Below are 125,000 nucleotides of genomic sequence, written 5' to 3'. Positions count from 1 at the left end.
GTTGTTCATAATATAGTTGTGTTTACTGTTTGCTTTTTTAAATTGTGAAAATTTTTTTTCTAAATGGTACAGAAATTTGTAAATATTTCAAAATAATTTTGTAAAATTTGAAATATTTTTTACATTTTTAAAAAAATAGTTTAGAATTCAAATTTAGCGAAATAATAATCTTAACTTTTAATATAATTTATATTTTGTTTTTGCCAAAAAAATTATATAATTAATAAAAAAAGATAAATTCAACTAATCTAACTTAGTTTTAAACTTTTTGTTACAACATTTACAACTGGTGATATCACAAATTAAGCATTACTATGTAACAAACCTAAACCAGTTAAAGCAATATGATTGGTTAAGCACGCATTGAAAACAATTAGATTGCATTGCAAACTAGTTAGAGTTTTACTCAATAAAATATAAAGACATACTTTGCACATTTTTAAAAAAACTCACTTAAAACCATAAAATCAAAAGAATATTGTTTGAAATTTATAGGTGGGCTAAAAAGCTTTGAACTTCGACTAGAATGAATTTTAAAATATTCAGTTTCTGGATTTTATCTTTAATGTATTTTGTTAGCGACCTAGAAGGTATTTAGTAATAAAATTTTAAATTAAATTGTAGTTTAAATAATATAATTTTATAAAATATCAATGCTATTTTTATATATATGAAAACTATTTAAATCTTTCGTAGAGTTTATTTCTAACCTCTCGTAGAGTTACCCAATCTTTCATAGAGTTGTTTATAATTATTTTCTAAAAGAAGTTTAAGCCGAAGTGATAATTTTATTTCTTTTTTCCTTCTTTACAAAACTAACTTTTAATGTTTTTCTATACTCAGATTTATATTTACATTTCTTAAATTATAGCTAAATGTACTGGTGGAAAGTATCCTTCAAATATGCCATCAAAATATGATGATGTAATACATCCTCCAAAATATCCATCAAAAAATGATGACGTGCGAGAAAAAAACAAACTATCTAAAAATGACAGTGGAAAACATGAGACAAAAGCGCCATTGAAGGAGGGTGATGAAAAACATGAACCCAATTCACCAACGAAAAATAGTGACGAGAAACACAACTCCAACATGTCATCAAAACTCCTATCTAAGGAAGGTGATGAGAAACATGAGCCTAATATGTCATCAAAAAATGGTGACGAGAAACACAATTCCAACATGTTATCAAAACCGCCATCTAAGGAAGGTGATGAGAAACAGGGTGCAAGCATAGCATTAAAAAATGGTGACGAAAATCATACCTTAAATGTTTCATCAAAACATGGTGAGGGAAAATATGTTGATGACAAAAAAGTTTCAACAAGCAAGCCTTTAAATGATAACAATATAATAAATGATTTAACAATACCATCAGCTATACAGTCAACTACAACTGTTCAACCAAATCATCCTTCTGCTAAACACCAGTCAAATGGTCATCCAGCCAGCCATCATTCATCAAGTCATCATTCACACCACGATAAATCACACCCTAATTTTGAGATCGAAGAAACAACTGATAAGCAAACTAAAGTAAGTTTTAGATGTTTGATTTTATAATTTTAGTTTCTGTTTTTTATACTTCAATTTAGGTTATTTATATAAATTATATTTAAATAGATAATCAAAATTTTTATGATAATATTAAAAAATTAAAAACTAATTATATTTATTTATGTTATTATATTTATGATTTTTTATATTATGCATGTATAATTTTTTATATTTTACTTGCTTTAGATTATTTATTTATGCGTAAATCGAATATTTATTTTATGCGTAAATTGAGTATTTTATAATTATATATTATAGTGTTATAACTCGTGTTCTTGGTGTCATGCAAAAACTACTTTGCGTAAAGTGAAGTCTCAAAAAGAATTCAAACGTTGTATATCACTTTGTGCAAAAGAAAATCAAGTAAGTGTTTTAAAAAAGTAAATCAAAAAGTGAATTTTTAAGGGAAGTTTTTATAAAAACATTTTTACATTTTTTAGTGTGAACCCGAATTCGAAACTTGTTTACGTTTTAGTGATGCAACAAATGGTATAACTAAATGCGCCAAACATTGGAAAAATTGCGCAAAAAAATTCTGCTTCAAGTAATTTCGTCAATGCCAAACACGCATGTGTGTGTTTTTTTAAAAATTTTACCTCATGAAAGTATATTCAAACTATTGTTCAAAAACTTTTTTTGATGTCATTTTTTAAATAAGTTTTATAATTATTTTTTCTGTTTGATATCAAGCTGAGCTTGAATTTTTTCTGATTATTATAACCTTATTCTGACATAATATAACCTTATTTCAACATTAAACATGCCGACAAGAGGAACAAAATTCTTGATCATTTTCCCTCTTGCTTAGTTTTTAATAACATAATACTTAGGGGATATCCGTCTAAAACGACTATCTATAGGCGACTGATCAATAAGAATTCCTTAAAAAATTTTAAAAATTTTTTAAAAATAACATCAATTGGGATTTTATTTTAGAGTTGCGAGAAGTTAATTATGCATATGATTCATTTCTTAAGCAGTGCAAATTATACGAAAGAGCCATTCCTGAAAAATAGTTTGTCATAAAAAACAAGTTTCTGTTAAAACTCCGTTGATGTCCGTAGGTCTACTTAAATCCTCAAAAACTAAACAAAAAATTTATAATAAATTTCTGAAAAAGAAAACGTTTAAAAATGAGAAAATATTCAAAAATTATAAAAAATTATTTGAAAAAACAAAAAAATACTCCAAAAATTTTTATTACGCAAAATTATTAAATTATAACGAAAACACTCAAAAATATGGCATGTCATTAATAAAATAATTATACCTGTCCTTCCGAAAAGGACACAAGTCCATTTATAAAAACTTTTTAAAATAAACAAAAACATGATTTTTATTAAAATGTCTAAGCTGCTAGAGAAATTAAACATAGGAATAGATAAATAAAGAACGCATATAACTTATGTAAGTTTTATTTTTTATAAAAAAAAAACATTAATCATACAGAAATTTTTTAATTTAAGTTTATAAACTAGCTTTTAAAAGTTTTGCCTTTTTCAAAATGACACGTTCAATTGGAAAAAATAAGAGTATAATAAATATTTTACCAAAAAACTTTTAATAAGGGGTCGTCCATAAATTATGTCACGCAGTTTTTGACCGTTTTTGCCCTCCCCCTCCCCCCTCCCTCGTCAAAAAATCGTAACACTTGAGAAGCAAGTTTTGTATGAGTTGTCACAAAATCACCAAACCTCTCTCCCCCAAATAGCGTGGCGTAATTTATGGACGACCTCTAAATAGAAAATTAGTTCATGAAAAATCTTCTATTGCTGAGAAACTTGTCTGCTTCTTTGTTAATATTGGGTCAAACTTAGCTGAAACAATTCCGCTAAGCTCATCAAGTTTCAATTCTTATTTAAAAAGGTTAGTATTCAAATGGAAGAAACTAATCTTATAATTTGCGTATTGCGAGATACTTTTAACAACCTTAAAAAAAAAAAGCGCAGGTTTTGATAAAATTAGCGTCAACATTGTAAAATCTGTATTTGATATCATTGAGCCATCGTTATTTCATATCTTTAAACTTTCTTTAAAATCAGGTATTGTTCCTGATAATTTAAAAATTGCCCGAATTACACCTATTTTTAAAGGAGGAGATAACTCAATTATTTCACACTATAGACCGACTTCTGTCCTTTTTCTAAAACACTTAAGCGTATAATTTACATTAGACTCTACGGCTATATAAATAAATAGATGCTACGACTAACATACACACTAAAAATTAAAGGTAGAAATTTTTAGTTAAGGTAGGATATGTGATATACCCTTAGTAAAGTATAATTTTCTACCTTAAAGGTAGAAAATTATACCTTTAAGTTAGAAAATTGTATGACAAACAATTGTTTTTAATATAATTTTCTACCTTAAAAGGTAGAAAGTTATACCTTACTAAGGGTATATCACATATCCTACCCTAAGGTAGAAATTTCTACCTTTTTTTTTAGTGTGTAGAGAGACATGCAGTATAAAAAACAGTTCAGTTTCAAAAAAATGCATTCAACTGAACACGCCATATTCGAGCTAGTCAACAAGATATCTTTCGCTCCAAACAACGATTATTTTACATTGGGAGTTTTCATCGTTCAGTCCAAAGCCTTTGATACAAGAAACCATGATATACTGCTAACTAAACTTGAAAACTATGACATTTGAAACAAAAATTTATTTGGTTCAAAGACTATCTAACAAATAGAAAGTAATTCATATGCTATGATTCAACAGTAACAGGTAAACGCTCAATAACATGTAGGGTTCCTCAGGGTTCTGTTTTAGGGCCATTATTATTTCTACTGTACATAAATATTCTATTTTTATCATTAAATCTTATAAATTTAGTTCTACTTGCAGATGATTCCAATCTGTTTTATTCATACAAAGATGTTAAAATACTTTTTAAACAAGTTAATAAATAATTATAAAAAAAAGTTAATGAGTGGTTTTTAAAATACAAACTTTTTCTGAATGCTGGCAAAACTAAGTTTACATTATTCCATAAATCTTATAAAAATGATAACATCCCATTAAAATCACCAAATCTTATTATAAATAAAACTATTATTAAAAGTAATCTTCTGTAAACTCTTTAGGCGAGGAGTTGGATGAAAATTTACGAATTTTCGTATAAGCAGTCAAGAAAAAAAATGTCAAAAAAATAATTGAAATAATATATAGAGCTAAACAATTTCTTAATTTCAAATTAATAAAAGGTTTATACTTTGCTTTTATTCATAACTACTAAACGTACAGTATCATTGCTTGGGCAAGTACCAATCATACAAAACTAAAAAACCTTTCCGGTAAACAAAAACATATATACCAAATTGTATTTTGTGCTAAATGAGAAGAACCTTGCAAACCTCTCCTGTATTTACTTGGAGTATTAAATATTTATGAAATCAATTTACATCAAATTTTAGTCTTTATATGTAGAACTTAGCTACGATTATTGCCAAAAATATTTTAATTCTATTTTAGTAAAATCTGTCATAAATGTAATAATAGCTGTACTAGGGGAGAGCAGGGTTGGTTGTCACACTTTTTACATTTTAGACTGCTCAGCTTTTATTTTTTATCAAATCAATGCCAAACTTTGCCCAAAGGAAGTTTAACTATTTCCGGTAATTATTGCAATATTTTTATGACATTACTATTCCATTATTTTTTGCCAAATCTCATCCTTCAATACTAAGATGGGTTTAATGACTGTCAAGCAACAATAAACAAGGTTTTTCTTTAGTGCATTTTGTATTGCCTAAAAAATGTTGCAGATATTTTACAAAGTTTTCTTCTTTCATCCAACTAATTGCATTGGCATCTCCTGAACTTCCTGTTGGTGCTCCTACTAGGAAATAATCTTTAAAGTTTTTACGAGGAAAAATAAAAAAAGGTAGAATGCTATTTCCAATAGCATTTATTGTGCATGTTAATGTTACAAGAGTTCCTCTTTCAACTGACATGATGGCTCCTACTTGTTTTAATTATTTTTTGGCAATAACCTTTTTAGGTCCTTGTACTGTAGTTACAGCTGTTTCATCCATGTTCCAAATATCATTTGGTGAGAACAAGTAGTTTTGCATACAGTGCTGCAAATTGCTAAAAAATGATGCAACATTCTGCTAATTGAAACTTGTCGCTTGACTAGTAGCTTTAGGTTGCCTAATGGAAATATTGGAATGGCGCTTTATAAATCCTGTTAACCAATCCTTACCAGCTTGTTCCTTTACAACCTAAGAATTAGGAACTTTTATATTATTTTTAATTGCAAGCTGGAGAGCAAGCTTTTTTACTTCAGTAGGAGTTAAACCAAAATAAATTTCTGCTGCTTGCAACAGGTACGTGACAAGTTCTTTTGCTACTTTATCTGGCAATATCTTTCGATTTTGATATCCTATAATATTATTGCAGGTGGAGTTTTGATTTTTGTCAATTAGATCTGTTGTAGAGCCTTGTGATGGGTTAGTAATAATAACTTTTTTACAATAACGTGATAATGTTCTGTAATTAATGTCATTGTTTTTTGCTGCTATTATAATAGAAATGTTATTGATCTTTACACCTTTAACATCACGAATAATGACATCTTCAGAAGTAAAACCTCTATTATTTTTTGTTTTTAAATTTCGTACCATTTTTTACTAAGCAAAGTTAGTTAAAAAGCGGAACACGTCTAACTTTAGATTTTGCAAATTTTAATTTTAAAGTATCAAAATCCACAGATTCAACAATTTTATTTTCAATGGAAATTATTGATAAACTGTTTAAACGTTCCTGGCCCATTGTTGATTGTAAATAGTTTTTATTAATTTTAATTTGGAAAAACTACATTCCCCTGTACTCACTGTTAACGGTAGTGTTAATAATATTCGTAGGGAAATACAAACATTAGGAAACAGTTATTCAAGCTGACTATCATAGATCCATTTAAGCACAGATTCCTGTGATTTTTTCCCATCCATAATTTCCGTGATAACAAATTTAGTTCCAGAAACAAATCTCTGAATGCACATCATTTGATTCACCATGAGTCAATACTTTTTCCAGTAATCTGCATTTGTTAATTATGTCTTCTTCACCTATTTTATCAATATCTTTGATACCATACAATGACTCAAACAGTTCTATTGTCCTTGAGAAGCTTTCAAATCGTTCATTTATCGATTCTTTAGCTATTTTAAAAAGAACATTAAAAAATTGTTTCTTGAATTTTTGGTTTGGTTGTATATTACCATCTTCTTCAATAGGTTCACCATCAAAAAATATTTTTCTTTTTCTTGCTCTTTTACGTGAAATAGAACTGAATTCGTCAGTCAAATTTGCATTAATAGCTAAAATTTTGGCTTTTGAAATATATATTTTGTAAGAATCTTCAGTGTGTTTAGTAACAAAAAAATCGATAGTCTTTTTAAATGCATTTGCAGCAGTCTTCACGTCTACAGTTTGAGATTGTAATAGTTTGCTAGTACAATTAATTTCAGTTAATACATTGTGTCAAACAACAACACCACATATGAATTCAAAACAATCTAATTTTGATGCAAGTGATTCAGCAGTTAATCTAGTAATAGAAACTTTTTCAATGTTAACAACTTCTTTCAATGCACAAAAAATTTCTTTTAATCCTAATTTTAGAGCACGAACAGCATTCACATGACTTTCCCATCTGGTAGTACTTAATAACTTTACTGTTAATTTGCAACATTTTGATTCAAAATTTTGCCAACGCTTTGTAGTCGCAGAGAAAAAATTAAAAATAGCTTGAATTTGTGAAAAAACTTTCCTAATTTCAAAACATCCTTGGACTGCATCCGCAACAACCAAATTCAATGAGTTACAGACACAAGGAATATAAAAGGCTTGTGAATTTATATCAGTTATACGCCTCTGTTTTACCAATTTTTTTTACCTTTCATATTGAATCCATTATCATATCCTTGTCTACGAATATCCATGATAGATTATTTGATTCCAATGAATTCAAAATTTCTTCAGTAAGTCCTAATCCAGTAGTATCTAATACATTTATGAATCCTATAAAACTTTCTTGAATTGTGACACTGATAACCTGGTTATCCAATTGTTTTGCAATGTTAACGTAATGTATAATAATAGACATTTGCTCTTTGTGACTATTACCTGGTGTGCAATCTACAATAATTGAAAAATACTTAGCCTTTTTTATCATACTTAAAATTTTCTCTTTTGTTGCTTTGCTAATTAACTGAATTAATTCTTCTTGAACATTCTTTCCCAAATAATGTGTTCGATTAGGATTCTCGACTGCTCTGTTTAAATGTTTTTCCATCACTGGATCAAACTTTGAAAGTAGTTCTACGATTTTTAAGAATTTCCCATTATTTTCTTAAAAAATTTGGTCTAATGATCCGCGGAATGCCATTTTTTCAGAATCAAATCATCAAAATTATATTGATAATTCTTTTAATAACAGAGTCCCAATGTTGTACATCAGTAAGGTACATTTTTTCAGTAAGACAATCTATAGTTTGAGATGTACTAAGGCTTTTCTTCAAATCTTTCCATTTCCCAAATGATCGTAGTGCTCTGCACTGCTTTCATTTCTTTTTAAAATTAGTGTAATGCGTCTCTAGTCATTTGTTCCAGTTTTCACTAAACAAGAAGTAATGTTACTAAACAACTTACAACAAAAACAAAATACTTTGTCTGATTTAAGTCAATAAACAAGCCAAGATCTGTTGATTAATTCTTCATTAGGAGCTTTGCAATAAAAATGTACATAGTTAAATGATTGGTTTTGATCATCTTTTGGGTAAGCAATAATATATATATATATATATATATATATATATATATATATATATATATATATATATATATATATATATATATACATACATACATATATATACACACACATATATGCACACACATATATATACATACTATATATATTACTTACTCATTCTCGGCGCTAATTTACATCTCTACCCCACTATTATTTACACTACAATTTAAAGTTATACACATTGAAATAAAAATTTAGATTACCGATCTTTAGTTTGACCAAATAATATCTTAATCATTAAAATATTTCTCAATGAACGCGGACGGCTTAAAGTTTGAAGTGCACGGAGTCGAGGCAATTTTCACAACCATCCCCATATATTTTGTGACAAGCAACCCCTTCTATGTAAGTTGCAAAACACATGTAAATTTACCTAAAAGCGTGTAAATTTCATGAGAATTTTTTGTGGATTATGTTACTAAATAGAATAAAAAACTCTAAAAATTTACATTCAAAACACATTAAATGATTTTCGTTCGGTGAAAGAAAAGTTCTAAGTGAGCGAAATTTAACTTTTTCATATCAAAAACCTATAAAAACAAATAACTTTTTTTCTACACGCTAGAAAAACTCAAAATTATTGTGAAAATTCTTTTAATATATAAGATTTCTATTGCATAATTTTAAAGTTCTACAACTTATCTATATTTCCTGTAATAAACTTTGTGGCAACCAACCTGCGTGACAACCAACCCGGCTCTCCCCTACAGACATGGCGAATCCCATTCTGGTGCATGTTAGTAACCACTCGACTAACTTGTTTTCAATGTGTTCACCTAGTACCGATTCATACTTTCAGTGTCGTATCTTCAATTAAGTTCTTCCAGTTATTTTATCACGAAGCGTCTGATAAGGAATTCCAAACGTTTTGCTCGCTTTGTACACAACCATACCTTTTTCAACAGCATTAATAGCATCACGTATTTTACTATCTGTATATTGAAGTCTTGTTTTGAGTTGCAAGCTTTTTTTTTGCCATTGTAAAAGAATCTAAGTAAAATAGTATTTTACTTAGGTTCTTCTAAGTAAAATATTTATTTTTAAAGTGAAAAAGAAACAAATTGATTATTCATTAGACATACTATCCCGGTGGGAAATGAGCTAGCAACTAGCTAGCTTTATAGCAATTTTCAAGCAAGTTTTTCTTATTTTATTTTTTTCTTCTGTCTTTAACATCTTTAAAAATTCGATTTTTAGCGTTGAGTCTATTATAATTATGAGAATAATTAAACTTTAAGCATTACGATTTTGTAGCAATTTGTCGCTAGCTACGTATCGTAGCTTTGTGGCTAGCTACAAAATATCTACAAATCTTTAGCTAGTTGATAGTTACATTCAAAATTTTTTAGACAACGGTTTTGTTAGGATATGATGCTATCTACAATAGCCAGTGGGTCTTTAGCTTATTAAGCTAGCTGTCCTATTAGCCAAATCGATGTCTTTATCTTTAAAAATATTGATAGCTTAAAAAAGGTAACTTAAAAAAGCTAGCGATCGTCGTGACCCAATTGCTGTCTTTATCGTTACAATTATAGCTAGCTATTCGCTAGCCGATTTCCCAGCGGGATAAGTATGGAATGACATTTTTTTTAGTTCATACTTATCGTAGATTCAAAAATACTACATTGATACTATAATGATAACTGGTTTTAATAATATTTATAATGGTTTATGTTTTATTTACCTGATTAAGTCAATTTATTTAAACATCATTTAATTTTATAATAAATTTATTTAAACAGCAACTTTTACATCAAGACTGGAGCTATATAAACTTTAATGAGGATATAAACATCATCTATAAATCTTTTTTTAATATATTTTATAAAATCTACGAAGCAAATTTTCCGTTACGAGAAATTATTCTTAACGCAAAAGACATTTCTTGTCCTTGGATAACTAAAGGAATAAAAAAATCCTCAAAAATAAAACAAAAACTCTATGTTAAATATCTTAAAAATAAATCAGACAAACATAAAAATAACTGCACAGCTTATAAAAATCTATTTGAAAAACTCTGCAAAAAAGCCAAACAAATTTACCACTCTGACTTGCTTATGAAACACAAACATAATTCAAGGCGAGATTAGCAAATAATGAAAGAAAGTAGAAAATAAATTAGTTACCGATTCAAGTGAAATTGCTGCCGAATTTAATAAGTTTTTTTCAACAATAGGAAATAACCTATCAAATAAGATTCCTTATGTAGGCAACAACTCTGTTGACGAATTTATATCGTCACCCAGTTTAACTACAAATTTTTCAAATCTAAGTTATGATGAATTTGAAATAGCATTTAAAATCATTAAAAAGGAATAAAGCAATTGGGCCTGATGATATAAATGGAAATATTATAATTGACTCTTTTAATGTGATCAAAGATATCCTCTTCAAAGTCTTTGAAGCATCTATTACTCAAGGATCTTTTCCAGATAGTTTGAAAATAGCAAAAATAATTCCAATCTTTAAAACAGGTGATCATACAAATATAACAAACTATCGTCCTATCTCAGTTCTACCAGTCTTTTCAAAAATATTAGAAAAAATAATGTATAACAGAATATACACTCATCTTATTGATAATAAACTCCTCTATAAAAATCAATTTGGTTTTCAAAAAAACAATTCTACTGAACACGCTATTTTCTAAGTAACGCGCAGTATTGCCGACCCATTTAAGAATTCTCAATTCACACTAGGCGTATTCATTGACTTGTCAAAGGCTTTTGATACTGTTAATCATCATATTTTAATAGATTAATCATATTTTAATAGAAAAGCTGGAGAGCTATGGTGTAATAGATAAAACCCTAAATTGGTTCAAAAGCTACCTAAGTAATCGCAAACAATTTGTTTATAATAAAGAATCCTCATCGCAAATAATAACGAATATAACATGTGGTGTCCCCCAAGGGTCCATACTTGGGCCACTGTTATTTTTATTATACATAAATGATCTTTACAAAGCTTCTAACTTAACGACCGTAAATTTTGCGGATGATACGAATTTCAGTCGCACGAAGACATAGATATACTTTTTAGTAAAATGAATAATGAACTAAAAAGAATATTATATTGGTTTAGAAAAAATAAATTATCTTTGAATACAGATAAAACAAAATTTTTACTTTTTTACCCAGCCTCTAAAAAAAAGAGAATCCAAAATATCTTGCCTCATTTATTAATTGACAATACAATCATAAAAAGAGAAAAAGTTATAAAGTTCTTAGGAGTCATGATAGACGAAAACTTATCTTGGCATCAACAAATTGATAATATTTCAATGAAAGTTGGTAAAAGCATTGGAATTCTATATAAAGTTAGATACTAAATAAACAACAACTAACTCAACTATACTATTCATTTATTAATTGCCATGTAAACTATGCTAATATTATATGGGGAAGCGCTCACAAAACCAAACTTAAATCTCTCTATCGGCATCAGAAACACGCAGCTCGCATAATTATTTTGCATATCGTTTTTCAAACTCAACACCACTTCTTATAGAAATGAAAGTTTTAAATATATACGAACTAAATATTTTTAATATTTAATGTTTTATTTTTAAATGTAAAGAAAATGTATCTCCTAGTGTATTTACGAATCTCTATAATTTGAAACCCAAAAACAAATATGAACTTCGTTGTAGTAAAACTATTCAAGAGCCATTTTGCAAAACAAAAATTAACCAGTTTTGTATTTCTTATTGTGGTCCATTTCTCTGGAATAAAATAGTATTACCTAACTTTGATTTTTCTTTCAAGTGGTCTTTTCCTTCCTTTAAAAAGAAATTTAAAAAAAATAATATTTTCAACACAAAATATATTCATCTATTTTTAGTATTTCAAGTTTATATGATTTATTACATTATTTTTGTTTACTGTATGAAGAATATAATTTATACAAAATATATTGAATACTTTATATTATAATATTCAATATTGAGAATGTTATATACCTATATTATAAAATATTATGTTAAACTTGCTTAACATCTGAAGAGTATTATAACGCATATGTAATTTTTTAATGTACGACTTTTTTTATATATAAATTGTAAAGGGCTTTATGATAAGATCATGTGATCTTCTGGAAGTCCTACCAGTAATATATTCATTGTAAATTTACCTTGTTCATATTATTCTGGAAAATAAAAAATTACACACAAAAATTTAGGAATAAAATTTTATGTTAACTTCTTAAATTTCCCTGTTTTATTTGAAACGCTTCTAACAGCTGCTACTTAAAAAAAAAGTATTTTCATATGTTGACGTAATTATATTTGTATTGCGGTTTCTATGTATTGTAATAGAAATGCATGATGATGTTGTTGATACACAAAATATAAAAATTAAAACAAGCAACTACTTTTTGCATAATTTATGTTAGTGTTTAAAACCTACGATAAGTGTTGAACTCACGGTAGGTGTGGAAATGACCCTAGTTAAAAATATTCTAAGAGGTTAATAGATTAAAAAAATTTGTTAGGCTTATTCTTTAATTTTTTATATATGTTATTGAATTTACTTTAAAAGAAATTATAAATAAAAGTTGTTTTACAGAAGTTTATCCTTTTGTTAACTATAGTTGTTAATAAAAGGAAAAACTGGCAGCAAAAGATCTGATAACTACCCAGCATTGTTTTAGTGGATTTGCAGTGGACCTACATAGGTATTTTGAGTGGTTTATTTGAGTTTTGCTTATCGTTTACAAATATATATTTATCGAAATAAATTTTAACATTTCAAGGAAATCTATAATAGTACAAGTACTAATATAAAGCAAATACCATAGTGACGGCCGTAGTCATATTACATAGTGGACCATAGTGGCAGCCGCTATAAATGGCCACCCGATAACTATCCAACATGTTAATAGTGGCTAGTCATCGGCTGCCACTAACGGTTCACTAAGTAAACGATGAACAAAACTACAGTGGACCGCTCAAAATGCCTATATAGGCTATAAATTCCTCTATTGAATGTCTGCTAGGAATCGTTACGATTGTAATTATAGTTATCAAGTTTTGCTCGATGTTAAAGAGCTTGTTTAGAAAATAATAAAATTAAAATTTAATCTCTAGTCCTGCTCATTACTTGTAACCCTAATCCAACCGTCAGTATAAGCGGAAATAATAATAAAAGTGAGTTTCGAAATATCAAGTCAAAGAATGACGCTTTATATCGTTTTATACTTATATTTTATTGCCGATTGCGTTTTTCTATTGTCCGATATTTGGAAATCCAAAATATTTTATCGGAAAACATTGTTCAATATTTCACTACACTAGGATTGAAATTTATTTGGAAACAATCAAAACTTTATTTTAAATTTAAACATTATTAAATCAAGTCTTGAACTACAAAAAGCAAGTTAAGTTTATATATGAACTTATTTTGATATTTATAATTTATATAATTATAATTTTATTCTTATAACTTAACATTAGATGAAACTAAAACGTAAATCAATGGATTTTTAAATGTGTAAACATCCATATTTAAAAATCTGTTCTATATATACACATTTAAAATCCATTAATTTATGCTTTAGCTTCATCAAATGTTAAGTTATAAGAATAAAATTATAAATACATTAATTATAAATATAAAGTTAAGTTTATATATAAACTTAACTTGCTTTTTGTAGTTCAAGACTTGGTTTATTAATGTTTAAATTTAAATAAAATTTTGATTGAATTAAATGTGTAAACAAGCGCATTTAAAAATCCATTGATTTATGTTTTTAGTTTCATCTAGTAATCTTTTAGTGTTCAAAAGTTATAGCAATTTAAAATTTACAACAACCTCGTTTTACAACAACCTCGTTCTGATAAGGGTGCAGTAAGAGTGGAAACTTTAGATCACATTTAAAAAGCTTTGTTATCATTAAAAGATTAATAGATAAAACTTAAAATCTGTCAAGGAATTAGTATAAGATAGTAAGAAAACTTTTTTTTTTAATTTTTAATATTTTTGAGAACATTTTGTTTTGTGTACACCTCTAAGCATTTTATACAGACAAAAGTATGAAAAACAAACTCAAAACTTTTTTCTTTATTTTTCCTTTAATAATGTGTTTTAGTTAAAATTAAAATTTATTTTACTACTTACCATATATCATTTATATATAAGATAGTATAATCCAAATAGGGGTCGTCCATAAAGTACGTACGCCAAAAATTTTGAAATTTGACCCCCCCCCCTCCCCCCTGTTGCCATGCGTACTTTAATGTCCCCACCCCCCCTTAAAAGTACGTACGTTTCTCAAATACCCCCCTCCCTCAAATATCCCCCCCCCCCCATCCCTCCTTTTTTTTTTTTTTCTTAATTAAAAAGTTTAATTAAAAAAAAAAAGACGGAGGGTACCTTAGATACTTTATACTACCCCAAAGCTTTTTGCTTACGCATTTTAAAAACGTCTTAAAGTATAAATGCAAATAATAATTTAAATAAATTTAAAATTCACTAGTGTAAGTGTGTATTTGGGCAAAAGGTTTATGCGGCGGCAATAGTCCACGGAGATCCAGGTTCGATTTTCGGTGAAATCTAGGAAAACTTTTTTTGTTTTTTTAACGAATCAAATGTAAATAAACTATACTTAAGGTGGACGTTTTTTTCAGGCACCCCTCTTTAGTAAGTAAAAAACGAGTCTAAGGTGAGATCAGTAATATTGAAAACAAAGGGTAAAACCCAGTGGGAGGGAGCAACAGCAAACTTTGTGCCCTTTTGCTATTTTAAGAAGCTTTTTATTTTAGCAAAACCTAGCGGTCTTTGAGACGACATTGACACGTTTTTTTTGGGGTGACTCCGTCCCATCAACCACGGCTCTCAGGTCTTACTCAGGGCCAGTATATAAGGGCGGGCATGTGTGCATGGGCCCCCTCAGGATTTTTTGATGTTTTGATTTTTGATGATAGAACACTTTCACACAACGTGCAAACTTAAGTTTGTTAATATGCCAAATGAGGTGGCCTTGCAAAAAATTTGGATGGCGGAGGCCATCCAAATTTTTTTCCAAATCTAAAAGTTATAACCATGCAAAATTTACACCCCTCTCATTTTGGGGGTCGGGAGGGTAAGCGTTTTAAGGCTTTTTGTTCACAGGCCCCCGCCATCCCGATATTTTGCAAGGCCTCCTCATTTGGCATAGGTATAAACAAACTTAAGTTATGAGTTTGCACGATGTGTGAAAGTGTCCTATCTGGAACATCAAAAAATTCTGAGGGCGCCCATACATGTGTGTGCATAGAGGAAAACTATACCCTCTACTTCATATACCATACATCTTTTTATGTTGGCAAACTAGAATCTTTAGTCAGAATGTAACTTTTCTATTGATTAGCTGGTTAATTGTGATAAATTAGAAAATCGAAGTACGTACTTTTAAATTGAACCCTCCCCCCCCCCCCTCCCATACGCTTTCGTACGCTTTTTGAAGACCCCCCCCCCTCCCCCCTATGAGCGTACGTACTTTATGGACGACCCCATACTGTTGAGAGAGTGCCAATACAATAACTGTCTAAATATTTAATTGTAATTTTTTTTTTAAATCATTGGTAAATCAATCACTTTAAGATTGGATTTGAAATTTTTAATTTATGTGGACTCCACTACCTATTCCGGTAAAATATTTCATCCAAAAAGAACCCTGTTTAAGAACAAAAATAACCCTGTTAAAGAAGTGTTATTTACTTAATCAGTTAAAAAAATCTGGTATAACGCGATGTTCGTATCCTCTAATACTAGAGGCTAGACCTAGTGTATTAATTCAATCTATTTTTATCCGAACTTTCTTCATATCAATAGATTCGAAACCTTTATATAACTTGTATTGTTGTATAAGTTCACCTCTTAGTTTGCGAAATTCTAAAATTGTTAAGTCTTGTATTTTTAATCTTTGATTAGATCCTAGATGTCTTAGTTCTGTTATCAGTTTAGTGGTTCTTCTTAAATCTTTTTCGAAATTTTTGATATCTTTTATATATTAAGGATCCAAGCTCAAACTGCAAACTCCAATTTTATTAGGTATTTATCTTTGTATCTAAAAGTATAAATTAATTTTGCAAGCATATTATTTGCTTTACTGGCAGCATTCCTTAAATTTATTTCCTAACTCAAATTATAAGATACTATATAAATAGCATTTTTTTCGAAAGTAGATTTTCCTACTTCTTTTAGTTTGCCATCATTTTTTATGAAATTAATATATATTAATTATTATGAATATATTTAATATGAATATATTTATTACTTGCACGAAAATGCATTATTTTACTTCTCTCAAAATTCCCTAGTTTTAACTCAACCAACCATTCATCAAGTTTTTTAAAAATAAATTATAAACTTGTACGAAATGTAGTATTCCGTCTAAAAAGAGTTGCTAAAAGAAAGAAAATACTTTAAAATAAACGAAATTCAATTAATTATGCTATTTAAATTAGTAGCAACTACATTTTAAAAGAAAATACTTCACGTTTTTCAAATTAACACTATCTGAAATCAATAATACGCAAAACGATATAACAATGCTTTCTTTGAACATGTCTTTAAAAAATCTCATTTCTAAAATTTAAAACTTCAGTTTAAAAAAAAAAACATTCTTTAATACTCAAGTTTGATAAAACCCAAACCCAAGTTTGATAAGAAATAATTGAGCTTATTTGATAACAAGGGTTTTAAAGTATAGAACTCCTAAATTAACCTTTTGAAAGTCCAGTAAAAATAACAACTTTCAAAAAACTTTTGAAGAAATAATTTCAAAAAAATTTTTTATTCTGTTTGCATTTGTTCCATATTATTATTATCATTATTGTTATTATTACTATTGTTATTATTATTACTATTATTATTATTATTATTATTATTACTATTTAATTTTTTGTACTTTTTTTTCTTTAACATAGTTATAACTATGGGCGATGGGTGTTTAATAAACTCAAAATTGCAAATTTTTAAAAAAAAAAAAAAGAAAAAAATTTTGTAAACAAATTAATTAGATGGCAAAATAATTAGAAAAATAAAAATAAATATCAATCTTTATTAACGATAGAATAAAAAGCAAAAAAATGATTAAAAAAAAAATTAATTGTAAATAAAAACATATAAACACCATAACAGATTTAAGTTTCGAATCGATTGATTTCGGGAGAGAAAAGAGTTGTTCTAGACTCCGTTCAACTTTTATAAAACGGTAGTGGCATAGTTTTTCAAATTATTGTATAAAATGCATTGAGACGTGTTGGATAATGTAAACATTACTAGCCTAATATGCCACTGCAACAAGTATAAAATATTATCTACAAGTATAAAACATTACCGCAAAAAATATATAATATTACCTAGACGCTCATTTGCGAATAATGAATTGATATTGCTTAAAATATTTAATAATTAATAAAAGTTCATCATGTTAAATGAGTTATGACGTGTCGGCAACAAATGTTACGCAATATTCAATACAACATAAGCGTTCTTATAATTCTATAATTCATTTTATTACACTATACAAGTTTTATACAGATTCTATAGTAGTAAGATGTCTGCTGTTTGACCAAATATTTAAAATGTTTTATCGTGTTACTGCAAATAAAGTGGGGCAATAAACTTTAAAAATGGTTTGAATGATAATTCTTAAGAGTTGAATCTTTTAACTCGGTAAGCTTAATGTTAAATGCACAAGTTTATTGTCTTCTTTTTTAGGTATTTCGAATGCTTTTCCCGAGAAAATAAAACAAGTTTTAAAGAATAATTCGAATTTTCTTGTAAGGAGTTTTCTAGATGAAAGTATTCCGGACATTTATCGAAAGTAACCATTTTAAAAAATGAGTGTTTTGCTTTTATTTCTTAAAAGACCTTTCTGCAAAAGAGATAAAATTATTCAAATATTTTGCAATACTTTAGATAGAGTAGTTGGTAGTAGTTAAAACCTTTTTAAGTTAAAAACAGAAAACGCACAGCTGCCCCAACCACTTGAGCAGATGACAAGTTTATGAATTTACATTTTAAATTTTTTTCAAACATACTGACAAGATAATAATACTTCTTGACTGACAGCTTTTGACAACTTTTAATTTTTTTTTATTTCACATTTTGTAGATAAGTTTAATACTTTTAAAAGATGAAAACTTTAAGTTTATTTACTAAAATGAAATTTTGAGATCATATTAACTATTTTAATTAATTAATTATTAAACAATTGAGCTTTTTTATGAAATTTTTTCTAACTTAAATTAATTTTATAACGCAATTGATTGGAATATTGTTTATGGCATACTAAAATTTTGTATTCATTAAATAATTCAGAGTAAGAATTCAAATGGATTTTTTTGTTGTTGTAAGAATTAGTCACATTTTTTTATTTATACTTTTGCCAATTGTCATCACTTTCATCAATTGTCATCACTTTCATCAATTGTCATCACTTTCATCAATTGTCATCACTTTCATCAATTGTCATCACTTTCATCAATTGTCATCACTTTCATCAATTGTCATCACTTTCATCAATCGTTATCACTTTCCTATGATTGATGTGCTACACTTCTTTGCTTCTGACATGATGTCACTAATGTCATGATGTCACTATTTTTCTTCTGTCATAACTGATACGACTAATAAACTACACTATTTTATTCAAAAAAACTCTTCGGATGATGTTAACATAGATAAAAAAAACTTTTTAAAATCTTAACGAAGTACTGCTATGTAAATAAAATTGTATATAAACGGTTGTAAACAGTATTATTTGATTGATTTTGAATCTTGAGAAAATTTGTATTATAAAACATGCAATTTCTAAAATTTTTATGATAACCAAAATATTTAAAAGCTCTAAGAAGGTCCTTGGACTCTTTTAAATGTCTTTGGCTTTAAAACTGCAAAAGGTAATTAAAAAGAAAATTACTATAATGTTTATATTTAAAGGATATTTTTGTGGGACAAATTTGTAACTCTATGGTAATATTCAAATATAAAATAGTTCCACATAGAGCTTAAAATCATGTTATGGTATAATAAAATGATTTTTTTAAATAAGTTTATTGCTTAAAAGTATTTTAAATTGTTAAAAAAAAAGAGATATGGAGTTTAGCGCGTATTTTCACAACTTTTTTCCTTTTTTTCCTTCCTCTTTCTCGCGGAATTGCCCATATATATATATATATATATATATATATATATATATATATATATATATATATATATATATATATATATATATATATATATATATATATATATATATATATATATATATATATATATATATATATATATATATTGCAAATATGGGTTATATATATATATATATATATATATATATATATATATATATATATATATATATATATATATATATATATATATATATATATATATATATATATATGTATGTATATATATATATATATAGAGTTTTCCGAATTAGGGACTTAATTAGTGTCTGTCAGATACAGTGTGAATAATAACAATTAGGTACAAAATTTCATTTAATCTTAAAAATGTCAACTTTTAGTGAGAAAATCAATTACATTGAAGCAAACATGCCAGCAGTTGCTGTGACATTGACGTAAAAAGTTCTTCTAATAGAGGAATGCCAAGAAAGTATGTAATAACATAACCTAATAATCAATAATCCAGTTGAGAATCAAAATTAAATCATACATTAGCATCATATTCATTAACACCTTCTGCATCTGTTGTACTGATATCACAAATAAATTTTATGTTTTATGATTACTATTTGTAGGCTATATATAAGACTGATAGTATGTACATCCAAAAGCAATGTCATAAAAATAGCATTTTGTTTAATATATATATATGGGCTATTCCGCGTGAGTGTCGGTCGTAACATTTGACATTCTTTAAGCTATTAAAAATCAACCGAAAATGAAACTTCCTTAAATTTTTTCTATAATTATGAAATACTATCATGAAATTTAGTATTCAAAAATTAACTCTACATAGCGTGTCGGTCGTAACATTTACTTTTTACTACTTCTGAACAAAACAACTTTGTCAGATTTAATGCAGCGGACGTCATGGTAAAAAAAATTATTCGACGTGTGTATTTTGCACATATTTATATTATTATAGGAGTTTCATAGTTTTTACTTGAAGTTTTACAAGCTTTTTTATTTTTTTTTTGTCGTGACGGTCGTAACGAAAATCCAATATTAAAAAACAACAAATAAAACAATTCAATCAATGGTGCGAGAAAAAAAGTATAAATGATTATTTAAAAAAATTCTCTATAACATTATCAAAGTTCTCAATTATGGTTTTACGATACGATTTTTAACGCAACAAAACAAGACTGTAAATAAACGTAAAAACACGTTTTTACAATCCTTGCACCTTTAAAAGGTATAGTATCTCGCGGAATTGCCCATATATATATATATATATATATATTGCAAATATGGGTTATATATATATAACAGGTTCGTTATTTATTTGAAAAAAGAAGTGGCTTTGGATGCTATAGCTACTGACGGTTCTTTTGACTGTGCTTTTTTTTCTAATTTCTTTTAAAAACATTGATTTTATGCTGAATTTTTTTAATGGGCATGTAAACCACAAGTAGGAAGAGTTGTCGAAACTGAAGCAGCGCTTTAATTGGAACACTTGAGGAACTCATAGCTTTATATTGCACTTTTCTTCGTTTTGAGAGATTTTAAAGGTTATCCCTCAAAAAATGCGCGCGTACCATTATTTAAAGCTTTTTTGCGTCATTTTTTTTAGGTGAGTTCACGCTATAATGATTGGACCGGCTAAACTATACTACTGTGAGTTACATGATTTTTTGTGTTTAATGCGATATGATTTAAAATAAAAGTAAAAACATAAACTTATCTTATAGGTTGCTGCAAAAATAATATTTTGGAGATTAATAATAATATTGAGGAGATATTAAAAAATATTGGAACTATAAAATTTTCCTTATTTAATCAGTGAAAAAAATTACTGGGTTGAAAAATAGTTCGCGCGCAATTTAAGAATAAGTAGTTACAATCATAAACTTTAAAAACTTTAATAATTTTTAGTTAATAAATTTAAAAAAAAATCATTATAGATGAAGTTATTAGTAAATAAATTTAAAAAAAATCATCATAGATGAAGTTTTTGTACAGTTTATAATCTGTAGAAATTCATTTTACCTGTGTAGTTTTGATTCTATTGAAAATGTAATCCTTTTAGTTTTTAAAGCATAGCATAATTTTTGAAATAAAAATTGTGAAGATCAAAACAATTTAATTAATTATTGGTTGGTTTTACTTCTGTTTTGATTAAGGAATCGAAGTGTACATATTCAGATTCCGGTTGCACAGTGGGCCAGAATTCACTTTTACAGGACAAAACTAATAACTCCTCATATAACAAAGATTTAAGGAATATTTTTGCACTGTTTGCTAATTTAAGGATGGCGGTTTCAATGGTGACATTAGTTTTAATTTTAAATTGCTATGGATACCTAAATTACTTAGCAACCACATATTGTATTTATCATAATAAAGTTAAACTGGACTAAAGTAATAATTTTAACGGATTACTCCCAATATTACCGCATACAGTATTATACTACAAATGTAGTGGTACTGTGGATTTTTTATTTTATTGATCGTGATACCTGAAATACCTGGCAACGGTTCATTTTGCATAGTTACTACATTAAATTTCTTAAGACATCAAAGTTATAAACAAGACTAATGTTAATGTGGCATTCTGATTGAAAATTATTTTACGGATTTAAAGAATTAAACACATATTCAATTACTAATTTCAGGTGTTCTTATGCAGTTCTAGGGCTCTTTTTGATATTTCATGAAACTACTACATAACCCATATGAAAAAGAACCTTTAAACCAAATATTTTTTAACCTTTAAAAAATAATTGGTTTACAATTATTTTTCATACCAAAACTCATCTATTCTGATAGTTGTAAAACAGCTTTAGCTTTTTTTTCTTTACCATCTTGGCGCTAACAACAATCCGATGTAAACAATAGTTCAGAAGATGAAAAAGATGCAACTAACGACGCCAATCTTCTTTTCTTTATTTTATTACTTAAAGTATCATAACTCACTTGGGATCTGTCAGACACTACAGTTGAATAAAAGCAGAGTTATCTTTTTCAATTGAGGCAGTTAGAAGAATATTCTTATTATCAATTACAAATTGAACCGATATCGGTTCATTTTGAAGCCATATTTCGTTATTTTATTCGAAACGAATTTTAGAGTATTTGCATATATATTCCTTTGTCAAAGATGCTTTCTTATTACTTTTTTTTTTTTTCTGTTTAACAATAAATAATCAACCTATATATACAAAAAAAAAAAAAAATCTTGCCGTAGATACAAAGAAGACAGTAAAATCTTGTCAACAAGCACCGTTTTTGTATATACTTGAAAAAATAAAAACTGTTCTTTTTTACAATGATCTTTATAAAATAAAGAGTTAAACAGACAGGGGCTCAAAGAAGATGAAAGTGACAATACGTCATCGCAATCTTTTCATAGAACCCCTTTATACATTTTTAATAGAATATAGATTTTAAATTAAAAAACCCAAATGGGCATAAAACTGCTGCGCTAATCAGTAAATCAAAAAAAGATCAAATAAAATAAATACTAAAATAATTAAAATTACTTGGTGATCCCTTTAAGCACAATTGATTCTCAAATTTTAAAAATTTCCTTTTTTATTATTTTTATTATTTTTTTATTTTTATTAGAAACTTAAAAAAACTTAATGATTTTGCCATACATTTGAATCCTTTTTGATAACTATTCCATATATTTGGTCCTCGATATGCAATACTATATTCACCATATTTATTAAAGTTTTATATGAGTTACTAATATTTGCTCTTAGATAATAGTTTTCATTTATGTTTATTTCAAACTTGTTATTAAAGTTTGCAGGAGAAAGATTGTTATTGAATCGATACATAAAAATTAAATGCTGATATTTATTTCATAAACATCCATCATTTTCATATCTTTTATTATAGGTTTGGCGTGTTCACGCTTTATTTTAGGGTAAATGATTCTGCGAGCATGTTTTTGTAGACTATAAATTTTTTTAAGTTTTGATGGTTGCGTACTCGCCCATGTTATGTTTGCATAGCTGATGAAGCAATGAATTAGTCCAAAATATATTAGTTTAAGACTTTGTTTATTGATATATGAGCGAACTCGATACATCATACCAATTATATTAGTGATTTTAGATTGAATATATCTTATTTGAGGAAGCAAGGATAAATTCTCTTCAACAAAAATTCCTAAGAATCTAATACTGGCTTGTTTTTTAATTAAGTTATCATTTAAGATAAGGTCAGGCAACTTAAGAGGAAGGTTTTCTTCTTATGTTTTTTTATGGAATAATATATAGTTTGTTTTCTCTGAGTTAAGTGAGAGTTTGTTAGCCCTAAACCAATTATTTACTTTATTTAGTTCAATATTCATATCTAAGTATAATTTCTTGATATCATTGTTAGTAAGAAAAATATTTGTATCATCAGCAAACATGACTGAATTAAGTTTTAAAGATGCATTGCAAAAATCATTTATATAAATTAAAAATAGGAATGGACCAAAGATAGATCCTTGGGGGACTCCACATAAAACATTTAAAACTCCAGATTGTATATTACACACGTATTGTTTTCTATTGGTAAGATAACTTTTAATCCAATTGTAAGTTTTATTAATCATACCATAGTGCTTTAGTTTATCTAATAGGATGCAATGGTCAACTGTGTCAAAACCTTTTGATAGGTCAATAAATACTCCTAGAGTAAATTTGTTTTGTTTAAAACCATCAGTTATTTGATTAAAAAATTCAATGATTGCATGCTCTGTTGAGAGGTTTTTTTTGAAATCCAAACTTGTTTGGGTAAAATAATTGTTATTAGTGAGGTGATTATATATCTATTATAAATTACACGTTCGAAAAGTTTTGAAAATACAGAAAGTATTGATATAGGTCTATAATTGGTTATGTCTGAATATTTATTGCATTTAAAAATAGGAATTACTTTTGCTAATTTAAGTACATCAGGGAAAATCCCTGATGTTATTGATAGCTTAAGTATATGGATCAGAGTTCTGCTTAGACTGATTTTATTGAAGATAACTAAATCGCTAGTTATTTCATCAAACCCTGGTGCTTTCTTTTTTTTAAAGAGGAAAAGGCTTCTTCGAATTCTTTATAGTTGAATTCATTATCATACATAATAGCGTTATTTTCGGGTTTTAGATTTTAAATGAATCAGATGTTGGACTTATTTTATTAGCGAGATTAGGACCAATATTTATAAAATATTTGTTAAATTCTTCCGAAATTTGTTTTTTACAGAATATGTCAGTGTTGTTAATATTAGTTCTTTTTGGTAAAGAAGTTGAATTTATTTTTTTCCTTCCCATTATCTCATCAATGATGGTCCACGTTTTCTTATTATCAGATTTGCATTTAATGATTTGATTACTGTTGTATTTATTTTTAGCCTTTTTGATAAGATTTTGGTAAAAATATTTATAATTTTTGTAGTTTCATTTTCAGTGTTTTTATTTTTTTTAAATTTATTATAGAGTTTTTGCTTCTTTTCTGAGCATTTTATCAGTGATTTATCCATCCACGGATTGGCAACTGCTTTTGTCTTAATTTGTATGTTCTCTTGAGGACAGGTTTCATTAAAGCAATCTAGGAATATATCTAAAAAATTATTCAAAGCTTCGTTAGTGTTATGACATCTATACACGTAGGACCACGTTTTTTGTTTTAGTCTAATCGATAATTCATTAGTATTACTCGTTTTAAGATTGCGTTTTTTCAAATTTATAACTTTTGGTTCACAATCAGACATGGCTTTTGAATTTCTTACTTTTGTAAATATCGGAAAGTGATCGCTAATATCAGTCATAAATAACCCAGTTTCAAATTCCATTTCCAGGTAATTATTAATTAAAATATTGTCTATTGCCGTTGCCAAGGTTTTTGACACTTGTGTTGGCTTATTAATTGCTGACAAGACATTAAATTTAAGAAGCATATCAAAAAAGGATTTTGTTTTCGGAGACTTTGAATAAGTTAGAGAATCAAGGTTCATGTCTCCAATAACGTATAAAGTTTTATTTTCTTTATTTATTTTTTCAATAGTATTTTTGATAAAAGTTTGAAATGATTTGATTTTGCCACGAATCCACGGTGGACGATAAACGCATCCAATTAAAATATTTCAAAATTTTTTATTTACAATTTCAGTGAAAAGGCTTTCATAATTATCGTTTGAGAAGCATAGTATGTTTTTTACCTTAAAATCATGCTTTTTTGAGACATAAAGCCCTAACCCTCCACCTTTTCTTCCAGTTCCTCTTGTTTGACTAATAAGTTTATAAGATGGCAAATTAAAAGTAGAATTTAATTCAAGAGAATTTTCAAAATCATGCCAAGTCTCTGAAAGAGCTATGACGTTGAACGTGTAATTTATATTATGTAAATTAAACGTGTAATTTATATATGTACGTGTAATTTATGTAAGTGTAATATGAACGTGTAATTTATATATGCAAATTATATTATGAAGTTAGACAAGTTATCATTTTAGCAGTTAAGTTCGTACCATTTACAACTGCATTCAAAATATTAGGATTAGCTAACTTCAAGTTTTCTTGTATTATATATGAATAAATATCAATATTTTTCATGTTTTGAATAAATAAAAATATGAATTACAATTTAAAAAATCATATAAATCGATATTTTAAGATGTATTAGTATTAAAACAAGTTTGTTATCTAGACTCACTGAAACCCAATTATTACATAACCATTTAGAATAAAATACATATAATGTTTTCGCCACATAAAATCGGATGCATCAGTTAACTTGTAAAAATCTGTAGGATCGACCAGGCGGACATCCGCGGATTATAAATCAAATTTATATTGATAATATACATATTGAATAATGTATTTCACGCCTCAAATTACTGAACTACCTTGAACTGAAAAAGCATTCGATTATATAAGTGAAATTTACTTCAATTACTTCGATTATATAAGTGAAAAAGTACTTCAAATACGCTGTCATCTGAAAACAATTTATTTGATATTACGTGCAAAATAGTGTTGCAATAGCTCATTTGAAAGACAATACTTGATTTTATTAAATTATGCAATAAAAAGAGAGGTTTTAAAATTAACAACTACTCTATGCTTATTAGTAACACAAAAAATATTTTTAAATAAAAAAAAAAACAGTTCTATAAAATAATTTTTTTTTAAAAAAAAAAGCTTATTATTCTTCAGATTAGAGGCGTACAGCATGATAATTATACATAAATATATATATATATATATATATATATATATATATATATATATATATATATATATATATATATATATATATATATATATATATATATATATATATATATATATATATATACATATATATATATTATAAAAGCTGAATGTTTAACCTATAAAATGATATACAATAATGTAATTTTTGAGAATGTATTTTTTTTACTTTTGTCCACCACCTGGCCCACTGTGGGTCGCCTTAATTAGAGTAAAATGGTGCTTTGACAAAAAAACATCAATGAAGTTTGAAAACGTCAGCGGCAAAATAAATTTTATTAATTGCCATGAATACAGATGTTGATTTATCTTGTTTCTTTTAAAATAGATCAATAAGATAAAATCATCTAAAACATTACATCAACTAGGGAGTTTAGGCAATATTTATAGCAAATGTAAATATTTTTTATATTAAATGCATTATATTCCTTAATATATTTCCTTTTCAAAATGGTTTCAACCACCTCTGTAGCTTATTTAGTTCCAAAGATATACGTGTTTTAATATTTTCAATTCATAGACTTTTTATGAAATATTTTCTTAAAGTATCTCGTTCAATTTTTGGCACCGAAAAAAAAAACTTTTTTATCTTTTTTTTTTTTTTGCGTAAAAAGTTGCGTAAACTAACTTATAATAAAATTTTATTAGAAAATAAATTGTAAATCTAAATTATTTGAACAATTCATAAGTAGAATTTTTTGGGGGGTTAACGCAGACGTACCATGAAGTAGTCAAATAACTGTATAATATGTTTGAATATGTTTTAAACCTTTTTGACACAAAATAAATTTTCAAATGTTTTAATTTATAATACGTTGAGCGTAACAAAACTTTGATGATAAATATTAACTTAAATTAATTTTATTTTTCTTTAATAAATTATCAATTGAGCAACGTGGACCCAAATAAAACACGCCGAAAACGTCAAAATACGTACAAAATAAAAATAAATCTAAAATTTATTTTTACACAAACAAAAAAAGAAATTAGTCAAAGACTTGTTAATAATTTCAGTATTGTTATAGATACAAAAAAAGATTTAACCAATTATAGTCAACTGATTCGACTAATTTATTGTTTTCAGCACCTATCATAATATAAAAAATGTTATATTTTTTAATGGGGTTAGGGTTTTTAACTTTTTAAAAATTTTGAAAACAATGAATGAAAAACTCGTTGAATTGTTCTATTTCATTGTGTTTGGCTTTATTTTATTGTGTACTCTCGAATCCTTAACTCAAGGGGGGGGGGGGGCGTTTATTATTTTTGGGAAACTTTGCCACCCACACTAAGCTTATTAAGACCCCCTCCCGTTTATTAATTTTTACTTGTTTTAACAAAAAAATTATATCTAAAAACTAAAAAAAAATCAGTGAAAATCAGCTTTAAAAATCAAAGAATACATACTAGTTACTGATAAGTAATAAAACTTTCAGTGTAAATTCTGACCCTCCCCTCCCCCGGTTCATTAAATTTTGACTAAACCCCCCATCCACTTTTATTACCCCCCTCTTGTATTAAGAAATTGAGATTACATAGATTAACAGACACATGGAAATACTTATACGGATTATCTTATCGATCTATTTGTCTTAAACTTTTTAATAGATGTTTTAAATCGTTTTGTCTTTGAAATAAATTATCGCACTATTAATGTACCCAAATTTGAATATATGTTGCAAATTATTTGAACTCAGAAAAAATATTTTATTTATCGAATTTCAATTCAAACTTCAGAGTAGGCTGTGCGTGTATTGTTAACAAACAATTTTATACATAATTTGCCTTGGCTATTCCGTTCATAAATTAGACAAAATTGTCTAACTTACTTAACGAAGTGCACCAACGAGAAGGTAAGCCATAGGACTTTGCACTCCATCCGTGAGCTGTCATGTTGCCTAAGGTTAGCCCTCCATTTCTGGATTCTTTCCTTTACTTGATAGGCAGTTCGTGTAAAAGTAATAGTAAATTAGCCTAAGGTTAGCCCTCCATTTCTGGATTCTTTCCTTTACTTGATAGGCAGTTCATGTAAAAGTAATAGTAAATTAGCCTAAGGTTAGCCCTCCATTTCTGGATTCTTTCCTTTACTTGATAGGCAGTTAATGTAAAAGTAATAGTATTTTTGCATAAGCTTTTTTTTTTTTTTAATAATAAAAAGGTGCAGTTAAGCTGCAAATAAACAACAACAAATGAACAAAATTGGTACAGATAAACATATCAGATATGAATCAGATGGATTGTTAATAAATTTTGATAAGGAGTGCTTTTTTTGTTGCTCTATTAGTTTGTTTAGTCTTGCATCCTGAATTTTTTCCATTAATTCTTTTTTTTTGTTTTCAACAGCTGCATCACGTATTGTACGAGGCTTTAAATTATTACTTATATTATTACTTAAAGATTGTTTGTTTGGTGTTAAATTTGCTTGAATAACAATAAGAAGATTTTGATATAATTCCTCTGAAGACAAGTTTATTCTTTTGCTTCCTTCTACTTTTGTTTTACAAAAATGTTTTTTGTCACATTCAACACATAAGATTATGCGATAAAAATTAAGTTGAGCAAGGAGTATTTTTGATTTCAATGGCTCTTCTATATTAGAAACTGTTTTCTCTGCTTCCTCTAATGATATCCATGCCCTTACATTTAAATTTATCAAATCATTACAAGCTGCAACCTTTTTATGTTGTAGTTTAATTTCTTCTCGATTTTTTTCTTCTTGCTTTGCTAGAAGGTGCATAGCTTTATCTTTTTTAAGAGCTTCTTTTCTTTCATCATATTTGCTTTTCATTAATGTTACTTTAGTTCTTGAATATTCAAGCAATTGTTTTCTTTCTTCATCTGATTTACTATTAAGCCATTCTGATGTTTGGTTCTGAGACCACATTGTCAAAGCCTGGATAGTTTGAACATTTGCATTGGGTTTTGTGCGAACCATTAAATCCAAAATGGCAAAGTCGCTTTCTGATGCTTTATTAGTGACAGGGACATTAGAAGCAGCTGCAGAAACAGAATTAGATGGATTCCAATATTTACCACCTGGTAATTGATAAGCACACTGACGTTCCAAAATAACAAGAATTGAGTGGAAAATAATTTCAAGTGATTGAACAGTTAAAGAATCAAACTCATCATTTTGAGTGCATTCAAACAGCTTGGTGTAAAACACATCTTGATGAAGAAGATTGGTATCCTCAAAAATTTTTCCATTAGCAAACATAAAGAAGATGCATCGATACAAAGAGATGAAAGTCTAACTTTCAAGCGAAGTAGGTAGGGGTTTAAAAATAATATACTATCAAGTGATTCGATAATTCTCCACATTGGACCAGTAAGTAGTTTGTCAATAATACCTAATGCACGGACTTCAGCAATGAATACAAGATTTGTGATATCTTCCTTAATTGCTTTTAATAAATTATTAGGGTTAGGCAAAGCATTAAGAAATTCTGTTATAGAATCCTTATGATAGTATAGGGCAGCTGCATTGTAATACAAAATATTAAATCGATTTCCAATAAATGGAACAAAATAAGATTTATCGTTACGAGAGGAAAGAAAAGAATTAAACCATGATGCAACACCAGCTTCCTCACTACCCCTTGAATGAAATTCCTTTACATGTAGTACGAACTAACCGTACAGCACCACATTCTTAACCACTAAAAGCAAAAACAGTTTCAAAATCATTTTGAAGCAGAATTTTTTCAAAAGAATTTAAAACTTTATCAGTTTCAGAAGCAAAATTAGCAAGCAAATGAAGTTTACAGAAAAAATTACTCATGTCCTTCATATTGTCTTTGACGTTTGAGGAAAGAAAATCCCAGTTACTAATTGCAATAGGCAAAAGTTTTTCCCTTAATGTTTTTAACTGTGAGTTAAAAAGAGGATTAACCGAAGAAAGATCAGACATTGTTGATTTTATTGATGTTATTAGTTTAGCAAAATTAATTTCTTTTTCAGTAGCTGAGTTGCTAACAACGTCACAAATGTCATCTACTATATTAGTAAAGTTTTGCAAAACAGTTGCTGCATCTTTGCCAACCACTTCTGACAGACCAAAAGATAAAGTTTTCCCACTAGTTGTAGTAATTTGAAAGTTTTGATAATGCTTATGGTATTTCTGAGTACCATCACCATGCAAACAATTGCCTATATTAGAGTTTTTATTTATCAAATTTTTTTCAAGCATTGCTTCCGCAACTTGAAGTTGACCTAAAATTGAAGCTTCCTGCATTAAACTACATTTTACAGCGGCTGATGGCAGTCTAGATATGTTCTTTTTGGCTAGTTTGTTTAAAACTACTTTTATGACTTCGTTGACACTATTCATACTCACGTTCATTGAAAGAAGTTTCATTATTGTTTCTCGAATTTCATCACTGTATCTGCCATCTTCAAATGTTATTACTTCGTCATCATCCAGCAAAGAAACCAATTTTTGAAGTTCTAGATTCTCCTCTTTTAAAATGTTTGTCTTACTATATAACGAAACAACTTCCTTCTCTAAACTTATAACATCTTTCATATTGTTGTCATTAATATAGTTGGTTTTATTTTGCAAAATAACTTTTAAATTACTCACTTTTTTTTGCAGCTTTATTTTTTCGTTTTTTAATTCAAAAATGTTTATGTCTGAATTTTCAAGAATTGAATTAATATCTGTTATTTTATTTTTTAATTGCAATATTATTATTTTTTCTTCATTTTTTAACGAATTTATTTTATTCTTTTTTATTTCCAGCTGAGTATCACGATATTTTATTTTTTTATTCAAATTTCTAACATTAAATGATTCTTTTTTTGACTTTAATAGCTCTAATTTGTTTTCGATATTATTAAGCTTTTCTTCTTTTTCACAATAACACTTTTTAATAAAGTTTAATTCAGCTTCTATTAGAGAGTTTTTTGAAATAAGTATTTTTAGATTGTTTGACATATCTTCAAAATCTTTTAGATGTGTAAAATAATCCATTTGTAAATCCATCATAGATTCCATTTTCCTTTTTAAAATTTTATTTTCTTTTTTAAGCATTTTGTTTTCGCTTATCAGTATTGTTTCTTAAGGAATTTCGAATGCATTCACTGTATTACCAGAAAAATTTGCCACAGGTGGAAAAAAGGCTTTACCTAATAACAATGCTAATTTTTTATTTTTTCGTTGTTTATTTAATTTTCTGATGGTGTCAACTAATCTATTTATCTTTTTGGCTAAAGCTTTCTTGCAGCAGAACAGTTCAACTTTAAAATCCACACAATATCTACAATATATTGCATCATAAGATGTATCTTTTAAAGCCAAATACCAATCATAAATACTTTCATTTATCATTTTATCTAAATAAATAAAGATTTTCCAGTCATCAATTCGAAAAAATATATAAGCATATTATTTTAAGTCTTATATATATATATATATATATATATATATATATATATATATATATATATATATATATATATATATATATATATATGTAAATTATGTTAGTGTATTTTACAAATAGAGTGCTCAATGTTCTTAAAGAACAGAGCAATAATTAATTAGTAAAAAATTTATTAATTAATTAGTAAAATATTTTTTTCTATAAATTGATTTTTTTTTTGAGATTTAGTAACTCTTCCTGATGATCCAGCAATGGTGAAACTTCAAGTCGAAGATAAAAGTTAGATAAGTGTTTTTTACTAATTATATATATATATATATATATATATATATATATATATATATATATATATATATATATATATATATATATATATATATATATATAAACTTAAAAACTAAGTAAATTGTATAAAAAGAAAATTGTAAGTTACAAATAAGACTTACTGATAAACTGCTGTGATTCAATTACCAAATGGTTAGCAAAAACCACATTAACAACACAAAACAAACTCACTTTAGAATACCTTTAGCAGAGCCGGATGCATATTTACATACTCCACAAGGCGATAGCACACATGCGCCCGCGCACGATTTTTCGTACTTTTTTATAAAGAAACATATTTTTAAATTACGTACTATATACTATACTTTATTTACCTTTGTGTTTACATTTGAAGTGTCGCTTTATAAATGTATAGTAATCAAAGAACACGTAAGTATATTAGAATAACATTTTTTTAATTAAAGTACACAACTATACAAAGATCGTGAGGGTTTATTTTAAAAGAAAAGTTGAATGTAATTAATGCCCTTCTCCATGACTTTTGGCGTTTGCTCTATCTTGGGATATATTTAAAGCCAAATTTCGTGGACTTTTTTGTGGTTTGTTCTTTTTTATACACTTAAGTGGACGACCACAGCGTTGAACAGATCTTCCTTTATTCAGTGAGTGTTGTCGTCTACTAATGGATGTTGGTTGAACATGAATCATTCTGCCTTTTTTATATCTTTCTCTAGTTAAAAAGGCAGAAAATTGTGTTCCTGATTTAATTTGTTTTTTTAAAGTTTCAGTATATTGCTTAACACGTTTAATTAAATATCCATCACTCATATTCTTTTGTATTAAGTCAGTAATTTGTTGTTGCACTTGATTATATTCAGCTAATACTTGTCTTGCTTCATCTGATGTATTTGGTTCACTTTGCAATGATTCTGAAATTAAGTCCTCTAATATATGTTTCTTTATAAAAAAGTACGAAAAATCGTGCGCGGGCGCATGTGTGCTATCGCCTTGTGGAGTATGTAAATATGCGAGCCGGATCCGGCTTTTTTTGGTCTTTGAGATAGCTAACTTCCAGACACGGAGCAAACTCCAAACATTTATATGTTTATACATATGTCAAATAAGGATGCTTTGCAAAAAATTGCGATGATTGGAGGCTGGGAACAAAAAAGCCCCAAATATTGAGGAGGCTGAATAAGTGCGAATTTCATAATTGCGAATCTGCATAAGTGCGAAGCAGTTGCAAAGACTGACATAAGTGCGAACTGGCACAAGCGCGAACTGGCATAAGTGCGCCGAAAGAATTTGCAAACATTGGCATAAGTGCGAACTGGCATAAGTGCGAACTGGCATATGTGCGAATCAATTGCAAAAACTGGCATAAGTGCGAACTGGCACAAGCGCGAACTGGCATAAGTGCGCCGAAAGAATTTGCAAATATTGGCATAAGTGCGAATTGGCATAAGTGCGAACTGGCATAAGTGCGAATTGGCATAAGTGCGAACTTGCCAATTCACCACTTATGCCAATTTGCACTTATGCCAATGTTTGCAAATTCTTTCGGTGCACTTATGCCAGTTCGCGCTTGTGCCAGTTCGCACTTATGCCAGTTTTTGCAATTGTTTCGCACTTATGCCAGTTCGCACTTATGCCAGTTCGCACTTATGCCAACGTTTGCAAATTCTTTTGGCGCACTTATGCCAGTTCGCGCTTGTGCTAGTTCGCACTTATGCCAGTTTTTGCAAGTGATTCGCACTTATGCCAGTTCGCGCTTGTGCCAGTTTGCACTTATGCCAGTTCGCACTTATGCCAGTCGCAATTATGCAGATTCGCAGTTATGAAATTCGCACTTATTCAGTCGCCCCCCAAATTTTGTGCCCCCCCCCCCTACCCCAAACGTGAGAGCAACAAGTTAATGAAATATTTTTTGTACTTTTTTTAACTAGACTAATATTCATCCATAAATTTTAAATTTCATAATAAAATATTTTAGTTTTCAAAAATTATGACCATATAAAGTTTAAACCCCCCTCAATTTGAGGGGGTTATAAATTTTATATGGTCATTATTTTTAAACGCTGAAAGATAATACTATGAAACTTAAAATTTATGGATGAATATAAGTCTAGTTGAGAACAGTACAAAAAATATTTCATTAACTTGTTGCTCTCACGTTTGGGGCAGGGGGGGCACAAAATTTGGGGCTTTTTTGTTCCCAGCCTCCAATCATCGCAATTTTTTGCAAAGCATCCTTATTTGACATATGTATAAACATATAAATGTTTGGAGTTTGCTCCATGTCTGGAAGTTAGCTATCTCAAAGATCAAAAAATGCTGGATCCGCCCCTGTTTAGTAAAAATTTATAATAAAATCTCAGCTATATAAAATATTGAGTTCAACGTGTGCAAAAATCTTAAGTCAAGTAAAAGAAGAAATGGCAAATTTACCAAAAATATCTAAAGACGGGGGAAATTATAATAATCTTTACTTAGAAAACAAAAAACCCACCCTGTAAGACTACAAAAAAAAAAAAACTTATTCACTTAATAAATAAATAGTTGCAGAATTTGTTTTTACGTGGGGACGAAAGAATTATTTTAACTTACTTGTGTTTTAACAAAACTGAAAGATTTAAAACTAAATAACTTTATCAATTCTAAACCAAAACGTCGTCCCCAAACAAATTATTGTAGTACAACCTTTTCTAAAAAAAATAACATCTACATGTACGTATATACTATTTATTTTCATAGGTGGGTTTTTATTCTTCAACACCTACATAAAATCATTTCTGGCGTTTTTTGGAAGTTTTTCAAAAATATATTAACGATTTTTTTCCGCGATAAAATGTCACGTGACAAAACTCCCTACATCAACTAAAAAAACAATGTAATTAATTTAAGTTAATCTTAAATTAAATGACCCTGTAAGTTCAAAAGCTAAATTAAATAAATACTGACACGAATAATTATCATTAATTGCAATGTTTGTTTTCTTAACTTTTTAGTTCTTTCTTTTTCTTTCTTTTTTACTACCCTCCTCTGCCAACCTTCTCGACTGTAGCAAGGCCTACTTAAATTACGATAATTTACAGTAATTTAAGCAGGCCATGACTGTTGTGTGAATAAAATGAAAAAAAACAATTTAAGTGAGACAGGTCTATATTGAGTAAAAATAGGGCTTTGTTGTGATTGACTCCATAACACTCTTAGACTTATACAGGGTCGGACTGGCTTGAAAAAACGGCCCGGGAAATTTGGTCATGGCGGCTCACTTTATTGTATGTTGCATACCTTTATATATATACAAATATATATATATATATATATATATATATATATATATATATATATATATATATATATATATATATGTATATATATATATATATAAATATATATATATATATATATATATTTATATATATATATATATATAAATATATATATATATATTTATATATATATATAAATATATATATATATATATATATATATATATATATATATATATATATATATATATATATATATATATATATATATATATATATATATATATATATATATATATATAGGCGCGCCGAGAGCCTTTACGCCGCCCGGAACAGCAACTATGATTAACGCTATAATTTTTGGCAAATTATGTTCATCTTCAAGAGTTATTTCCAATAAGAGTTAAGTTTAATAACTTCGTTTGAAGCTGATCATTTGTTACAATTGCACCAAATATTTTGAGCAACCCATTCAGGTGCTGCAATGCGTCACTAAGCATTTTTTCAAAATTTTTACAAAATTTCTTGGATCTAAACAAGATAAATCAGCATATAGACTACCATGCTACCATGACTACCATGCTAGGAAAATCTCTGTTACTAATTACTTGATCCATTGCCATGTTGTGAACATGGCAATGAAACTTATTTTTCGTAAGACTTATCTTTCGCATTTTCAAGTAGTTCGTTTGCTCGAATTCTCTTCTCTTTCAAATCAGTCTGTCTTCAATGTTGAGATTCCTTTTTCCCAGTTCACTGTTTGCAAGTTCAGAAAAAATTCTTTTTGTATCTGCTTGAAAAACGGAATCAAAATTTCTATCTACTTTGATTAATTCATAACTACTATCTTGAACCATCTTATAGGCTTTTAGTATATCCAATCCAGTTGTTTGCAAATATTCAGATAATGCCGTTGTTTGCTAAAATACTTTTAAAACAATTGTGCTGTCAAAATAAGTTCAAAACTTACCAATGAATCTAAAAGAGCTTTCGCTTTGTAACGGACATTATTATTGAATTTATGTAGAAATTGATTGATGTAGAATTATCATGAAATGTTTGTGACATGTCGTTCTACAAAAAATCAAAAACTTGTGTTCCTTGATCGGAGGTTTTGATGAAGAAATTTCTGAATAACTTAGTAAGAAAACTCTGTCTTTCGCCCACCAACGGGTTTCACCGATTACAGATATGTATTTTAATTTGCCAAATTCACGCCAAAAATTAAAGAGTAAATATGATTCTTGTAAAAATACTGCACATATGTTCAAAACGCCAAATAAGGTCAAAACTTCAACCGCTTTTTTAGTAACGTTACCCATTACCAAATTTAAGACATGGGCATTAAACCAAACATGAATCTGGTCCGGGTATACTGTATTTAAACAGGTATTGAATCCATTGTATTGATCTTGCATATTAGAGGCTCCATCGGTGGCATTTTTAATACATTTACCTACATCAACGTCTACCTTTACAAAAACGCCAAATAACACATTCCATTTCCAGTTGTTGATGTGCAATTTACTATCAATATTACTCGTTCATGTACAGCTTCGGTTACATATCGGATCACAATAGAACACCGATCCTGTAAATTAATATCTTGCGTGGTATCAATTTAAACACTAAACATATCGGCTTCTCTAATCTCTTCCACTATCATGCTTGTTAAAGATGTTATTATTGCATCAAAGACTTTATTAACAGTCGTTGTTGTTATTGCATCAATGCATAGTGATTGGAAATAATCAAAAAGTGGCATTAATTCCAGATTTGAAAAAATCTGATATAAAAAATTCTGATTATGCAAATTGTTGCAAATAAACCATATTTTCATATTCTGAAAAAAAATAAAAAATTAAACCACCTGATGCTTCCCCACGGCTGTTCAAGGTTGTCATTTTAGTAAAAAAATATTTTAGCTAAAAAGCGATAATTTTTCTTTTCTGTCTTGAATCACAAACCACTGATATAAACTGAAATATATTTTATATCAATCGAAAGAACATTAATCAGGCTTTCAGAGTATAATATAAAATATTTTTACGTTAACTAAAGTTCCTGCATTTTTAGACTGAGAAATTAGAGCTCTTAAATGTGATTATTAATAACTTATGTATGTTTCTGTAAAAATCTGAATACGTAGGGATAAAATTTAACTCTTCTCCATTTAACCAAATTAAGTAAGCTATAAGTCCTTGCTTACTTCTAAGGTCAGCCAGTTAAGAGGTTTATTGTTTCTGAAATAAACGCTCTGATAAGTAATTTTTTTTTTAAGTCAAAATTGTTTTGCTTCGGATGAAATTTTTAAAATGATTTCAAAAGTCTGAGGTTTCAAAACATAATTATAATTGTTTAACGTTTCTTCACTTGGCTCGCACACTGGTCAATTTTTTAAAAATAATTTTAGTTACATTTTAATTTAGTTACATTTTACCGTTGATGATAATAATCAAATGAAAATAAAATGTAGCCTAACTAAAAATGTGATTTTTTATGGCAACCGGCCCACCGGGAATCTCCCGGTTTTCCGGCGGCCCAGTCCAAGCCTGGACTTATATCAAAAAGTTTGGTTGAAGTTAAAACTAAAAGCAATCCTGTTAAAAATATTTTCACACCATTCAAAGTACCACTTAAACATATAGTTAAAGCATTTAAGGTAAATGTTTATTTAAAATTTCTTTTAAGATACCCGGTGCCGGGTAGTGCAAAAAAAATGGCCGATTCCGGGTACCTGGGAAAACAGACGAATTATATATATATATATATATATATATATATATATATATATATATATATATATATATATATATATATATATATATATATATATATATATATATATATATATATATATATATATATATATATATATATATGTATATATATATTTATATATATTTATATATACACACAATATAATATTTATAATATATATGAACAATATAAGATATATATAAAATTATTACATATCAGATTGATAAAAATACATTAATAAAATATTGATATAAAAGTTAAAATAAATTTTGCTTTATATATTTAATGAATATAATTTGATTAAGATTCCGAATCTGTAGATAAAATTTTCTTTTGATGCACAGTTCGATTTAAATAGCACCCAAAAGAGAAAAAAAAAAGAAATAATCGCTCATTCAATAAAAAAGATCTATATAATGTGCTTTTCCAAATATATACTTTTCAATGTAAGTAAATTTTTGGAAGAAATATGACGGAACATAAATTTTGGGAAAAGGCTAGGCTAATTCTGGAAAATTCCAAAATATGCTTAAAATGATGGCAACGGTGCCAGAAACAAAGTTTATACGGCGGTTTTTTTCATGAAACGTTTTATTTTTTATTTTTATAAAAAAACTGCAGATTTTTTTAAAATTGCTTTGAATATTTAGAATTAATGAGAGAATTCTTTATTTTATGACTTTAATTAGTTGAGCAAAAAGTTCAAAATGGTTGGTTTTTGGTCTGATGGCAAATGGTCTGCGGCTTTTATCTGATAAATAAGATATTGCCGCTCCTCGAAGACTTTGGACTTAAATTATATCTTTGATGGGCGGACATAAGAGTATAACTGCAAAAGTGTAACTTTTCAGGAGAGCAAAAAAACATTATTATGAACCCAATTATTTTTCTACAGAAGTCATATTTTCAAAGTTGTTTATTTATGTTTTGAGTACTGGTGTAACTATACTGTTAATACCATTGATGCCGGCATACACAAGACACATTTTCTCATATAAATCGTTAAATGGTCAAAAATGCAGTTATACTGTTATGTCCGCCCATTAAAGATATAATGAAAACCGCATTTTTTAAAATAAAATATATGATTTTCAGTATAAAATATTTTCCATACAATTCTGAGCTAATTTAAACTTATTAGACATATATTAAGGCTTGTAAAAATTTCACCTTTTAAATTAAAAAAACAAAAACAAAAACAAAACTTATAAAAAGCGAAACTTTTACAAATAAAACTTTAAACAATAAGAAATTTTAAACAATGAAAAATAAGCGAAAGAAAAAACATTTAAACAAAGCTATTATAACATCCGAAAAAACTTTAGCTATGCTTAACAACAAACTTATAGACAAGTTTAAATAAATAATTTTCATGTTTGTTGTTAAAGCCGAAACAAAAAGCTTTACATTTTAAATATATATGCTTTTTGTTGATTGCGATGTATACACAAGTTGAAAATTTTAAATTATGCGCTTGTTTTATTTTAAGCTTTGGATTTTAATTTACTTTGACTTCAAATTTAAAAGTAACTAATTCAAATCGAATTTAGTATTCTATTTAGTATAGCATTAGTATCTACAATTAGATTTTTTTTAGATTTTTTTGAAACCGATTATTAGTTGTTAAATTATAACTGAATAAATTATATTAAATTATTTCTTTTTTTCTTTTTTGAACACAAAAACTTTTTATAAGTTTTAAGAAAATTAGTTTTTTTCAAAAAAGTTTGTATTTAATTTTTTAAATTAAATACAAACTTTTTTGATGAAATGAAATGACGAGTCAAATCCATTGGCGTTTTACTTAGGCCCGCAGATTTTTTTTTTCTTCTCAATTTTTTTTATCCAATCAATTTTACAGTTTATTGGTCACAAAACTAAAATTAAAATTTTAATTAACAAATGTCTCATAACTTTGTCGCTGGCACCATATATATTAAGCCTACTTTGACAATTTTCAGAAATTCCTATAAGTTTTTTTGGGGAAAAATAGTGCTTACAAAAAAAAATATTTTAATATAGATTTTTGGCATTTTTTTGTTTTTGTTTTCGTTTAGATTTAGGGATTATAGATCTGAATCTACTACAACCTCATAGCTTCAAAGGTTGAGCAAAATTAGGTTGCTCAACATTTAAAATCATGTGGTTGTGGTCATAACTCCAAAAGGATTCAACTGTATTTAATTACTCGCAAGTATGAATGAATACGTTTCTTTTATTAAATATAAAAAAAGCCCCAACCTGACTTAATAGTTGTAAAAATTACAATAGTATGTAGGTGCAGGTAAAACTTGCGGCACCGGTTTAGTGATATCCGTATTGCTCAACTTGTTTCTTTTCACAGCGGTCTTGTCACAGCCTGTCTTCTGGAGTTTGAGATAAGGTTCGAGTTTAAACGTTTAAAAAACTTTTTAAAAGTGAATTTAATGACTGTATCACATAATTAATACAATGTCAGTGTGGTCACACGTTAACGCTTAAAAAAGTTTACGGTAAAAAGAAGAAAAATGTTAAAAAATTTTTTTTCGTTTTAGTGCCGGTATTTACTTATAATGCATGTTGCTGCATACACAGTTAGAGTAATATTTATCTAGTGATGACTTCAGGAATTTTTGAAATTGACGATGACTTTAAAGAAGTTAGATCAAGCGATGAAGATGAATATGACATTACGTCTGAGGTATTTACATTGTAGCTTCTATTAATTTTAATTTAGTTCTATGTTTTATTTAAAGTCTTTTGATAGCTTTAATTATATATTTTGATATAAGCTTTTTTATGATTTATCTTAAAGAAATTGTTGTAAAAATACTATTTGTAAATTTTTTAAAAATCTTCTTATTAATATTCTATGATTAATATTGCATAAGACTTCTAAATATTTGGGAGCTATGTTATTCATAATTAAAAAAATAACTAAACTTATTTTTATGATTGATTAATTTTTATTATTATTTATTATTTTTGTTAATATTCTTATTGTTACAAATATCATTATTATTTTTATTATTGATGGTATTATTATTGTTTATTATTATGTTTACTTTGTTATTATTATTGTAATGCTATTAAGGATATTGGATGTTGTTTTATTTTAATACTAATTTGTATTTATGATTATTATAATAAGAATTTTTATGCTGATTTAAGAGCATAAGTGTCTGTAATGAAAAACATAGGTCAGAAAATTTAAGGAAAGTCTTCTGATTTTTTGTTTAAATTTTTGAGAAATTACATTCTATCTTTTTAAAAGATGGCAAATGTTAACATTTAAAAAAAAAATGTTAACATTTATCTTAAACATTCATGTTAAACTTCATCAAATTATAAAATTTCTAAAAATATTTTTTTATAACTCTTGATCAGCATAAAGTTTCCTATAATTTTTTATTAATCATAAAAATAACCCGGTAAAAAAGGAAAAATAATTTCGAAATAACGTTGACTTATTTATATTTATTAAGTAAAATACAAGTTATTTCATTGTTAGATTACTATTAATACATAGTTTATCTCAAGTTTTAAATTTTTTAAAATAGTTTAATACATATATTTGAGACAGTTGCCCAATTTTTTAAAGTATGAAAAAGTCAATTTGGCTAAATCAAATCTATATATTTTTTCTTGCCAAATAAAAAACAACAACTTCGAATTATATATATGTATGCTTTTTTGCATTATTTTGCATTAAATGAAATTACAAAATATTTTTTTCATCACCTTCAGTTAACCATGTATGATGCACTAGAAATATAGTTTTATTTCAATATTCCCATTCACTTATTTTAAGTGAATGGGAAATATTAAAATTGCGAATATAATAAATATATATTATTATAATCGCAAAACACAAGAAACATAAAATGTTTTATGTGTTTTGCGAACACATTTAGGGGGTGAGAGCAGATTATTTTCAAAAACGTTGTTTTTTGGGACACCCTAGTATATATATATATATATATATATATATATATATATATATATATATATATATATATATATATATATATATATATATATATATATATATATATATATATAATATATATATATATATATATATATATATATATATATGTATATATATTTATATATATATATATATATGTATATATATATATGTATATATATATGTATATACATTTATATATATATATGTATATGTATATATATGTATATATATATATATATATATATATATATATATATATATATATATATATATATATATATATATATATATATATATATATATATATATATATATATATATATAATAAAATTTATTTATTTCCAAGATTGGAAAATTTCCTGTGTTATCAAACTCTTTTTTTATTTTTTTGGTGATAGCAATGTAAGCATATACAGTGTTTGTTAATAAGCCTCTATACAGTCTGTTTACTGGACCGTTTTCAACAGTATATAACGAGGAGCTTTTCCAGTTGTAGATAACCTGAATATAATTGTGAAACTGGCTACAATTTTAGTTTAAAAATAAAAAATTGGGTAGCATTTTACAAACATTAAACTGATTATGAAACAGAAATGGAATTTCCCATTCTTTTCCATATTATACAGTTCTATAGCAAGTTTGGTTTTGGGTTATGTAGAGATAAAAGCTCATTTGTGTTTAAAAACACAAGTGGTCCAAAATGGAAATATAAAGATACTCAAATCATTAAATAGCTTTGTTATTTCTATGCAATGTAATTTTTATTAAAAATACTACCTTAACTTTGCAAGTTGTAAAGGGAAGATCATGTCAAACTAAATACCTAACTCTGTATCATACTTATATTATTTGCTGTGATAAAGCTGTTCAATTTGATATTAGTCAGAAGTCTTGAGCAGAACTTGATCATTTGAAGTCATTCAGATCATAGTAATAAAAATAGTTATATAGCTTGACTATTGTATTGTCCGAAAAATGTTTTTTATCAAAGTTTATAATTGAATACTTATTACTATATTATTATTATATTAAAATATAATACTTGTTATTCATTATTAATAATTTAATTATTATTAAAAGTTGTCTGAAAAAATATATTATTGAATATATTATATATTTTTCAAAAAGTTTATGGAAGTTAGTTGATATCAATGTTTTTATACTATATATCAAAATTTATTTAATTTAATTTCTATAAACAATATATTTATATTTATTTACAGGTCAAGGACTTCGAAATTGATCATGATCACATGTAAGTTTTATAAAAATAATTTTAAAATCAACAATTTATAAAAAAAAACATTTAGTTTCAAAAACATTGTTGTCAATTTCACCATTTTCATCAAACCATAAATTTTTTAATTTTGACATGATTAGGATTGAAGATATGGGAGAAGATATAGAGAAAGTTGCTCTCTGCCAGGAAACAGTTAATCCGAAAGAAAAATTAGGACCAGTTGATTTTGAACTAATGAAGGTTTTAGGAAAAGGAGGCTATGGAAAGGTAATTTAATTAAAAGTATAATTAATAATAGTTATATATATATATATATATATATATATATATATATATATATATATATATATATATATATATATATATATATGTATTATATATATATATATATTATATATATATATATATATATATATATATATATATATATATATATATATATATATATATATATATATATATATAATATATATATATATATATTATATGTATATTAAGGCGGGGCATAAAACAGTCAATAAAAAAATACCATAACAGTTTTTCTGGTTCCTTTTGATATATGTATTAAAAGGACATAATTTTTTTGGACTGCTGGTACCCCTATGGTCGGTCCCAGCTGTCTGAAAATATGAAAATTTCTAATTTTTGTAAATAATGAGGGGGCAGGTTCACTTATAAATATTTCAAAGATATCTTAAGGATTATTTTTGTAGCCCGATATATCTAATTTTAGTACGTTTTGCACTGTCATTTACAACAAGAAAACCATTGACATAATTATTAAATCTAATATAACCCGAAAATGTTTCCCAGTTTGATGAATTGATTTTCAGCCATTCTGTCTCTTGTAATGTCATTTTTATTAAGTCAAAGAAAAACCAGCTTTCAGGACCAATGAAATCTTCAAATTTTTTTTTTTTTTCATTGTTAGTAAAAATTTCGGTACTCAGTTTTCCCATCTTATAACTTGTAGGCTTTTCTGTTTGATCTAATTTAAGAGCTGTTTTATGTAGCTGATCTACAGGTAAACATTTATCAGTAAGACACATAACCATTAATCATTAATTTAAATACCAATTGTGTTTTTTAAGTGACTTCAGTACAGCTTCTGCTGGTTTAAGACAGAATTCAGAATATTGTATCATTTCATTAACAGCTTTTAGATCTAAAGAAGGTGCTATGGGAGGGATAAGAGCTTCAATAAACCGTGGAACATAAAATAGTGCTGTAAATAAAGCAATTTCATGAATCAGCTTTCCCTCTTGCAATGATATTATATTAGGACATGATATGTGGCTGAAGAAGGTCGTATGTTAAATAATAAACTCCCTGTGCCATAAACCTGGCATGATGCGAAGCCATTGGAAATTTAAAGTAAAATTTTTTTAGTTTGCCACTTAACCAAAGAACTGCTAATTGTATAAAATACTTGTAGTCATTCCTTTTGAAAGAATGTTAATGATTCAAAAGCCTAAATTAATAAAAAAAAACTAAATTATTAAAACTTATAATCAAACACGTTAATCTAATTAGGACAATTAAACCAACCTGCTTTTCCAAAAAAGATACAATTTTTTTTTCTGAGTCAAATCTCTTTAGGTTATCATAATGTATCTTTTTTTCAAGAATCGATTTCCAATTACACTTCAGTCTTTCAAATAACGCAGTCTTTAGTCCGCTTGTTTTACCACCAGTAAGAACACTTGAAAAGTGCTGAATTATATATTTATTGCAAATCATTTAACTAAATTTTAATAATAAGGTGAATAATTTAATTCATCGAGAATTATTCAAAATTAAATATATAAATAAATATAAAAGTATTTTACGATTTTTCAATATTTACCTATATATGGAATTCATAGACATGATAGCGACAAGCCATTCAAAGCAAAGCTTTTCCTCTCCACTGCTCAATTAGAGTACAGACTCCTTTTAGCCAACCAGTATTTGTGACTGTGGTGTCAAAGGACAGACAATCAATGAAGTCAAATAGCTCCTAGTCTTTTAAAGTTTTTTTAATTGCTTTTTCAAGAGACTCAGCAGTGCCATCTTTCACAATTAAAATACCCTAAAGCTGGGATTCTAAAAGATCTGGTGAACTGATTAGTACAGCTACTCTTTCAACATTTTCTTTACCAAGTTCTTTCATTTCTACTATAATTTTTGAGTCAAAATGCATGGTAAGACTGTTACCCTTAGCCAATATAGTTAAGTCTTTAATTTTACAGGCAGTCTTATTTATACTTAGTTTTTTCTGTCTCAAAGTACTTCGTTTAGAAATAGAAAAATCATCTATTTTTCTATTTATAAATTTATATTAATATATATTTAAGCAGTAGAACTTATTCCATATCATGATGCTATTGAAATCTTTTCCTATATTTTTTGGAGCAATAAGAGGAACAGCGGATTTTTTAATTTTTCTAGAAAGCTGTAGATACTGTTTTTGTTTTTTTTAAATTAGTATTTAAAATTTCTATTTTCGAATTTCTCAAATGTTTTTTACATTTTTTGTGAAATTTTATCTTTGCCTAACATTTTCTTAACACGCACTTCTTTCTGGTCGTTAAGAAAATCTACATCTTCTTTTCTAGTTTTTAAATGTTTAGTTTTATCTTTCATAATAATATCTTCACAATTGTTTTGACTAATACCTCCTCTAGAATTCTTGAAAAATTTTTAATACCAAATTTGTACTTAAATGGTTCCAATGTTTGTTTAAATCTTTTTTCTTCCTTTCTAATTTAACAATCTTGTCTCTAAAACAAAAGTAGAAGAATGCATTAAAATTAATGTCATTTATTATAAACATATAAAACTTTATGACTTTATAATTGCTACTTTACTAAAATTGATTTGAAATTGGATAAAACTAAAAATTTAAATCATGATATAATAAAAACCTGATATGCTTTTTGCCAAATTTTCTTCACCTTGTAAAGGACGCATGGTAAATATTTTTTGAGACAACAGCCTATTTCAGCACATTGTGCAGTAAAGAAATCTCCAAGAGGACATGAAGCTATACTAATTGAAAAAATGTTTGGAAAATCGGCTCTTAGCATAAAATCTTTGTAATGGTATTATTCCAATATGGTTTTATTAGTTGGCAATATCAACTAAAAATTATTTATTTATTTATCAATCCAATTATTATTATTTAATTACTATTATTGTGTATGTATATATATATACATATATTATATATATATATATATATATATATATATATATATATATATATATATATATATATATATATATATATATATATATATATATATATATATATATATATATATATATATATATATAAATAAATTAGCATGGAAAATAAGAAATCAAAGGCAAGCTGTTCATTTGACTGGCTAACACATGGAATCGACAGCCGATTGTTTTTCTTGGGCGGTCAAAATTTTTATTTTTTCTTTGTTTAAATTTTCATCTTAGTAATAGTTCTTTATCACTGAAACAAAATGCAAAAAAATAACTTGCTTGAAAGTTATCGAACTCGCATTTTTTTTAAAATAGTAATAAAATCAATGCATTTTTAAAATTTAAACTCACAATTACTAAAATTCAAATTACCTGTAAATTTTAATTTTTTAAAAATAATGCTCGCGCGCATTTGATAATATCCAATTAATTTAATGTTTAATTTTTTTTTAAATATCAAAACAAATTTTATACAATATTAAGAAATTTAAACTGAATACTCAATACTAAAAGAAATTGTTTTATAAATTTCTATTGAAAAATTAAAGTGTTGTTTGTCTCTTTTTACTTGCTTACATTAAGATGGATTGATGTTTGATGATTGTATTACATTACAATTAAATAGTAGAAAGAAAGAAAAAAGTATAAATGCGCATTTAATAGTTTAAGAATACTATAAAGCTAAACATAATTCTAAAAAGACAATCATTTTATGAAACACTATTAAGGTGAGTTTCCACCTATACCTTTTTCTACGGGAATGGGAAAAGGATGGGAAAAGTAATCATGTGATCATGCATAGTTTTCCTTCGGACAAATTAAAACTTATACTACGCTTGCTCACATAATTATTTTTCCCATTCCCATAGAAAAATGGATGAGTGGAAACTCACCTTTATGAAAATTACTAGTGTTACATAAAACAAGATTTTACTAAATGTATATATATATATATATATATAAATATACATATATATGTATATATGTATATATATATATATATATATATATATATATACATATATATATATATATATATATATATATATATATATATATATATATATATATATATATATATATATATATATATATATATATATATATATATATATATATATATATATATATATATATATATATATATATATATATATATATATAGGGTAAAAATATATGAAATCATCCAAAAATAATAATTTTCGACACCCTTACGTTTCAGAATTTGTTTATTTTTACACCACTTGCAGTCCATATCAAAAAAATAATAACTGCAAAAATTTTAGTTAAAAATACCAATGGGTTCCAGAGATATCGTCACTTGAAATAATGCTGACTCAGCATTTTAATGATTTTCTGAAGCGACTACAAAGCAACTTTGACATACAGTATCTTCATAATGGCTTGGGGAAGTTTCCTAAAATTTGGTACTCTAATAGATTTTAACTTGAGAAATCCAAAAAAAGCACCCTCAAGACTCGATTATCTCAAGAAATGCCTCATTTGTCCAATTTTGTTCAAAATTATTGACTTGTAAATTAGTGATTTTTGGAGGTAAAATAAAGACTGTGGCCCAAAATCCCGAGTAAAAAGTTTAATTGTATATCATTATTTCATCTTAGGTCTACTGAAAAAAATTAGATTCATCAATTGTCTCTCTAATACATGATCAAAATTTGCATTTAAAAATGGTGTCTTTTTAGAAAAATTTAAATTTTGTAACAAAAGCAATTAAAATATTTTGTAAAACATTTATTTGAATAAAACATCAAATAGTGTTATTTATTGACTAGTTTAGAATATTTATAGTCATGGGCCAAGGAAGACGCCCTCCCCTCCCACGCCGCCCCCCATCTCCCTAGATTTATTTTTTTTTTTACCTAAAATGAATAAATAATGGTTGATTGTTAAAATACATTTTAAAAACATATTTTTTCAGTTTAAGTTTGAGAAACAGTTTATTTGCGTTACTTCAAATCGATAAATACTTACCTCTTATTTCAAAGATCTTTTTACGATTTTAAATCATAAATTTTAAAACCAAAGATATTAAAACGTTTTTAAAACATTTTGACAATCAATATCTTTATGTAGTTTTAGACTAATATAGTCATTGACACAATAAGATGGGAGTGATTTGTGATTTATTTAAACCCCCACCCCTCCTTCTCAGCCTACAGTTCAAGAATTTGAAAAAAATAAAAGACATTTTAAATGCAAAATAGGTAAATAAAATAAAAACAAAATTATTTTAAACATAATTAATTTTTTTTTGTAACCAACAGTTTGTATTCTTCAAATCTAAATCAGATATGTTGTATGTATGACCTGATATTGTTCGCGGTGTAGAAATTAGGCATATAACTTCAGAATTGAGCACCCAACACTCATCAGTTCTCATTGGCCAAAAGAAGTTTTTACCTGTTCCATGTGGATGCATGAATCTGACTTTTATATCAAGCTCACTTACATCTTCAGCAATCCCTACCCACCAAAATCCATCATAAAAACATGCAATATAATCCATTTTTTTAATATTTAATGAAATATCTACATAATGTTTGCTTTTTGGAATGATATCAAATATTTCAGTGCATGCATCAGTACTTATTTTTTTATAACTTATAGTGTTTGGAGCAATTGGAATAAAATGATGATACATCCTTGTGCCAGGAACTGTTCTTCCACCTAAATATCTTTTTGCTAATTGTGCTCGTGTTTGATTAATTTCTTCTTTTGAAAATAACTTAAAATAAATTCCATTTATCTTGGCTTTACAAAAGGAGTACATTAAATTAACATCTAAAATCTGCCCAGTAGTTATTTGTTTTAGACTTTCTTGACATGCTACTCTTTTAACAGTCCCACCAATACCATCACAGGGGGATTTACCATGACTGGTAGCAAAAAATACCCATTCAGCATTTAAATCAAAGTCTTTACTGTGATGAAAAAGATTGATAAAATTTTTAAAATTTTTAAATTGTGCTGCACAACCATCGGAAAAGTATTTCACACTTGATACATCAGGTAGATTTTCTTTGATATATCTAGTTATATCTTCCTGAGTCTTGTAAATAAATCCTGTGTCATGATCAACATCTTCTGAAAGGTAACAAAAAGATGTTTGAGAAGTTTGTTCTCTATAAAATAAAGTACAATTGTATAAAGTGAGCATTGACTTTTGTTTCAGTGATAACTTCGAACCTCATCCTGAACAACATATTGATAGTTTTCAGCAAAATCTCCTAAAATTAAGCATTCGTTATGGTTAAGATTTTCTTTACAGTTTTTTAAGTATCTACTTTGTGTTTTTGCAATATATGAATGAGTGGTAAGGTTGTCAATGCTGTCACATAATAAATCATTAAATTCATCTAGTGGCAATGACTGTGAAAGTAGTGTTGTACGATCGGTACTCTGCCATTGCTTAAATACTACATCTTCTTCATGCTCATGGTCCATAAACTCCTGCATTAAAAAACTTTTTAACACTTCAATACCAGGGCATTGGTTACATCGATGCAACATACATTCTGCATTTTCAAGAGAGCAAACAATCAATGCCATGAAATCTTTACAACTTTTATTCCACCTAATGGCATCAATGAGAAATTTTGTATTTTGGTGATGTATGCAAACACATACATTGTGTGTACCTGACGCATTAGTTGTTATACACCATTTAGGTTTAAGAGTACAAAATTTTGACAAACTGACTTTGACGTTAGGGTAGTCTTTTTTAAATGCAACATGTAATTCATTAAGATTGAGTAGCAATAATCTTTTTTGAACATGTTGGTTTTTCTTAATACTTACATAATCTTTTTTTCCTGGCATCATTCTTGAAAATTCATCACTTTGATAAAAGTTAATCACTAAATTAACTGTTTCTGGTGAAAGTGGGTTTCCAGTTTTCTTTCTGGGTAATGATAGAATTCCATTCTCATTTTTAACTTTTCTTGCTGTTCGAACAAGATACTCAGACACTTCAAAGTAGCTTGATATCTTTTTACGTGTCCATGATTTTGGTGCGAGTGTTAACATTTGCACCTTATGGCAATAAGAGTCAGTCTCTGAAATTTTATTTTTTATTTCATACATTAAAACGTCTAGATCATGGTCATTGTTAATGTTGTTGTTTAAAATGGGGCTTTTTATTTCTGTTGTTAAAAAAGTTTCTTTAATATTATATGCTAATGAGACCATTTTTGCAACTCTGTCAATAGTGTTCTCAAACTTTTGTTTTGCTACAGGCAATTTGCTGTGTTTTGAAAGACTTTTTAGTTTGACTGGTGAAATTCCAAGCAATTCTATAGTGGTATCTAACTTAATTTTTTTCTCACTTTTGGATTCCCATTCCTCCTGTGAATTTAAATCTTCATCAGTTTCTATTGCTTTTTTGTAACATTTACTGCAGAATTTCCAACCTGGGGTTACATAAACATTATTTTTTTGCAAATAGTTTGCCATGTCTATGGAAATCTTTATATTACCTAAAAAAAAATTTAGTTTTACGTGGTTAAAATAACTGAAATTATCAAACATTTTATAAATAATAAATTGTTTTCTTTTAATTTCCATATCAATTCTGTTGTAAAAAAGGTAAGATTACCTTTTAAAGCAATTTTTTTACTTTCCTTGTGTGTTCCAAAAGGATTGCAACACTTTGTAATTTTTCTCTCAAAATATTTTCCATAGAATTGCTCATGATAACAACATATAATTCTTATTGAACTATATTTTTCCTTTAAATTTGCTCGCCATATTATTTCTTCTTGTTTTTTACAAGGAAGATCTTTAAATTGAACAAAACCTTGTTTTCTTGAAAATCCAGTTTTGTGGCAATGAATGTTAAGAATTTTTCCAATGTCATATTTCTCCATATTAATTATTTTTATTATTTATTACCTAACAAAATAATATAAAAACTATAAAATTAAAAGTAATTCTTTAAGAAAATACAAACAAGTAAATACCTTTAAAAAGAACAAAACAAAACTTTTTTTGTTTTGTTCTTTTTAAAACCTCCTTTTATATAAAAAACAAGTTTGTTTTTTATATAAAAGGAGGTTTTAAGTCACCAATTTGAAATAATGAAAAAATTTTTTTTTTCAAAATTAAAATTAAATTGTATGTTTTTGCATTATTTATTCATTATATGCAAAAAAAAAAAAAAAAAAAAAAAAAGAAAAAAAAAAAAAAAAGGGAGATTGGGGGAGGGGCGTAGGGGCCTCCCGTGGGAGGGGAGGGTATTTCCCTTGGCCCATGACTATAAATGTCCTAAACTAGTCAATAAATGACACTATTTGATGTTTTATTCAAATAAATGTTTTAAAAAATATTTTAATTGCTTTTGTTACAAAATTTAAATTTTTCTAAAAAGACACCATTTTTAAATGCAAATTTTGATCACGTATTAGAGAGACAATTGATGAATCTAATTTTTTTCAGTAGACCTAAGATGAAATAATGATATACAATTAAACTTTTTACTCAGGATTTTGGGCCACAGTCTTCATTTTACCTCCAGAAATCACTAATTTACAAGTCAATAATTTTGAACAAAATTGGATGAGGCATTTCTTGAGATAATCGAGTCTTAAGAGTGCTATTTTTAGATTTCTTAAGTTAAAATCTATGAGAGTACCAAGTTTTAGGAAATTCCCCCAAGCCATTATGAAGATACTTTATGTCAAAGTTGCTTTGTAGTCACTTCAGAAAATCACTAAAATGCTGAGTCAGCATTAATTTAAGTGACGATATCTCTGGAACCCATTGGTATTTTTAACTAAAATTTTTGCAGTTATAATTTTTTTGATATGGACTGCAAGTGGTGTAAAAATAAACAAATTCTGAGACGTAAGGGTGTCATGGCCTGGATGATTTCATATATTTTTACCCTATATATATATATATATATATATATATATATATATATATATATATATATATATATATATATATATATATATATATATATATATATATATATATATATATGTTTAAGAATCCTATTATAGAAAATTTTAAATTTATCTATAATACATTCCTACATGGATTACATTTGCAGCCAAAGAGAAAATAAATAAAACGATTTAAAGAAAAGAAAGGTGATTAAGTTCAATTAAGAGAAAAAATATTCTCAGTTAAATATAGCAATTATATATTTTTATATTATTATAAAGATATTATATTAAATATTTTTATTTAAACAATAGTAAAATTAGAACTTTAATCATTTATAAAATAGAATTTTTTTAACCACTAATTAAATAAAAGTAATTTAAATAAGTGAAGCAAAAAAAATGTTTATGTCATATTTGTCAACGAAGCAAAAAAAAAAGTAACCTGTTGTAAAAAATAAAATTATTTTAAACGCTTATTTAAAAGCTAAATGGTTTATGAAGTTTTAGGATATTCATTTTCCGGCAAGAATTTATTTAGGTCAAAATAACAATTTTAGTCATTTCAGGCAATTGACCATTGACCAGCCATTATTTTCCAAGCTGTATATATACATCAGGCCTTGTGATAGAGCATTAGGCAAAGTGCATTTTATGTACATGAACAGTGGTTTAGCATAAGGCTTAGCTATTTACGTTAAAAAGAATTCTCTAATCTATTATTTTATTCCACTTTTTAGTTTTTTTTTACAAGAAATCGAGTTTCTTGTAAGCATCAAAAAAGGCATGTTTTGATAACAAGTAAAAATTTCATTAGGCTTATGGGTTAAGCATTTTTTATTATTCACAAGGAAATAATATATATATATATATATATATATATATATATATATATATATATATATATATATATATATATATATATATATATATATATATATATATATATATATATATATATATATATATATATATATATATATTGCCTTGTTTTAAATACTTAATGCATAAGCTTTATATGAATTTTAACATCATAAAATTCTCTTTATTCTGACCCCCTAAACGTCTTATATATATATATTAAATAACACTAGATTTAAAAATAAAAAAATATTTTCAGGGGTCTCTCTAGTCATGTTGGGTCTTAGTTCAAAAGTCATGTTGGGTCTCAAATGAAGGCAAATTATACAAAAGATTCAAATGCAATAATTGTTTTATAAAAAACATAATTTTAGGTTTTACTGCTTAAAAAATGACATTTTTAAAATTAAAATAAAAAAGTCCATTTTCCAAGTTTTTTTGATAATAATTTTTTTTTCATATGTTTTTTATGAAATTATTTATAATGCATGTATGTATGTAGGTAGGTATGTATGCATGCAGGGTGTTAGCCAGGAATATATTTTTTACCACGTTTTTGTGATATTAGGAATATTTATTGATTTTGTTCTACAAAATATTTGGAATTTTTATTAATATTGTCCTATTACTATGGGTCATTAAATTTTTGGAATTTTAAACCCATCGGGAATTTAACAGTATAGGGGGTACCATTGGGCTAACATCCTAAAAACTGTCTAAGTAAAGTAAAATATTATTGATGTTAGTATTACTGTAATTCTTAAGATTCTTAATAAGATTTTAGAGAGCAGTAAATGGTGTAAAAGTTGCAGTTTGATAGTAAATCATTCCAATTTTCATGTAAATATGCTCAGCTAAATTTTTGATTAAGATCGTTTGCATTTTCAGTTATGTTTATATTTTACTTTGCAATGTTTCTAATTTTGAGATATTAATGGTTGAGAAGTTTAATTATTATTATTTTATATTACAATATTTGATTTTTTAGTGATTATAATATATTGTTTTATTTTCATTTTTTTGATAATTTAAACATGAAATTGTGTTTAAATTTTGGTTTTATTAAAACCAAAAATTTCTTATTATTTTAATTTCTTTTTGTTTTAAATTTTGTTATTGTTGTAGTTGTTGTTAATGATGTTGTTGCTGTTGTTTTTGCTGTTGTTGTTGTTGTTTTTGTTGTTGTTGTAAAAATAAAAAAAATCTGATAACAAAACTTTTAATGGTTTTATGATTTTTTAGATTGAACTGAATTGTAAAGTGTTTTATAAATTAGGTTTTCCAAGTAAGAAAAAAAACTGGTCGAGATGCTGGTTCAATATTTGCTATGAAAGTTTTAAAAAAGGTCTTAGTTTTTTATGTTTTTTTTCATGTTTCAAATATACCAGGGTGTCCACTCGGCTGGAAAAAAGGCTGTTTTTAAAAAACACACTGGAAAACTAGAAAATTAATGCTTTAAGCAACATTGATGCTAGAAAAACTGGAATTTTTTTGTTTAATTTCTGTTTAATAGGTTAATTTCTGTAGAGTTATTGATTTTTGAAGGTTATTTTAAATCTTACTAACAATATTTATTCTTTTTAAAGTTTTATATTTTTAATTTAGATTAGTATTGTCATTTTAGTTAGTATAAATATGGAATTAGTTAAAAAAGTCAAGCATCAAAGACAATTTAAAGATGAATGGTTTAGTGATGATAACTTTAAAGATTGGCTAAAGAAAGATCCTAAAGATGATACTAAAGAAAGATATGTGGTTTGCCACAGGTCAATAGAACTCTCTTCAAGTGGGCACTCTGCATTGACAGATCAGGCAAAGGAGCAATGCACAATATAGAATTAAGAAAAGTGAAAGGATTCTTTGCAAAACCAATAGAGAAAATTTTTTTACTATCTGCCTTTTTTGAGTCTAATGAGTCAATTACAGAAAAACAAAACATTAGACTTGTGTTTTAAACTAGATGTTTCTAAGGCTGAAATTATTTTGTAGCTTAAAAATGTGGATAGTGGTTTTTCTCTACGTTCAAATGATGACTTGACCCATATTTTTACATCAATGTTTCTGGACATTGTCATAGCTTCACAATTTCAGAAGGGTCAAAGCAAAACTTCATACAAATTAAATCATGATTTAGCTCCTTATTTTAAATCAGTTTTGTTAGAAATTTTAAAACTGTCAGACATCCATATCTATTGTTTTGATAAGAGTTTAGATGAGGTCACTCAAACTTCTGAAATAGATATTTATATTAGATTCTGGGATGTTAATAGAAATTGTGTAAATGTCCGTTGTTTTTGATCAAGTTTCTTAGATCATACCACACACCAAGACTAATATCAATGGATGATCCAAATGTCTAAAATCTAAAAAATTTCAGTGAATTCAGTACAAGTTTGACTGAAATTATTTTATATTTTCTTATTAACACCGGAACTTGCAGTTTGCATATTGCCCATGACAGTTTGAAAACTGGAGAGACTGTCATAGAATGGAACCTGAAAAAAGTTTTGAATGCAGCCTATTATATTTTACATGATAGTCCTGCAAGGAGAGAAGACTATAATTCTGTTACTGGTTCTTTAGTCTATTCTCTTAAATTCTGCTCAACAAGGTAACTACTTCTACTGTACTAGCTCCATTCAAAGCATAAATTCACATACTTACAAGACAATCAAGTTTTTAAATAACATTTGTTTGCTGGCAATTATAGTAAGACAGACGACATTCGTTGTGAAACAGCTGATTCGTTGACTGATACAAAAGTATTGATAAGAGAACCTATATGACTAGATATGATTTAAAATGTTTCTAAATGGCATTTAGTTTATATTTTAGATAAATTGAAAACAAAAAGGTAATTAACAGGTTAATTGAAGTGCAGAAAAGTTTATTTTCTTTCTGGAATGCTCTATCTAAATCCAAACAACCTAAAAGCTATGAGACATTAAAAAAGGCACTTCTTGATCACTTAACGCTTCCCAAGTTACATTTCTTTGCTTACATTGCAAATATAGTTGAACCTTTTCTGAACAAATACCAGACTGTCGAATTGTTTCATTTTTATACATTGATTTAAAGGAAATAATAATAAAGTTGCTTGAAGTTATTGCAAAACCAGATATCCTTGAAAAATGCAGAAGCTGGAAAATGTTGAAAGATCTAGATCTTTCTTTGACTAATAATCTGTTATCTGAGGAAAAGCTTAACACAGAATAATTTATTCAAGGGCGTTTTATTTCTAAGAGTTTTAGTACATAGCGTCATTGATTTTTTTTGTTTGTTTGCGTAGGAGATTGATTATGTAACAAACAAAAAAGTCAGTGACATCATGTACTAAAACTCTTCGGAATAAAAGGCGTTTGAATAAATTATCAAGTCTAGATTGCAGCATTTATTATGCTGACTTTTAGGCCTACAATAAAACAGAGAAGGCGAGCTTTGACTAAAATTAAAAAAATTAGTTTTTCTTGGTATTTATTCTTTTGTTTTAATCAAAAAAGTTTAGCCTAAACACTTTTTGTATCACTTTGGAAATATCATTAGTGCTGGAATTTAAGTGCTTTTTTAATACTGATGCTGGAAAAAGATATGGATTTCAGGACCAAAATCTTGGAAAAACATATTTAAATTAAGTAATATATGTTGGAATTTTTTTTGTATTTTGAGTGGACATCCTGCAAGGGGCGAATTAAGTGATCGCGAATTGAAAATTCCGTAAAAGTTTCTGGTCTTCAAATTTTATTTTTCTTGAAAACCATTTTTTCGCGTTTTTTTTGGACCATTCATAAAAGTTTTACAAATTTTAAGACCAGAATTTTTTACGGAATTTTCAATTCGCGATCACTTAATTCGCCCCTTGCCCTGTATACATAAATATTTTTGTTTTTCTGAAAAATATTCGGGCTCTTTTGGAAAATCTCAAACATTCTTTATTTCAATTTCAGGCTACAATTGTGAGGAACCAAAAAGACACTGCACACACCAAAGCTGAGAGAAACATTTTAGAAGCAATTAAAGTAGAGCAAAAAATACATTAAACATTTTGTTAATAATTATTGTAATTTTAAACATAATTATTCTAGTTAGTATAATAATAATTATAAATTCTTTCAAATCTGTAATTAGAAATGTTAGAAAAAAATATTTATATAATTTTGTTTAGTTTCCATTTATTGTGGATTTGTTGTATGCTTTCCAAACTGGTGGAAAGTTGTATTTGATTTTAGAATATTTAATGGGTATGTATATGTATGTATGTATGTATGTATGTATGTATGTATGTATGTATGTATGTATGTATGTATGTATGTATGTATGTATGTATGTATGTATGTATGTATGTATAGACTAAATAATAATTTTTGTGTTTATATAAATGGCAACATAACACTTTAATTTAGCAACTGCTATTCTGTAAAATGTTATTTCATTTCAAATCAACACTGTAAAATAATTTATTACCTTAGGCGGAGAGTTATTTATGCATCTTGATCGAGAAGGTGTTTTTTTAGAAGATACTGCTAGGTAAAAAAATTTATGTAAATAAACACAAATAGTAAGATAATAAAAAAATAAGCACAGTCAAATAAATAAACCCAATAAAAGCTGAAATTTTTTATTTTTTATTTTTAGGTAAAATAAACCTAAATGAACCCAATTGTATTTTTTCAATGTATTTTTTTTAATTTAATGTTTGCATGGTCTTAAGCTTACTCTGATTAAAACTTAACTTAAAATTAAAAATTAACTTACGAATCAAATTTTAATCGTTTAATAGATTAACTGTGAAATTATAATTTTTGTTGAAGTTCAATTGATTAAAATATCTTAGTGGAGTAAACTTGTAACTTTTTGTTTTAAATAGATAAGAAATCTACTTAAAAGTTGTACTTAGTTGGTTTTAAGTTTGCAATAAAATGAAAAATAATTTAAACAAAGTTTCTTGAGATAATGAAGTGTTGTGCAATGCTTCCAAATATTTTTATTAAATAAGCTAATTAAATAAAAAAATACTTTTTAAAAACTAAATGCTGTTTATGACAAAATAGCTAATTAGTTTTTAAAATTTGTAACTTATTACAAATATAGTTAAAACAAGTAGTTTTTAGTTTCTCAGAAGAAGAAAATTGGTTTTTAGTTTTAGATTAATTTATATATATAGTATTATTACTTACTAGGCACTTACTATAGTGCTTTTGCTCTTCAATATAACTTTGTTTTTTCTAAAGGCGAGTTTCCACTCATCCATTTTTCAATGGGAAAGGGAAAGGAAAAAATAATCACGTGAGCATGCGTAATAAAAGTTTTTATTTGTCCGAAGGAAAACTGCGCATTCTTTTTCCGTTTCCTTTCCCGTTCCCGTAGAAAAACGGATGAGTGGAAACTCACCTTAATGTCTTATCACTCTTAACTTTTCTTTACTTCGCTTTAACTTTACAGTTCAGTTTAATCTTTTAATGCAATGTTTGCACTTTTTTAAATTTATATAAATTTAAAATGTAAACTACCTTATTTTAATTAAACAATTTCATCTTTTAAAAGAAATTAATTTTAGTCCAACTCAAAACATAAAATAATTGATTGATCAACTTTTTATTAAATAAAATGGTAATAAATGTAAATAAAATAATTCTTTTGGGTTATAAAAGTATTTGGTTTCTTTGGTTTCAAATGCAGGAAAGTTGTAGTGTAAAACAAAGTAATATCAAACCTATAAATGTCACCTATAGTTATCCATTAGTATAACTATATTAAAGTGCTTTATATATATCGTCCTCTCCGTATTATCTTGTTTTATGTTATCAAATATTTTATAATGTTTAATATCAAATTTTATTTATAGCCAGTTATAGCTGATTTAAAAGTATGTCTTTTTGTGTGATTAATGTCTTCTGGTTTTGATTCCAATTGTCCTGGTCATTAATTTGCGTTGTTAATCATCCCTCTGTGCAAAAATTATCCATTACAGTCAGCAGCAAATTAAACTTTTGCCTGGATCCAATACATTTTTAATTTACGGTCCTCTAACCTAAAGAGCAAAATTGCACTCAAGTCTAAAAGACATTAAAAAAAAGCAAAAGAAAAAATGTTTTACACAATATACAGAGTTTTTACAGCAAAAAAATTATTGAATATTGAAGATACACATAACATTTTTTATAATCATTATCTATTAAAAAAAGTTATGCAATGCATGTAACTAAATTAATAACTAAAGCTAACAGTCCTTTTAAAATGTTACTGTTAAATATTTTACAGGATGTTCATGTATTGCCACAAAGGGTAGCCATAAACTTTCTATCTATTTCTGGCATTTTTTGCATCATTTTGTGTAAGTCTTTTTTCTTTTCAGCTGAAATTAATAGTCCAACCATTTTTTACTTAAATGATAACAAAGGTCTAACTGTAACAGGATTTGTTGCGTGATTTTAAGCACAAGCAGATATAAGTGAACTGATCTGAATGTTTTCTTTTAAAAGAGATGGACATAGATTGATGTGCACATAATAAATTTGCTTAATTTTAGTTACTTTTGCTTAATTTTAGTACTTTATGAAAGTTGTAAAATTTTGGGGCAGGCTGGATATTTTAAAAATTCATTTATCTAAAGGATGGTATACAGTTTAACCGGCCTCATAGTTATTAACATACGCAATGGAACCAGTGGATTAAATAGCTTCTTTTTCTTTAAATTGTGGTCTATACTACTATGCAACTCCTTGAATACAGGCATGTCCACTTTCTATAAACTTTTGAGTGATGTACACAACTTCAGCATGGTTCTTTAAAAAGTGCATTAATATTGCTCTACTCATGATGTTTTTGTTCTGTGGAAACACTAATCTGGCTACAGAACCAGGTTTTTTATCTGAGGATGTAACTCCAAGATGGATTCTATAATTGTCATTACCAGGTCCACCAGACTGACCTTCTGACCAGACACAACAGTAAACTGATTGGTCTATGAAGAGATGTGCTGTCATGTCATAAGCAGAGAGCTTTCTCATAAAAAATTTTCAGAGTTTTTTGTCTTTAGGAGAGTTAAAACTTTTTGTAAATCAAAGGAAAGAACAGAACATCTTGACTCTATCTTTGTTTTGCTCTTTGCGAGCATCTTCTTTAAGGTCAATATGTTTGAAATGCTGCGATTGCTCTTTATTATTGAATGTATTTTCAGAGGTTGTAATATTGTATATTTCACATTTTTAATATCTATCTGTGATGGAAAAAAATGTTAAGTTCTGTTAAAAAAGTATGAGTGTTTAAGTATTTTTTTCTAATTTCAAATTCCTGGGTACACTTCTTATATGCTCTCTTATTCCTTCTCTGAAAATCAGGAATCTTTTTTTTAACATGTTTGCCTCGTTTCCTAGCAGCTAGTGTATTGGCTGATATTTGGAAATTATTGTAGAAGTAGCAGGTTCCATGCTGGTTTATGTCAAGTGTGCTTTAAAAAAAAAAATATACAAACCCAGATTGCAGTTCCATCATTAAAAAAGTAATAAGAAAAGTATTATAATTGCCTTAAGTCAACAACCTTTGTCCTTTTTTTTTTTTTTCAAATTACGTTTCATATTTTCACAACAAACATAAGATTTCTGCTCCTCAGACAGGCTCCAAAAATAGGTAAACAATAATGCCCTTTGACCTTCTGAGAAAAAAATGTGTTGCATTTGAGTGCAGTCTTTAATGAGAAAAATGTGTTGCATTTGAATGCAATCCTTTATATTTTTCAATTGTTTTTTTTTTTTAATTGTTGTTTTTTTTTCTACTTTTGTACTCTTCGCCAGCTTGTTTTTTCTTTTTTTTTATGTTACATTTCCATGTCTCTGGGTTTTTAGTTCCCTTTTCCCCCTTTTCTCTGGATAAAAATGAAACATTACATTAAAAAATTGTACACAAAGAAGTATTATCACAAGTTATGTTACCTTGAATCACTAATTACTGTGTCATTATGAGAATAGGTCAACTTGACAATAGACAGTTCTCCTGTCATTAAAACTTAAGCATCGCATACTTCAGAATACTGGAATGAGCATTCAAAGAATCACAATATTCAGAATCATTGCTAGAAAAATAGTTAAACTGATTTCATATGAAGGTTGTTAGGCCAAGGATTATAGATTTTTATACCATAAAATAATTTAAAATAATCGATGATTTAAGTTAAAGATATATTAACTTAGTTATTCTAGATAGAATGGCATGATACCTAGAAATCTACAGCCTCATTAAAAATTTGTAGTTTATTTGTTAAAAATACCTTAATTATGTTTGATAAATAAACTGTATAAAGTAAAAGAAAAGACCGCGTCTTTTATTAAATTTATTTGATTAAGAAAGTTGTTCATCTAAAATTTATTTATTGACATCTTGTTTCTAAATTTCAAAATCTAAATTTCAGTGTTTTTCATGAGTTCATCATTGATTCATTTCATCATTGTTAACATATTTTTATCCAACTACTAAACTAGAAAATTGTCAAATTTTGCAGCTATAAAAAAAATCAAATCTTTATCCACTTACCACTCAAGATCTGGTAATTTAATCATTGTATTTCCATTATAATCATAATCCACAAAAAGACATTCGCGAGAGGCTATTTTTTATCAACAAGGAATAAGTCATGTGACTTAAAAGCTTAATGGTTACTTCGAGTTAGAACAGTATAACATTAAAAGGTTTTTTAAAATTAAACATGATTAAACTGATTAAATGTACTATCTTGTAGTTAAAACAATGACAAATCTAAACATTTTTGAGGAAGTCGATAATATAGAATTAAGTATATAAGTGGAAATAGAACAATTTGCTTATCTCTCTATCATAAAACAAGGCTTTTGCAAAAATGGATAATTTTCCAAAAGAAATAGGGGATGTCAAATAATTTTCCAAAAAAAAAGATGATGTTTAATAAATTTCAAAAAAAAAAAGGTGGGTGTTTAATTATTTTCAAAAAAAATTTTCCCACCAACATTTTTTTTCTTAAAATACTAATTTGTATTGATGTAAAATTATTATTATGTATAGATGTTAAATTATTAATATGTATAGACGTATATATTTAAGATGTTGTGTATAGTAGTTTATTATCTTACTTTTTGTTTTTAGTTTTTATTTGGCTGAAATCACTCTTGCGCTTGAACATCTTCATAGTGAAGGAATTATTTATAGGTTTCCAATACATACATATATATATATATATATATATATATATATATATATATATATATATATATATATATATATATATATATATATATATATATATAATTTATTTACTTCAATATTAACATTTTAAGTTTAAAAAAGTACTGGTAATATACTTTCGGTACATAAGTTAGGTTTTAAATATGGTATGTATAATTAGGGCTGGAAAAATCTAAATCAATACTTTAGTGATATTGTCTGTTTTTTTTGCGCATGTTTCTGTTTTTTAGTAGCATCTGAAGTTAGTGAACAAAACATCTCTTTTATGTTTTAGTTTAGTGTGATTTTTTCCAATATCAAATATTTAAAAATTTAAAAAAAAATCATTAATAGTGAATAAAATTAAAACATTATTTACACTGCACTAGATTTTAATTTCACTTTTTATCTGAAAAACTGGTACACATAAATATTCCTGGTACACATAAATATTCAAATACATAAATATTACCAAAAGTTAAAATTCATAAAATTTAAAGGCTGTTAAAATAAATTAAACCCCTTATATAAAAAATCATTTTAAAATTCTGGGAATAAATTATATTTACAAGTAAATGCAAAACAATTTTGTGGTGACAAACTTTATTTTGTTATCTTATTATTTATTATAAATTTTTCTTTAAGAGACTTAAAACCTGAAAATATACTACTTGATATGAAAGGTCATATCAAACTCACTGATTTTGGATTATGTAAAGAATCAATATATGATGCAGACATGACTCATACATTTTGTGGAACTATTGAATATATGTAAGTCAAATTTTTAAATGTTTCGTTTATTTATTTTTTTTTTTTAATTAGTTTGAAGTCACTTTGAAATGTGATGCTCCATGGTAAAATTATGCTTAGTTCATTGTTGATTAATTTATCAAATAGTTTCAAATTGTTTTTAAAGTTAATAACTATTTTATCAATTGTAATTTTTGATAAAACATTTGTAAACAAGCTTTAATGTTTACTGATTAGCATAATTTTTCTTAAATGTTATTGTTTTAGAGAGCTTTGAAGTAACTTGTTCTAAATATGAATATAAAGTTCTTGAATTAATTCAGAAATAAGTTTAAGTTTCTTAGATTGTTTCTGCAAAGTTAATTAACTTGGCAATTAATATTGACTTTTTTTAAATATTGACTTTTTTTTAATATTGAGTGTACAAACATTGATTTATTTAAGTGAGTGTACAAACATTATTTGAACATTATATTTAAACATTATTATTATATACACAAATTGAGTGTACAAACATTATTTAAGTGAGTGTACAAACATTGATTTATTTAAGTGCGCGTACAAATATTGATTTATTTAAGTGAGTGTACAAACATTGATTTATTTATAAGTGAGGCAGATTGTACCTGCATTGACTGTGAGTTTTGATTTCAGCATTCTATTATTTTTTTACTTAAAGAAGTAGTGATTTAATGGTATTGATGTGACAGTAGTTTAGTGATGTAGCAGTTGTAGTGTAGCAGTTGTAGTGTAGCAGTAGTGTTGTAGTAGTAGTGGTATAGCAATAGTGGTGTAGTATACTACACCACTACTAGTGGTGTAGCTGTAGTGACGTAGCTATAGTGGTGTAGTTGTAGTGATGTAGTGGTAGCGAAATAGCAATAATGGTAGCAGTGTAGTGGTAGAGCTTTTTTTTTGGTGAAAAAGACTAAAGTTTTATTTTTTTATTCTTCATTTTAAAAATTAAAGTTGGTAGAATAAATTTCTAGTGTGCCAACCTCAATACACAGTTGTAAATAAATCTTTTAAACCAAACAACAGCCTACTGTACACCAAGTATTGTTGTAACTTTATGACATACCCAAAATGAATTTAAAACATTGCAAAAATTACTTATAATACCATAGACAATTTAAAATTGAATTCATAATATTTGTTTTTAGGGCACCTGAAATTCTCACACGCCACGGTCATGGGAAAGCTGTTGACTGGTGGAGTTTAGGAACACTTTTATATGACATGTTAACTGGAGCAGTAAGTTTAATTTTTTTAACTAAAAAGGTTTGCTTTCTTTGAAAAAACCTTTCTTTGAAAATAAACCTCATCAGTTAAATAATTCTCTTTGGGTTATTTTTTTTTTAGTTTAATGATTGTTTTTTCAAGTAGTAACTTTTTATTCTTAACACCATTTAATTCAATCATCTATTTATTATAGCCTCCATTTAGTTCAGATAATAGGAAAAGAACAATAGACAAAGTAAGTTTGATCTGAATTATATAATTTGCAAATTAATTTACAACTATTAATAAGCACATTTAAATGAATTTGTATACAGTGTTACTAGGGACTTAGCAATCTTTGATCTTTATATCCAAATAAGGCTCTTTCTATTGCAGCACTGTACAATGTTCAAAAAGTATTACTGTAGTAAATCTAAAAAAAAAAGGTTTTGCATTAACGTTGAATTTATTATTTAGATATTAATGTTAATTTATTATTTAGATATTAAAAGGCAAACTAGTTCTACCTCCATATTTAACAACTGAATCTAGAGATTTACTTAGAAAGGTTATATTATATATTAAAGAAATATAATTATATATGTGTGTGTGTGTGTTTATATATATATATATATATATATATATATATATATATATATATATATATATATATATATATATATATATATATATATATATATATATAGTTCTTATGTATTTTTATTATTACTATTATTTTGATTACCAATTTTTTTTTATTTTATCCATTTTTTGTCAATGCATTAAAAAAAATTGTTTTATTCTCTATATTGTAATGCAATACTAAACCCTTTTTATTTGCAAATGTATGTTTTAAAATGTTCTTTATGATAAACACTCCAGAAAAATACATATATGTTCTTCTAAAACAAAGGTTTAGCTATAAAATCACTGATAATCTGATAATCATACAAAATTATAAAAAAGCCTTCAAATTTTAAAAAACTTTTATTAAAAAATTATATCTGATGATATAGGTGAAATCAACCAATTAAAATACATAATTTCTATAAAGAGCTTACACACTTTAGTGCATAATAAAATGAATTGCAATAAAAAGTTAGCTAAAAATTAGCATTTTAGTTGAAATCTTTATCAAACTTTTGATTGTGGGCATTTGTTCTCTAAAAAGATATAATAGGTTGAAACGTAATAATAAATTGCTGTCATGATTGTTTATACTAATGTAAACAATATTTAATTTAAAAAAATTCATTTATTATATAAAATGCAATAAATAGAAAATTTCTATTCAGCTGTTAAAACGTCATCCTCAAAGTCGACTGGGAGGAGGGGCTGATGATGCAATACCTTTAAAAGTATGCTTTATATTTTTTTAAATTTCTTATAAAAATAATTTGTGGTATTTAAATTTGTGCCATATTACTTTTTTATAAGCTTAGATTAATATAATATAAGTTTTTATTATTGTTTTTTTAGGAACATCCATTTTTTAGACATATTAATTGGGCAGACCTTTATGCAAGAAAAGTTGAACCACCTTTTAAACCATCCGTGGTAATTTTGAAAATTAAATAATTTTTTTTATTTCAGAAAGTGGTAATAAAGTTTTTTCAATATGATGGACTTCAAATATTTTTTAGACAAGTGAAGAAGATGTCAGTCAATTCGATCAACGTTTTACCAAAGAAACTCCAGTTGATTCACCGTGCGACAATTTGCTTAGTGAAAGTGTTGACAGAATATTTCAAGTAAAAAAATATGAAAAAATAATAATAATAAGTTGAATTTCTCAAAATAAAATATAAAAATGTTGAATTCATAATTAGGGATTTACATATGTTGCACCTTCTGTACTCGAGTCGTTACAACGAAAAGATTCTAATAGTTATTCAAGGTCATATAGGTTGGTTTAAAAAATTTTTATTTGTAAATTTTAATTTTGTTTTTGTTTATTGTTACTTCAAGGTTTATTTTTTACAGGGCAGCACGAAGAATTAGAGAACATTCAAATCCTCAAAGGTAAATAAAATGATAGTTAATACCTTCTAAAATTTTGTTTTACTACCTTTATGTAACTAATTAGAGAATAAAAAAAAGTAAAAAGTAATTTGGGCTATAGGGCTTATTACATAAGTGACCTTCAGCCCAGGCTAATATTCAGCCTGCTTACCTGGACTGAAATTTCGCTCTGCCTGGTTATTCTAATTCTTGCAAATTAAATTTTACAATTATATGATGGGCGGTTTGAATTTCCCCCCAAGATAAATATCCTAGCCAGTGTTATGAATCCGAACTAGGATTTTCAGCCTTGGCAGATTTCATTTATTGTAAAATTAAAAATGGCTGCAGTGAAATTTATTAGCAAAACAAATAAAAAAGAATGCACAGAAGTTTGATTCCATTGCGATAAAAATGACAAAATTTCAAACCTAATACAGAGTTTGTCAAATTTTAAATCTCAAATGGAATATAATAACAAGGATTTTAATGCTGACAAACCAAACCAGTATGAAAGTATTAGAAAAGCTTTAGCTAACATTTGCTTCCACCAGCTGAGTTGGTTTGGGCCTGTTAGTCAAAATGAAAATGTGTTATCCGAACAAAACAAAATTGATATATCTTTAAAAGAGGTTATACCAGAATATCTGTTAAAAATTATTTTTTTACTAAAAAAAAGGAGCACAAAAATGAAAGTGAAATTTGTTCCAAAATTTGACAATAAGCAACAACACATGCAGAGACTATTAAGTGCATCACAAATAGATCAAATTTTTGTAAATGAAGCTAAAGAAGATGCTCAATTTTAAAAGAGATATTGCAGAAGCCATAAGACATTCAAAAGAAGCATTCTCAGAATCAATGGAGCACTTGTCAGAATCTATTTTACAGGTTGCCCAAAATTTTTTCAAGATCAATGGAATTATTAATGCAAGAAATGAATAAAAATTTAGCTGTATCATAAGAGTAGTACTCAATACGCTAGCTTTGTTTCTTGTAATTGATACACTCTAGCTTGTTTTAGTTATTTTTTAAATATTTTTACTTTCTAGTAAACATTGTTTTTCTAGTAAACAATGTTTTACTTTCTAGTAAACATTGGTCTACAATTTTTTTTTAAAACTTGAGCAAAAAAAAAAACTTTTGTAAAATTTAGATTTAATTGTTATTAGTAACAGTTACCTAAAAATAGTCTTTCCATCGATAAGTTTTTGTGTTTTTAGTTCCTCAATAATTTTTCTTTTATATACTTTGTAATCGCTTTCCATATATATTTACCATCAGGGTTATTAGCTAAATATTATTATTCGGTAATATATTATTAGGTAAATTTGGTCTCTCCAATGCATCATTGCAATGTCTTTTAATTCGTTGCTCTAGCTCTTCTCCATTTAAGTCATAGGTTTTATTTTTATTTATTTGCAAAATTTATAAAGAACAATGTTTACATTCGACATCAATAAAGTATCCTTTAATATCACATACTGCTTGTACATTTAATGAAAAGTATTGCTTATAACGAAAATAGTCTTGAGTATTTTTAATAAGATATTTTAGTTGGACATGAGTCCCATAAATGCATCCAAAGGCTTGTATCATACCAAACTTTACTTCAAACTGAGAAACTAACTTTATCATATCCTCCTTATTTTTAGGTAGATGTAAATATTTAGACCCAACAATATTGTTAATGGCATTGCACACAACTTTTACAGTTTTTGAAACAGTACATTGATGAATGCCAAAAATATTTGCTGTCATCCAAAAAGGACCAGTGTCTTTAAAGTAATATATTGCTAGTTTTTTGTGTGTAGTTAAAAAATAATAATTTGGACTTAAGACTTACAACAGTATCTATAATAAAAGCAAGCTCAAAAAAACACTCTTGTCATTTCGAAGTTTCCTTTAGGGAATTAGTATTTTAGGGACTTATGGGCCTATCATAATTTACCACTATCAATCAGTCTTTGTTGCAAGTTGTTTTTTTGTGTGCATAGATATGCAGCAAGTGCTAAATTTTGTTTTTTTTCTAATAATTTTTATGCAATTACTAAACCATTGAATTGCAATATAAGTGCTGTGAGTAGACTGCACTGTCGAATTGATTGCACTAATTGTAAATTATTTATATTAATAGACATGTTGCAGTAACTTTTTCATCCCGGCCAGGTTGAAATTTAAAACAAGAAATTGAAGCCAGGATGAAAATAGCTATGTAGTAAGAAGATTTTTTCAACTAGGCATTGGGCTGAAATTTAAACCCAGGCTGTTTTCACTCATGTAATCAGCCCCTAAGTTTGGTTAATATGGCGTGTGAGGTAATATCTCCCAGTAATACTCCAATAATTTTTGCTGAGTTGGTTTTGCAACATGTGTATAAACATTGTTATAGAGACAGTAAATTTTTTGTTACTCTGGACAATTATTAGATAATTTTTTTAAAGACATTTCTATTTGACCACAACAGACTTCTGAAGTGACATCTGTTATGGTAAGAAGTGATTCCTGATATGAAATATTGGGAATTTCTTCCTACCAATACAACTATGTATGTTCCCCCACACTAAAATCATTATCTTTTTTGGATTAAGTTTAGATTTTAGAGTCGGTTTTAGCTTTTGATTAGTGCTGTGTCATTGATTATTTTTGGTGTGAAATAAATAACCAACTTCTCACTATCTGTAATTACATTGTCAAGCCAACTTATACTATGCTTTTCGGATAGATGATTTTAATGATTCAGAGTCAAATCATGAGAAACTTTAACACCTTGTTTTGAGTAATAACCAAACTTATTCAGATGAAATAAAATAATGCTAGCAGTTCTGTTTGCTGTCGGTTGCTCTAAATAGGCCCTTTTAGTCGGTGAAAATCCAACTCCATGAGGTCTCTAGATCCTCTGAGGCTATCTTCCAACTTGTAGCTGTTTTCATCGTAGTAATTGAACTAATTTGGTGTAATATAGAGCCCTAATCTATTACATCACTAATATTTCAAGCAGTTAGCTTTCCTCTAGCAGTATGGTCTGTTTGGCATTCATACAGCAGACAATGCTTAATATGCTTTTTGGATTTTTTCATTTTTTTAATCATTTAAAAGTGTTAAATATAAACTAGTGTGAAAATAATTTTTTATTTACACATAACCAATTAATTGCAAATTGTTTAAACTATAAATTACCACATCATTTATATAATTCACTTGTAACCTGTCAACTGGCCTTTGCAGCTGTTAACCATTTTTTGACTTTTGGTTGCCTATTGGGGGTCTATTGGCTGCTTTCTGCACAATACTGTCTTTTTAGAACTATCCTCTGCATGATGCAGAGGATAGTTCTTTTTTCAAGCATTTTTCAAAATTTTTTCTCCTTAAATCATGTTTTTCATTTAAACAAATCAAAAAAAATAATTATCAAGTTTTTAAATTGTTTTTAAATTATTTACATTTCATTTCAGTTAATTATTTGGTATCAATTTAAATTTTTACAATTTTTAATAACAAATGTTATAAGTTATTATCGTTATTGGTTATTTTGTTATAATATTTTAATTTGTTATTATTATTATTATTATTACTGTTATTATTATTGTTATTATTATTATTATTATTATTATTGATTTAACTCATATAATAACAGTTGTGTTAATTAATTTATTAATGTTATTGCTTTTATTTCTATAAATTTAATTTTTGACAGCAACTTTTAAAAGGAAGTATTTTTTATAACTTGTTCTCGTGGAGGACTTGGAAGAAATAACTTGTTTTCTTCCTTCTCCCACTTTTTTAATCAACTAGACATATTTGTCATACAAATGGTAATCTATGTATTTAATACATTGCACCAATTGTTGTGCATTTCTTACATTAGATAACAGTTACAAAAGCCTTGGTTGGACTGTTAAATATTAATCTTTTAAAGTTAGTTTTAGTTTAACATCTTTTATAATCATTTTAATTTATATAAAAAAAAAGAGCCTTATTTACTAAAATATTTTTCAAAATCTTTACTTTTTTTTAATCTTTTTTTAAATAATTTTTTAATAAAAATATTTTTTTAATAAAAAAGCAAGATTAAATATGTTTTCTATGAAAACAATTTGATGCATCATGATGTTTTTTAAATTAAAAATTTGAGTTTAAAATTAATTTGGTTTTTTTAAAGTTTTATCCTATTTAATTTTTTTTTTAGTTTTTCTTAAATTTTGCTTTAGGAAATTTTTAACTTTTTGACCAATAGTTGTTTTTTTTATTCAGAGTTCTTATCTCTACTATATTTTATGTATTTTTGTTTATTAACTTTTTATTTTGTTTAATAAATCATATAATGGTTCCTTATATATTTTCACCAAATAAAGTAACAACTGCTTGTTTTTTTATATATTAATTTTCTACCTGAGAATCAAGTTGTTTTAACTCGCAGTTTTACAATACTAATGTATATAATAATATTTATATAATTATGTATAATTTGTAAAACTCAAAAATGGAGTTAAGTTGGCTCTCAGGCGCATAATTGTTTCTGCAAATTAAATCATTTAAGTACAAATTTCTTTATGTAATACTCAGTTAATTAGTTAAACGACAGCTCTTTCATGTTTTGTTGTTGTCTGATTTGCATTTGTTCAGATTTAAAACTAACAGCTTGTAAGCTTGTTCAGATTTAAAACTAACAGCTTGTAAATTGTTCTATTTATTGATTTGATTTTTTAAAATATCTTTAGTGTTGTTTCTAGTAGTTTATTTCTAAAAATGTTATTTTGATTGTTTTAAAAATCATTAAATCGTTAATGAAAACCATCTTTTGAGTTTTGACATCAAATTTATGGATCAATTTTTTACTTGCTTGTTTGGATTTTCTTTGAAACCTTATATGAAAATGGTAGTTTGAAATAGAGAATAACGCCAATTAAATACATTATTTTTAAATAAATATTTCTTGAACATTAAAATAAAAGCTCGAAAATTCAAATAAAATTGGAGGAGGGGGGAGGTAAATTTTAGGCTCTTCTATTACAATAACTACTGGAGGAGTTCCCATATCTGCATATTTGTTGTAGTTGAAAATTGTTTAAAATTGTTGCTTTATTTTTGTGGTGTTGTTATTTTTCATAAAATACATAAAATTCAAAAAAAAGTTATAATAATATGCATAAAATACGCAATAATTATTCTTTCTTAATTGGAAAAGGTATTGTTTTCTTCATCCTTCTTTCTACAGTAAGGTATTTTCCTTATTGTAAGATGAAGCAAACATTTGGGCTTCTAACTAATTTGACCTATTATACGACTGTCTGATTCTTACTGAAGACGACTATTTTTTCTACTAAATTTTTCAACCAGGGATAAATCTATCAAATTAAATCTTTAATATAACTTTAGTTTAAGTAATTTATTTTTCCCTTATAGTCCAACCAAGGTTAAGCGTACTGGTGAAACACATATTGGCTTTAACATACCTACACGTAATTCAACAGTTGATATTGTTACTCAAGAGTGTTGTCAGAGGCCTTCTAACAGTTCAGCTTGGAAAAATGAATTTTTTTTAAACAAGAACTCGGGACATTCCATTCAAGAAAACAGTTCTGATTACTCATGCATGTCTTCATCATCAATACATCCGACATATTCAAATACTTTATGTCATATTTCACCTCCACAGCCCCATGGACAAGACTCAAGCAGTAATCTTCAAAATGGAGGGTATAAAAATGTACACTATGGCGGGACAAATAGTTACCAAATTCTTAACTATGCGAGTTTTATGCATTCAGATTCCGCAAATATTCCTAGTAATATAAGTTATCAAACTTATTCGACAAATAATGGAGCTGTTAACCAAGGTTTTAATTTAAATTGTAACTATTTTGGGCTGGCGAGCTCTGTTGCTCCTAATTTAGAAGAAGACTTGGAAAACGAATTAGAGCCTTTTGAAATCTTGTCCCACTATGACGCTAATATTTCTCAAGAGTTAACATCAAGATTCAGAATGCCTCTTGTTTAAAGTGATGTTTAAAGGTCATATTACAGAACTCTTCAATTATTTTTATTAAAATTGAAAGCATTAAAAGCTCGGTTTTACAATACCTGAGTTTTTTAATTTATTTTTTTCTTTAGAATCTTGGTATACTCTTTAGCTTATTTTATACATATATGTATATATGTATATATATATATATATATATATATATATATATATATATATATATATATATATATATATATATATATATATATATATATATATATATATATACATATATATATATATATATATATATATATATATATATACATATATATATATATATATATATACATATATATATATATATATATATATATATATATATATATATATATATATATATGCACACACAGTGCTCGAAAGCGGTAAAGACTTGTTAAAAATTATAGACTCGCTTTCCACCTTTGCTTATCTTTTTTAACATAACAATGGTTTAAAGGGATGGTATTTTGAAACATTTTGAAACGGAAAACCCTCTTGTTAATTTGTCTTACCCCACATCGAGCACTTTATAAAAACATCGTGCTTTTCTATGCAATTTTTAAAGATACTTTATTTCAGTTTTTATTCATTTTATTTAAGTTTTCTTGGATTTTTTTTTTAATAAAATTTTGAAATCTGGTTTAAATTTTAAACAAAATTTTTCTGTTTTTCTTCATTGTAACTATTTTGCTTTTTTTCACTTTTTTACTGTTTCGTAAACATCTAAGCGTTCACGTGCAAATAAGATTTTCGATTTTTAAACAGGTTCAAAATATATTTTTTTTTTCTATTTATAAAATAATTTTTAATAAAAAGAAGAGGTTTATTTATTTATTAAAAGTTAATTTAAAAATTTTGGAAAATCGAATAGTTTTTTAAAAATTGAGGTCACATTAGATTTTCGTGTGTGATGATATATATATATATATATATTTATATATATATATATATATATATATATATATATATATATATATATATATATATATATATATATAACGCTTCAATTTTATACAAATTAAAAGAATAATATATGCTGTTATTTATGCGAGTAGTTTAATTTTTCTGCTTGTTTTTGTAGATGAATTGTAAACATATTTTAAGATCATTGTTATAAACAGGATTTTCCTTTTTAAATTATAGGCCTAGTTTTTATATTTAAGTTATTAGATTTTTCACGCTTAGATGTATTTATTGTAGAAGTTTTAATGAAAATACAAAAATGAAGTTCAATTATTTCTTTTATTAAACAATGTATAATTTCTTTTATTAAACAATGTAGAAACTTAACTCTCTCTCTCTAGATATATATATATGTGTATGTGTGTATATACATATATATATACATATATATATATATATATATATATATATATATATATATATATATATATATATATATATATATATATATATATATATATATATACATATATATATATATATATATATATATATATATATATATATATATATATATATATGTATATATATATATATATATTTACATTATTGCATATATTAGAAAATAGTTTTCAACTTTAGTTTTCATTTCGCGCTTTTTTTTTTTCTGAAGCCTTGGCTATTATTTAGAGATCATTTGTTACATATACCGAAGGATTAGTTCTACAGTAATTTATCTTGTATTTTAGTGTGAATTGGAATCAAAGTTAGTAGGACGATCGATTTTTGATATATAAAATTCGTTGTCGAACTATTTGAAGAATTATAAACTCACCCAAAAACATTCTTATATCGGACAATGCTAAAATTCGGATGTAGTTTAACAATTTGTATTTTAATAACTAACAACAAAGTAGTCCATAGAGTAAGTATTTTTTAAATATTGTTGTTTTCATTGCTTTAAATTTTCATCTCAACCAATTCTTTTTTTGATAAAAAAATATTTTTATCGAGTTGGTTATTCACGCCGTTGTTTAATTGTTTGGTAATCCACTTTAGTATAACTAAATTAAAAGTGTGTTCTGGAATTGTTAACTTTTTTAACTCAGAGATATTTTATAAAAGGTCGGACTTTTTTGTAAAGCGTTGGACAGTTTTTCTAAATTCTGAACATTGTTATAGGTGTCAAAATATTTGTATACTAAGATTAATATTTTGCCAAGCAGAAGGAAAATGCTTTCTATCGTTGACAACGAGATGGAGATTTAAAAGCAATTACGATATTGGAAATATTTCTGGATTACAATCTTAAACAAAATAAAATTATCTTCAAACAAGAACGGGCTTTATAATTTGAAAATATTATTATCAAGTCTAGTTACATAGGTCAAGTTGTTAGTGCTAGATTAAAGTTTTATAATTAGATGACAAATTAACATGTTGGCGAAATAGAGATTTTGTACCCATTACTTATTGAGATTGACCATTTGTTGATCAACATCTGACACAAAACCAAAGATTAGGTCTTAGTAAGAAACACGACCTTGAAACTGGCATACAAGCTTTATACGACTTGTGAGCTTCAAGTGGCTACATTGATACATTTAATACAACGTGCGGCTCTATTACACATTTCTTTAACTAAACAACTGCTAATTCGTAGTGTAGCATTAAAAAACTGCATTACAGTATTTTGATTTAATAAAAGAAACATATTATGGTTCATAAATTAAAAAGTCTATATATATATGTAGGGTAGGCTCAAGTCGTACTCCTTAATAAAAGAGCAATATAAAGCTTAAAATTTTTCAAATAAAAACTTTATTATTTAAAACTTGTAATGTTCTTGCTGTTATTGTTATATTTTATATTTGGGATACCTAATTATATTTGTATTGTTTTCCTAAATGGTCTTTACTTCTTATTTTTTGAAATAATTGGTTTACCATTATTATTGTATTGTTAAACGGTTCTCCGTGGCAGGATCTTACAATCCCTTTTAAGTTGCCGTGTTTTTATATATTATGTACAGTGGCATTACCAAAAATATTGTTATCCAACAAATACAACAGGGTTATGACCTTTTTTTTAATCCCATGCTCTTGTGCTGTAGTTTGATGAACTTTTACCTAAAAAGCACGAAACGAACTATTATTTGCATATCTTTTGAAAAAAGTTCACCCTCATTAAAAAATCGATTTTGACATAAGTACTATTATGTATTCAAATGTATTTAGAACGTCATAGTCATGTAATGCAATAAATATTCAATCCAACAATGACTCAGACCGTTGACCTTGCTCTTGGTTGTTGCATAGAAGGAATAGAAGGTGCAATTTGTCTTTATTTTTGCACGACGAATACATTTCCTTCATTGCTTTGATTGCGCGCTCTGCGCATTGATTACTTCTGGAGATCTGTAGTATGGATGGCTCTCGCTTCCAGTGATTTTTCTAAGAGCTTAAAGCCTTTTTGCATGGATTCAGTACTTCAGCCAAGTTATTAAAGTCGTTTTCGTTGTACAGTTGGTCTGTAAACCAATGGTCTGCCCAGCCATACGATATAAATCGATATACTCTCTGCAGAACTGTCCTTGTTAAAGGAATTAAAATAATGGCCAGGATCACTAGTATAGCTCTGGAATCCACCTGGCATTGCTGATGTTGGGTAATTTCTGAAACCTGATCAATGGAAATGTCCCTTTTCATCAAAATATCGGAACACTCGAGTGAGATGAAATAAAAATTTCATATCATCTCTCCAGCCTGATGTTTCGAGAATTACTTCTATTCCGTTATCAAACTGTTTTCAGTTGTTCGAACTCCTTCAACAGTTGAGATACAAATGGATATTCGATGTTCGGCGATTGTGTTGTACTTCAAAGTTCTTCATCCATCACCAAACGGAGGATTCTATCTAATACATGGTGTTGACAACTGATAAACTGGAGTTTGTTGATGAGTTTCTCTGTGAACATTCGTTGCAATATTACAACATTCTTTATTCCAGTGCTAACGCTGGCGGCGGTATCTGCAACAATCATCTGTATTGAATTCCAAAGGTAAAATTCATCGAGGACTTTAGAAATTCTTTGAGCAATAGTTTTTCCCTTCCATCTACCAAGCCCAGGACATCCAATTCGATTTCTCTTCTTTCATTTTTAAGGACGTGCTTTCCGTTGACGTGCTTTCCATCAAAGTGTAAGGGCCAACTTTCCATTTGCAACTTTTTAATTATTTCTTTTTTCAGCTTGATTGCCTCTTTGATTGTTGACTTGTAAATAGCTGAGTGACATGGAGTTGGGATGTCAATGCCTTCACGAGCCAATTGCTTGTATATGTTAGCAGCATTGTTTGTTGATACTCTTGTGTAGGTCACCAAGTTGACTGCAATTTTGCTTTTATGATGTTTTCTACTTGGTTTAGGAATAGTCTCATCTTCTTCATCGTTATCGTTTTCATATTCACTCTCGTCAGCCTGTCAGAATCACTAAAACCAGGATAGTAAGGTGATGAGTTGGATGAGCTGTTAGAAAGTTTTTGTCTTTTAGAGGGATGAATCGTTTCTTTAATGGCCGCTTGGCCTGTAGAACATCCCACTGTTCCTTTGCTTTCCACTTGGAAATGGTACAATCATTTGTCCTTGGAAGATAACCCTGCTCCATCCACTTTCGTAATATCAAAAATTTAATCAAGGGGTTCGTAGCTTCCCCGCTTGACACATTCATCATAACATTTCAGTATTTTATCAAGCTTTGCTCGTATAACTTGATCAGATACATGAGGAAAATTCAGTTTATTCTTCCACAAATTGGTGACTTCTTTAGAAATTTCCAATATTCACTCCCAAGGAAATGGTAGCATCCGATAATTTGCTTTTGGAGAGGCATTCATTTTCTTCTAGTGAATATTCTTCCAAAGGGACCATTCATCTTTTTATGAGTCTTCAAATTTTAATTCATTATTGGTCCAGACATCCTTGTTCTTCTGAATGCTACTATCGCTAGGCTTGCACGTCGCCATGTGTTGCTTCTGTAGTAACTATAAAATTAGATAAGTAGCTATACATACACAGTCTAAATTGTTCTAGAATATTCTTAATTGTTCAGAATGTTCTAAATTGTTCTAGAATATTCTAAATTGTTCTAGAATATTCTAAATTGTTCTAGAATATTCTAAATTGTTCTAGAATATTCTAAATTGTTCTAGAATGTTCTAAATTGTTCCAGAATGTTCTAAAGTCGCCTAAAATATTCTGGAATTTTCCAAAGTGTTCTAAAGTTCTAAACACTTCTAAAATTGACAAGTTTTAAATGATTTTCAGGAAAGCCACATGTATTAGTAGTAGCAGTAACAAGATTAAATAAATGACGATTCGTAATTTTAATTGCGGGGCGTAATTCTTAATTTTAATTGCGGTAATTTTTTTACAACCAAGAGAAATTGAACATGTTTTCAATGTTTTCTAACAAAAGTTCATCGATTTTTGATAGGGTTTCTCATTTCCCGTAAATTTAGCATCCCGGGATTCCCGGTGTGTAACTTATTTATCCCAGGATTTCCCGGCATAATTTTTAATACAACAACAAGCGGTTTGATTTGTCACTTAATCGAAAACAAATTTTTCATATAAATAGACCCGCGGCAGAAAAAGCTCTTTCTGATTCAATTGATGTCGGCTTGATGGTCATTAATGTGGAGTATATTCTTTCTAAACTTTCGCTACGCTTTCCAGTTGCCTCAAAAAGTTTGATTTCTTTTGTCAGGTTTTTTAAATTGCTAACGTCTTCTATAGCTGCTTTTTCTACTTGTTTGACATTACAATTAGTCGCGTCCAATTTTTGTTCAAGTGTCAAAATATTTTGAATAATAAATTTGGAGCAACAGATTGAGGTATTGACGAGTCAGAAACCATGCTTTTTTTTTATCACGACCTACTTCAACTATTTCATTATTTAATGAACTAGTCCTAGCAATCTCTATGTACAACAAGATATAAGTTTTTTTTGCTGCTTTTAATGCATGTTTGATGGTAAGAGTAGTTTGGAGTTGATATTTGATTCCTGATTATAACTAATTGGGTTGTTTAAAAATTTTATTAGTCCAATTAAATTGGCATTTTTGCATTCTTCAATTCTCTGCTGCACAGATTGAAGCAGTTTATTAGCTATCAAATTTTATTTTCTCCGCCAAATCGTATAAGATGAATATCATTTCTCCTACTGCGTCAAGTAGAGTAGCATTACTTCTACCAAGTCTTTCTATTCTAACTTTTATCGGTTGCCGAGAAATTGTTATGTCGTTCATAATTGCATATTCATCTTCGGAGATATTCATAACTTCTTTTAAATCAATTATTGCTTTTAGTATACATGTTTTTAGTTTAAGGAATCTTTCTAGCATTGCAACAAGTCTTTTTTACTTTGTTTTGACATCTAATATCAGTTTCAGTACTTTATGAAACCTAGATTTTATGCAGATTTGTAAAACGTCATTTTTAAAGGGTGATTTGCGGAACATTTGTACCACTTTTTGAAACATCTGAATTGTTAAGGCTGTATTTACGCTATTTTGTAAATCATCAATAAACGTAACGCCTGTTGAGCTGTATGACTCATAATTACAGTCAAATACATGATCAAACTAATCGTAAAATGCAATTCAAATTCATTACGGATGCTCCGTCAGTGACACTAGCTATGATGTGCTTTTTAATTGATAGATTGAAATCTGAAAGTTTATTTTCAACCAGATCAACAATTTCTTCTGCAGGAAGTGATCCAGCTATTAGAGTCAATCCCAGGTTCCAAAACTTTGTTAATAAGTGTAAATTTACGTTTAAATAACGTCGATTTTTTAAAGACTTATTCATCTAACTATAGAGAAAATTGCAACTCGCTAGATATTTCTTTTGTTATCTCTAAACCCACAGTTTTTTAAATCATATTTCCTCGATAGTCTGCTGTTTAACAAACAATGTGATTTTCTTTTGCACAATTCTAATTTCCGAACCAGTATCTTCATGTAGACGCTTCATATTTAAATCCAAATCGTTTTTTAAATGAGGAAGGAGCCCACTTATCCGAAATCCTTTGCACATTATCTTTACATTGCACTTTTTGAAAATTGCAGACTCGCCAGATTTTTCTTTATAAAAGTACTGCCATGCTTTTGATCCACTTACAATTGACGTGGTATAACTAAATTGAATTGTGAAACAACTAAAGATAAAGTTACAAATATTTCTTACGTATATACAGTATCGGACAAAACGAGTGCAACCAAATAATGCTAATTTAGTTTCTTTATATAAAAGTGCTACATTTTTTCAATTTAGAGAAATAACTATGTAACTGTTTAGAGACAAAGTTCTTCAAGTTTTATTCATCACAAAGTTCATTATTTGTACACGAAAATTAATAAATTAATCAAAAGTATTAAAAAATTTGAGTTGATTTCCTTCTGGACAAAACAAGTGCAACTCGACAAAATGTTGACCAAGCTGTATTTTGCTATCAATATTTCGTGGCGAATCCTTTGTTGTCAATTACAGCCTTTCATCTTCTAGGCATAGATTCGATCAGGTGATCAATGAAACTTTGTGGAATCGCTGCCCAGGCCTTTTGGATTTGTTCAAACAGTTAATCCTTATTACAAACATCTTTACGATTAATTCTGCGGTTGACGATCCCACAGGTTCTCGATAGGGTTGAGATCCGGAGATTAAGGCGGCCAATCCATCACCGATAGGTGGTTGTCTTGAAACCACTGCTTGACTACTTTTGCAGTGTGTTTCGGATCGTTGTCTTGCTGAAAAACCCATTTTATTGGCATATTCCATTCAGCATGAGGTAACATAATATCTTTCAGGATATTTTTATACATGAAACGGTCCATTATTCCATCGTTTCGATGTATTGGACATAGACCGTTAGCAGAAAAACACCCCCAGACCATTACATTGCCTCCACCATGCTTCACGATCTTATGGCAGTAACGTAAATTGAGGCGTTTTCCGGCCGGTCGACGTACATGGCAAATGCCATCGCACCCAATGATGTTGAACTTCGATTCATCACTGAACAGGACAGTTCGCCATTTCTGCACGTTCCAGTCAATATGAGATGTAGCAAACAGGAGTCTTTTCTTCTGGTTTTTTAGTGAAATCAGCGGTTTCTTTGCAGGGCGTCGAGAAAACAATCCGGCTTCAACAGCACGTCGTCTGATTGTTTGGTCCGATACAGGCAGCTCTAATTGCTTTTGTATCTCGACTGATGATATCCAGGGGTCCTTCTTGACGGATCTGACAATCATAGAATCCTCTCTAGAAGTGGTGGAACGCGGTCTTCCACCTTTGTTATCTGCTGCCAACTTCCCCTTAGAACGATATTTGGAACATAGTCTTGATACGGTCCATTTTTTCACGCGATATTTATCACAAATACTTTTTTGTGACATTCCACTTACGTAATCGCCAATAATTTTCTTTCTTAGTTCCAATCCAAGACTGTCGGGAGCCATTTTTGCACTTGAAGTCATAAAAATAATAAAGATAAATAATCACGCTTTTCAAGGCTTACCGTGTTACATTTACCATGTGATGATACAATAATGCTCTGTGGAACACAACGTCTTGGTTGGATGTGGACTGTATTGATGTAATGAAACACTTGTTGTATTTCACTTCTTGTATTGATGTTCTTCGATAAAACACTTTGATAAAACTCACTTCGATAAACTGTCTTGATAATACTGACTGATTGACTTCCATATACTGATTGAATTATATGTCGATTTACATGTCTCATATATTGTAAAATGAACCTGTGTGAACCTGTTCTGGAAGATTCTAGATGCTTCTTTACGATGCTTCTGGAAGCTTCTGGATGCGTGTGGATCCTTCTGAATGCTTCTGGATATTACTGGATGCTTCCAGATACTTCTTCTGGAAACTTCTGGAAACTTCTGGATACTTCCTTTAATTATTAAAAAACTTCCGTGACGTTGACACGGACCAGACTTAAGAAAATGAAACAAACCAAAAAATTGCACTTGTTTTGTCCGCTGCAAAATGGCACTTGTCAACGAAATTCTGCCTGTGTGCTGTCACCTGTCAGCTGATTGCTCATGTCATGGCATGCTATGACTCCAGACTCCTGAACTGTTTGCTGTGGTAGTATAGTTCGTTTCGTTTTTAAGACATGTAAAATTAGGAACACTTTTTAGCATTGTTCGATGTTGGTTGCAAATGTTTTGTCCAATACTGTATATATTTTTTTTTTGTTGATAAAAGATCTTACAATTGAGGTCATTTACAAATAGTTAAAAACTAATCTTAAGTAAATACCATGAAGTAGCATTAATAATACAAATAATAATGATAATAATAATGATAATAATAAATTTTAAGAGTAATAAGAAAATTATATGATAATAAATCAATATCAATTTTAAAACAACAATTGAATATAATGCACAGACAGGAAAGTTACAAACAGTTATGTACTGACAAAACGTAACAACCTATCATGTAACTAAAACAATTACTGCAAAAAAAAGTAACAATGATTTAATAAATATAATAATCTTAATATAAATAATCATATAAATAAAAGTAATATAAATATTTAATTAAAAAATAACAATAAATAAACATACAAAATTTTTTTAATAATACTCACAAATAAAAACGTGTCACCCACACACACACAAACATTTAGTCACGAAAAGTATAGAGTTATTGTAATAAATGTCAATATTAAAATAAAAAAGTAAATCATATCAAGCAAACACATATAGTCTTTCAAAAATAATAAAATTTAAAAAATATTCTTTTTCCTTCCTTAAAAACGGAGTAATTTTTGTATATATTTAATTCTTTTAAATTACTTTCCATTTTCGAATGTTTTTTTCCTTTTAACTTTAGTTTTTCGTCATTCCTTTTTCTTATCTCATTTTTTTCTTTTGTTAATTTGTTTGATTTGGTTTTTAATTTTTTTTAGTGTTTGCTTTTTTATTTCTTTCTTTTTCTTTTCTTTATTCTCTTTATTTTTATTTTATCTATTTTTCTTTATCTTTCTTTTTTTTTTTAATTTATTAATAAAATTCGTTATAAAAAGCATCCGCCATTCCGGAAATATCTGTCGTAAGTTTGTAGTACCACATTTTCCCAATTATAATTTACGAATCTCGTCTGGGTAAAAATCAAGATACTTTACAAATTAAATTAAAAGTAAGGATAACCTAACAGTGAGCGAAATTAACACCATTTTGTTTCAACAAAACAATTTTAAAAATTCTATTGAATTTATGTTTACGGTTACAAAATTATTTTAAAGTAGCGTCTGTTTTTGACTGACGTTTTTGGATACTGAAGTACTACTCAAGCGCTGAGTTGGCAGTGGATTAGAACTTGTATCGCATAACAGTCCAAATTTTAAATAACCAACTGAGCTATAAACAAATATATATATATATATATATATATATATATATATATATATATATATATATATATATATATATATATATATATATATATATATATATATACAGTGCTCGAAGTGGGAAAAAAAGGTAGCGGGATGGTTTTTAATATTTTCTAATCACCATCCCACCTATCCTAAAATTATAGATTTCGTATTTTGTGTAGATTAAATAAAGGAATTATAAATCCCTAGGTATCCCTATAGTAAAAAACCTATATTAAAAAAACAACTTGAGGTCCGTTATATTCTTAAGAGACTGTCACCGTAAAATATTGAGTTGAGTTTCACATCAAACGTCATTAAGCAATCAAAAAACAATGGTATATTTAAACATTTTATTTTTAAACAAGTCTTATTTTTTTGTATTTACCAATTTTTAAATAATTGAAAAAAAAATTCGGTCAGAATATCTTCCAAAATGTTTCACTTTCATTTATAGACTTTAATGCCGGCGCTTCACAATTCCTAAAATTAGCATCGCGATGTCCTTTCCCAAACCACTTAATGACATAATCCTTTGGATCGAAATGCGTAATTGGTGGACCTACTAATGAAATGAACATTAAACTCGACGCAGTTTTTATTAATAAAGAGTTTCACAAGGAAGATAAGAATATATTCATAGTAGAAAAAGAACGCTCACATTCAGCTGTTGAAACAATCAAGGTATTTATAGCAGTTCTCAGAGGCTGAAGATCATTAGGGGTTTTATTACAGTCACCAGTGGAAATGTATTCACGAAACCCTTGGACTGCCGTAATTTCACAAATATTTAAAGTTTTTGCTAATTGTCTAATATCGTTATCTCCAAAGCATGGATCTTGGTCTGCAAACCATTGTGGCTTATCAAAAATTTGTAAATTTTTTATTAAATTATCGTATTTTTCTTTGTTTGGATCATTTTCTTTGTTTTGTAAAGATTTATGCGCAGCTCTAGTTGTAAACATTCTAGAATCAAGATTTTCACTTAGTTTACTAAAAAATTCATTTTGATTAATTTTAGAAACTTTTCCGATCTGATGTTTGACGCCTTTAAATTCAAACTTTTCTGCTGCAAGCTGCGTTTGCGAATAATATTCACCTGAATTATTTCTCATTGATTGAAATATATGGTATTTTAAGGGGATAAGCTGATGTGCATCAGGTAAAGAAGTTTGCCTATCTTGTAATTTTTTAGAAAGATGTTCTAGTTCTATTAAAGCATCTAGCATTAGTCCCATGTTGAGTATGAAATTGATATCACATAGTTTATTTTTGAGACCTGCATATTGGGCTCTATCTCCTCCATTACGCCTTAAATCCAATGAAAATTCATGAAAGTGTTGATACAATGCTGCATAACTATTCCAAACAGCCATCACAGATCGAGCGCTAGACGACACCCATCTTGTGCCTAGAATTCGTCCAATGGAATTTAGTTTTACACTTAAAGCCATAGCAACAGTTTCCAGTTCTTTTTTGTTTTTAGGAGATGCACTGTAAATGGAATATAATTTATCAAAAAAGCTTTTCATGTGACAAATTGGTAAGATATCGCGCACAACATCATTTACTGCTAACTCTAATCGGTGATTGCTAAAATGCCATAAAATCAAATTAGGAAACTGATTGAAAAGTAACTGGGCCACGCCTGCCTTTTTGCCAAGCATATTAGAAGCACCATTACATGCAAAAGACACCATATTACGTAATAAAAAATTGTTGTCAAAACCAAAATCGTGTAAAGCACATATCAAAGAGTTTGCAATAGACGAGGCTTCTGTATTTGTTAATTCGATAAGATCAAAATAAATACTATTGACAATATTTATTTCTGGAATGTTCACTCTCAAGCAGATTGACAGAGCAGACTTTTTGCTCATCGTGGTGGATTCGTCTATCATAAACTCTACTTTATTATCGTTATGAAGAATATATTTTACAAGCTTAGTGGGCATTTCATTTGAAATGTGATAAACAATATCAGCGCATGCGTGATCAGATTGTAAAATACGTCCCATGTCTAAACCATTTTCTACCTGTAATAATATTAGTTCTTTCAAATCAGAAAATGGACGATTCATTTTTGCAATGTGATAAACAGTGCCAAATATGCGGTAGGTAGTTTCGTGCTGATTGATCTGCATTTTTTAACTAAACATCTCTATGGTGTTTTTTTTGGACTGAGAAATAGTTTTACTAGCCTTTTCGTGTGCAACTGATAGTTTATGGCTTGAAAGCTTTTTCCTCATTGATTGTTGTTTTTTTTCTTTTGTTTCGCCATACTCCTTAACGTTGCCAAGCGTCCACTCGCTAGCCAATTTTATTCCTTGAGATTTTTCGGCACCTAAATTACTTGCTGACTTACAAACAGAACAACCAAGACCTGTTAATGAAACTTTCAACCAGTCAAATGTTTTTAATTTCTTCTTCCACTGTAAATCAGACCTGTAATCTGGAAAAATACCATCACATTGAGAAAAGGATTGGCAAGTTTCAATACTCGAAAAATCTGTCACTTCTTTATTTATTTCAGTGTCATTTTCCAAATTATCTTTAGAACTATCACTGCTTAACTTTCTTTTCCTTCCGCTTGCTAGCCATTTATCCATATTTATATTAAGTAAATTTTTTTTAAATCATAACATTTAATGTTGAGTAAATCTACTGTGTACTATTTTTTATTTCACCAAAAAAACTCTAATGATACTTTAACGAAAAAAAAAGCCAATGTCGCTTTTTGTTGCTTGGTAACGTTTTATTTAAAATGCAAAAGAAAAGACGCAATGTTTTATAATTATCGATTTACTTTCTACCGCAAATTTTTAAATAACAGCTCAGACTTTAGTTCATTTAAATTCGCATGTTGCCGAAAACTTTAAAATTGTTTTTACAAGTTTATTTATAGGAGGAAAATAAAATAAAATTTCCATTAATTTATTATGTACCGGGATGGCACCCAAAATATGCATTAAAAAAGGAGTGGGATGGTTTTCAAAATTTAAAAAGGTAACGGGATGGCATCCCGCCCCATCCCGCCTCACTTCGAGCACTGTATATATATACACATTTGTAATACCAAAAACTAAATGTATATCAGCTCATTATTTTAATTAGAAAGAGTTTAGATTTTAAAGTAAAAAGTAGAACATCAAGTTTTTTATACACTCATATGTTTATATTTACTTCATAAAAAAACAAGTCCAAGAAATAGTTATCTAACTAAAGATGATTAAATAATAGCTTGCAACTAATTTTTTTTAACGAGGTTTACGATGTCTTTTATATACTAGAATTATTGGACATTAATTCTCTGCTAGCAACTTGACCTTGAATGTAAGAATTTTTTCTGGCCTGACCAAAGACATGGCAAGCACTTTCGATGTCATTTTTACACATCTTTCAACAGATTGTGTATGGGAAGGCCACATTGTTACTTTCATTGGAATGTTAATAAATTCTTTAACTGCTTCAGTTGATAAATGACATGTTAGAGGTGGTTCAGTAATATCACTCCAGTCTATAAGTTCAGACAAACAGGTTGCTTCCATAATGATGGCAGGAGTCTTTCGAATCCTAAAAGATCTCCAAATTGAAGTGCCTCATTCCCTGCTTCTCTTATTTTAACTACTTTATCAACTGCTTCTTTTCGCTTATCTTCAATTTGACTACAGAGCATACTTTGCAAAACTGATTCAGGGTGAGCATACCATGCTGATCGTTTGAAAGTGGGTAAAACAATGTCAATTACCTCCTGAGTTTGATTTTTTAGTAATTGCATATGTTTAAGTAAGTTTGTTTGTCCTTCCACCCAGCACGAATTTACTTTAATGCTAAACCAGTTGGGAATATAGATACCTACTATGTATGCAACAATCATTTTTAATTTATTTAAAAGGTCACCTGTAAACCCATGTTTGGATACCCAGATTCTGCAAAACCTTAAAGCAGTACTTAGCCATCTACTATACAGGACCGATTTCTAGTAATGTAAGTCTCTTAGGCAGAACTCCAGTTTTAATAGATGTCACAATTTGGTACGCATAGCTCTGATCAGTGCTTAGATCTTTGATAATGTCAGGACAAACGTAGATAAGTGGAGAGTTTTCACATACTTTTAAAAATTCTTGGTTAATTTCAAGCAGTCCTGACCATTGATTGCTGGATTTAGTAGGACCATCAAGAAACTTAATAAGACTTCTTAACCCTAGTTCCCCAGTGTGCAGATTGCATACAATCCATACAAGTTTTTTATTAAGTTTTTTTTTCAACCCATTGTATTACTCCTTCTGCCCATCCAGTATTTAAATTAGCACTATCACAACCTATAGCTTCCAATGTCAAATGTAAACATCTTCCTTTAAGCCATTCGATTAAATGATCAGCAATTATCTCTGCAGGTTTTTTTAAATCTGACTCTTTAGGAACAAAATGGAATAGATAATTCCCACCAGGTTCACTGCACACAGTATAATGTTCTTCTTTTATTAAACCTGGGAATTTTCTACCTTCAACATCAAAGAAAATTTTAGTGTCATCTTTTCTACCATAAAAAAAAAATACAACTCAAAACATTATTGTTAAGTTCATTTTGGAGTTTTAAGGTCAACTCTTTTCCAATTTTTTCTTGAGCTCACTTAACTTTGTTGTGGTCAATAATTAAGCAAGTGTTTCCATTAGTGATAATTTTAGCATCAATAAGGGCAGCAGTTGCTGTTTCTACAGTTTCTCTTAAACCTGTATGATGCCTTAAGCTTGCTAATGCTATATTTTTTATATTCATTGTGTTATATAATACACTTTTTTCATTTTTGAAATATTAATTTTTATTTTTATCATTTGTATCTTCACAGACTTTGTCTGAGTCACTCTTGAGAAAAAAAAATCATTTTCTTGATTAAGAATCTCCTGGTCTGTTTTTTATTTTTTTATTTGTGAAACCTGATTTTCTATTGACAATCGTTTATTTTTTTTATTTTGTTTTCGAGTTTCAATATGATCAATGCCAGCTATTTGAAGGATAGCTTTGGTTCCAACTTTTTCTCTTTGATATCTAACAAAGTTCAACTCAAGAAGAGGAATTCTTTTTTCTTTTTTACAAGTACATACAATGTGAGCTTTTCTGTCACATTTTTCTTCACAATTATTCTCTAAGCAAAAAAGTATTTTACAATTGCATGTAAAAAAATCAAAAAGTTTATCAAGTTTTTCCATAAATCTATTTCTAATTGGTGAGGGGACATTGCCATTACTAACTTTAACAGCCAATAACCACAAATCTTTTACTTTACATTTGATTCTTCTTTCAGAATTAATAACTGGATTTATAAATTGAGAATTAGCTTTTTTCCACTGTAACAAAATTCCTGGAATAATATCTTTTACAAGCTAATCTACAATATAGTTTCTGTAATTTTTTTCACTAATCTCCCTTAAATATAGGCCATACTTAAGAATATCTCTGGAAGTTGGGAGTTCTGATGGAAGAAACTCTGAACTCTTTCCAATCAAATTACTAAGTTGACAAGCTGATTTAATTCTGGTTTTGGTGGTATATGACATTTATATATAATTTTTTTTTTTTAAAGATTCAAAAAATTGTTTATGCTCTAAAAATACTTTACTTTATCTACAAATAAAAAAATAAGACGGAGGCGTTTTACTAATACAGTAATACTTTTTAAAAACATTGAGCCATCTTTCTTCAAAATAAATTAATTTTATTTATATAAACTTTTATTATATAAATAAATATATACATAAACAATTTTTCTAAATAAAAGTTTATATATACACACACACACACACACACACACACACACACACACACACACACACACACACACACAAGTTTTTGAAAGGTATTAAAATTTAATAACAAACAAAAAATCTACAATTTATAATGCTTTATAAATAAAATGTAAGACACAAATGTAAGACAGCATTTCTACATAATCAAAAAATGATATAAACATTGCGAAAAGGAGAATGAGTTTAAAACATAACTGTTGTTTACACGTTGTTTGTTAAACTAAACTTTGAAATGCAGCATTTTGCGAACAAAGTTAAATCTTAGTTTACTTCATGGTTTGGGAAATAAATGTGATCTTCTTCGGAGAGTACGGCAAACTTAAGTTTCAAGAATAAAATTCCAATAAAATTATAGTTTAAGGGTGAAAAAAAGTAGCTTAAAAGATTTTTTTTTCCAAATAAAAAATATTTGCATGTTTTGCATACTCATTTAAAAAAAAAAATACTAGCCATCATCAAATTTCATAAAAAAGTGAAAATCGACACACCCTATTGTAGGGGTGAAAAAAAATACAGATGATCTTGAAAAAAAGTGTACAGATGATCTTGGACTACTCTACAAACACTGCTAGACAGATGTAGTAATCTTTTACCGGAAAGAAAAACAATATTTTTTAACATTTAGTTGCGCTTCAGCAACTATTTTTTGTCGTCTTTAACGCCCCTATTACAAGACCTCAGGGACACATATGCCCCTTTTTTCCCCCTCCTTACGGTGTCCCTGCATAGAAATCTAACTGGAAGAACAGAAAAGTTAAGTAAATTTAAAAAATATCAGAAAAAACTAGTTATAAAAGAAGAAAAAACTTAAACATAAGAAAAATTTATAACAATTTATTCCAAATGTAAACTATACCAATAATAGATAGACCGGCTAAAATGATAGATAGATCAGCTAAAATAATAGATAGACCGGCTAAAACAATAGATAAACCGGCTAAAATAACAAATCATTCATTATCTTTGATTGATAATATTTTAACTATATTTGAAAAAATCACTGAAAAATTACAAAACTGACGTTGTTGATCATTTCCCAATAATTATCACCATAAAATTAGATTATTAATTAAAAAAGGAGGGTTGGGTGACAATAAAAAATAAAATTTTTACAACAATAATAATTTGAAATTATTCGAGGATCAGTTTTGACACCAAGACTGGAATCACATTAATTTTACAAATAAAAAAAATCATTGTCTAAAACACTTTTTTTTAAACTTACTATAATTTCAACCCATGGCGCAAATTTCTCAGTGCGTAAAGTAGTTCTCAAGGAAAAATACATCTCTTTGGATAAATAAATGACTAAAATAATTTTAAAAACTAAAATGCAAGTGGTTTGTTAAATACCTAAAAACGAAAAAAATATACCTAAAAGCAAAATCCGAGAAACATAAAAAAGTTACAAAAGATCCACAAAAATGCAGAGTAAAACTTCGTATAAATTGTTCACTAAGCACAAACATAATTTAAAACAGTTAATGTAAGAAATAACAGGAAAGCTAAAAATTTCCATTTGCAATAAAAATTAAAAATTAAATAATTAATAATACCTAGAGAAAAGAAACATTTAAGTTTTTTCTAAAACCGGTTTTTCGAATAAACCGTGGTTTTCAATGTTTTTAAAACCGGTTTTCCGGTTTTCTAGTGTATTTTTTTATTATATATATTTTAGGGGAACAACAGCAGCAAAAATATAAAAATATATAGCAACGATGTCATATACGTACATTGAATATAATTGAGCAGCAAACAAATAAGTCTTTTTAATGGTTAACTTTACGTTTCTTAAGAAAATAAGCACGTAAAAACATAAAACATTAAGTGTTTCATCATTTAACCTTGACCTTAGTTTAGTGACAAATAGACCACTTGCAGAAAATGAACTTTCAGCCTCCACACTTGTTACTTGGATTGACTTCAAAGCCGTGTGCAACAAATCTAAGTTGCTTGTTCGTTTTTTTGTTAGCTCAAATATTGGCATTTCTATGAGCATTTGTTTGGATGTTGATTCTATATTTTATTTCTTTGGTGAAACCCCTTTGATTGTCTCTTTGATGGAGAACTCGAGATCTTCTGGCAAGGAAGTAAATTGTTGTACTTGTTTCTGACTAGTTTCATTATCTGACAAATTTTCCTCATCTATAGACTCACTTCTCTTTTGCTCAAAGAAACGATTAAACAAACTTGATGCAGTAGTAGCAATTGCATTTCTCTTTGGCATGGAATTTTCAAAAATGTCATAAGTTGCTCCATTAATGACACCAGGATGATTCAGATATTTAACTAAGTTTAATAATATAGCATTCCTCCTCTTAGTAACTCTTTTAGTAAATGAGTCAACTTGCTCTTGACTAAAGCTGTTTTCCTGGCTTTTTAGCTGCTTGAAAATGAACTTTAGAATGCCATCAGATGAGAGCAAGTTCGAATCTCTTCTGCAAAGTGCTTCAGCACCAACCTTGATTGGTTCTAAAGCATTTACTAGATTTTTGTAAGGTGGTAAATTCAGACTCAGAAATCATAATATCGCTTGATAACTCAATCAGTGACGTTTGAATTCATTTTTTCCAGGGTAACAAATCTTGAAATCATGTATAGTAAGCTGTTCCAACGTGTCTTAGAGTCTAAGATTAGCTACAGCTCCTTTTTAAACTCAGACTGGACATGCTTTTGCAGAATCATTTAATTTTTGCCTGGAGACTTTTGAAACAATCTGACACATTTTCTGATTTTGTTGATGAGTTCTGTGACATCCTCATCAGAAGAGCTGATACACCTGCTTCTGCTGAAACTTCCTTCCTCATCACTGTCATCATCTTCTTGGTCTCTTCTAGAATAGTGACTTGTTCAGGTGTGCCATTACCTTCTTTCCTAGATTGCCTATATAGAACATCACAGATAGAGACTGGAATTACCGAAAAACGGTTCCTACGGTAAATTTCGGTTCCTAATTTGATAAGGAACCGATAACTTCGGTTCTTTTCGATTCCTTATTTTAGGCAAGATTCGAAATTTCGGTAAATTTCGATTCCTTATTTTAAGAAAGAATCGAAATTACGGTAAATTTCGATTCCGATTCTGATAAAGAACCGATAACTTCGGTTCTTTTCGATTCCTAATTTTAAGCAATAATCGAAATTAATGTAAATTTTGGTTCCAATTTCGGTTCTTAGCGGGAAATATCGCAAAAAATCGAAAATGCTACAAAGAATCGAAATTGTTACTAAGAATTGAAAAACTTGAATTTTTTTAATTTTTATTTTCAAAAATACAGTTGAAATACAGTTGAAAAATACAGTTATTCTAAATCACTATCAGTGAGATCAGTGACACTGTCCTTGCTGCCCTTGCGACTACTACTAGCACTGCTATAATCTACGCTAGTAGAACTATCACTAGCTTCAGTATTAAATAAATCTTTAGATGCATCATATATAGGGTTTTTTTTCATTAGTGATTTTTTCATTGGTGATTCAAGTACAAGTTTCGTTTTTTTAGCTCTTTGTAGTAGACTTTGAGACTGTGATTCATTTGGTTTCAAAAAACTTTTCATTTTTGTCTGTTTGGTTGATTGGGTTTGTGTAGATGGAGATGGTTGAGGATTTAAGAGGTACTTGTCTATGCAAAAGCCCTTAGCTGGCTTTTGCATAGACAAGTACCTCTTAAATTCCATCTAAAAAAAAATTTGAATTTGAATTTACCGCAAAGAATCGAAAAAATATTTATAAGTATCGGAAATATTTATAAGAATCGAAATTATTATTAATAAAAATGAATATCTATCTTTAGAGGAGGCTCTGATGGTCCATCCAAAGTTGGTGCATCATTTCCATCATTTTCCATGGCCATTCTGTCAAAATCATCCATATCTTCATCTAAGTTTGGCTGTGCAGAAGGTAATGAAGCCTCATAAGCCTCATTGTATTCTCTGGTAGTTGGATGATTGTCTACCAATTGGTCTATTATTCCATCTAAATGATCTTTGTTGCCCTTGATTAATGTGATAGAATAACCTCTATAAAATGGATCAAACACACTTGCAAGATTAAAGTCATTAACTTCAGTGCCTTTATCTGGAATCCTAGTTTCCAAGTATTCTATAAACCTGGTCATTGCATCTTTAGCAATTCTTGAACCTGGAAAAGAAAAAAATATATAAATAATCAAAATTGCATAATTTGTTGATAATTATTCGAAAGAATTGAAAGAATCGAAAGAATCGAAATTTGTTGATAATTATCGAAATTATTAGTAAGAATCGAAAGAATCACAAAAAAATATTTTTTACCTGAAGTATTTTGTGTAACTGTCCTATGGCACATAGTAATCAATGAAAAGAGGTGTTGCTGGATCTTGTGAACTGTAGGTGTTTTATCTGAGGACCAAATCTCTGAGTATTCTTGACATTTTGCCAAGAAAGGATGAAGTTCTGCAATTACTTGAAAATCTTCATCACTTGGTATAAGTATTGTCAAGTTTGCATTTAGGCTGTTATCTCTGACAGACTTCAAACCTTGCTCATTTCTTAACACTGACTTGAACAGCATTGCATTTGAATTCCATCTTGTTTGCACTGGTTGGATTAGCTTGGTTGGATTACACCCTAGAGATTCACATTCTTGTTTGATTTCATACCAATCCTTAGTGCTTTGATGTGTCCTTTGAGCAAGTCTCACTTATCAACAATTACCTTAACCTCACCATTTTCTAATGTGTCTTTCAAACAATTGTTCAACATGTGATCAACACACACCAATTGCTTGTCCAATAAAGTTGATAAACTGACAGCTGCCTTCATGTTAGCTGCACCATCAGTCACACATGTTCTTTCTAGGTCAGGCCTTGCCAAGACTTCATATTTTGAAATCATAGTGTCTAATCCTTTGGCAAGTAAAGGACCTGTTTTCCTATTTAAATGAGCCTGGCAGTCCAAACTGTACTTTTTCAACTCAAAATCACTGTTGATGTAATGGAGTGTGAGAGATTCAAAAGGATCACCATTTTTTGCAGTCCAACCATCTGATGTAAAAGCTACACTTTCACATTCTGGTACTTCTTCCTCAAGTTGATTGGTTATTGCCTTTTCAACATTATGATGAATCATGTCAAGCTTTGTTGTAGCAAGTGTTTTTGGTGTTTTTATGATTGCTTTTGGTGCCAAATAGTTCAAGAGCAACTTCATTCCTGGAGTTTCCACAATATTGAAAGGAAGATTTGACATGATGCAGGCCAGAGTGAGAACTGTATCAAAATCAAGCTGACAGCTGCTTTGTGAATCCCATTTAGTTATCTGAAATAATAAAAAAAATGTAAAATATCGAAAGGAATCGAAATTATCGAAATTACCGCAAGGAATCGAAATTACGTTAAACAAGACCTGGCAACCTAATATATATGGGTAAGTTGTTGCAGTTTCTAGAGACAGTGCTAATCACTCTATCTATTAAAACAAAGAAGTTTAAAGTTAAAAGCCTTTAAAGTTTTGAAACGTTTGAAAAACACGTGTTTACTAAATCTACATGCACGTGTTTGGTGACATGTCAAATCAAAAACTTTAAACCTCAATAACTTAGTTAATATTGAGTTTAGAGCAAAAAGGACATTAATTTGGAATCATTAAATTGTTGTCTAGTGTGGAAATTTAACTTTTTATTAATTTACAGAGTTATTAAACTTTAAAGTATATTATAAATTTGGAAAAGGGCTTAAAAGTTTCTAATTGAATATAAAAATAGATTTCTAACATTAGTTTCATCAAAATCAAGCCCGAATTGATAAATTGAGAAGAAAAATATTTTCTGCATGGCCCAAACGGCGCCCAAAAGATCCGAGTTTTTTTTGAAGAAATTTTTTTTCTCAATTTACCAATTTGGGCTTGATTTTGATTCGAATATTTACAAATAAAAACGGTAAAATGTTATAAAAACGATTATTTAAGCTACTAAAAAATTACAATATTTTTCTCACTTTAACATACTCATCCAGAGTTACTTGAAGTTTTTCATGACCACCTTGCTGACTGGATGGTGGAGACTTTTTACTAAGGTTATCCACACTTTTTTTTACTAGTGGTTGTGGCTGGAAAGAAACCTCTCAAACTTGAAGATCTATCAAGCTCCTTTTCAACTTCCTCCCTGTCAGCAGTCAGTTGCACTACCTTGTCATTCTTTGCCTTAAGATAAGCTTTGGCTTGAATGGGATGCTGAGATCTGTATAAAAAAAGATTTAAATTAAATAATTATTGGGATAGGAATCGAAATTACCGAAATAATTGAAAATATTGAAAAGAATCGAAAAATTGAAATAACTCCTATAGATGGCGCTATATTAAATTAAATGTAACAAGCAGTATTACTGTTAGCTGTTACTGTATAATAAATAATAATCAGTGCTTATGTTTATTTAATTATTCAGAACTATTGTTATTTTTTTATAAAGTAAATCTTTACTTAATATTAACTTAAATTGCAAAAATTCTAAAAATATTAAAAAGAATCGAAATTACCGAAAAAATTGAAAAAACATTACTTACCCTAAATGTTTACTCATTCCTGATGTACTTCCATGGCAGCAACACTGCTTGACATTGATTACAACTTGATTTATAAGTTTTCTTTTTGGTGACAGAATTCACTCTCACTTCTGGTAGTTTGGTAAAGTAATTCCAAATTGCATTATTAACTTGAGACATTGTTGTAAATTGTAATGTTGTTGTTGTTTGTAAGAGTTGTTTGTGAAACAATAAGTTGTAACTGATTAGATTTTCACAAAACCCCACTATTTATACTGGTAAAGGGGAATCCCTTAGGGAAGGGAAATTAAATTTGAATGAATTTGAATTTAATTTCGCACGCCGTTATTAAAACGTATTTGTAATAAAAACGATACTTTACAATAAAAACGATTTTTTAATTAATAATTGAAATTTACCGTTTTTATTACAAAGAATCGAAATTACCGAAATAATTGAAAATATTGAAAAGAATCAAAAATATTGATTATAACGGAAGTATATTATTAAAAAAAAGGTGAGTAATCAATTTACGGTTCTTTTCGATTCCTATTCTGATAAAGAACCGAAACCTTCGATTCCTTTCGATTCCCCGAAAAATACCGAAGAACCGAAGAACCGTTTTTCGGGAACTTCAGTCCTTAATCACAGACAGCCAAGTGGATTCCATGTGCGAGGCAGAGCTGACGGTTTGGTAAAATTGAGCTACCAATTTTTTTCATTACAGCAGCTCCGTCTGTGATCAGTGCAATAAAATCACAGGCAAAACGTAGCCCAAATCTTTTCGGTTTCTCCTCAACAGTTACACAATATTTCTCTGCTGGCATAGACCCATGTACTCTGATCATTCCAAAGTTCCAATAATCACCTTCCATATGAACGTTTATGTTCATATATCTTCTATTTCTCGATGAAGTATACTCATCAAGGGTTAGGCTAAATTTGTGACCAACAAACTTCTTTTCTGCAAATTGCTGCTGATATTTTTTCTTGATATCTTTATAATGTTTCATCAGCAGAGCCTTAATCGATTTAGCTGATTTGGGCAACTTATATCCTTGTGTCTCTAGAGCTGTTCTCAAACGTTGACTAGTTAAGAAAACACGAAAGGGCAGCCTATCACATAAAAACGCTCAGCCAAAACAACATCAACAGAATCCTTTGTCTTAAAAAATGAATCAATGGGTTTGATGACTTCGAGTTTCCTCTTAGGAGTAACAACAGCAGAAACGTGATGTTGTGCTTTGTTCTCAGGTTGTTCCTCATGGAGCTTGTGGTTTCTTCTTTGCACTTAATTTCTTGGTCGCAGAGCTTGCACTTGGCCAGTTCAAGTTCTTTTGAGTGCAAAAAGTGCTTCCAAACTTGTGTGTTATCTTTGTGGAGTTAAGAAAACGACATTTTGCCGTTAAATAAATATTACAAGCTACATAAATTTACAAATAGAATTAATGGCTGGGGCACGAGAAGACATTTATTATTTCCAAGAGTATAAAGTATAAACTAAGAAATAAAATAGAAACAAGATTGTCTCAATTAACAGATAATACCATGAATAAATTCAAGAACGAGAAAAAAGAAAAAAAAAGAAGCGTTCTATAATATATAAACTGTTCTATAAACTGTTGTTCCAGTTTTTTTTAAGTATTAAAAAGTAAAATGTAAACTGAGTGTATACATTTTTGATTGATAATAAACTACTTTATGAAAATCAATTCGATTTTATAAAAAGCAATTTGAATGAATATGCTGTTCTTCAATACATGTGTTACATTTATAAGTCTTTCAAAAATCTAGTGTTTACACTAGGTGGCTTTATTGATTTGTCAAAAGCTTTTTTTTCTGTTGATCATGACATCCTACTAAAAAACCTTTGAATGGTATGGTATAAAAGATAAAACTCAAAATTGTTTTAAAAGTTACCTCGTTAACAAATAGCAATTTGTTTATTACAAAGATTGCCTAACACAAACATTAATGACATATGGTGTCCTACAAGAATTCATACTTGGAAAACTTCTTTTCATAATATAGATAAATGATCTTTACAAAGTGTTCAATTTAAAAGCCATAATAATTTTTGTAGGTGATACAAACTTTTTTCACTTATGAAAATATAAAAATTCTTGTTAGCAATATGCGATGCCGGATTAACTTGAGTGCACGGACGCAGCTGCGCCGGCCCCTCAAATATAAGGTCCCATTAGGGGCCCCTAGTTTTTTAAATATATACGCCACTACAGCTTTGATTTTTTTAGGACCTTTATATCACTACTGCAAGGGCTTAAAAATGTATAAAATGTCCAGCTTTTTAATACGTAAAACAATATGAGTGGGAAAAAAAAGTTTACTGGTTAATCTGTTTTTGTAGTTGGCTTGGTGTTTCAATTAAGGGGTGATGCGGAAGTTATCGGACAAATCCTAATTTCATTATTTGAGCATAATAATTAGTTTTTGTGGTTTTATGCGTGGGCATAAACGTTTTATAAAATGTAAACTTTATTATTTGAAACACAATTATTTAAAATGAGGTTAATTGCAGCTGAACAAGAATCTTTTCGAAAGCGACTAAAAATATTTTTTGTAAATAAATCTAATATAAAAAAAAAATAATCGTAAATCATTTTGAAAAGAAAGGATTTGCTCGAAGTACAATATATGATAACCTAAAAAGACTTGAAACTGTTCAATCGTTTTCTGATAGAAAGCACCTTGGTCGTCCGACATCCTGGACTAGAGAAAAGAAAGCCGAATTAACAAGACTTCTCAACAATGGAAAGGGGGTCTGTCAGAGAAAAATAGGTATTAAATTCAATGTAAATCAATCGACAATTGATCGTCAGTTAAAAAAAATGAATATTAAATATAGAAAACGTGAAAAGACTCCAAAATACACTATAGCCTTTATATATACAAATAAAGGCAAAGAAAAGAAGCAGGATACTAGTTAACTAACTCTATAACACAAAACCGCTTCTAGTCATCGATGACGAAAAATACTTTTGTTTTGCAGGGGACAACATGCCTGGAAATTCTGGTTACTACACAAACAACAAAAAGATATGCCCAGAAAGTGTTCGTTTTATAGGAAAAGAGAAATTTCCAAATAAATTATTAATGTGGATAGCCATATCTGACCGTGGTATGTCCGAGCCATTGTTTCGCACTTCCAAGGCTGTAGCGATCAATTCATCAATCTATATTAATGAATGTTTAGAAAAACGACTTCTTCCATTTATTCACAAGTATCATGGAGACTTTAACTATTTATTTTGGCCAGATTTAACAAGTTCTCATTATTTTAAAGATTCTCTAAATTGGATGGACCAATTTAGAGAATCTTTAGAAAATTTTTGGGGACATTTGGCACAGAAGGTTTACGAGGGAGATTGGCAAGCTTCAACAGAGCAAATTTTGATTGATCGCATTAAACTAGAACTACAAGAAATTGATTTAAGCTTTTTACAGTCGCATATGAAAGGCGTCAGAGCAAAATTGAGATCAATTGCAGATGGTGGTGTTTTTTCATATAAAAAATAATATATTTTTATTAAAAGATAAATGCTTTATTTAAAAAAGATGTAATAGTAGTTTGTTTTTTTATTTAAAAATAAGTTATTGACGTTTTTATTTTGTCCGATAACTTTCGCATCACCCGTTATGTAACAGATTATGAATATAATCTGTTATATAATTTAAAAATATAATATGACTGAGTGGGATAAGAAGGTCCACATGTCAATTTCTATTTGCAGTTGGCTTTATAACATCCAGTTTGTTTTTGTCATATAAATATTTTTACTTTTAACTTTTTAATGTAATTTGCATTTATATATATATATATATATATATATATATATATATATATATATATATATATATATATATGTATATATATGTATATATATATATATATGTATATGTATATGTATATGTATATCTCTCTCTCTCTCTCTCTCTATATATATATATATATATATATATATATATATATATATATATATATATACATATATATATATATATATATATATATATATATATATATATATATATATATATATATGTATATATATATATATATATATGTATATATATATATATGTATATGTATATGTATATGTATATCTATATATATATATATATATATATATATATATGTATATATATATATATATATATATATATATATATATATATATATATATATATATATGTATATATATATATATATATATATATGTATATATATATATATGTATATGTATATGTATATGTATATCTATATATATATATATATATATATATATATATATGTATATATATATATATATATATATATATATATATATATATATATATATATATATATATGTATATATATATATATATGTATATGTATATGTATATGTATATCTATATATATATATATATATATATATATATATATATATATATATATATATATATATATATATATATATACATATACATATATATAATATTAAATTGTTTTCTACAAAATAGAGTGCTCAATGTTCTTAAAAGTACAGAGCAATTATAAATCAAAAAAGTAATTGTTTTTTTTTGTTTTGTTTTATTTTTTCATTAAAAAAGTTACTTATGCAGCAAAAGTATATATCGCACACTCAGATCAAGGGTGCCACAAGTCAAAAATTATGGATATTATGTTATGAATGTCATTTGATAGTATGTTATGTGTTGTACATGGTGACAAAATACCACAAGTCTAAAACGAATGTTTACAAAATGGCAGATACAAATGGCACTCTTAGTTCGAAAAAATATTAAAAACTTAAAACTTTAACCCTGATTTTCTCAGTTTGACACTTTTTGACTTATAGCACCCGTGATCTGGGTGTACGCTATATATATATATATATATATATATATATATATATATATATATATATATATATATATATATATATATATATATATATATATATATATATATATATATATATATATATATATATATATATATATATATATATATATATATATATATATATATATATATATATATATATATATATATATATATATATAAATTCACTTACTGATTTTTTCAAATTTGTTCACTGCTAGCTTCTTATATAAACTCTTATTTTTTAATATACTTTAATATATATTTCAAACATTGCGTTCTCAACGCCGTTAATGTAAGTTCTCAAACTTTTTTGTCTTGTTTATTCTCGGTGATAACGAACATACTTTTTTTCCGGTCTGCAACATTTGTTTAGATATTGTTTAAAACTAAACATGTAGTAAAAAAATGTTGTAAAGAAACGCAATATTTTGTTGAATATATATATATTTTTTTGTTAAACTTTACTTAATTATTAGAAGTAATATATTTTTTTATATCATGAATAAAAATTCATTTTTGATACAATAATAAATCTTAATATAATATAATAATCCTAATATAATGTAATATTAATAATGTTATTAAATAATGCTATATATCATAATATGATATATAGCATTATTTGATATTATTATGATATATTAGCATTATTATATATAATATATACATATATATATATGATAATCATATATATATATATATATATATATATATATATATATATATATATATATATATATATATATATATATATATATATATATATACAAATATATACAAATATTATATGTGTAGTTATAACTACAAATATTATATATGTAGTTATAACTATTTAATATGTAGTGTTACAACTATTTAATATGTAGTATATATATATATATATATATATATATATATATATATATATATATATATATATATATATATTATATATGTAGTTAAAATTATATATGCGCATAATCGTTATGTAGTGCATAACCATTGAATGTACAGTTAAGTACACAATCATTTAGCCATTATTTTTGCAGTATCCATACCATATTTTGCATAATAATGTTGTTATATATATAAATGTTAATGACAATGTTGTAAACACATAAACATATTTTTTATAATATTCAAGTTCTTTTATAATAAAATACATTAGATGTTGTCATTAAGAATAATTGTATTATTTATATAACTGTTTTTAATACTAATTTGAAAAACTTTGATATTATTAAATCAAAATAGTATCTAGTGGTATAATAGTATTTCTAGATATATTTTCAGTGTTAAAAATTTGAAAATATTGAAGTGTGTCTAAATAAAACACATTTGCATTAACTGTGATTTTATATGCAGGAATTTTGTGTTTGTTTTCCAAACAATGTTTCCAGGATTTTTCTAAGTACTCTGACTGTTGTTGCATTGAGGAGGAACAAAAATGGGAAAATGTTTTTTTCGAATTATTGGGGTAGTTTATATCAAAGAATACTACTCCATCTTCAACTTCTTTCCACCATACATTAATGCCTTCTACTAAATAGTCAGCTGATTTTTCTAAAAGTTTTTGATATTCATTGCTATTCTTATCAATCCAAGTAAATGATATTTTTGTCTTATTAAATAGACTATGTAATGGTTGGTAGAATTTGTGAAGTATTGAAACGCCATCACATAACTTTTTTCCTTCATTTATATATTTTTTTGCTTGGTTGTGGATTATTGCATTAAAAATAACATTATCTGAATGATGATTAGAAGATGTTTTTGTAGACAGTTTCAAATTTTGAAACATTGCTTCTTCTTTTTCCACATTAGACGTACGACCTGCAAACAATCTATACTGTAGTGGAGCATGGAATGTGATAGTGAGTGATAATTTCACCAAAGAATTTTCGCTTGCTTTTTTTTAAATTAGCTTCTAAATGTTCTTTTATAAAATGTTTTTTTTTTCTAAATGTTTTTTTATTGCATGTACAAATGTGGTATTTATTAAACGAAGAATACTGTGTGTTGATCTTGATTCTTCTGGCATATAAAGGATGTTTTGTATTTAGCACAGAGTTAGTAAAAATTTAAAAACAAAGTGACCAACCTTGTAATGTTCTAGGAACCAGTTAGTAACTATTAATAAACTTTTTCAATAGTTGGCAGCATTTTTTGCTTCAATACCATTGAAAGAGCTTTTAACTATATTTTCTGCAATTTTTTTTATCTTTTTTTTCTACTAAATATGGCAATTCATCAAATATATTTTTAATATGGTTTGAAATATCATGCATTGGTTCATTATTTAAAATTTCATAGTGTAGAAGATTTAGTTGCGTTAAAGAAAAACCTGGTTTTTTAAAAAGAAGGTCAGGCAATCCTTGCACTCCATGCATTTTATTTGCCAATAGCTCCTTTAATTTTTTGACAGATGTATTTAATGGAAATTGAATATTTCTTTCATAAAGCTCTTGTTCAATCTGATCTTTTTTTAGAAATGAATATAATTTGGTTTTTCCTATAATTTTGATTTTGTAAGGAAGTGTATGGGAAGCTTAGCGATATAGATATATTATTAGAAAGATCTGCATGCATGTTGCATGCCCAACAAAAATAATTACCACCATTCTGATGACCAGCTTCCAGTTGTGCTGTTGGATTGTCACCTTTGAATATTCGTGCAACATCTAAAATAAGTGTTCCCTTGAATTCTAAGGGATTGCTCAATTGCAAAATGTCATTAATCCTGTCATCGCTATACAAAAGTTGCTGGTCATTGGAAGGACATTTACCAAGTATGTATCAGGGATGCGGAGTCCCAAAAAGGACTCCGGATTCGAAAGTCACAAAAAGATTACTTTATCCTAGTTTTTGGTATCCAGGAGCTCTAAAAATATAAATAAGTTTATGGACTACTCATAGGAAAAAAATTAAGACTTTTAGGTTAGAGGAAGAATTATTTTTTGAGTCCGGAGTCCTTAGGTATAATGGTGGCAAGGACTCCAGGACTCAGGGCTTAAAAATAATAAGTTTAAAGTCATTAAATCTCATGAACTTTTTTCTTATAGCAGATCATAAGTCAACAATCATGTTTAGAGCTTCTGGACACTACAGACTTGGAAAAAGTAGAGATATAAAGCCGGAGTCCTTTTGGGACTCTGCATCCCTGGTATGTATAAATAAGGCTTTTCGACCTCTGATTGAACATTTATATCCTCTCCATACTTTTGTTTCAAATTCAAAGCTACCTAAAAATATGGCTGTATCATACATTATGCTAACAGTAACAAGAAAGTGAGTGTGATTAGATATACTGGAGCAACCATGCCAAAACATTAAATTCCTTGTTCTTTCATAAGTTTTAAGTATATTTATCAGCTCTTTTTTAGTTAAGGTGTCATATTCATCTTTATATTCCTTAATATTATCAAGAGCACCAACAATTTGCCTTTGAGAAAGTGCTTCTAGTTCATTATCGTTTCGAACTTTCATAAAAATCTCATGGTCTTTGAACATATTTAGTCTTAAATCTTTCAAGGAAATTTTTCTGCCTTCAATATGAACCTCTTTTTTTGTAATTGTTTGATTTTCAGATGATATAACTACTTTTTCATATCTTTGGGGTACAATCTTTTCCCCTGAATTATATGTTCCATCAGCTTTTTTTTTTTTGAGTTGCTGCTTTATTTTTTTATTAGTTGGCTCGCATGGCAAAGATATATCTCTCATGTATGGCATGTTTAACCTATAATTGAGTCTAAACATGAATGATTAATAAAAGTTGAAAAGTTTAACTTATTAATGATAAGTGAAGGAAAGGTAATAAATACCTCCGTTTTTTTCTTCTATACTGTATATTATTAATATTAGTGCCATCAAAGTATGTATTATCTGACATTTTTTTTTTTTAGATTTGGTCTTTTTAGATCACAGTTCATAGATTCTAAAAGACTTTTCAGTACTTGGCCTCCGTTTGGGGGTGTAATACCTTAAAATTATTTTGTTTAAAATTCTTGTTTTTTATTGGTACTTATTACTGTTAAAATGGTAAAACTAATTTATTAGCATAATACATTTATTATTAGTTTATCATTTTTGTAACTATATCGCAGACATTTAAAACTTTTACCTTTTTGTCACAGAAAATTTACGTGCTAGTTCAGAAAAGTTTATTTTAAAACCATTAGGGTAGGACGAAATTTCATCCAAACACTCAACTTGTTTTTAAGAATATTTCTCAATAGAACCGACAGGGTTTTTTGCTTTTTTCTCTCCCTAAATTAGTGGTAGAAAAAAAAAACTTTGTATAAGCCTCACTATATGCACCTTTCAATCATTAATCCTTCTCTGTAGTATGCTAGAAGGTATATAACATAACTACATAAGGAATGGCTAGTACTTCTCTGTACTTAGAACACATTTGTCATATGGGTTGTTAAACGAGCCCTGTGAGTGTTTCCACATCTCGTAGGTTCCTTCTAGATGTGAATAGAGTTTTAAAGTATGTGTGTATGAATATATATATATATATATATATATATATATATATATATATATATATATATATATATATATATATATATGTATGTATGTATATATATATATATATTAGTTTATATACAACTTAGTTTCTCCGCGCAGCGGCCTTGCTCGGCAAGGTTCGTGTTTCGGAGTTAAAGAGTTGAGAGAGGGTTGCACCACAAAAAACAACTAAAAAATAAAAAAAGTTAAAAAAACACGCACACACACAAAAAAAAAAGAGTATCCTCTTCGACTGTAGTGGCCCCCCTCGGGCCTTGGGGAGGTGAATAATCTAAATATATATATATATATATATATATATATATATATATATATATATATATATATATATATATATATATATATATATATATATATATTGAAATATACAACTTGAAATTATAATACCAAGGCTATCTGTTGCATTTAATTAGTGTATATTGTCCAAATTATAAAAAAAGCATACATCATATATAATTAATGATCATTTGAGCTGGTAAGAACTATAATGGTGTAAGTTAAATTTTTCTCTATTTGATATTTATTAGGTTTTATTAGATTCTTTATTTGGTTTATGTAGAAAAATCCCTACATACTACTTCACCCAGGGGTCACTGGATGAACTAACGACTTATGCCAGTCCTAAATTTAACATAATGACGCATTGTAATTATAAATATTGACTTAACTCAAATCTGTTTTGAAGAAACTATTCTTATTTTAACCAACTCATTTGTTTGTACTTGACTTAAATTTTTTATAGCTGATAGTTCTAATATTCTTCTTTTTTTCGCATTTTTTTGTGTTTCAAAACTATGGGTTAGGCGGAGCTTATCTCTATTGCTTAATGATACAGGAACACCAAATGCCCTAAAAAAGTTAATTTTTTACTATACTTTGTGTTATATACATATATTATATATGTAAAACAAAGTGAGAGAGAGAGAGTGCATTCTCATTCTGGCGCAGCAAGCACATACACACTTGTGTAATATATACAGTATGTACAAACAATATTTAGTATGTATAGATCTAAATACTCAGGTGTTTATGAATACTTATCTGCTGAGCTTTCGTATATAAATACCTTTCTGTTATGGTTTCTTTCCATTGATTTTCAATATCATTTTTTATTTTATTTGCATCATATCTGAGTTTCTTTTTTTTATTTTGTGGATTAGGTATATTGATTTTCATAGCCTTTGTGAATGTGGTGGAAAATGTTTTATTAAAATCTAGTTTGTTCAGTGCTTTATGAGTTGCGATTGAAAGTTTTTTCTGCCTATACATTCCTCTTTTTTCTGCTTTATATTTGAACCTTTTACATTTGACAGGAAATTTTTCTAACACTAATTTTAGTCTTTTGTTAGCTATGCATCCTTGACAGTTAAAAAGGCTATGAAGCATTTTTTAGCTTCCTAATTTATTAAATCTTTTTTTGGAAAAGGTAAGCAAAATATCTTTCAAAGACAATTTTGACCTGGTCTTCCCTAAGTTTTTTAAATGTTTAACAATAACCTTTTTTTTTTATTTGTTCATAACTAAAGTGAAATGTAGGATTTTTTTCAATATAAATTTTGTATTGATGATTTAGCACTCTTGATCTAAAAACTTTTTAACTTTACTACATTTAACTAAATGTTTGATTCTATGTTTTTCAATAGACAGCTTTAACATAACAAAAAATTGAGTTGATTTTATTATGAATCTGTTGTTTACTTGTATTCTAAATTTGGTTAAGTAAATTTATATTCTGCCCGCTATTTTAAATGTTTACATTAATCTATGGTAATTTAAAGACCGAAATTTTAGTAAAAAAGTTTTAGGACATTATAAAATATCGGTGGTTCATATCACAGTAATATTTAAATTTTGAGCTTAGACTTTTAAATAAACATTAAGAGGTTTAACTTTAAAAGTCTAACTGGTCGTATGTCAATTTATGTGTTCTTCACACTCAAATTAATAAAAACTTTCATATAAAATGGAAAAAACAGATTTTAAGATTTTTAGATTTTTTTCGACCTTTAATATGTTTGCAGACATATGACTGGTTAGAAATTAAACATATAACTTAAAACTTGTTTGAAAAAGTTGTTTTCTAAATTTAATGTTTTATCTTCATTGAGAGCAGCACCATTTTTATACCAAAATATGGTTCATCAACTATAAAGCAAAATTTTATATCTAAACTTTAGTAATTTAAAAAAAAGTTAACTTTGTTTGATTTTAGACAAATTAAAGCGCTCGGGAAAAAAAAAAAAGTAAATAAAAATTATTTGGGTTAAAAAAATATCTTCTTACAGTTCGTATTACAGAAGTTTGTTTATTATTTATGTTTGTGATTTTTTTCTATTTATATGTATATTCAATCTTAACGAATCTTTATTATGTAATCACGAAAATGTATACTATGGAACAGAAATAAATAAAAAAATTAAAATAATATATATATATATATATATATATATATATATATATATATATATATATATATATATATATATATATATATATATATATATATATATATATATATATATATATATATATATATATATTATATATATATATATATATATATATATAGTTTTGCTGCATTAGTAATTTTGTAAATGAAAAACTAAAACAAAACAAAAAAAGAGTTTTTTTTTTTATTTAGATCAGTTTTTCAATAAGCCAATCTGACACAGGATTCTGAAGGTACTTAAAAGAAGCGCAAAGCTGCTGAATTTCTAGAAAAGAAATTCTGGATCAAATTATATTATCTATCAATACAGTTTTCAATTTTATTAATCTACGGCTAACTTGCAAACTACTGTGATTGAAAGATTTTATCGTGCATTAGATGAAGGCGGCAAGGCTAGGACTATTGCTCTCGGCCTCAAGGCTCTATCCTTGGTCTTACTTTGTTTATTATCTACATTAATGACCTTCCTATCAACATTACATTTAAAATGGCTCAATTTGCTGATGGTTCAACTTTATGCTCCTGTCTTGACAAAAAAATCTTCTCTTTTCAAACGCTTAAAAGCGACAGATCTTTAATCTGATTTCATTTCTGTAACAGATTTGGTCTTGCAGTGGCTTTTGAATTTTAACTTAAACAAAACTTAGTTATTTACTACAAACAACTACTGCTATACTATCGAAATTCCTACATTGATGAATGACAACCCTCGCATTGAGTCCTCTTCTTTACGTTTTCTTGGATTATCGTTCACTATTGATCTTTCATTAAAACCATATATACAGTCAGTTGCTAAATTAGCATCAGATAATGTTGCTTTTCTTTATCGTGCTAGCCATTTTTTACTCCTGATTCCATTTTCTTCCTCTACAAATCTCTGCTGTCACATTAGAGCTGGTTCTTCTAATGATGCTTTTTCTCCCTTTTGCAAGGTCCCAAAACGTATTGTAAACGTAGTTGGACCCGCTTTATGCTATAGCTTATTTCCAAGCTTAAGCCTCTCTCCCATCGTCGTAAAGTTACATCTCTCTCTCTTTTCTACAAATATTATCATGGTCGTTGCTTAAAAAAGCTATCATCTCTAATTCCATCAAAAAAAAACTCGTCACTCAGCAAAGTCGCATTCTATTACTGGATCTGTCCTTAATTGCTCTAAAAACTTGTTAACCGTTTGTTTCTCGTTAACTCTTTTTTTTTAGTAATTTCCAACTTAATAGTGGTTGCTATTGTGAATCAGAATTTAAAAAAAAAAAAACGTTGCCGACCAAAATTTTAAAAAATACAAAAAAATTACAAAAGGATATTTAAGGTACTGCTTTTCTCTGAAGTATTTTTCTTTGGAGTTGAGAAATGGTGAAATTGGAAAAAATTTTGACTTATTTATTTAAAAACACTTTGTTTATTCTGCTGCTTTTTCAAGATTCAGATGACAGTTTAAGAACTGGACTACATAACTTGTCACATTTACAGCATTCTATACATTGGCATGAACAAAGCGAACGGCTCACTGAAAAGTTAAGTGCTATTTTGGAAATGTCACAATAAAAACAAATATTAACGCTTATTAGAAACAGCAGTTGCATGATGAAATGCTTTTCTGAAGGGATGTTCTGAGTATAGTTGTTGAATACTAGCAGTTTTTATACAATCGATGTCTAACTCTTAGAGATGATTCTTAGACTCTTAGAGATGATTCAGAATGACTCTTAGAGATGATTCAAAAGATACAAACGCCTTTAGTAATGAAACTTTCTCGGTGCCTCGGAAATTCTTTCAAAATTTAAACCATACCTTGCTAAACACTTAGAAAACTGAGAAATGAGTGCAGAGGAAATGTTTCATACATTTCATTGACAGTTTATGAGAAATTTGTCTTCTTAAAGACAAAAAATATGCTGCAATGCATTGGTAGCAAAGCGTCCGAACCTAAATACTTTTCACTGATTGTTGGTTCATTACCAGACACAGAATACTTTGGCTCATTTGCAATAGTCATTTGATATGTGAGCAAGGAAGCTGTTGCGGAAAATTTTTATTGGGTTTGAGTCTTCTTGTAAATATAATGGAAAAGCTATTACAGATGCAGTCAAGAAAAGACTAAAAGAGTTTGGCTTAAACATTAATGATACTTGTGGTAAGTTAAATAACAATGAATCTATCATGTCTAGAAAATACAAAGACAAGCAAGCACAAATAAAAAATTAGAGCCCAACATTGATTTTATTCCTTGTGCAGCACATTCTTTAAATTTAGTTGATGTAAATGCTGTTGAAGCTATATTTCTTTAATGTCTGTATAATTTCTGTGCTTTTTTAACTCACTGGTGGCATATTATTTGCTCTGATCTTGTTAGTGGTGCAGGAAAGGGCAGGAAAATTACTATTAAAAGTTGAATTAGACAAGGTGGTCAGCAGGAGTCATTTATATTCAAATTCTACACGCAATTTACACTCCTTTTCTTGAGACCCTTATATCAATTGGTTTTTATCTTGATAAAAATGAAAAAAGTCAAACACAAAATGAAGTCACTGCACTTTTAATGAAAATGAAAACTTTGGATGTTGCATTTATAAAGTAGCTTAGGCACAGAATCGTGTTACGATTTGATGACAAGTTGAAAGTGTGCGTGAAACAAAGCCATTCTGCTTTCGGGTCTGCAGAGAGCAAGCTTGGTTTTCTGACTAGTTTGACCATGAATGTTTCTGTCATTGTTGCTGCTGCTGCCAATCGCTTGTGTACTACTTATCCTTCAAAATTAAATTGACAATTTCATGATAAAATTGTCCAGTTTTTCAAGTTCATGGCAATTGAGAAGAATATACTGTAAAAAATATAACGCTAACATAACGGTTACATAACGGTAAGTAAAAAAGTTAACGTTTTGTTTACCGTTATGTTAGTAAAAAAATATGTCGTAAGCGTTATGTTCCCATAAACTATTTACATATTCTTTTTTTCTATGAAAAGCGTTATGTTTTTCAACAACGACTGAATAACTGCGAATTTCATTAGTGCGAAGTGGCATAAGTGCAAATGGTGTAAGGGCGAACTGGCATAAGTGCGAAGCTGTTGCAAAAACTGACTTAAGTGCAAATCGGCACAAATGCGAACTGGTATAAGTGCGCCAAAAGAATTCGTTAACATTGGCATAAGTGCGAACTGGCATAAGCGTGAATTGGCATAAGTGCGAAATGGCAAATCACACTTATGCAAGAATCTTATGTTATTAATTGCAATTTTATTCGGCGCACTTATGCTAGTTTTTGTAACTGCTTCGCATTTATGTCAGTTCGCACTTATGATAGTTTGCACTTATGTCAATGTTTGCAAATTCTTTTTGCACACTTATGCCAAATCACAAATATGCCAGTTCGCACTTATGCCATTTTTTGAAACGCTTCGCACTTTTGACAGTTCGCACTTATGAAGTTTTTGCTTATTCAGCCTCCTGAATGACCATCCTTATACTAACAGACCCAGTTAACGGTCAAATTTCCGATAAACCGGGGGCCAGGAAGAATTTAGCTGTTTTATGTCTTATGTTAATTTAACATTCTTGATAAAATTTTTTGAATTGGAAAACACTGATTCATCATTATTTTAGTAAAAATCAAGTTTATAAATCCTTACTTAGCAATAAAAAATTTAATCATGGAGTAAATGTTTTATTAACACAAAATTCGATTAGATAATTTTGGTACAAAATAGGTAAAATGCATAATTAAAAAAACCTACTATTTTTAATAAAAATTAGTAGGTTTTTTAAAATAAAATTTTTTATAAAACAACTGTTTTTAATTAAATGAATCTTAAATATTCATAAATTGAAAATTCGAGAAAAAAATTGAGATTTTGGTTAAAATAAAAGTGAGCTTAATAAACAATATGTTCACAAAAAACATTAAGTACAAAGACAAATATGAAAAAAATATATAAAAATTCTATTTACTTTGACCACTTTAAAAGTTTTCGTTTTCGGTTCTTCTGATGATCTGGGATTTTATAAAATACTATATTTATTAAACAAAATTTTTTCTTTTTCATCCTGAAACTATAAAATTTAGATATAACATAAACATATTAGATAACAACTTTTGACAACACGACATAACAAAACATGATCCATTCACAGACATTGTCGAACGGTATATTGAGACATCCAAATCTCTCAAACATTGTTCCCATATTTTTCATAATAAAATTTAGTTACTTCACCTGTTTCAGTTTTTGTAACTCGGAAATGTAAATTAAGGTTTTTTTTAATATTTGTACCCAGCTTTTCTTCTAGTTCAGGTAATTTATGAAAAATAATTAATATATTGCCATCTAATAAAAACGTGCTTTTCACAATCATGACCTGCTTCGTTTTCTTTAACTTCATATATATTTATACAAACTTGCAAAATTATTTTGGTTTTAAATATTTTGACTTTTTTTAAAATTTGCTGAGTGTTTATGAAATAAGTCCCACCAGACCCTTTTCAAACCTTAACAAACGTTTTCAAAAGGATCTGTTGTAAATTAATAAAGTACTTGACATTAGCAATCATACCTGAACATGTATACCAAAGTGTTGTCCCTGTATCATGTGTGCTCAAAAAAAGTTAATCTTTCATCATATTTTTGCATTAACAACTCTATCATCATCATGATAACGTAAGTATGCATATGGTTCTTAAACATTACCCATCATCCAAAACTTTAATGTTTTAAAACTTTTGTGTTTTCTCAGTTAGCCAGTTGTTTCGAGTGACTTTATTAAATGATAAAGTGAAAATATATTACTTTCCGTTCTTCATGGTTCTCTACAAGTAAACTTAAAGTAATAGACTGGTTGATTGTTATCACAAATGATAGCAATTCACTCTTGATCAGATTTATAAATATAATCAAATAATTTGCCTGCTCAAATAAAAAATCAGCATTGAGTTCAAATACTTGCAACATGCGAGATAAATATTTTGGTTCAGAGCAAATTGAAACCAACATAAAACGGTTGATGCTAATGAATAAGGTTTGTTTACAGACTTTCCTAATAAAGACCCAAAGCAATATGTAAGAGAAAGCTTTATGTAGACTTCATCTATTAATAAAATACATTTTTTTTTTTTAAATCCCAATGATGAATTCATTTGCGACATCAGTTAGAAAGGAGGAGTGAACTTAAAATTAAATGCTCATCTGCGGTGCTCTAAAAAATAAAAAATTTATCAAGAGAAAAACTAATTTTTGATCTAACTTTTTAAAGAAGTGAAATACTTGGAAGCTGTCATATAGCAATCTAGATAAAGAATAATACTCTAAACCACGAATAATTATTTAAAATGTTCTCAAAGTACATAAGTTTTGTTGCTTTTCATTAAGGTATTATCTTCTACATTCTTTGAGTTGCGAATTTTATTTAAACTTTGTTACTTTGTTTTTTGATAAACTTTGGATTGTATACTTTAAGCCACAACAAAAGCCTTCAGTAGTCAAATAATTTTTCTCAAAGTTTTAGGTATTGATGTACTTTTTTTATTAAATCAGTAGACTCTATGCATGTCTCTTTTTACCATGTTTAATTATTGTTATATAATTGTGCAAAAAATGACGCTCACACACAACAGTATTGTTACTATCAGTATTATAGAAATCCATCGAGCACGTTCTTCTTTATCAGTTGGTAACCGAATCATCTTTTCTTGTTGTTTTTTTTATAGTTGCAATTGACTCATTACACAATGTTTCTTTGGTATTTTTTATATTTAGTATTAATTATAAATGAAACATTCAGAACAATTGATAAGTTTTTATCTTATACAATATACTGTTATTATTATATAATAAAACAATATACTGTTAGTATTGTATAATAAAACAATATACTGTTAGTATTGTATAATAAAACAATATACTGTTAGTATGAAGATTTTTCTGCCTTGAAAAAAAAAGTTTCTATAACTCTACCTCTTCAAGTAAAATACTCAACTTCTCGCTTTAACTTCTGTTCAAAACTGGCCTCCAGTTTATCGCACATTTTGTGACCTCTTTATACTGACAGTATAAAGAGACCATGGCCATCTTTTTATTGCTCTGTAGAATTTTTAAAAGCTGTTAAAAATCTCAAGACATTAAATAGTTTTCAAAAACTATTCATTTATCTGGATCAAAATGAGGTTGAAAAGAAACAAAAAAAAACTAGCTATGGACAAAAACAAATGCTACAGAAGGTTTGCTATAGAAGGAACTATCAACAAGCCCTTTTGATATGGTTTCCGAGGTATTAGAGTCTGCAACATCTGCATCAAGTAAATGACAAGAAAATACCGTTATCTGTCTTGTTGGTATACTAATGTAACATTGCTAAACAATAAGTTTGAGGTAATATTAATTAATATTAAAGTTAAGCAACCACATATTGTAATGATATGTGCAACATGGTGAAGTGAATCAACAAATATTCTTAGTTATTCTTTTTCCACACAAAACTGATTAATAGAGAACAGACTGATTAATAGAGAACAAACTGATTAATAGAGAACAGACTGATTAATAGAGAACATAGAGTATATATTTATAGTCATAAAAGCATCAGCTCTTTAAATTTGACTAATAGTTATTTAAATAATGAAAATATTGAGTAAATATGGTGCTCGATTTGCACAGTTTCAGAAATAAGATGATATCAGGTTTTTAAACAAAACGCTTACATAACGCCATATTTCATGTTTTACAACGGGTAATTACCGTTATGTTCAATGTATAATTTGTACGAAAAAAACATAACGGCAAATACCGTTGTGTTTTTTTCATACGAATTATATGTTGAACAAAACGGTTAATTCTCTTTATAATTTGTATGAAAAAAAACATAATGGTATTTACCGTTATGTTTTTTTCATAAGAATTAAACATTCAACATAATGGTAGTTACCCGTTATAAAACACGAAATCTAGCGTTATATTTTTTAAAAATGTAACAGGTATTTTTTTTTATTGTGTAGTACAAGGATGCTTAAATATAATTTGTAGGAATAAGTTCAAATCAATTTTTCTAAATGCTGACGTTGCATATCGGATTTTTCTAACCCTTTTCCATTTTTCCAACCCTTTCTATTACCTTGGTAATATGAATAAAGTAAATATTTTACTTTTATTTATAAAAATAGATCTTTAAATATTGATAAAACAATACGGACACTTTTCCATCAAAACTATTAAAAACATATTCTGCGAGTAAATATACCTGACCTCTTTATCAACAATATAATATTAATAAGAAAAAAGTAACAAAACTATTAGGAGTTTTTATAGACGAAAATCTTGGAGACCGGACGTCAATAATATTTCTGATAAAGTTGTCAACATGTTTATCATATAAATGTTTTATGTTTTTATTGAAATCTAAAGACATATGTCTCTCAATATTTATATAAACATTTACAAAAAAAAAAAAAAAAAAAATCTTCGTGATTCTACTCTATCTATCTATTATTATTATTACTATCAATTTTTCAACTTGGTTGGTCCACTTGGTTTAGTGGTAATATTTTGTGGTACTTTTATTCAATTATTGTAAATGTAAATATTAAAATGCAAAAAGCATTTGTAGTGTAATTAACTTTTATAAATATATCGGTTATTCAAACGTAATATTTATATAGTAACTTGTTATAATAGAACAAAAAAATGTGTAGTTTAAAAAACTTTATTTGACGACAATCAGTCGTTTTCTTTTTTATTGAAAGTTACCTCTAAATTGTTACAAATTTTGGTTTTCGCATTCATCGAATATAAACATTGTTATGTAAAAATAAGAAACACAGTTGGTAGCTCTAAAATCTATTTGTAACACTATCTTAATGTTATTATTATTGATCCAATTTATTTTAAAACATTCCGATCAATAATTAACCAGTAATTTGAGAAATAACTTGTCCGTTATTAAGACTTTAGATATCAAGTGTCTTTATTCAAAAAACGATTTAATTAAAGCTAACGCTGGCCAGACAAAACTTTATTTTACCTTTGTTAATTGTAAAACAAACATTTATTTTTATCAATGTCAAAGTTTAATAGCATTACAAGAGATTAAAGCTTTAAATTTTATGATTTATACAGAAAGAGATATTTTTAAATTTCTTTAAAAAAAATCGAAAGAAACTGCTGTGGCCAAATTACTAAAATTTTATTTTGAGTTTATGCAAGAAAATATTTTTGTAGTTGAAGTTAATAGTTAAAAACATTTTATTTTTTTGAAACAAGTTGTGAAAAAGTTTGCATAATAATAACAAGCTATTCAAGTTTTAATCGTTTTTGAAGCTATGAAAAAAAAGGTGTTTGTAAGATGCGATTTTTATTCGGAATAATCCTCTTTATACCGAATTGCCCCAAATTTTCTAGTTTTGTTAAAATTTTCAAAATAAGGCTAATTTTTTCATTTATAAGTGGTGGTATGTAATGAAATGTTTCCTGGTAAATCATCAGCATTATTAAAACTTCTACATAATGACGTTATGCTGTTTCCAGCATAACGTCATAATTCTTTGTCGAAGGGTTACACTCCTTCAAAAAAGTTGATTTTCAAATTATAGTGGGTTTTTTAACGAATAGTCGGCTAGTCAGATATTTAACACAATTCAGTTGGGTAAATTTTAGTTTTGAGGACATTTTTTTTCTAGCCAGGTGGTTCTTTTTAAGGATTCACCCTCCCCCCTTCATTTTACTTGTAGAATTGCCTCAGGCTGTCTCCCTGTTAAAGTAGGTTAAATATGCGCTAATCTTTATTAATTTGTTTGTCTGAAAAACAATCACGATATAAACCAGAAACAAAAGTTATGGCTCTATTTAGTGCTAATTAACTCTTTTGCTGGTTTTTATGCTTATAATTAATATGTTTTTATGCATATAATTAATATGTTTTCAAACTGCTGACTAGCTATAAAAAGATAGAGTATTTAAAATTAGTTCAGTGCAGTCTAAAATTTTTGCATCATTTATGCAAGAAAATATTTGTTATTTAGTACAGTTTTTAATTTTCATTTATAGGCAATAATATGCATTCGGGAACGTGAAAAATTGGTCTGTGTCTCAATGATTTTACTGACTTACCCAGCTAGCACACTTCCGTTGGGCCAACGTATGTAAATACATCGCGAACATCGGCTGATTTTTCCGATGCAAATATAACGTTGATCCAATTTAGTTTTATCGTATTTATATTAATGAAAACCTTAATAACAACGTGATTAAAAATAAATAGCAAAATTACATTTGTCCATCGAATGGAAAAACCGCAACATTTGGTTGTTTTTCCGATCTAAACGCAACGTGGATCAAATGTATAGGGATCAACGTTGACCAAATGTTTATATACCCATAATGATTCAATGTATATGGGTTAACGTTGATCCAATGTTTTTAATCCAACGTTAATCCAATGTCTATGGATTAACGTTGGATTATATACATTGTATCAAGGTTGATCCAAATACATTGGAATAACGTTGGATTATGTCAACGTTTATTTATTATTTAGATTAGGTCAACGTTGCGTTTGCATCGAGAAAAGGCAGATATAAATAAATAAATAAATATATATATATATATATATATATATATATATATATATATATATATATATATATATATATATATATATATATATATATATATATATATATATATATATATATATATATATATATATATATATATATATATATATATATGTTTGTATAATTTATAAGAATTATTTTTCATCTAAATATTTCAATTGGTTATGGAAATATATTTTGCTAATATATTTTTCTCTTTCTTACATAACGAAATATCAAGCCATAACCAAAACAAATATGAGTAAAGGCTGTTTAATCAGATACATATAACTTTGTTATACTTGATACTAAAAAACGTCATCAGCAAAGTTGATTTATTAAAATGGGTGGAATATATATTTATAAGTTAATATATACAAATATATATACGTATAAATATACATGGTTTAATGTTTATATACTTTAATATACAACAAATAAATTTATTTCCGATAAAAATTAAATATAACGTTGTGCAAGCATAAAATATAACGTTGAATAAGCTTAAAATTCAACGTTTCGTCAACGTAAAATACAACCTTGAATCAACGTAAAATATTTCGCAATGCCGACTTAAAATACAACGTTAGGCCAACCTTGTTTTTTGGTTGTTGGTGACATCATATTTGTAACCAAAATTATATAAAAACAACGTTAGCGGTCTATGTTAGGCATACGCAACGTTGTTTCAACGTTTTATCAACGTATGTGTGCTAGTTGGGTAAGGATGTGTTACATATGCGACAAAGTTTTTTCAATGTTTGTTTTGCTTTTTTCATTTAATACAACCATTTTACACTTTAACTTTTAAAAAACTAAAAGTTTTTTTTTCTTTTTAACATTGAATCATACTATTTAGTGTGTTTCTTAGTTTTTTCATATTCAACTGTTTTCAAAAGTAAAAAAGGAAAGGACTGCTAAGGTTGCTTTTTCTACCTCTACAAATTTTTTACCGTCCTTATATAAAATACTGTTGTCATTGTCAGGCTGTTTCTTCTAATGATGTTCTTCCACTTCTAGACAAGGTCCAAAAACCCATCTTAAATGTAGTTGACCTGCTCCCTTTTCCACTCTCTCATCGTCAAAATGCATCTCTTTTTCTTTTTTATAAATATCATAATCGCTATAAAAAAATACAATCTTAATCGCTGCTCAAACGAGCTATCAGCACTAGTTTCATAAAATAAATTTTATTCTTGCTTGACTCGTCATTCAGCAAGGTTGAATCTTTTTACTGCATCTTTTCCTTAATACTCTAAACACTTTTATTTATCTAGTCTTTTCCCCGCACTTAAATGCTTTAAGAACCTTAAAGACCACAAAAAAAGATGTTGTCTGGGCTAGCACTTATCCTTCATAACTAACACAAATCTATAAAAAAGTACACAAAAAAGCATATTGTCTAATATTAAATGCTAATAAATATACCAGTAACAGACCAATTAGAGATTTTGGAGTGCTAAACGTGTATGAATTAAATATTTATAGAATCTTTTTATTCATATTTAGATTTGAAAATCATATTTTGTCAAATAATTTCTTTTTGTTTGAGATCATAAATATCAAACCAAGCATTTTTTTGCACAACCAACAGGTACCAAAAAATTTTGTTAAAACAATAAAAATTCTTAATAATATACCGAGGGGCACACTTGTAGAGCTCTTTTCTTATAAATAACAGGAAAACAGAATCTTAAATAATTATGTTTTTTTTGTTAATAGTTAGGAAATTTGATAATAAAGTTAACCAGTGGTGTTATGCAGAAAATAAAAGTGCCGGTACGGTCGAATAATGTATATATATATATATATATATATATATATATATATATATATATATATATATATATATATATATATATATATATATATATATATATATATATATATATATATATATATATATATATATATATATATATATATATATATATATATATATATATAATACCGGAACGGTGTTCCGGCTCTATGACATCACTGAAGTTAACTACAAATTAATCTACCATTAATAATGAATATTTATTCTACAAAAAAAATTCTTAATAAAGTTTAATTAAACTACACGTATGATACTTTAAAAGTTTTAACATTAAGTTAAAAAAAACTGTATAGAATGTAGGTGCGCGTTATAAATAAACTTTTTCAAAACGGAGCTCTAAATAACGTTTAGAATTTACGATTCCGATGCAATAGTTTTTTTATATATAAAAGTAATTTATATAAACTGCATTATTTTTTAGTTTTAAAAGTAACTATAATTTTATTAAGCATTTTGTTTAATGCAAATTTAAATTCACAATACTGTACGATTAGTAGATATTTATTCGTAGAAACTTTTTCGATAGATTAGTAGTAGATATTTATAGACTTTTTCAAACCATTTCAAGTGATTATGTTACATATAGCATTTCATTCGAGGATAAAACACCTTTTTTTGATGTTTAAGAAATTTTTCAAGCATGAAGCAAACTTCAAACATTTAAATACTTTTACTTATGTCAAATATGCATCCCAGTGGGATCCTTATTTGACATAAGTATTGAAACGTATTAAATCGTCGGGATGCTTTGCAAAAGAATACGTTGATTGGAGATAGGAGACAAATGCCCTAAAAACAAAGCCTTGCTAACACTAAATAAGCAAAACTTAAATTCTATTGATAAATATTAACTTGTTTATGGGTAGTAAAATTATGTTTTTGTAAACTAGTTGCTCTGACTATTGTGGTAAAATTGGGAAGCGGAGGAAGGAGGGGGAAGGAGGGAGATAATAGATTTTTTTTTGAAAAATGTTAGAAGCAAAAGTTTTTTTACAGCCTTTTTTGTAAATAACCTTCTTTTAGTAATAAAAACATCCTGATTTTTTGGGCATTATTAAAAATTATATTGAAATGTTAGATTTTTTTTTCAGCTATATTAAACTTTACTAAAATTTTTCAACTTTATTAAAAAAACTTTTTTTAAGAACTTTTTTGAAAATCTTTTAATTTTATAAATGAAGAACTTGTATAGTTTAACATTATTTGAAAAAGCACATTGACAAAAAAAAAAGGTTATTGTTTTGTATCTTTTTTCATCACATTGCGCAGGTATCGCAAAAGAACAAAACCAGCAATTTGCGACAATACGTCTTTATACCTTTCAACACTCGTATATACAAAGTTGCACATATTCTTTTCGCGTTCGATATTATTTCATTTAAAATGCAAACAAGGAAAGTCAGCTTTCAACACCATTATAATTTATACTAGCCACTATGAATTGAAATAGTTCATTCGTTTTCTAATCTATTTTGATCAGTTTAATTGATTAACGAACGGAGGCAGAAAAGCTATAACGATTAAATATATTTATCTATTTTTATGTAAAAATAAATTTTTTTAACAACTTTTTTTTACATTAATTTTTTTAAAGAGTTATACATGTAAATATATGAATTTATAACAAAGTTTTTTATTTTGTCGAAAACATTGCTGTTTTTTTAACACCCCATTGTTAAACTAACCCCCCTTCATTGATCATATTTGATTTAATAATTAAGACAACGTAGACAACGTCTGTCTATTTTTCTTTGATTAAACTTTATGTTTTAGCAAGAGTATTGATTAATATTTTATTTCATGTATATTGTAAACTTTTAGCTTTTCATAATTGGAAATGGAAGATCTAGGTAGGAAATTAATTATGAAAATATCTTATTGAATTTAAGAAAATAATTTAACGTTTTTTTTTTTTTTTGCATTTACATTCGATTAGCGTAAAATATGAATATATTTTTTTTTGGTAAATGTTTGTTTGGTACGTTTGCGAAACATTGTAATAGTTAGTAAGCGTAAAGCAGAGCAAATCTTATTGAACTTAAGTGCAGTTATCATTAACTATTTAATATTGATAAGTTTTTTGATGCCAAGAACCGTTTGTAGTGTTTTACACAATCATTTTTCTTTAATTTGTTTAAATTATTATAAGAAATTTCAAGTTTTTGAGAATCGTATTGACAGAGCGACAACGCCTACAAGTTTTGTTTACGTTTTTTATTTTTATTTTGAGTAATCAAGGTAAATTATAATGCATGTAATTTTTGTCTTATAAAAACTTTCCAGAAATAAATAATAAAACTAAACTGCTAAATTCAATAAGTTGTTAACGTAATGCGTCTTAAATATGCTCTGAATAATATGTTATATCTATGCTTAATTTAAGAACTAACGTTTAAACGTTTCGAGTTTACCAATACTTTGATTTTAATAAAAAAAAAAATTAATGGAGAATGTTGAAATGTTGATAGCTTTTTTTTATATTTGGTAATGGAAATAAATATTTAGTAATAATTTGTTGATACACAAAGTTCGAAAAGAAGAGAAGAGTATGCAAAATTTATGTTTAAAAATAAATCTGAAAGTGATATTTTAAGGGGTGAATTTGTTTTTATAATGAATAATAAGTTGGAAGTATTCAATGCATCATTTATTTTTAATGATTCTTTTTATCAAATACATACCTAATAATACACTATTTATACGTTTCCTGAATTTTGATTTTAAATACACTTTGAAATAGTCTGATGCAAAGTACTTGTATAACTATGACCAATTTTAACGCCTTTTTACACACAAACATACGCGTACTGATAATATATTTATATTCATTTATGTGTATATACAGACATATATATATATATATATATATATATATATATATATATATATTTATTTATGTATATATATATATATATATATATATATATATATGTATATATATATATATATATGCATATACATATTTATATATATATGTGTGTGTGTGTGTGTGTGTGTGTGTGTGTGTGTATACATGTATGTATATATATACATGCATACATATAAATGTATAATATATATACCTATATATATATATATATATATATATATATATATATATATATATATATATATATATATATATATATATATATATATTTATATACATATTTATATATATACATATTTATATATATACATATTTATATATATACATATTTATATATATACATATATATAAAATATATACATATATGTATATATGTGTGTATATATATACATATATATGCATACATACATACATACATACATACATACATACATACATACATACATACATACATACATACATACATACATACATACATACATACATACATACATGCATGGATACATACATACATAACATACATACATACCATACACACACATACACACACACATATATATTTATTTTTTTCCTGGTTTTTAAAGGCTAGAAATTATTTCAACAAGAATGGATAAACAGCATAAACAGATTAATGAAAATTTAGATTTTCTTGGTAGGAAACATAAAACTTCTGTTTATAATATAAAATAACTTATTAATATAAATTTTTATGATTTAAAAAAAAATAGTTATAGATATAAATATATCATAAATTATTTTGTAAAATTAATAAAAATATTTTTTTGTGAACATGTATATATATATATATATATATATATATATATATATATATATATATATATATATATATATATATATATATATATATATATATATATATATGTATATATATATATAATATTGCATGTTTAGTTAAGCAATATAATTTCATACTGAAATAGATAGAACAGAGAGCTTTAATACCTACATACTGACTATCTAGGTAGAACATGCAAGGAAGAGTTGCTACATCGAATAACGGTTTGGTTCAGGGCACTTACATTTTAAATCATCAAAAAAAGCTAACAATTGTATATCTATTTACACTATAGCAGATGTAGGTTTTAAAATTTTAATGCCCATAATATTCATAAAATAATGACATAGGTGAAAACACTGCCCATGTACTTATAGCAAAGTGATTCCATAACTGCTACAACTGCGGTAGTAGTATAGTGGGAGAGCGCTCGCTTCATAAGTGAGAGGTTCAGAGTTCGATACCCATCACATCCCTGGTAGTACCGTGCTCAACTTGTTTCGCCGCACAGCGACCTTGTTCGTCAAGGTTCGTGTTTCGGATTTATATAGTTGAGAGAAGGTTATAACCACAATTACGTAGCCTCCTCGTCTGTAGTGGCCTTCTTAGCCTTGGGGTGGTGAATTAACAACAACAACAAAAAAACTGGCTGTAATGCTTTTATTGTATGATATAAAGGTTTTTTCGCAAAAAGAAAAAAATAACCTTTTAATTAATGAAAAAACCTTAATGCTGTTCTAACACAAAATATGTTCTCTTCATTATATATATATATATATATATATATATATATATATATATATATATATATATATATATATATATATATATATATATATATATATATATATATATATATATATATATATATATATATATATATATATATATGTATATATAATTTCCTTTCAGCTATTGCTGGCAGGAGGAGTACCACTGTGCAAATTACTTTCCTAGAATAGTCCCTGGTATATATATATATTAGTATTAGTATTAGTATTAAGAATTGCTGTAACTGGTGTGAGCCAGTGAGTGTGGTATTAACACACTATGACAGCCGATTTGCTTGATTGCTGCTCATCCAGCAATCAAGACCTGCTTTAAAACTGTTAACTGATTGTGCCTTAACCAACTCGCTTGGCAAGCTATTCCACAAATTAGCCGATCTATTAAATAAAAAGTTTTCACGACAGGCTTGCTTAGTGATTTCTTTGACATATTTAAAGCTGTGACCTCTCGTTTGAGTTTGTTGAATACTAATTTTTTTGATTGTTTCCAAATCGTTAAAACTGTTGAAGAATTTAAAAAGTAGAATCATATCTCCTCGTTGCCTCCTTTTTGTCAAGGTAGTCAAGTCAAGAGCTTTAAGACGATACTCATAGTTGATTATTTTAAGTGATGGTATTAATCGATGGTATTAATTGCACGATGTTGGACTCTTTCTAATAACTCAATTTCTCCCTTTCGAATCGGTGACCAAACTTGTACTGCAAACTCTAACAGTGGCTGCACAAAAGAAACATAAAGTATTCTCAGCAGTCTAATATCTAAGCAAACGAAGCATTTTCTAATCCGACCCAACATTTGGTTGGCTTTGCCTACGCATTTTATAACATGATTTTTCCATTTCAGATTGCTTGAGAAGATTACTCCAAGATCACTTTTAGATTCTGTTATTTTTAACTTTTAATCATTGATATAAAGGGGTGATTTTTTGTTATTCCGGCCAAAGTGCATGACCATACATTTTGAAATATTAAATTTCACAAGCCAGTCTTAAAGTCCACTTAAAAGCTAAATCAAGATCTGATTGCAAAGAAAGAGTTGATGCACTGGAAAGCATTTCATTCAAAATTTTGGTGTCATCTGCATACAGCTTGGTTAGATTTTATAGAGTTTCAGGCAAATCGTTTATAAATAGTACAAACAAGAGTGGTCCAATTACTGACCCTTGTGGCACACCACTGGTAATTTCTGCCCAAGAGGATACATTTTCGCCTATCACAACTCTTTGTTTTCTTTCTTTTAAAAATGCTTCAATCCATTGTATTGTCAGACCAGATATTCCATAAAGCTGTAAGTTTAAGCAACAATCTTTTATGTGGCACTGTGTCAAATGCCCTGGCAAAATCCAAAAAAATAACATCAACAGGTCTACCATTCTCTAAGGCAGTTAAAATAAAATCAAGTGTTTCAAGTAGATTTGTTAAGCATGATTTATTTTTATCAAAACCGTGCTGTTGCTTGACTATTAGTTTGAACTTATATAGAAACGTTTCAAGTTTACATCTGATTATACCTTCCATTCTTTTACATGCACTTGAGGTGAGTGATACCGGTCGGTAGTTTCCAGCTAAGGTTTTTTCGCCTTTTTTGTACAGAGGAGTGATATTTGCTGATTTAAATTGCACTGGCAGTTTGCTGGTTTTAAACGGTTCTTTAAAAATATACATAAGCGGAATAGCAAAGGCTGATGCACAGTTCTTTAAAATAGCTGAATGTAAATTATCAACACCACTTGATTTGTTATCTTTTAAGTTTTTTAATCTTAGATAGACATCTTCATA

The 125,000-nt window shown here is 27.5% G+C and overlaps 6 protein-coding genes and 1 long non-coding RNA gene across 11 annotated transcripts in view; 4 read left to right on the top strand and 3 right to left on the bottom strand.

Moving 5' to 3' along the window:
* Window positions 1-392: 392 nt before the first annotated feature.
* Window positions 393-2,249, top strand: LOC105846366 (uncharacterized protein DDB_G0281497). Its single transcript, XM_065807225.1, has 4 exons — window positions 393-590; window positions 872-1,539; window positions 1,819-1,923; window positions 2,001-2,249. Exons 1-4 carry the CDS (start codon window positions 527-529, stop codon window positions 2,106-2,108), a joined length of 945 nt encoding a protein of 314 aa, XP_065663297.1. The 5' UTR covers window positions 393-526; the 3' UTR covers window positions 2,109-2,249.
* A 4,291-nt stretch (window positions 2,250-6,540) lies between these two features.
* On the bottom strand, window positions 6,541-28,659 carry LOC136086125 (uncharacterized). The gene is made up of 6 exons (XM_065808397.1): window positions 28,596-28,659; window positions 25,713-25,864; window positions 9,280-9,376; window positions 7,505-7,893; window positions 7,086-7,446; window positions 6,541-6,995 (listed from the first exon to the last, which is right to left on the bottom strand). Exons 1-6 carry the CDS (start codon window positions 28,657-28,659, stop codon window positions 6,541-6,543), a joined length of 1,518 nt encoding a protein of 505 aa, XP_065664469.1.
* Window positions 17,918-74,663, top strand: LOC100209609 (ribosomal protein S6 kinase beta-1). 3 transcript variants are annotated; one of them, XM_065807224.1, is made up of 20 exons: window positions 40,528-40,664; window positions 40,742-40,853; window positions 41,005-41,150; window positions 43,646-43,677; window positions 43,803-43,929; window positions 54,925-54,993; window positions 57,593-57,664; window positions 57,811-57,886; window positions 58,115-58,172; window positions 62,760-62,822; window positions 63,483-63,611; window positions 64,754-64,844; window positions 65,026-65,067; window positions 65,314-65,379; window positions 66,107-66,169; window positions 66,291-66,368; window positions 66,455-66,562; window positions 66,641-66,717; window positions 66,795-66,833; window positions 74,472-74,663. In XM_065807224.1, the coding sequence occupies exons 3-20, from the start codon at window positions 41,067-41,069 to the stop codon at window positions 74,491-74,493; spliced, it is 1,296 nt and encodes a 431-aa protein (XP_065663296.1). In that variant the 5' UTR covers window positions 40,528-40,664; window positions 40,742-40,853; window positions 41,005-41,066; the 3' UTR covers window positions 74,494-74,663. The 3 variants fall into 3 exon arrangements, with proteins under 3 accessions (XP_065663294.1, XP_065663295.1, XP_065663296.1); XM_065807222.1 differs by lacking the exons at window positions 40,528-40,664; window positions 40,742-40,853; window positions 74,472-74,663 and adding exons at window positions 17,918-18,045; window positions 72,219-72,947; XM_065807223.1 differs by lacking the exons at window positions 40,528-40,664; window positions 40,742-40,853 and adding an exon at window positions 17,926-18,045.
* Window positions 74,664-83,530: 8,867 nt separating this feature from the next.
* On the bottom strand, window positions 83,531-86,990 carry LOC136085777 (E3 SUMO-protein ligase KIAA1586-like). The gene is made up of 2 exons (XM_065807219.1): window positions 83,853-86,990; window positions 83,531-83,753 (listed from the first exon to the last, which is right to left on the bottom strand). The coding sequence occupies exons 1-2, from the start codon at window positions 85,333-85,335 to the stop codon at window positions 83,611-83,613; spliced, it is 1,626 nt and encodes a 541-aa protein (XP_065663291.1). The 5' UTR covers window positions 85,336-86,990; the 3' UTR covers window positions 83,531-83,610.
* Window positions 86,991-92,241: 5,251 nt separating this feature from the next.
* On the bottom strand, window positions 92,242-95,761 carry LOC136085778 (uncharacterized). 2 transcript variants are annotated; one of them, XM_065807220.1, is made up of 4 exons: window positions 95,535-95,761; window positions 94,970-95,211; window positions 93,291-94,292; window positions 92,242-93,138 (listed from the first exon to the last, which is right to left on the bottom strand). In XM_065807220.1, the coding sequence occupies exons 3-4, from the start codon at window positions 93,547-93,549 to the stop codon at window positions 92,765-92,767; spliced, it is 633 nt and encodes a 210-aa protein (XP_065663292.1). In that variant the 5' UTR covers window positions 93,550-94,292; window positions 94,970-95,211; window positions 95,535-95,761; the 3' UTR covers window positions 92,242-92,764. The 2 variants fall into 2 exon arrangements, with proteins under 2 accessions (XP_065663292.1, XP_065663293.1); XM_065807221.1 differs by lacking the exons at window positions 94,970-95,211; window positions 95,535-95,761 and having other exon boundaries at window positions 93,291-94,524.
* Window positions 95,762-100,797: 5,036 nt separating this feature from the next.
* Window positions 100,798-104,499, top strand: LOC136085776 (uncharacterized). Its single transcript, XR_010641167.1, has 3 exons — window positions 100,798-100,882; window positions 104,076-104,196; window positions 104,289-104,499. It is a non-coding gene; the product is annotated as an uncharacterized LOC136085776 (long non-coding RNA).
* Window positions 104,500-120,470: 15,971 nt separating this feature from the next.
* The window catches only part of LOC100203875 (paxillin), a 25,552-nt gene continuing 21,022 nt past the window's right edge, over window positions 120,471-125,000 (top strand). Inside the window, exons 1-2 of one of the 2 annotated variants that reach the window (XM_065807217.1) lie at window positions 120,488-120,618; window positions 122,222-122,289. In XM_065807217.1, coding sequence (XP_065663289.1) covers window positions 122,244-122,289 — 46 coding nt within the window. In that variant the 5' untranslated portion in view covers window positions 120,488-120,618; window positions 122,222-122,243. Of the gene's footprint in view, window positions 120,619-122,221; window positions 122,290-125,000 lie in introns of both variants that reach the window. The other variant, XM_065807218.1, reaches the window with a different exon arrangement.

Source organism: Hydra vulgaris, chromosome 10 (genome assembly GCF_038396675.1).
Source record: "Hydra vulgaris chromosome 10, alternate assembly HydraT2T_AEP".
Classification (NCBI taxonomy): domain Eukaryota; kingdom Metazoa; phylum Cnidaria; class Hydrozoa; order Anthoathecata; family Hydridae; genus Hydra; species Hydra vulgaris.
The sequence above is the reverse complement of the archived record's forward strand: the minus strand, read 5'-3'. Positions and strand labels throughout refer to the sequence as shown.

Bases quoted from the DNA above. Each gene is read 5' to 3' on its own strand.
- LOC136086125 (XM_065808397.1), bottom strand. From the start codon at position 28,659: ATGACAGCTCACGGATGGAGTGCAAAGTCCTATGGCTTACCTTCTCGT. The intron at 7,894-9,279 runs GTATGGTTGTGT...TAAAAATCGTAG, and splicing joins TATTAATGCTGTTGAAAAAG to AACTACTTTCAAAGTTTGAT. The intron at 6,996-7,085 runs GTTTTGAATTCA...CTCAAACTGTAG, and splicing joins ACTTGCATCAAAATTAGATT to ACGTGAAGACTGCTGCAAAT.
- LOC136085777 (XM_065807219.1), bottom strand. From the start codon at position 85,335: ATGCAGATCAATCAGCACGAAACTACCTACCGCATATTTGGCACTGTT. The intron at 83,754-83,852 runs GTGAGCGTTCTT...TTTCATTAGTAG, and splicing joins GATTGTTTCAACAGCTGAAT to GTCCACCAATTACGCATTTC.
- LOC105846366 (XM_065807225.1), top strand. From the start codon at position 527: ATGAATTTTAAAATATTCAGTTTCTGGATTTTATCTTTAATGTATTTT. The intron at 591-871 runs GTATTTAGTAAT...CTTAAATTATAG, and splicing joins TTTTGTTAGCGACCTAGAAG to CTAAATGTACTGGTGGAAAG. The intron at 1,540-1,818 runs GTAAGTTTTAGA...TATATATTATAG, and splicing joins CAACTGATAAGCAAACTAAA to TGTTATAACTCGTGTTCTTG.
- LOC100209609 (XM_065807222.1), top strand. From the start codon at position 41,067: ATGACTTCAGGAATTTTTGAAATTGACGATGACTTTAAAGAAGTTAGA. The intron at 65,068-65,313 runs GTAAGTTTGATC...TTTATTATTTAG, and splicing joins GGAAAAGAACAATAGACAAA to ATATTAAAAGGCAAACTAGT. The intron at 66,369-66,454 runs GTAATTTTGAAA...AATATTTTTTAG, and splicing joins CACCTTTTAAACCATCCGTG to ACAAGTGAAGAAGATGTCAG.
- LOC136085778 (XM_065807220.1), bottom strand. From the start codon at position 93,549: ATGCTGTTCAAGTCAGTGTTAAGAAATGAGCAAGGTTTGAAGTCTGTC. The intron at 93,139-93,290 runs GTAAAAAATATT...TTTCTTTTCCAG, and splicing joins AGTTACACAAAATACTTCAG to GTTCAAGAATTGCTAAAGAT.